The following is a 142,807-nucleotide window of genomic DNA, read 5'->3' as shown; positions in this document are numbered from 1 at the left end:
TTCTAAGCTGAATGCTCAGCGCTTGTCCTGCACAATGAAAACGGTTAATCAGAATTGCTGTGTGAACCACTGGTTTTCATTGATTCAGAAGCACTTTAGTGCTTTAATAAATCTGGCTGACTTCACTTCCCCTGACTTTGAATTACTCTTAAAAAAAAAAAAAAGTGTGTGTTATATAATGTCTAAAGTACTAACATTATTCTAACAATGGTCCCCCCCTCTGAAAACACCATTTTTTTCCCCTGATTATAATAGTAACACATACTCTCTGTGGAAAATTTGGAAAACACACCAAAGTTGTAAAATAAATAATCATTATCAACATTTTGGTCTATTTCCTACCAGGACTTCTGCTATGTACATAAGTTTAAAATCCCATTTTTTTCCTCCTAACATAATATTCTATTATGTTTTGTTATTAAAGTAAGTTTTATTGTTTCTTCTTTTTACTGAAATATTACATTTTCCCTGGAGAAAATGCTGGGGCAAAAAATTAAAATTGTTTCCAATTACCATCCAGAGGCAATGTTAATAGTTTTGTTTTTTGTCTTTTCACTCTCATTTCTAAGCATGTATTCTGGGAGAAAAAAAATTATTAAGTTGGTGCAAAAGTAATCGCGGTTTAAAAGGTTAAAAATAATTGCAAAAACTGCAATTAAATGCTCCGTGATATTCCTTCATTTGGATGCAGCATGACTTATCTAATCTTCTCCTCATGTTGGGCATTAAGGTTACTTTCCATTAATTGTGCTATGATAAATATCCTTTACAGTAGTGTTTTACATTGTGCTTTTTTTCCTTTGAAAAGTATGGATTTTCTACAATTAATTTCATCCATTCAACTCTTGAGAGACAGCTGAAATAAAGGGCTGGGGATAAATGCAATATGTAACTTTTGCTTAAGAGTCCATCTCCATTTTAAATACATTGTCCTCAAAATGAAAGAGAATTGCATCGACAGATGGGGTAATGAAACTATTCTAAAAATCCTACATAGATATTTAAAAATATCATTTAAATATAGTTAATAAAGGAGCAACTAACTCTCCCAATTTTTGAAGATGAAAATCTTCTATGAGTCTGAGCAACAATTTAAAATAATTTCTTAATTCTAAGTCTGCCTCAGCATGGCAGGACACTGACCACTGCTAAAAAACTGGCTAAAAGAAATGAACAAGAAAAGTGCTACTTCTGAAGCAACACCAACGAAAGATATAACAATTGTTGGGTCGGTGATAAGGGTATATAGACAGCACTGTATGTTTAAAGAAACAACAAAACAATGTTAAAAGAAACCAATGACTCTGACTACATCTTCAAAAGCATGCCGGAAATACTTCCATTCTGGTACAAGAGCTAGTAGGTAGAACCTGGAAGGGCAGGAAGGATGTGGTCCAGACATTTATACTACGATTGTTTCTAAGTCATCCATCTCCCTGAGAGAGCTCAGGCTTGGAGCCTGGTGTGTGCCTTGAATTTTTCTGTAACTCAAATACAAATGGCTAATCAAAATAGAAACCACATGTAGAAAAACAAATCAGGTGGCTGCTCTGCTGGGGCCTATCTTTACAGAAAAGTATGGTCAGTGGATCCTGGAAATTTTCATTTCTTTGGAAAACACCCTTTGTGTATTATAATTTTCAAATCATCTTCACCACCATCATCTCATTTGGTGACAACCTCGTATAGCAGAACGGGCAGGTATTATCCTCATTTCATAAATGGAAAACCTAAGGCTCAGAAATTAAATGATTTGTCGCAAATTACATAGCTAGCAAGTGATGGAATAAGACTGCATACAAAGCTAGAGTCTCCAGGTGGTTCCCAGAGGCCACACATGTTCACCTGGACAGGCTTTGGAGGCCCCATAAAGGAACTGGAAGAGGAAATGATTCACAAGCATCCACCTCAGACGCTGGGTCGTGGCGTAACAAAAGGATTCAACTGTCAGGATGAGATGAAAATACACATCTGAGTTTATAGATTAACTGCATGGAATATCCTCAAGCCTTTCATAAATGAGGACCCAGGCTCAAGGGTTAAGTGACTTCCTAGGCAAAGGGATCTTGTTGAGTTTCCCTTACAAACTCTGAATTGATGTCATCATCCCTCATGTCATAGTAATACAGCCAGGTGGTGACAGACACAGTACCTGGCCTTTCGGAGCTGGCACTCAATCTTTCTAGTTCCAATATGGCTAAGAAATGAGCTCCTTTCCTCTTCATAGGCTTTATGCGGAGCCCATTACGGCCTCATTAGGATTAAGTGCCAGTAGGGTTTAGAGCAGGGGTGTCCAAACTTTTTTCAACATTTTTCACCAAGGACCATATGCGGTAAAATACAAACAGCCAGGCCACTCACTCGAGGTGAAGTACGTATTGCCTCACCTGGTTTAAGTAAACTAAATATATTTTTGGAATTTGCTGCGGGCCAATTAACAATAGATTGTGGGCTGCAGTTGGCCCGTGGGCCGCAGTTTGGACACCCCTGGTTTATCTAGGTTCAGGCCTGAGCTGCTGCTTAATTTATTAGGGCCTTTTACCTCCTTAGAAGGCTTACTGAGCAGGACGTTGCGTTTCCTTCTGGGGATGATCCAATGTCCCGGGTACAGTCCCTTCAGTGATCCTGTCCTTGTCGGCGCCGCCAACACACTCCTTTTCCCCCCTCGTGTCTGCAGGAATCGGATCCCACCAAACGGCACGCAGTCCCAGTGCAAAAAAGCAATGTAATCCACTTTCCTTCCCAATGTCTAACTTAGAGCAAATGAGAACTAGAAAAATGGATCGGTACAAAGTAACAGAATAAGGCAGAACTCGGGGACTTAGATCAGCGAGGTCTGTGACCTCTGCCTTCAACTATGCCATTAAATTGGAAATGTGCCAACCCACGATCATGAATGAGAACTCCCAAAGCAACCGCTCAAGCTCTGCTGTGAGCAGGCCACGGCTGAGGTCAGCGCCCTGGCAGCTGCTGCTGTCCGCTGAAGTCAGGACAGGCAAAGCAACACTCAAGGGGAAGTACCACTGCATTACCAACAGTCATGAGGCTCAGCTACCAAACCATGGTGGTCTGCTGGAAAGCAGTCCGGGCCAAGAGCTGGGGAGGTTTCAGACCGGCCCCTAGCGAAATGGGCTGCAGGGCCTGACCTAAAGAATCTGGTACACTGCTGTACTAGAGTCCCGCTTTCCCCCGCGGTCTGGGCTCAAAGACGGTGGCATCCTGAGTACCCACAGTAACCACCAGCACCGCTTTCTCAGATGACAAATATTGATTGAGGGTCAAGTAAGCTGCTCTTGTGACAGACAGTTTGGTCACCCACAATGGCAGAATTCTTCCCTCTCACCCGAGGCCCAGAGTTGGCTCCTGGCCAATGCAACTAAGGAAGGCAGGGTGGCAAGCGAGAAGAGCTCCCAAGTGGGACTTAGAAGACGTGGACCCTACTCCCCCCGTCTGCTTCTGACCAGCTGCATTGAACTGGGCAAGCGACTTTCCCTGTCTGGGCTCAGACCCCTTATCCATAAAACGATGGGGTTTCTATATATCACTATGGTCCCTTTGACGTCAAAACATCAGCTTCATGGATTCCATGAAATTAGGTAAAGAGGCCCTTTTGGTAGAAATGTAAATGATGGGATTGCCGAATGTTCAGGAAAACTTTAAGGTTAAAAGGAAAGTAAAGAATGGAAAGAAAAATGAAAGCAGGAGAGCCACGTCAACTTAAAACTCTTTGGTCATGAGAATAGCAAAGCAATGAGTTCAGAGTTTGGAATAGGAAAGTACAAAACTGCAAAACAGGAAATCCATTCTTGGCTGGCTGTCAAAGAGCCATGAGCTGGTGAAAATTTAGATCCATTTTAACCAATAAAATCCCCAAATTAGTGAATTATTGAGATGCTTGCTGTCAAAACAGAATTACTGCCCCCATCCCAGGCTTTTTACTCACTCTTGATTTCCCCAGTCTTACGTCTAAGGGCGTGATGGTACAAGAACTGCTGGTCCCACCTTGTTCCTACGTCTGGGACTGACCTGCTGACCATCATAATCACTTTTTTATAGACAGTGGCCTTTTTTTATGGACCATTTTATGGCCTTGTATTATATTTGGTTGGTGCAAAAGTAACTGCAGTTTAAAAGGTTAAAAAAAAAATTGCAAAAACCGCAATTACTTTTGCACTTACCTAACAGGTCCACATATAACCGATCTTACCTCTCCAAGTAGCATATCAGCCCTTGAACTTGCAGGGACCCCAATTTCCACAAAATTCTTAAGATTCTTCCAGTGCCTTGGCTACAGTGGGCAATCAAATGTTTACTGAATGATCAAGGAAAGTACTTACCAGTCTCTTTAGGCACCTCAAACTAGTTGGCCAGGTTTATATATCCAACCAGACTTTGAACTATAAAATCCTTTTTTTTTTTTTAAAAAAAAGGCATTATCTAGAGATAGAAAAGCTTATAAAAATGAGCTTAACAAACACCAAAACCAGATTTCCATAGAAAGCAGAAAAATAATTTATTCCAAAAGATGGCAGAAATAAGAAATTCATCCCGAAAATATAGTTTGGTGTAATTCTGTTGGGACAGATCTTCCTTTGAACTTGTTCTCCTACTGCTGCTCTGGACTCTCAGTGTCTTGTGACAGCTTTGAAACACTTCGCTGATTCCCATGTTGAGTAGGCAGGAGCCATCTTCAAATCCACAGGTTCCAAGGAGAGAGTGACGTTTCTTAGAAGAGTAGCACCTTCCACCTTAGAAGAGCGCATAAACATTTTATGGCATCAGCACAGTGTAGATTGAGGAGGCACGTATTTCATCAAAGTGTAGAAAAGGTGAGAGGAAAAAAAGACTGCATTGTAGAATAAGATATTCAAACGTGGTGTGGATGCTTAAGGCAGCTGATGGCCGAAAACAGGCGAGTCGAGGAAGGCGGGTGGGCTTGGAGGTGATTCTGCATCTAGAGTTCTCTTCGTGACCTGCAAAACAAAGCCGGTCTAGTCACTGGTCTTCACACCATCCTCAGGAGGGCAAGTTTACCATCAAGACAGTCAGTCAGGCCAGTAATTCAAAGTATACAGGTACTCAACACGCACTTGAATTACAGTGGGTTCAACTAACGTGCAAGCCTCGGCAGGTGTTGTAGGGCTATGACAAGATGTCCCGTTACCAAGGACAGAACACACTGAGGGTCACAAGTAGGTTTGACTGTCATAGCAGGAGGAGTGAAGCTGACTAAGACCGATTGTACTGGAATCTAATGCGTTCACTTCGGTTTCAAGAATCTGTATTTCCCTTCCCCTCTTACGGAAGGGTAGCACGGTTCCCACAGGCAAGGCACGCTTTCTCTGTTGGACTCCTAGAGAGAGCAGGCTCCTTGGTACCGGAAGTTGCTCTTAGTCTGCTGCCTGCTCTTGCCACCACAAGTGTAGGTGACAAACGTGCGTTTCTTTTTCTAGGAGCTTCAAGCTGCACATCCCCTTTGCAGGGCGAGCAAACATGAAAACAGGCATCTTCACACATCAAACTGCTAATAGCAGTCATATAAACCCCTTAATGTAAAGCTTGTTTTATAATGTCTATACAAATAAAGCCACACACGCTACTTTTGAAACTAAAACAACAATAAGATGTCTTTCAGAGACAATTTCCACACAAGGCTTGAGATGGCAGATAAGAGAACAAGCTGGTGATGACACACAATTGGCCAGAATGTTGAGGGTTAAGTGCAGATGGGGTGATGGGCTAAACTCAGTGAGACAGGGTTTGTGGCAGGCAGTGAGTGACAGGACTGAAGGTCAAAGAGCATGTAGAAAACCTTGAGGTTTTTCCCAGTCAGTGCGCGGACCAGGGAGAATCCTTCTGTGATAAAAGGTTTCCCAAGGCGCGAGCTCCAAGGTGCCCAAAGCAGACACGAGACTGCTGCTAGGTCTCCTGGGTGCAAGCTGGGACCAGCCAACCGCCCTGATGGTGGAAAGCACCAGACAGCCGGGGACCTGCTATGGCAGGACACTGCAAACAAAGTACATTCACCTCCAGATGTAATCAGAGGGCTGTTTTTACAGTGTCCTGGGAAGTAACCACAGTGGGCCAGGGAGGGGCAGCTACCAGAGCTTTCTTGTGGCCCCCAGCTTTGGGAAACCTTCCCTCTAATCTGATCTTTTTCTTTCCTCCTCCTTCGGCCAGCAGAACAGCTCCTCTGCCCAGACCTGAGTGCCAGGAAGATTATAAAGTACATGAGAACACTGAAGTAGGGAATCCAGATGTTTCTTGTGTTCATTTTCTATGAAGAGCGCACTGGTTAGAATTCCTCAGCGTTTAGGTCTTTTTGGACAAATGAACAATTACAAAACGGAAAAACAGGTCTTCGTTTTTGACAAACCACATAGAAACCGGGGATAATTTTCACTCAAGCTCAGTGACACCCAGTTTAAGATAAAAGTTGAGTGTGACTGTTATATTAAATAGCACAGATTTGTGGTTTGATTTTGGAGTGAATTAAAGCAGCACATATTCTGATCATCTCTCTGATGTGAAGTAGCCATTTAGAGGTGGAGGTGGGGAATGCAACCAAAGGGTCCACATTCTCATTTTGTAAAATAAGGGAATCACTAAGGCTACTTTCAGATAAAACTGAGAATGAAGACAACATAGAAACATGAAGGCCAGAACCAGGAAGTCTGTTCAGGGCAGGATGAGTGAAGATATTTGTTATTCAAGGATGGGTTGTCATTTTTATTTTTTCATTTTAGATAAATTCACAAAATAATTCCTTGTTTATTATCATGCGTAAGGTATGTATTTATTGTATGAGATTAACTACACGAGGTATTTAAGTAAACTAAGAATGTGTGTATTTAACAAGTCAAGGCAATGTGCCAAACAAATGGCAGAAACCAGGGTGCTAAACACATTTAGGGAAAAGAAGAAATCACCTTGAAAACAAGTGGCCAGGAAAGGAAATGCAAACACTTGCAAGCTGGACACTCAAAGAGAAGACATCAGAAAGAAGTAGGAGAGAATGGGGGAGGGGAGGCAAGAAAGCAGAAACAACGTTTGCAGAAGAGTATTTAGGAATCTGCTTTCTTCCCCCCACCCCTTTCTTCCACCTTCCACCCCCACTCCGGTTCATGCCATTCTTTCTCAGTCTAGTTGTGTAGGACACAGCTCCCTGGCCCATGTTGGTTTTATGAGCCTTGTGCCCCGCCCCCGCCGGCTGTTGCCAACAGCCAGTCGTGGGTTGAACCTGCTTTCTAAATTAATGATTGTCATAGGGTAGCAAGAGGCACGAAAAGCTAATTAGGTCAAGAACAGGAGAGCAGTTAGGGGTGCTACCAATAGGTCAGGGAAGAAAAAAAGGCTGCGAAGGTGGTTTGAAGGCAGAGTGGGTGGTATGACCGCCAAATTACAAAGCTGGATATAACCTGCAGATTAGTCATTCTTATCTCTTGTGGCTCATGGGACCTTTGGTGACCCTGACAAAAAGCTGTTCTTGCAACACGTTATACAGCGTTTTAAGCGACATATACCCACTGAATTCAGGGACCTTGGGTTAAAAAAAATAAAACCCTGCTGTAGTCCATGGAGAAGAATGAGTTTCCAGGGGCAAGCAGTGATCTGTTTCAGGAAGAACTACCTGGGGAAGATCAACAGGGTAGTGTTTTGTAAATATCCTGCCCTAGAGACAAGGAAGACCCAAGGAGCCACTGCTGGACGTCAGAGCTGCAGTGTTCGGGGTCAGAAATTAGGGTGTGCACAGCAGGAAAGGAAAGGCAGATAGAGACATTAACAGGACTGACTGGATTCAAGGAAGAGGAGAAAGAAGTGATCGATAGTAAAAAATCCGCTTTTCCACCACAAAACACCTTACACTGCTCCACTTGTCACAAGCATGGCTTCATTTCAACCTCTCAACAGAACACAAACCCGTCCAGCACCCTCAGCCTTTCTTGAAATCCCCACTCACTCAGCGCCATACACCTCATGAGCATGCAAATCTTTTCCGGATGCATAGAAAAACAGCTCTGCCAGGGCAGAGGCCTAATTACCAATACCCTCTATTCTCCTGTCCAGACTTTGGAATAAAATTCCAACTTTCTGCCCTTTAGGGCTGTGGGAAACCATGTAAGCTCATGTAACGTACTACAATGGTGTGGTAAACGAACTAACATACAGGACACTGGGTCTGGAGCCAAATCCACTCCAAAGAGACTCCACACAAGCATTACACCCCCAGGGCTATAGGAAAACGGGACAGCAACAAAAACAGTAACCTTGATGTGACTAGTTCCACAAGCAAGGGGGTCAAGGTTCGCAGGGGCAAAGATGGAGTGAGCACTGCTCTTAGAAGTACTGGGCAAGACTTCCAGCCAATAAACATTAATGTGCTATATAACTCACCCCATCATCAGCACAGGAAAGAAAATCAAGGCAAGTAATGTGAAAAGTAAGTGAAAAGTAACAAAAAGTAACAAAGTAACAAAAGTAACAAAACATTAGCTAGATGTTTAACTGTGTTGTTCAGATCAAGTTGATTTCATTTGTATAAAATTACTCTTAAGCTTTCATGACTGTTAGCCATTTTTCTCTTGCTGAATACCATGTCTAGCTTACATCTCCTACTTTCCAAATCTGGCCGCTTAAACAAATCATGCACAAAATCGAACACTTTTCCTTACCAAATGAAGACAGGCCTAAATCTGGGTTCTGCACTCCTTTCTCATCCCACTGTTGTGTACAAGTTCAAAGTTCAAAAGGGATTTAGTGCAGTCTTGATTTTCCCACCAAGAAAAGAGAAGTTATGTCTTGAGAGTTCTGTCTGCTCCACTGCTAGGCAGAAATTAGATCTCCTGTGCTGACTCCAAAGGCCTAGAGTATGGTACCACCATAATCACTACCTCAAACGCGGAATAAATGTAACATGGAGTTCACAATTTGGGTTTGCTGGCCCGTGTCCTCCTACTTCCTAGCATTTCGTTTTTAAAGTAACAATCTTTAATGTAAGGGTTTCAAGCAGCAGCCCCAGTTGGTGCTGTGGACCAGAGTGCAAACGTTAGGAATTCGTCATCAGGTTAACACACACGACTGAAAAGAATGGGCAAATGAAACCTTCAGATCCACATGCCCAGTGTTATCCAGAGCCAAAGATGCCCAATTCTCTCGTTACCAGGGAAAGAAATGAGGCTCAGAAAAAGTTAAGGCGATGCTAGAACGAGATCCAATTCTAAGATCATAAGTCCTCAGCTTTAAAGCCTAATTAATTCTTACCTAACATCCACTGTAGTTAAACAGGAAGGATAGAAAACAGGAGACTTTGAAGGAAAAAATGGCAGGTTAAAAAAAAACTCACTAATCAGATGTTTAAAAAAAAACCTATAAGAGGGAAATCAAAACCCCTTTGGGCAAAGATAGAACTGTAAGGGGGAAAACCAGCTGATTAGTTACTTTTCAAATTGGCAAAAATCCAGGAAACAGGCACTCTCATAAAGCAAGCTACAAAATAGTATATACCAGGGGTGCCAAAAAAATGTATACAAGTGGACACTTTGGTCAGGGTTGCTCAAGCAGTAATCAAACATAATCAGAAGTGTCTGGACGCTGGTGGTAACCACTTTGAGCACCTCTTGTAATAGCAGAAGTCAAATGTGACTTGCATTCATCTTTTGTTTTCAGTATATATTGAGTATTACAAGTTTTCCTTTCTTAAAATGTGTCTACATTTTTTGGCACCCTCTATATCTCTTCTATAACAACTGTGTGTGTGTGCAGAGAGGATGAGGAGAAAGAGACAGACACACACACACAGACACACACACACACACAAATGCATGTATTTGCTTATCTTTGCAAAATGAAACTGCAAGGATAGACTTCTCTGAATATGTCTTATTTATAATTTTGACTTTGGAAATATGTTTTACAAAAAATAGTAGCAAAAAATAGTAGCAATTCAAAAAATAGTAGCAAATAAAAGAATTACTATGAATTGAACACAAAAGTAAAAACCCTGTAATGTTAAGTTTGAATTAGAAATACTAACATGAACTCATGATTCTTTTTCTTCTTAAAAGTACACAGTTCCATGGGGCGGCAGGATGGCTCAGTTGGTTAGAGCGCAAGCTCTGAACAACAGGGTTGCCGGTTAGATTCCCATATGGGCTAGTGAGCTGTGCCCTCCACAACTAGATTGAAGGACAACGACTTGGAGCTGATGGGCCCTGGAAAAACACAGTATTCCCCAATAAAATTAAAAAACAAACAAACAAACAAAGGTTTAAATTTAAAAAAAAGTACACACTTCCTGGCTTTTTCCACTATAAAGACTTAAAGCAACAACATCCCAGAAATAATGGACGCACCTAGCAATCAGCTCTTGGTTTTTAAATACCATTCCCACTAAAAGGACCCAGGGCCAGCTAGGCTTGTGGACTGACTAGTGAACCAGGACCCTTTCAGTGGGAAATTTCGAAAGCAATTGGAAGACTAGCTGGTTCCAAGTCTGGGACATGAAACATACAGAGGGGTCTTGGGGCATCTTGATGTTGCCAGAGAATAAGGAAACTATCAAAGACTAATAGCAAAAGGATATATAGCCAGTCTAGACAGGCTCCCATAGGTCAAAGGAAGAACAATTGAACATAAAATGGATAATAAATGTTAACTGACTAAAATTAAAGAGGAAAGAAAATAAAACCTCACTGGATACCCTAGAAGTCACTTGGGCACCAACATCTTACTTTGAAAATTAAAAACAAAAAGAATTAAGTATGTGTTCTGCTTTTCCTGTATGATTTGTATTTCAAGGTTATTAAATAACCCTAGTTGATGAGGGAAAGCTCCCCTTTATAGAAGCAGTTCATCTACTCAAATGTAGAAGTCATGACAGAACTAGAAAATCACCATTTTGCAATTTCTACTGAAATGCTTAATTCAGGCGAATAGCATCAATGGATAAATCTCTGGATGAAAGGCTGACAGAGAACTTTACAACTGGAGGGTCCAGGCTGTCGGTACCTGAACCCATTAAGCATTTCAGCATCACTAAAGACAGGAGAGCCAAACACCGTGTATCTCGTCGTGTACGAGGTGATGATACGAAGGTCACAGTAGCACGAAGACCTTGCCCAAAAAGCTGTACCAGAATCTACTCAAATAGTTAGCACTAACTTCCATTTACCTAAATAATGGAGACAGAGGAACAAAGTAAATGATAGCTTTTCTGACTCTCAGCCAGTGAGTAAATCTTTCCATTATACCACTCCTTCCCTCTCTGATCCTCAGAACTAATAAAAGCTGCAATTTTAAGACAAGTTTTCACACAGCACCTGTCTCTATCAAAACATTCAGAAATGCTCTTAATTTCAAACCTGCCAGCCACTTCTTGAAGCTGCTGAATCTTACAATACCAAGTATCAACTGTCACTCTCCTGAGCTGTGTCGAAAAGACTGCATGCGGTCCTAATGTTGTACATCAACCTGTATTTTAAATGGAAGGGTACCAGCCGAACTTTAAAGAATCTTATGGATAAATCCTTTGACAAAGTGAATGGCTTAAGTTCCAAATTTACTTCTGCTCTTCAAATGATGTTTACTTTCAGCAACGTGCCCTTACCAAGTGCTAAAATGGCCATAGAATTCTGAGGAAAAGTCCAGGCAACTCTAGCTGACTGACTGACAGCACTGCTGTGCAAGGTCAAGGGGAAAGTCACCTCAATGACTGAGCTCCGGAGCAGGTCCTCTTCCTCAAGGCCAGTGATGCTTGAGATACCAGATGGTTTCATTTTTCAACTGTGGTCCAAAGAGAGGGTTGAGTTGAGCCAGAATTGCAATCAACCAACTGAAAAATAATGGGGGAGGAATGACACAAAAGTGATGAAATATGAGGGAACAGGACCATTTTCAATTAGGAGGAAAAAAATGTGCATTAGTAAAACGTAAGTCTGTTCTATTCAGACCAAACCTTCCGTACAAGTTCATAACAGATGGTACTCATGGGCTTTCAGAGAAATCCACTGCCTTCATTTAGATCCAGATTACATATACGTAACACAGTCAGCCATGAGGCTTCCTCACAGTACATCTCTGTCTTTTCTCTCATTTTCTTAATCCCAAGTATCCAAGATTTCCTGAATTCATGTGACATCTTTACCTCAGAGTATTTTTACCTAATCTCAATGTGTCACTACACTTTCCAGGCTCAGGAAAAATGGGTGCTATTTTACCCATTCTCCAAATGCTAAGACCCACAAATGATATGACACAGCCATCTTTACTGATACGGCCAAGGTGAAAATTCAGCCCACCTTCTCCCAGTTAGACTCTTAACGCCTGAGTGCCCCTTCTCCACTAAAACACATCTTTTGGGCCCCAGTGGAGCTGAACTAAATGGGCATTTAACCCTCCCTGCTTACTTCAGAATCTAATTAACAAGCTATTCCTCTGTATTATAGACTAATTACGGAGGAAGTATAATGGTGTTATATTATTACCTCAGGGGTAGACGTGAAAAATAGCACATAGTCAAAACTGTCTAACATTTTCTTATACTGCTCACAAAGTTCTGTAAAATTGGTTTTATATCTGATACAGTAATTCATATACCCAATGAAGTCTGAGCATCACCGAGCTAAGACCAAAGCCAGGAACAAAGACAGTATGCAAATGCCTGGCCATTCAAACCATTCCATGTTTTACTTACTAAACAAATATTTGATGAGCACCTACCAGGTTCCCGCCCAGGGGACAGAAGGGAGAAAATGAAATGTCATTACTCACACGAAGCTCACATAATATAATTAATGACAGGAAAGAGAGTAAGTGGGATGAAGGAGTAGAGAATGGGGGAGGGAAGGGGTCCTACTTGCTAGGGTGGTCAGGAAGGTCTCTCCAAGGAGGTACCGCTTGCACGGGGACAGGACTGACGCACAACACACTGCCTTTCATTCCTATTCAAAACACAGGAACTTCAGAACTTCTCTTCTTTTGAGGTGAGGGGGTACAGTAACCACGCCCAGCCTCCACGGAGGGATGTGGGAGAGGAGATTTTAGCAACATAATCTGGTACTGCTATCTTCCTTGCATGAGATACAGGGCGTTGCTTTCTAGGGAAATGGGAGATATACTGTTACAGTAGTTTCCTTCTAAAATTTTAGGACTTTATCTTCCCTTATCAGAGAGGAACTGGCCAAATTCAAACAGGCCATTATATGGTCCGATCTCTTCTCTTCCATTTGCCATTATTTTTAGAACTCTTCCCACCAAAGGCTCAAACAGCCGATTCTGCCCAGCAATGACCAGACTGCTGGAGAACCTGCCAGTACCACACTGCGCAAGCCTGCGCCTACAGAAACAGTGCACCCGCCCTCCCCACCCAGCCCCACAAAAGGTGCTTTTGTGACAGGAAACATGACACCTGAGGAAATCGGGCCAAAAGAGATACCTCAAGCTGACTCACTTTATAAACAAAAAGTGAATTCAGATGAGATCCTCTGATCTGTCCTTAGAACCAGAGTATTAAACACAAATAAAAGACGAAGACGTGTAGTTGAGGTTTAACATCTGACACTGTCAGAACAGAAAGAGGAGGACAGCCCAGGCAGACACACTGGAAAGCTCAGTGACAGCAGTGAACACTACTGGTGCAGAGCTAAGAGTCATGGAAAATTCCGCACAGACCCAGGATTTCCCCAATCCCAGCAGGCAATAGAAGCTGACTATAAAAAGTCACCCGTCCTTTCGTAAGAGACGGAAATAACTGGCCAATACTAGAAATCTAAATAAAAAATATGTCACAACATAACTAGCCTGTTTCCTTTCTATGCCAAAAATGTATGCCAAATAAAAACACCCCCTCCCAGCACTGTCTATGATGTTATGTGGCAGTGGTTCTCAATCCTAGCTGCACATTATAATCACCCAGGGAGCTTTTTAAAAATACAGATGCTCTAGTTCACATGGAATGTTCCTTTTAATTCTCCCATAATAGTTAAGGAAACTGAGGCAGAGAGAGGCTAAATATTTGTCTGTGGTCACCATATAGCAAGGTGGTAGCACCCCTGAACCAGAAATTCAGGCAGACTAATGTTCCCATTACGTATTAGTTACCTTCTGAAATTTTGTAACTGACAACATTTCAGAAGATATTCATTTAGCTAAACCCGAACTGGGAGTTAAGGAAATAAAGAATCCACTTCTTGATTATTCAGTCCATCACAAGCCTTTGGTACCTGAGATAAAGAGGAAACATCCAGAAGCAGGAATGAAATACACTTTGCTTGCTCAGATTAGCATTCAGAAACTTTGAATTTAATTTTATAATCTATTTTTCATGCTTCGATTCAAGCAAAACATCTCACTTAACAACAAAACAAAAACCCCCAACAAACCACAGTTCAAGAAAGTTCCTTGGGAAACAGCCTAGGCCAGTTCATTTGAATTTTCATGGAGGAATTCTCCCTCTGACCAGCTGAGCTCTATGCCTGCCTTTCTGACTCGTGCCTGACTTCAAGTCTCCCTTCAAAGTAGAGAAACACGGTGAAGAACTGGAAGGAGAAAAATAAATCCAGTCTGCATTGATGGAAGAGGGTGGACGAAGAGATTATATTCCAATGACTCTATTCCTTCACGGGTCCAAGGGAAGAGAACGACATGTACTCTTCATATTTGTCCAAACTGTTCCACATGTCTCCATACCTGAAGTCCAGCCTAATAACCAACCACCTGAGAGTATTCAAACGACTGAGCAGTTATGGCGCGGTAACACCTTTCTGCAGAACTGGACTTGGCCCAGAAGTCAAGTCCATGTTCCTAAATCTAAGGATGAGGAAACTAAGTCCTAGGGAGCGTACTGGCCCAGAGTGAATGAGCGATGGGGCCCAGGGCTCCCGAGGCCCACTATATACCAGGCGGAAACAAATCCAGCAGCCCAGGAGTTCTGATCTATCCCGCAGTCATTCACCAATGCTATGCTGCATGTCAGGCTCGGAGGCTGCAAGGAAAACCAGCAGGGGAGGCCACCCCCACGCAGGGGCTCCTGAGCTTGTGAGCCAGGAACCAGAACAGTAGAGTGCTTTGATAGAGACCCACACGGGAGGTCTCATTCTACAAACACCCCCGGTCACTTGTCATGCGCTCAGCTCCTGGTAGTTAGAATTCTCCAAGCGTAGAGGAGGCCTCTCCCGCAGAAAAGGCTATCCCTAGCTCTCTCAAATCTTGCTTTGTTCTTTTGTTCCACATTCAGATATGAGAACAGGGACCAGAGGCATGATTACTTCCCGGTGACGCACATAACCGCCCAGCTTCCCTGTTGGAACGGGGAAGTCTGGCAAGGACTTCTCTTCTGAGCCACCGTCCCTCCAAGCAAGGGCCATTGCAGGAGTGACCTCTATCAGGGGGCTCCGCAGAGACGCAGGAGAGCGACTTACCCTCCCTCCCCTGAGCTGCCCTCTTCCATATCCCCTCATCTCAGTGCAATGACACAAATTCTTTTGAAGGCAGCAGTCTTAGGAGACGCTATGAGAAAACCCAGGACTCAGTATTAGGCAGGGGTGGCTTTGAACTCCAGCTGTACCAAATATTAGTGGAGTATCTCTAGGCAAGTGACCTTACAACCCCGAGCTTCAGTTTCCCCTTTTGTAAAATGAGAGTAATATCCTCTGCCTCCAGATGTTAAGAAATAAAGAGACAATACAGGAAAGTGCTCTGTGGATTAGGTAGGTGACGAATAGATGTTGAATAAATATTAGGCATTCCCTCTTTCTGAGACAGCTGAAATGTATTCAAGCCAAGGAATGAAATGCAACCCGCACTTTACATGGAGTTTCTCAGCTGGCACTGAGTCTCCACCTCCCTCCACCCCCCCTCTGTGGCAGGCAGAATTCTAGAATGTTCCCCCAAGATTCCCATCCCCTGGCGTACACACCCTGTCTAAACCCAAGACAGTGAATATGACAGGACCGTCACTCCTGTGATTAGAGTCTAAGACACAGCTGGCTCTGAGAAAGGGAAATTATCCTGGGTGGATGTGACCTCAGGTCCTAAAAGGGCCAGGACCCTCCTGATGAAAGGCGTTGGAGCGTGTGCGTCACTTACAAGTTTGTTGCCGATCGGCTAGGGATATGATATGTGCTCTGTGATAAACAAGCGAACTCCTTTTCTCCTTTAAAGTGAGCACAATGATAAGCTGTCTCAGTAGAGGGAGCTGCAGGGACACAGTGTGAGGGGGAGGGCTGGAAGCTGGCGGAGTGGGTGAGGACATTTGGTGGAACCTGTGCAGGCTCCAACCCACAACGTGGTTGTTCTTTGATCTCGTAGCCTCAGCCTGAAACTAACCTTCCTGCAGCCCTTTCCACACAGAAACCAGAGCCCCTGCGTGGCCAACATGCTTTGAAGGCCTCCTGCTCACACTGGCGCAGGGACCCCACTACCCACCCACGCCACTGGTCACCTTCCCTCTTGCTTGTCCTCCAGAGAGTGGCCTACTGCTTCCCAGCAACTCCAGACCAGCTCCAGGCTGGCCAGACCAAGGAACTTCTCCGCTATCGGGTGGGCAGAAACACACCTCCAATGAGGTCTGAACCCCTTCCCAGTTTGGCCTTCCTTGAGCCTCCCTCAGCCAGGGAGCACCATGTTTAAGTGTCCTTATATCTTGCTGTTACTCTCTTATCATCCTTTATAATTATGTTCCACTTCCCCGGTGTAACCTACTGTATGGTTGTCAGCTCCTAAATGGACTCAGATCACTACAGGTTGAATTGCTACAACCACAAGGAACTATATTCTGCCACAGCCAAGGGGGTTGGAAGAGGAACCTAAGCTCCAGATGCGAAGGCACAAAATTGTTTTCCATTGATCTTATGCCAACCCTATCTCAACCATGACCCTTTCACTACCGCAGGAACATGCTCTATTTTTGCCAGTTCTTGAAATATCTTTCTTTTCCCCAGGCCTTCTAGTTCAAAGTCTGTAACAATACTCTTACCTGCCAAATTGTAAAGAAAAATCATAAAATCAGAACAAGAAAAAAAAAACTTTTTCATACAGCAGACAATAGTATGCTAGGCTAGGTACCTTCCACTATAAATAGCCAATATATAAATATTATAAATGAATCCATGAGAGAAATGTAAGCAATTCTCAGACCAAAAAGCTAAGTGAAGGCAAGTATCCAGAGAGGAGAGGAAAGTGACTGCAGGTTGCTTTGCGTACCTTGAGAGCATATACTGAAACAGATGTACTTGAGACCTCACAGGGCATGAGAAACAGCAGACAAAGCCCAGGGTCCATGCAAGGTGGAGACTCTAATGAAAGTTTCACATACCTCCCCACAAATCGTTGAGATCGCAAATGGTCCTAACTCAAGGTAAGGATAAATCAGACAGGATCCCCGTAAAAGCAATGTTAGGAAAATCACCCGTCTCAAATATAAGAACAGAGAAGGAAGAAGAAAAACACTGACATTGAGGATTGGTCGTCATGAAGCTTTGGAATCAAATTCATTCTACATGGTTTTTAAAAACCACATATCAACAATTTTACTTAATTTAAACCCACACTGGTGATGGCCTTAGGCATCTAGCAGAAGCAATGTAAATTCCTTCTGGGAGGAGCCCACCTTTACACCAGGCCTCAAAGAAGTCGTACATATAAAATCACAGGAAAATGAAGAGCTGGCAGTCAAATATAACTCAGCATATACGGAAACCAGGCACCATGAGTGAGAGGCAGCAGACAGAAAACAGCAGGCACAGACCGGTAAGGACACAGATCCTGGAATCATCAGATACGAACTATAAATAAACTATGTCTTAAAGGCACAAGATAAGCTTAAAATAGGTGCAGGGAGAAAGACAGAGGGAGGGAGAGAAGGACGGGGGAAGCAAAACTGTAAAAGAAGCAAAAATAATTTCTATAGAAATAAAAAATAAAAACGTCAATAGGTGAGGTTCTGGTTCTGATAATAGCAGAGTAGCTTTTATCATACTCATCCTATAGACAATAATTATAAACTGAACAAAATATGAAAAACAACTACTGATGGTACTAGAGATTGATAATTTCAGAAAATAAATTATAACTACAAAAACATGGAAATTTTAGAACTAAAACATATAATATACAAACTGAGAAATCCTTGGATGGGCTTACTAATTGACTGGAGATGATAGAAGAACTAGTGAAACTATCCAATCTGAAGAACTAAGAAAAAAAATATCGGGAAGGAAAAAAAACCCAAAACAGTCTACCATACATGTAACTGGACTCTCAGAAGGAGAAAAAGTATACAGCAGGAAAAAAAATAGAAGAAATAAATAAACCCCAATCAGAATAAATTAGAAGAAAACAACACCTACAAACACCACAGTCAAACTACTGAAAACTAAAAAGAGAAAATCTTGATAACATCCAGAGGAAAAAGAATGCATATAAAGAGAACTATTCAAATTACAGCTAAGTTCTCAGCAGAAACAATAAGTTCAGAAGGCAATTAAAAAGCATCTTAACATTGCTTGAAAGAAAAAAAAATCCTGTCAACCTAGAATTCTTTATCCTGAAAGAAATCCCTCAAAACAAAGTGAAATAAAGACATTTTCAGATACATGAAAGCTGAGAGAATTTGTCAGCGGACCGGTACTACAACAAATCCAAAAGTAAGTTCTTTAGGCTGAAGGGACATCAGATAGAAACTTAAATCTACAAAAAAAGGAAAAAAAGAGAGAGAGAGAGAACACTAAAAATGGTAAGTATGTGGGCAAATATAAAAGATTCTTTCTCTTAATTTCTTTATAAAACATATGATTCTTGAAGGTAAAGGCTGTAATACTATAGTAGGGGTTCTATAACATCTATAGAAGTAAAATAAATGATAACAGCAGAAAGGATGGGGAGTAAATGAATTATATTGTGGCAAAGTTATTACATTTTACTCAAAGTAGTTCAATATTAACTCTAAGTAGATGTGAAAAGTTAAGAATGCACATTGTAATCTCTAGAGCAAATACTAAAAAGAAAAATATAAAAAAGTATAGCTAAAGAACCCTTAGAGGAATTAAAACAATACTAAAAAATATCCAATTGACCAAACGTAAGACAAAAAAGGAAGAACAAAGGAACAAGACACAGATGAGATAAACAGAAAACAACAAAATGGACCCAAACCCAGATATATCAGTAATTACATTAATCATACATGGACTATCCATTTGCCAATTAAAAGGCAAAGATGGTCAGAATAGATAAAAAAGACAGCTGTATGCAAAAAGGCACATTCTAAATACAAAGACACAGATACGATGAGAAAAGGTTACATATAATTATTAATATCAGACAAAATAAAAATCCAGTCAAGGAGTATTACCAAGGATAAAGAGGACATTTTATAATGATAAAATGTCAATTTATAGGGCCTGCCCGGTGGCTCAGGCGGTTAGAGCTCCATGCTCCTAACTCCAAAGGCTGCCGGTTCGATTCCCACATGGGCCAGTGGGCTCTCAACCACAAGGGTGCCAGTTCAATTCCTCGAGTCCTGTCCTGCAAAGGATGGTGGGCTGCGCCCCCTGCAACTAGAAAAGGGCAACTGGACCTGGAGTTGAGCTGCGCCCTCCACAACTAAGACTGAAAGGACAACAACTTGAAGCTGAACGGCATCCTCCACAACTAAGATTGAAAGGACAACAACTTGTCTTGGAAAGAAGGCCTAGAAGCACACATTGTTCCCCAATAAAGTCCTGTTCCCCTTCCCCAATAAAATCTTTAAAAAAAAAAAAAAAGTATGGTATTGTCATGAGGCTAGACAAAGAGATCAATGAACAGAAGAGATAGTCAGTGTAGAAATAGACTCACACATATGTGTTCATTTTGAACAAAGATGCCAAAGAAATTTAATGGAGAAAGGAAATTTTTCAACCAGTGGTGCAGCAACAACTGGATATCCATACTGGGAACCCAAAGCCACATTAAAGCTTGATCCCACTATTCTAGTGCCTGTGGGCTCAGAAGCAGCAGTGCCTACCTGCCAAAGCCTCTCCACTGCCAAGACGCTGTGGAAAATCTCAAGTCCCCGCCCAATCACAGGAACTAAAAGAGCTAAGTACAACAGGTCTCATACCTTTGCTTACCTTACTTTTTCTGAAAAATTTTCCCCCCCAAACCTCCCAGGAGCATCTATTATGATCCAAACTCCATCCCAGACTGCTCTGCTCATCTCACCACTTAGGATCTAACTTCCCGCCCTTCCTTTTCTTCCACTGTGTTCTCTGTACAAGGTGTGATCAAAAAACGTTTAAATTTTTAAAAATTTATTACAGTAAAAGACACATTGCCATTATCCCCCCAAAAAAATACTCCCCCTCGTTTTGAACACTCTTATCCCATCGTTCTTGCCACTTTCTGAAGCAGTTCTGGAAGTCCTCTTTCATGAGTGTCTTCAGTTGTGCTGTCATGGCTGCCTCGGCGTCCTGAATCGATTCAAAATGTTTACCTTTCATGGTCATTTTGACTTTGGGGAAGAGCCAGAAGTTGCACGGTGTCAGATACAGCGAATAAGGTTCATCCACCTTATGACACACCATAATGTTTTTATTTGACAGAAATTGCCATACCAGAAGTGATGTGTGACATGGAGCCTTTCCATTGTGACCACAAAATACGGTGAATGTCGCTGCCGAGTGCCATCCAATGAAAAGGCAGGGAAGCGGTGCACTGAACCTTAGTAACATTGTGTGACTAATTTCAACTTGTTCGGTGCAGTCAGTTGGGTGTGGGCGACGTTTGAGAGAAGGTACATTTTCAAGTGTGCCGTATTTCATCCTCCATCATGACAATGCTCCATATCACAAATGGCTCTGGTATACGGCAGTTTCTGTCCAATAAAAACATTACAGTGTGTCCTCATCCACCTTATTCACCAGACCTGGCACCATGTGACTTCTGGCTCTTCTCCAAAGTGGCTGCCTGGATATCCAGGCAGTCACGACAGCACTCACAAAAGAGAACTTCCAGAACTGCTTCAGAAAGTGGCAAGAACGATGGGATAAATGTATTTGAAGAGAAGGGGAGTATTTTGAGGGGAATTAATAACAATGTGTCTTTTACTGTAATAATTTTTTTAAAATTTAAACACTCACCATATTGTTTGATCACACTTCGTACCTTGCTCAAAGCTGCCACTCACTCACACACCTTCTATTCTCCCACTTCCGGCTGCCTCCAGTTTCTCTGAAACCTGTCCTCCTCCCCAGATTCTCTCAAGCAGAAAGGGCTGCTTGTTCGTACCCCAGTAACTCAGGCTTTGGCAGTAGGGGCACTAATTTTAACGTCTTTGCTCCCCCTGTGCTGCCTCCAGACAGTTCTCTCCCACTCTTAGGAAAAGCTGGCCTCTCCTCTGGGGTGTACGCCTGCTGATTTTACTACCGTCTGATTCCTTCATCCGTTCCAGTCCACCTCCTAATTCAACAGAGGAGGCTCAAGGTTGCCCCTTTCTGGCCCCTCTGTACATCTAAATGCTGGCACCTCAGCTCTGGCCCTTTCCTTCCCCTCCCCTTCCCTCAGGGCAGGGTGCTCATCCTCAGTGGTACTGACAGTGGGGCCGAATCATTCTTTGCTGGCAGGTGGCTGTCCCGTGCACTGTAGGCAGGACAGTGGCATCCTGGCCTCTACCCTCCGATGCCAGAAGCAGCCCCAGGAGAGAACCACTGCCTCAGGAAATTATGGACAGTCTCATTGCCTCAAATCTCTCTCCTTGTATCCATTCCCTTTGATATCTCTTACGGGCATCTGTCTCAATCCTAGTATGTCCCCAACTGAATTTTTGTTTTGAAATTCTGACTTTCCTCTGCTGAACTATTAACCCGAACTGGTCATACTGGCTTAATTCAGAGCTCAAACACGTCACGCCCCACAGAATCTAACCTTCGACTAGAACAAACTGGAAAGAGAAAAAAATGCCACAAACAGAAGGCAATTTAAAAGTTCATGAACATATTTCAAAACATGACTTTGTTTAGGAAATCCAATTTCTTTGAGTGTCTTCTTTCAAAAAAGGTTATTTTCAAGAACATATTACTAGCACCAAGCAGTGAAGTTTTCTTTGACTTTCTAATTTATGATAGAATCCCACCCCTTTGTGGAATCAGGTATGTAAAATATTTAGGGCTTGAATTCCACCCATGTTTCAGGCAGATATTTTGCTAAGAGGATACATGACCAGGTTTCAAACACAAAAAAGAAAAAAATAATTTTAAAAAGTCTACGCTATCCAGCTCACTTCCCCATAAAATGGCCTCTGGAAGCATGGAACTTTACCTTTACCTGTACTAACACCCGGATGGCAGTACTAACGCACTGCTGACATAGCCATCACGAGCACATTGGGAGAAAGGAAAAGAGTGGTCTAGACAACAAGAGGAAAGGGCTCATGGATTGGTCTCAAGTGAGTCATTAAGACTCAAAGTGATATAATTTCCAACCAAGTCCAAATATTCATCTTACACTTGAAAATGAAAACGACAGGCATGAGACTGATTAGAAAGGTTTTTCGTTTGTTTTAAAGAGGATATCATGAAAATGCACTGTACTGCAAAGATGATGGGGCACCAGAAAGTCACAAAACATTTTTGTCCTATCTTGGTTTAATCTAAAGCCATTCCTCTGTGCAACATTTTTTTTCTTTTTTAAGACCTCACCACCAACCTCAGGCAGCAGAGATCTTCAAAGAAATTTAAAAAGGGCCTTTTCAATTGCAGGACACTCCTTGGCTCTTGGATTGGTAAAGAGCTGTCTTGTTGGGATTTCAATAGGAGATTGAGTAGGGTCGTGTATGGGTTCTTGGTCACCCCTACTGGAATGACCGATTCCTGATGATGCCGGTCCTTCCTCTCATTTACCCTTTAGAGTTGAGCAGGGCTGGTGGAAGAATGAACATTCGCTAGTCCCCTCCACATGTTACCTATTAGACTTCCATTCTAGAGGCTGAGCTATTACCCAAAAAAACCTCTTTTACCTCTCTCATCAGAAAAAAGGCTAAACCAGCCAACTGTGGAAAGTCTCATCATCTAAGCCCTGATATTGAGGCAGTCAAACACCATCCTCACTCAGCCACACTTGGAGGAAACATTATGATTCAGCTTTAAACACTTAAAGCTGCTCTTAAACAAGTGATGGAATGCTTGGCCAGAAGTTCAAATTCACAGTAATAACTCTGACAGGGGTGGGTTTCAATCTATGCCAGGAACTAGAACTGGCTCATCCCCATGTTCTTTGAAAAACTTTAGTGACCAGCCCAAAGATGTCAGAAATTCATAGATGCAGAGTCACAGGGAGCCACAGCTTTTCATCCCAGGATTCGAACTGCTGCTTCCTACCTCCTGGGGGCACCGAACCAAACTTTGGCCAACACCAGTCTTCTCCTTATAACCAAGGCTCAGGAGGCCAGAAAGGACAATCATTGGTTCAAGACCCTAAGAAGAAATCCCTATAAGGATGCATTTTGTGGTATGTGAAATACATCTCAATTAAGAGAGAAAAGAAATCATAAGGCCTCTGAATACTCTGAAATGGTTCCTTTCTCCACAAACTGACTGAAGACTCAATTTTTATTTTCTGGGGTTTGACATGTTCTACTCTTCCTGAAAGGGGAGAAGTAAACAAGAGCTGGAAACATCTTTACAACAGTTCAACTGGCAGTTCTGCCATTTCTGATACTCACAAGGGTAAAGAACAGCATTCCAAAAACATATGCTGAGGAATTACCTTACATATCCTAAAACAGTTTCCATTCAATAGTTTACATAAACTATATAATCTAGTCAAGATGATAATTATATGATACTTGGAACAATTTTTTTTAATTTAAATCTATTATTTAATTTAACTCTATTTGATTACAATTCTAGCTCATCTTCTGTTCATCAGAAAACGCAAATCACAATAAAGAATGGCTTTATGGGCTTCACAGTGAGAGATTTAAGTGAAATGAGGAGGTTTCAGAACTTCACAATAATGAAATAAAAAGCAGTACAATGACAATTTCGGGCTAATTATAAGCTTTAAACTTGTGGCAAATAAACTGTACTTGTGTTGACAGAGGGACAAGAGTAACTGTACAGTTCTTATGTAAATGGACTGAGCAGGAAAAAGAGTGCTATCTTCAATCTTAGGACACTATTTCTAGATGTTATATGGGGAACAAGCTGCGATGAAACTATGCTGCGAAGTTTCAAAACCATGTGCCTATGTTTCATTTTCAATCACAAACATTATTATAAACACCAAGAATGATGCTTTTTATTTTAAGAAAACTACTTACAAGAGCAACATACTTACAAGAGATAGCAGCAAACTGAACAGGTCACCAACATGGTAATGATAACTCTAAAACGAAAGAAAAGACAGGGATGTAAAGTACAGCATAGGGAATATAGTCAATAACATTGTAATAACGACGTATGGTACCAGGTGGGTACTAGACTTATGGGGGGGGATCACTTCATAAGTTATATAAATGTCTAACCACTGTGCTGTACACCTGAAACTAATACTGAATGTCAATTGTAATTAAAACATAAATTTTTCTTTAAAAAAAGGAAACACTATTGGATAATTTGCAAACTAAGCAGACATTGCAGGATGGTTCAAGTTCCCTTCCCAAATTAGCAAACCAGCATGGACTGTGCACCAAGAAAACGCATTTGAATCTGTTCAAACACCCATAGACTGCAGTGCATGCCAGGGTACATTTGGTAGAAATTTAAGTAAATAATTAAACATGTATTTGTATTTAAAGGGATATGTATGCCACAGCTTAGGCGTCTAATCCAAACTCATCTGAAACTGAACACAGGCTGCAGTGACAATGAGCTTTGACACCCAAATAACTACCCTATTTGGTACTATTCTCTACAACGAAATGGCACTATACTTCTAAAAATATGACTCTAGTGTTGACCTCTCCCCATCTCCACTCCTATCTGAAAAAAAGTTAAACCTGGATATCTGACCAGGTGAATTTCAACACTTCTAAAATTGAATTCATGATACTCGTCCCATTCCTCTTTCCAAAGGCTCCCCCCGTCTGAATCTCCTACGCCCCAGAAGCCCTGCCATTTCCCCCCATGCAACCCACCCCAAATCTGTCATCTTTTTGCTCAGGCCTCCTCTGCATCCTCAGCCACCCCACATGCTGTGGGTTAGTCCTGTGAAGCACCCTTCCCTAGGGAGTTTTTCCTTTCCATTTCCACCCTCAGCACCAAAATTCAGCAGGTTCACATGGCTAACTGCTAGCAGGTTCAAAACTTCCTTCTTTCCCTTTCATTCTAGCCACAAACTCCTCAGATGAAACTTCCTAAAATGTTCCTTTCATCGCATCACTCTACGGCTTAACAGCTTTCAGAGCCCCCCATCATCCATAGGAGCAGTGTCCAAAGAGAAGGGTCCACACCCCATGGAACAAGCAAGACTATCTTCTGGATGGCAGGAAGCAAAATCAGAACTCCTATTTATACTGTTTTAACTCATCCTTTAGAAGGTGTGTGTGTGTGTGTGTGTGTGTGTAATACATTGATACATCCATGCATTCATTCAACAGATTTTCATCGAGTGTCTAGTATGTACAGGCTCTGGGAAGAGAAGAGTGAAGGAAACAGATGGAAATCTCTGCATTGTTGAAGTTGACATGAGTGGGGGAAGACAGACAACAAACAAGATGAACAATACACAAACAAGATCTATCCCATCTATCAATATCTATCTATCTATCTATCAATCATCTATCTATATCAATCATCTACCTATCTATCAATCATCTATCTATATCAATCATCTATCTATCTATCAATCATCTATCAATCATCTATCTATCTATCATCTATCTACTATCTATCAATCATCTACCTATCTATCTATAATCATCTATCTACCAATCATCTATCTATCTATCTATCTATCTATCTATCTATCTATCTATCTATCTACTATCTATCTATCAGTATGCCAGAGGGTTAATAAATGCTGATGGAGAAAAATAAAACAGGAAAGGAGGACGAGTATACAGGAGTGAGATAACAGTGCTGTATGAGATATGTATACGTGCACACTCAAATATTGATAAATTAAACAAATGTGAATATGTCACAATTATTGATTCTAGGTGGCACTGATTCTACAGCACTCGTACTCTTTCTACTTTTCTGTATGTTTGGAAATACTCTGCATGTTTGAAAACACTGGCGCTGACAACTCCTGGCACACAATCCCTGTGCCTATCCCCACCTCCTCCCCTACTACTACTAGGGGAGCTACTGTGAAAAAACCTGAAGCTTTTACAGATCTGTGGACTCCTAAAGTGGAACGAGAGAAATCAGGAAAAACAGGAATGGCGGGGAAAGCTGATTCCGACAGACATGGTTTTATCCTGCCCTTTTTTAGTTGTAGAAAAGAATGATAAAGGGGTTTGCCTTAGGTCCATAGATTCAGAAGAGTTTTTTCCCTTTTGCCCTTTTTCTCCCTGCCTCACCAGGTCCTGAAAACCTCATCACCTAATTTTCTGCATTCTGATGTGCAGGGGTCTCGCAGGAAAGATGGTGTGACATCGAAGTCTCCTTCTTCCCTTCACACACAGTACCTTTATTTATCTCCTTAATGAAGGTGTTTTTAATCCTTCAAATCAGAAAGGCTCTCCTGTATTAAAAATTCACCAGTCCTTGAAGCAATACAGCTCCTTCAGGTATTAAAAACAAAACAAAACGGATCTGCAGTCTTTTCAGGAGGTAAAGAGGAACTAGTCCTAATTCAGTACTAATATTTCCATTTTACAATGAGGAAATGGGAACGTGGAAAAGTTAACTAAATTGTCCAAGGTCACAGGGATCACCCAGCTAGGGGCACTGTTTCTCAAAGTGCAATACAGGAACTCCTAGGACTTGCTGTGTTTTAAGACCTGCTCAATCCTGCCAAGAGCGGGTAATCACAAGGATGGGAGTGGAGGTGGTGCCTTAGACCGGGGTAACATTTCACTAGCAGGTTAAACCTGAATCATGACACTAGGACTAGAAACTGAGTAGCCCACGTCCTGCAGGAGGCAGGCATTTCATTACCCTGGAGAACAGCAGTGGCATCAAGTCTCAAGGCTGGGCAGGTGGGCCCTACATGAGCGTCCTTAAGAAAGGAGTGGTCAACGCTACCGGCACATTCATAAATGCTTTTCTGAGTGTGAAGGCTGGAAAAGCAGACAGCAGGGTAATGAAACAGTTGAAGCTAGAAACAAAGAAGTACTTTGCTGTTCTCTAACCCCAGTTAAGAGAAACCAGTCCAAGACATTAAATTTGATTAATACAAATTGTTTTACTACCCCTGGAATTCTAAAACTCTATCTTACAGGCTGGAGAGATGACCCAACATAACGTGTTTTATGGGAGGGAGGAAGGGAAGATGCTACCAACTGATAGAAATTCATCTGCCATTTTTCCTTTTTAAACAAATTATATTTCACTTTTAGCTAGACAGATGTAACAGGTCTAATACAAGTTTATTCCCGAGAGTAAAAGGGGTGCAAGTCACAAAATATTAGGGAACACCATTTTCTTTCCTTTAATAAAGGCGATAAAAAAAAAAAAAAAAAAAAAAAAGGCGATAGAATTATCCCCTCAACAGACATTTACTCAATGCCTACCATGCATGCAAAGCACTCTGAAGCCTCCGATTAATTTCAAAGAACAAAAACACGGTGTTTCTGACAAACTGGGACTTCATGCTAAGTTTCACCCCACATGATCGTGCAGAGAAAAAATGACTAGAAGACAAAAGAGGAACTAAAAGGCCAAAAAAAAAAAAAAAAGGTGTTCCAATAAAAGTTTACTTACAAAATAAATAAAGCTCCGTTTAACACGTGAAAAAGCTGCACCGCTTACACACAGGACGGGAGCGCCCTCCGAAAGGCATGACGCAGGGGTTTCTAAACAATACCTCCCGCTCGTAATTCATCTCGCCTTACATCGGGCCCCCGCGGCCACCGGCGCCACTAGATGCCAGGCCCGGGCCCGACGTCGCTGCACAAGCTTGTCCTGTGCAACTGCGACAACACGGGAGGCGGAAAGCGCAATGTGTTTTATGTGACCCCTTTCTTTCAAGTCCAGGCAAACGAGGCCTCGTTTGGGTGGGGGGCAGGGCTCAAGGGGCGAAAGCCGTGGAGGGACGAACCTCAACTTGTTCCAGAGTCGGGAGAAATCCGTTTCCGACTCCACCCTCCCCACACGGGCCGGTGATGAGAAAAAAATGCCCCCGGACTGTCTCGCAAGGAGGGTCCGCCGGAGGTCACCTCCTCGTGTTCGAACCGGGCATCACCGACGCCGCCGCGATACAACGTCGGGGGGCGGCGTGGGGCTCGGGGCCTGCCTCCGGAGCGCGGGCCACCCGCCAGGGTCTCCGAGCCGAGCGGGTCGCCCCCTCCCCCGCCCGACCCGGCCGCGCCCCGCCGCGCGTCCCTCCCCAGGCGGGCCTGGCGCACTTACCCACGGTTGGGCCCCTTAGGGATGAACCAGGGCACCAGGAGGCCCACGATGCCCCAGAACACACTCATCACTATGAGAGGCACCGTGAGGCCGTTGTACGCCATAGCAGCCGCCGGAGCCTCCAGCCCCTGCACCACCGCCTCACTGTGGTCCCACCCGGAAGTGTCAACACCGGGCCGCGTGACCAGCGCGCGCAAGGACCCGCCTCCCGCGCCCCACGTGACCCGCGCGCCGACTCCGCCCCTCCAGGGGCCTGAAGACAGAGCCCCGCCCTCCGCCGGCGGGGCTCGGGGCTGCAGCTTTGTCGAGGGACGTTGCTCCCCGCAGAGACCCAGAGCCGAGGGTAAAGTCACGGAGGCACAGGCAACTTTTCCAGCAAAGAGTAGACCTTTAAGGAAAAGAGCCGAGTTACAGCTTTATCGTCTCCTTATGCAACCTGTGTGCCAGTCACTACGCTATGAACGTCAAGTGCCTGAGTTCGTTTTGAACGTCTCACGACAGCCCATGAGGGAGGTTTACTGATTATCTTCACTTTGCAGTGGAAGAAAGTAAGGCCCGGGGAGGAGATTAAGGGTCTGCTCCAAAGTCGCGTAGTAGCTCGTAAGTGGCAGAGCCAGGGCTCAGCCGCTGATGGCGTGCCATTCAAAGCCAGCGCTCTTCCCTCGCGTCCCTGCTGCACTGTTGTATGTCTCGTGCACTGTGCCAGGTTCTGGGCCCCAGAAACCAATCAGACCCCCGTCAGGGCGTTCACAGGCTTCTGAGGACGTAGCCAGCGCCTCAGTGAAGTGAAGGTACTGGGCAACAGTACACCACTTTGCAGCCCAGCCAGTCCTGAGCTGAGCCTTGAAAGCGGAGTAGGAACTAGAATAGTAAGGAGAAGATAAACATGGAGTTTCTGATGCTTGCCAAGGAGTCTCCCGTGTTAATTACAGCATACCACAACCTTTGCACAGGAGTCAACCAGTTCTCGGAGAGCTGAAGGAGATGGGTAAAGCTCACAGGTGAGAAGCGAGATGGACAGCAGATCTCTAAACTACATCCAATGTGCTTTACGGTGGACTCGTTTCCTGCGACAGTCATCCTTTCTTCCCTCATGTTACCGCTTGCTTTTTTTCTTCATCAAGTAGAATGGATTCTTAAATGGGAAGTTGGGCCAATAATCTTTAACGTCTGTACCGACTCTTCAAACACGATTCCAAGCCTTTTCCTGACCAACAAGGTAGGAAACTCGTTGGTCACCCTTGTGCTCATGCTGCTCCCCCAAAACTCAGCCTCAGTAGAAATTCTGTTGTCCTTAAGTTCCAGTCCAAGCACTGCTTTCTCCAAGACCTGTTTCCTTTTGCTAGTGCATCTCTTGTGGCCTTGTACTCGTTTGTGTGTGTAGCTTAACCAACCCTCTACTAGAGGGCAAACTCCGTGAGAACTGGCACTGTTTAACTGATCTTTGTTCCTTAGGGCACTTTATATATAGAATGTGCTCAATAAACACTTATACAGCTGGACTGGATAATTGACAAAGGGTGGGATCAACCAGAACTAAATTAGAGAAAGAAATTTGCTCCTTGTTGCTTCCCATTTGTTAAAATTTATGTTTAATTGTGGTGAAATATACGTAACATAAAATGTACCATTTTAATTTACCACTTAAAAAGTGTACAGTCCAATAGGGCTAAGTATATTCACATTGTTGAACACCCAATCAACAGAACTTTTTCATACCCATCAAACAATTCCCCATTCTTTCCTCCCCCCGGATCCTGACAATCCTACTTTGTTTCCGTAAGTTTGACCTTGCTACAAACCTCAGATAAGTGCAATTGTAGTCAGTGGTCACGTAGGATGGTCACGTAGCTGGAGCCTGAAGCTGGGGAGAACCTTGAGCCACATCCCCCGACCAACACAAAGCAAGCGGAACCATAATTGCAGGAGAGATAAGTGAGCCCAGGGACAGTTTCTAAAGTCGCATATGCACATTAGTTAAAAGAATTGTCTTATAGTTAGCTTTCCCTCATTATCATGGTAAAAAAACACTCCCCTAAGTGGAGATTGAAGATGCTAATGTGACATGTCTCGCATGAAGTAGCATGTGGGTACATTGCGCAGGTGCCGTGTAGGACCCACCTCAACATACTTTGGGGAGGGAAAGAGGAAAAGGGAAGGGGTGGCCCCTAATCCCAAGAGCCCATAAAACTGCTCTGCCTGTAAGCCTGGAGGAGCCACTTCCATTCTTTACCTGAGCGCCCTCCCTTGGTGCATCAAGCTTTCCTTTTAATAAACCTTTCTCTCTGCAAAACTGTTTTGCCCACTCGCTTGATTTCTATCCTGACAGTGGCAAGGCCCCCCCGAGCTGGTAACAGAATCACACAGTAGTTCTTCCGTGACTGGCTTATTTCACTCAACATAATGTCATCAACAGTCATTCAAGTTGTAAGCACCTGTCAGAATTTCCTTTTTAAGGCTGAATAATATTCCACTGTATGTATAGACCACATTTTGTTTCTCCATTCATCTGGCAGTGGATATTTGTGTTGCTTCCACTTCTTGGCTATTGTCAAATTTTCCCATTCCTTAAAAAATGCAACTCTTTTAAGTTGATCCCGTTAAGTCTAACTTTTGCCTGACTTTCTCAGCAGCCTCTTTGAGCAGCAGATGTCGGGGAACACAGGGATGTGGCAGTTCAGATACCAGTTCTGTGTAAATATGTCCGTTTCATGCTTTGTGAAATGAGAAAAATCCTTAATCTCGGTATTATATTTGTGGGCTAGTATTGGCCAATAGCTCCCTCTACCAGTGAATCTGTCAAAAACATTTTATCAGACATTCCAAAGGAAAACTGTAGGGAAGGCCAGGAGCTAGGATTCAGAGGCCTCCCGAATGAAGAAATATTACCTGCCTTCAGGCACTTCAAGTCCACTTCAGGAAATATATATAAATCAGACGCTGGATAGTGTGGTCCAAGGACCCCTGGGGAGTCCGTGAGACTCTCCCACAGAGGTCTGTGAGTGCCTCTCTTCCCTAACTAATCTGTGTGACAATGAATTTTCTTCCTGGGCTTCACCCCAAACAGCATATTTCTGAATGCACAAGCATTGTCAGAATCCATTGGTCTTCTATTAAGCCAACATCAAGCAATTTTACAAAAATGTAATACGTCACTCTTCTCACTACATTTTGTTTTGGAAAAGATATTGTTCATAAAATGGTATTTCTGGGTTTATTGTTTAAACATTATTATTTTAAAGTGAATGCAAATGTTGAGATTTTAATTTCTAATGTGGCAAATTATATGATAGATAGAACCCCCATATAAATATAAGATTTTGGGGTCCTCAATTTTGTTTTTTAGTCCACATTCAGTAGTATATTAGTGTCAGCTGTACAGCCTAGTGGTTAGGCATTTACTTCATTTATGCAGTGATCCCCTCCAATTAGTCTAGTTCCCATGTGGCACCATACACAATTGTTGCAACACTATGGACTATATTCTTATGTCCACAATTTTTAAATGTGTAAGCAGAGGTCGAGACTGAAAAGTTTGAGAACCACTCCTAGAGGAAAAGTCTCAGAGGCAACCCCAATGGGATAAAGTAAGTAAGAACTGACGGACATGCTATATTGAGCCCCTTTCCAAAGCCTGGCCCTGTAAATAAAAACTGGCACATAGTCACGAAGCCATGGAGTCATAAAGCTCCTTCTGGGATCTTCTGGAAGTCTGGAGTTCCTAGAGAGGCCGAATGCTCCAGCATGTTTCACCACTCATTTGTTCAGCACGCATGGATGGGACATGCGCTGTGGGCGGCCACTAATGATTACGGCAGCTACCATTTCTTGAGTGATGGCCACATGCCACTGAACTAGGTACTGTGAATTATCTGTCTCATTCGATGCTCACAACACCTAATAGAAATATTAAATCCATTTTACGTTAGGAAAGAGGCTCAGATTTGTAACTGGCCCCGTCTAGCTGTTTTAAGTGACAGAAGTGGGATCTGAGTGTTAAGACTTCATAACGTGGGTTCTTCCCACTAAGCCATGCTGCCTCTCCTACTTCAGTCAGAAAAAACCTAACTTACACGCTACTTAACAAGACAGACACACCTACTGAGACCTTCAAAAATATGTTCTAGAATTAGAATGTGGTTGACTCAGTTATTTCTAACAGACAAAGATTTTAATATTTGTACCTTTGTGTTCAGGGAATAAACCAACCTTGTAGAGCTGTTTCAATCTGGACGACCTGCCTTTCTCATGTGAGACTTCTTTGTGGACCAAACTTTTAGTAAACACCCAATTATATATAGATAGACTATTTCTAGGATACAAAAGAAGCAATGACTGCTTCTATGGAGAACTAAGTGACTGAGAGTCAAGGTGACAAGGAAATTTAATTTTGCATCTTTTTATGTTGTACCATATTAAGTATTCCGTCTTTAAAACAACTAATTTAAAAGAACAATGAAAGAAGACCCAAGACACTACCAGGTGAGAACTGCTCAACGCCTGTAGCATCAGCAGAGACCACTGGACTTTTGCTTCGTAGAGTTCCATCTGGTTGTCAGAAGGTTCAATTACTTGCCTACCCAACTCACACTGAAAGCTCTGGAGCTGAATACCTCATGTCTTAGTGCAATATGAAAGCAGACATTCAGAAGCAGTTATCTGAAGTTTGAACGTTGGAAGTCTTCCCAAAATAGCACAAGGGGACTCACTCGAGCGAAGGGACATCTGCAAATTTGATGGAAAGGTCAGTAGGAAACTGCTGAATTCAATCATTCTAGGAAACATGCTAATACCCCAGGGCCTAAACCTTGATAGGCAGGCCCACCCATCTGGCATTCTCCAGTCTCCATTTCCTGCAGCAGCCATAACATAATACTGCTGCCCTTAAACCCTCCCTTTCATTCAAGAACCAGCATTTGTCTGAACTCCCTGGAGAGAAACTTTTCCCTCTGCCCCTGCAAACAAACCCATTTCCATTCTCCTCTAAGACAATAGCTAAAACGTGCTGAACTCTCTACATGCAGTATCTCAAGTAATAAGCTTTCAAAGCCCTTATCTCTATCACGTATTAAACAAGTTGCTGGAAACAGGCCAAGTCTGACTCCTAGAAATTATCATAATTTAACTTTAGTGATGAGAGTACCGGCTGGAGCCTAGGGCCTAGACCAGGCATCAGAATATGTCATCCTTACAATTAACTTAGTCTAGTATGAAAGCTGACTTCTATGCAACTTTTGAGGTCCTAAATCATGTTGGTTGAGAGTAAAGACAAAACTCAAACGAGAAAAATCAAACTATAGATCTTATTGGGTTGACCTACTCGTACTGACTAGACACACAGCTCAACGTGCTAATGATAACACAGCTGCTGTGTGGGGCACCTGCCCTATTTCATATGCTGTGTGTATACCTATTTACATACCTCCTAATCCATACTTTCCCAAATTTTCTTGGTGCATTTTAAACCATCGATACCCTGCTGCTCCACAGATGAAACCCTGAAAGACTGGCAACTGGGAATTGATAATAAGATGGACTTTATCTATAAAACAACATAAATTCCATCTGGAATTAGAAAACATTTCCAATTTTTATTCATAAATCAAAACAGCAAAAGTAGATTTACAGAGCCACATATCAATAACAAAACAAGAAGGAAACAAATATTCCAGAGATACCTTCAAAACCAGGCTAAAAATCTGCAGTTCAGCTGGGGTTGCATAGACAACAGGTTATATTAATATTTATTCCTGCATTTTCTCAATAAGTTCTTCCTTATATTTGCCTTTCTCTTTTCCAACTTGTCGAGATTTGGCTTTGCGTTCAAGAATTTTTTTCCGGTCTTTGTCCAGTTTGAGCCTGGTGATAACCACCTATTAGAAGAGAGAAAACAAATGGATCTTTGTTTGTTAAGTGAAAGGATTTGTAACCACAATTATTTTGTACAGCAGAGCTTGCCTCAACAGCTTAGGTTTCATCTGCTACCCAACCTCCTACCCCCTAACTCCTGAGGATCTAGGAGACCATTTAGATAGTTTAGTGACATGAAATATCTTTTGAGTCGGGAAAAATTATACTATCAACATGTTTCTGGTTTGTCTATCATCCCTTGGCTGGCAAAAATGCATTTTAAGAAACATCTGCATTCCTTTCAGCTATTGGGCAATACAGAGATCGTAAGGGTAATAAGCAAGACCCAACCATTCTATTCTGCCTTAAGGATCTGAAACTCTGGAGGAGACCCTACAATACAGTGTATAAAACAGGAGTGCAAAGGAGCAACAGTGTATTCCACTAGATGGGTGTGAGGGCCACAGGAAGAAACAGGTCTCTCTTCTCCCTCCAGACATTATCTAGTGGGGAAGTGGTATCTGCAATGCCTGGAACCCCCTTACTTACTACCTACTTGAAGAACCTTCACCAAGAAAAGAATCTGGATCGTTGACGGTATCACTGAGCCAGCGTATCAGTCAACCCTGCCTGACCTTCCTCTGGAAGTCCTTCCAGGGCCGCCTGGGTAGATGTCAATAACTCTAATAGCAACGGCCACTACCACTGCTCAGTCCAGGCCATACCTTGCTCGGGTGAATGCCCACATGGACAGTTGTGCCGTTAGCCTTCTCACGCTGCACCCGCTCAATATAAATGACATACTTCTTTCTGTAAACCTGGACTACCTTGCCGATCTGCTGACCTTTGTAGTGTCCTCGAACCACCTGAGAGAAAATACAAAGGAGAATGTCCCCCATTTCTAATGCATGAACATCACAGTGAGGTGTGTACATGTTTTATATATACGGCATATCACATGATAGGATGGAAATAGAGCCCAATGTTGATAATGGTTACCAGTAGGCAGGAAGTAGGACTGCAGGTGACTATTTGTAAAATTTATATTCTTCCAAATTTCCAGACTTCTACAATTAATTCAAATGTTTTAGTCAAAAACATGTAAATGTTAACATTCTCGTGGGCTGTTCTGCGTACTAAAAATCTGCTCAGGCGCCAACTCAATTCAAAAGTCAACTAGATTACGGTTTCTCTGATGGCAAGAGCCTATTAAACAGTAGCCACAATATAAACGATGCTCATTAACACAAGCACAGATGAAGTACCGCGTGTTAAAAAGCCGGAGAATCGCAATACTCCTAAAAACGTCCACCTAGGTTGTTCAGCTTATTTACCAAGGTGATGTTCAGGTTGCAAAGAGAACAGCCACGCCGCACTGAGAATCCAGCACACTCTATACGGACCAGACCCTCTCACGTGGAAAAGTCTGTGAAAAAGCCTCGACTAAAGATCAAGACTGAAGACGTTAATGAAACGAGTCCAAAGGGTTAAAGAGCAGCAGATAAACGCCTGCCCCAATGAGGAGGCGCGCGGGAGACGGGATAAGACTAAATCAACGGGACTGAAAAAGTGAGACGAGGCAAGGATGACATGGAGTCTGGCTGGGCAACTGGCTGGCTAGATGCGCCCTTCCCAGAGGCATGGAACATGGGGGAACAAAGCGACGTCGGGAAAGAACAGTAACAAGTTGAGTTTGAGACGTCTGCAGACATTCCGGTGGAGTATTCCGTAGACAGCTAGGACGCCATCGGGCCGGTGACAAGGACCGGGGAATCCTCCCCGCAGAGACGCGTGTACAGACGCCCGAGCGATGCCTGCCCGGCACGCTGGCTGCCACAGGGCTTCATCCAACAGCAGGGTTTTGTTGGGCTGGCACTCTATTTTTAAAAGGAAACTATTATCATTAGAGAATGGCATGTGACTGTTCTTGGTGATGCCGGGCGGGCGCTCGCTGGCGGCTCCGGTGCCGCCCGCCGTGTAACGCGTCTGCAGGGTCACAAGGACGTGCCAGGCCCTGCGGGTGAGTATGACCCCCCCCCCGTCCGAGCGCACACCAAGTTCCCACGCCAAGGCGGCGCCGCGCGCCACGCAGCCGGGTAGGTACCCAGAGCCCGAGGGCAGACGCACCTGGACCTCGTCGTCCTTGCGGATGGGCATGGAGCGCACGTTGTACTTCTGCCGCAGCTCCTTGGAGAGCGGGGACGACATGATCTTCCGGCGCACGTGGGAGGGGGCATTGAAGTGGCGTTTGCGATTTTTGCTGCGGTCCGAGGTCACGAAGGGGTTGAACTTCATGGCGACCGTCTGCAAGGAGCCAAAGCGCGCTCGGTGGGGTACCAGCGCCGGCTCTCCGCCAGGACACTCCTCCCCATGCCCGCGCGATGGCTCCACGGGAGGAGGTGGCCTCGGAAGAAGGCTCCCGGGGGAGAAGGGGGGCATGAAGGGAGGCCTGGGGGCCACACTGAGCAAGGGCGGGCGCGCGCCTACCCCGAGGAGCCCCGGGGAGAGGGCGGCACGGGGGCCTTGCGGCTGACGCAAGCGGGAGACCGGGGCTAAAGAATGCGTGGTTGGGGTCACGCAGAGAAACCTCTGGGAAAGCGGGTAGCCCCGCAGCAAGTGGGGAAAGAGCCTATGGAGCGAAGGGACTTTCACAGCCGCAAAAAACACAAACCTCCACTCACCTACCTGGCGCCGGAAATGCCCAGACGATGCGCGCGCAGGGCAGGAAATGAGGCTCCCTTGGCGCGCAAGCGCAGAAAGAAAGCGGAGCCCCATTCCCTCCTAACGAAGCTGAATGGTGCCCCCTGCGGCTTGGGGTGGGATCGCAGTGCCTCGTTTCCGGGGACCACCGGAGACGTAAGCGGCTCTGGAGGGCACGCCCAGAACCCCGAAGACACCGCGCCTCTGGAGAGAAGGGGTGTACTTTCGTAGGACCTGCAATAGAGGCTTACTGATGTTCTTTTAATAGGGACACCATCAATAGTCTCTCCTGCCCCAAACTTTCTTTGCCCAGTTACTCTCCGCGGAGGTCATCTAGGCCTGTTATCGGGGTACTGTAAACATCATAATGCTCCAAATGCAATCTGCTGACTTGCTTCTTAAAATCATCGAGAAGCCTGTTCAAAATGCAGATTTTCGTGTTCCACCACAGTCCCACAAAACCAGACAGTGGTAGGTTGGGGTCAGGGAATCTGAATTAAAAGATTCCTTAGGAGGGAATCTCTCCTAAGCAAGAAAGGTTCTGAGGTGCACACGTTTGCCGGTCGTTGCGAACCCACCCCCAGGCTTTGCAGAACTGCCCCACTCCGTGTTTTCGGCCCTGTTCCGAACAGTCAGACCTGGACCCAGTACGTCTCCACGTTGCTGGCCCTTGGGAGCTGCCTCCGTGTTTCTGAGCCTCAGTGTCCTCATCTGTGAAATGAGGACGATGCTAGTAGGTACCTCATGGAGTTGCTTTGAGGACTAAATGAGTTAATCCGTTCAGAGTATTCAGAACAGTGTCTGGCATGTAGGGGCCAATTACAGTCACCCATTTTCCCTAATCTCCAGGACGGCCCTAAGGCCGGGCCTCGCACTGACCGAGTCCTGACAGTCAGACTTTTACCATTAACTCCCCATGACGCAAACTGTAAGCTTTCTGTGTTTTCCATGTAAACACGTGCAAAGCGCTACCTTGGCTGAAACTCGGGTTGTGGTCTTTTTGTTTTTGGGCTCCACCAGCGCCTTTGGAAAAGGCCGACTCGCGCAGCTGGGGCTCCGCCGCCGCTTAGCTGCGGGTTTGTGACCTCCGCCCCGGCCCCCCTCCCCCTCCCCCCGGCCCCCTCCCCCCTCCCCCTTTCCCCCCCCGCCCCCTCCCCCGCTCCGCCCGGTCGTGCCGGAGCTCCGCCTCCCATCCCCGGAAGACCGCCCAGAGGTGCGGGCACTACCCAACCGTTCGTTAGTCTGAAACACCCTGTGCGGCCCCTGGAGAGGAAAGGTCCCTCTGATCTAGGCTTCGCTGTGAGGGAAACTCCGATTGATCGATTGATTGATCGATTGATTGATTGATTGATCGATCGATTGATTGAACTGATTCATTCTTTCATTCAGTTCAAATCCACTGAGCGCCTACTTTGTGCCAGATGCCAGATAGAGGAGTTTGCGGTGCTCAGTTAACAGATGAGCACCGTGAAATTCAGAGAGGGGACAATGTCTTGCAAGATTCCAGCATACCCCATGCCCTCTCCCAGTTTGTGTCTCCTGATATGCGGTGTTGAAATTGTTAAACACCGGTATTTACTAATACTCACGGTCAACCAGGGCGTGCGACTTGATCCCTGGACTTGCTGGAACCTGTTTTACGGTTCCTCCCAGACCCGGGCAGTCAGTGTTGGAGGCCTCTGGCTTTGGGACTCTGGGAGGACGGCCACGCCTGGTCTGTTCGCAGAAGCCAGGGCAGCGGAGGAAGCCGAGGGGAAGCTGTTTAGGCAAAGGCAACTGAAAGGCCACCCTTTATGCGCCGAGGCTCTGAGTAAGGAGGTGGGGGAAGGAGTCATAAGAAAGGAAGATCTTCAATGTTCTCTCCACAAAAAAGAAATGGTCCGTATGTGAGGCGCTGGAGGCGTTAATCATTTCCCAGTCTCGTTCTCAATATGGAGGTGTATCAAATCAACACGTGATACACCTTAAACTTACACAATGTTATGTCAACTACATTGACTTTTACAGCAGTAAAACTGTTTTAAGTCAATTACATTGACTTATAACAGTAAAGCCAGGGACAAAAAAAAAGGAAGTCACTTTCTATGGGCAAGGCAGAAGCATATGCTTTTAGGACTGAGTTCAGGTGGAAAGTAAGAGGGTTCTCAGAGCAGCAGCCCTTGCAGCATTCATCAGGCCCAAGCCCCTCCCGACCACCGTAAGTTCACTCATCCTGCATTCATTCATTCATTCATTCATTCTTCATTCATTCATTCACTTACTCACTGGCCCCTCAGTTCATTCACTTCTCTATCACACGCATTCATGAACTCATTCTACTCATTTGCTGACACATGCATCCATTTACTCATTCATTTATTCACCATTTATTTGGTACCTACATGGAGCCATAGGTACAGGGCTAGATAAGAGACAGCTGGGGAGGACTCAGCTCTGGTCCCTGCTCCCAAGGAGCACAGAGCCTCACTGGTGAAGGACAACCAAGTGAGGACAGATCATTACAATCCAAGACAATCAAGGTGTATTCACGATCAAACAGGGCAGAGGCATTTCTTAACATCCTGCCACACGCACCCTCCATGGCTCAGTAAAATTAAGACAGGTGCCATGACGTCACCAGAGAAGATGATGAGAGCCTGAGGCTGTCACTCTAATGAGGAGTTAGTGGGATTGGCTTCTCTGTTGCCTCATGCCCACCCTAGAACACAGACACAGGGACTGGTGTAGAAGCCCCAAGACCTAGTACAGTGCCTGGCGCAGAGGAAATGCCCAGGGTGTATTTTTGTGTCCCAGGGGCAGACGGTGATGTGGTGGGGAAATGTGTGAATCCTGGATTCTGATTGCCTGGGTTTGGAGCTCCACCACTTCCTGGCTCTGTAGCTTTGGATAAGGTATTTAGCCTCTCGGTCACTCACTTTCCTCATCTGAGAAATGGGAAAATGATAGGACTTAACTCATCGGTTTGGTGTCAGGAGTAAGGAAACCCTTAGCACCATGCCTGGCACAAAGTAAGTACTTAATAGATGGTAGAAGTTATTGTTTATTAAATGAATAGTAATGGTCAATCTTATTAGGCAGAGTACTTACTGTCATGCACTGTGCTAACAGCTTTACAGACATTACCTGATTTAATCTGGTAAACAACCCTCTGAATTGTCCCTTTTACAGGTGAGAAAATAGGTTCTGAATGAAATGGGAGAGGCGATGGACATGAACCAGCGTCAGATACTCCATATGGTTATTTTGCAGCCAATAAAGACAGTGATGAGATCCATGGTTATTAACGTAGAAAGGTGTCTGTTAAGTGAGAACAAAAGTAAACTACGAAATATTAACAGCAGGACCCCATTTCGTTTATGGAAGGACATTGTTAAAATGTTAACATTGATTATCTCTGATTAATAGGATGCAGGATAACTTTAATTTTCCCTATTTAACTTTTTGCTCTTTTCTGATTTGCCTCCAATGGGGCTATAAGCATGTATTATTTGTGTTATTAAAATCATGCTTTAAAGATTCAAAATTTTTAAGAAAATCCCCAATGTTCAGTTTAGCTTTGCTCTGCAGGCTGTTTAAAAGAAAACAAAAGTACCCTCACTACTTTCAATTTTCCCTTGTTTAGTAGGGAAGAGGGTCAGTTTTCCCGTTTCACACAATAAAATCTTGGGGACTGAGAGGGAACCAACCATACAATTCTTCACAGCCTTGGAGTCAGGTGGCCAGGGGCTTGCATTCCAGCTTTAGCACCTGCTAGCTGTGTGACAGACCAATGACTAAATCTCTGTTTTGTCCCCTCCTCGTAGCATTGCTGTGAGGACTCAGACAGACAAGGCCTGAACAATCACTCCTTGCCTGGCACGTGGAGAATGCCCAAGCCCTGGTAGCTATTCCTACAAGAGTTACCATAAAAACAATGTGTTTTTGGTCACAATAGTGTGCATGAGCTCATCATTACATAACGGACAGAAGGCAACTGCTGGGGCAGGAATAGGGTCTTGGGTGAATGTCCCCCTCCTCCCTGTCCAGGTCACATTCCTGGACCGCTGGCTGCATCTATGGTTAGAGCTGCTAATGAAGCGACTAGGACCACCAGTGGGACCTCCATTGAGAAAATGGGTGTGTTTGTTTCTGTGAAGAGTCAAATGTTCATTTGTGACATGTAGTGATAGAAACAAACCGCAGCTACTACGTTAGCGCTGACAATGCCCCAGTTCTTCCCAAGCTTCACACCCCCCTGCCTACCGTCCCACCCCAGGCAGCGTGGGATGCTGCATATAAGCTTTTCTCTCCACTGATGCGCCTCTCCGTGTCAGCTCTCCTGCAACTGCAACACCTCCCCGGGAGAGGCCATTTCTGCCTGAATCACCACTGCCCCCAACCTATCACCTCCCCCAACTTGTGTCTGCACTGGAATCCTGCTCGAGAAATCTTACAAGGAAACACTGTAATCTGCGCTTGGTTAGACAAGGGAAAGAATTGGTCTAAGGGAGAAAACATACAAATGACACACACATACCTTAAATGTTTTAAACCAACTTAAAGCACATTCACCAACCTTTCAACTCTGAAGCAAGGCTTTTTCACTGGGAAAACTCCAGTGGGGTTCTCCTTCATGATCCTCACATTAAACCAGCCAAAGAGTTCCAGTTTTTGGTTTCTTTAAGAGTAACATGGAGTGAGAACTTAGACACTTTCGATGCCAATGCAGAATGCTCAAGGACTTCCCCTCTATGCCCCAAGTCTTTTCTGTAGTCTGGTCCGTAGCAAATTCAGCAGCCACTCACCTTTATCAGGTCTCTCCAAAGTAGTCAACTTAGGTTTACTAGTCTTTCATTTTTGAGTCATATTTCATTGGGTAACTAATTCACGTCATTATAGCATGGCGCACAGCGGGCATAAGCGGGCTCGGGAACACGCATAACTGACTACCGGTAAGCAGACTACTCTTGGCCGCTAGTAGCTTTGTGTCACGGTAACTCAAGGAGGAGACAGGCTGTTAAAGAGGAATGGGGAGGGTGAATAAAGAGTGTCCTGCAGACTGGTTCACTCCCTTACTCATGCCTCCTGCGCTTATCCACGTTCATTGTCCCAGAGAAGACCGTGAAGGACTGGACAGCAGGTCGGCACATATCCACGTAAGTCCCTTTGTCACAGCTGCTCCTGGTCTCCCTTTGTGGAGTGTAAGGTTGAAAAAGGAATGCCAGGTCCTGGGCAATCAAGAAGAATTTATGAAACACCTTCATTTATGCAACCTTTGGCGCAAAGTTGTGGGGAAATGTTAGCTCTCTTCTCAAGATTATATTCTGTTTGGGAATACCAAATATGAACCAACTACCATTTTTGAATATTTACCATGTATCCTTTTCCTGCACACGAGTTCATTCTAATGCAGTATAATTGACTTGCACATACCAGAGATTTAATTTCTGCAACAGCCCTACTAGGTTGTTTGATTACTATCCCCATTATCACCTGAGGAAACTGAGGCACTGAGAGGTTAGGGACCTGGCCTGAGGCACACAGCTAGAACATGACAGGTCCCGGAACATTCTGTAGGGAGTCAACAAAGGAAGGGCTAAGTCCAGAGGATGACTTTCGGATCATCCTCACAGATGATTGGGAAAGCCCACATTTCCCAATTTCCATCCTCTAGAATTAAATTCCCTTCTAGGATTAAGCCTCCAGGCTACCCGGCCACAATCAAGTAGAAAGAAACACACAGCGTTATTTCTGAAAATCAGCCATTTAATCTATTTGAACCCAATGAGGGGGGAAAAGAACGAAAACATTTTTTTCCCTTAAGATTTTGTTTATAACGGGCTGGAGGTGTCTCTTCCATAGGAAACGGACATCCTCTCTGTCCCCAAAGATTTGTGTGTTGTTGTTTTATAACGCAAAAAGTGGAATTTCACCTCCGGGACATGCCACACATTTCCCCGCCCCGCCCACACCCCCTACAGGCCCACATATTCACACACCAAAGGGACTCCTTTCTGTAACTGGGGAACAGAACATAAAAACAGTCCATCTAAGTGGCCATAGATACCGGAAATAACCAAATGCACATCAGTCAACTCATATGCAAGCCGGCAGCTCTTCTACTTGGAATCCAGAGCCAAAATTACAAATGGCAGAGCCATGAGCTATTAATATAGATTAAAACTCCTTCCACTGGACACTCCCCTTAATTACAAAAGTATGCAAACAATCTTGATATAAATGGAAAGCAGGTGAGCGGCCCTGTCCCTGGGGCACCAGAGCATACCTGAAATTCCCTGGGTGGAAGCAGTGCCTGGACCGTTGCCCCTCCCTTTCAGGACTAAAGGGGAACGATGAGGGGGAGCAGTGGGTAGGGCCCCAGTGGGGAGACACTGGAGCCACCCCAGGAACCAGGAACATGTTGGTGTATGGCCAGCCGAAGGGGGAGCTCAGTGGCAAGTGGGCCACAACTGGGCTGTAGAGAGGGCCACAGCTGTGCAGCCCTTGGGAGCCCGGAAGGCGGATGTCCAGAGGGAGAAGGGTGGGTCTGCTTTGCTTCCCCTGCCTGAGGCCTTGGGACTGATGGCGGCTGTCTGGGAGAGGCCGCGACATGGTTATTTTTGAGTTGCAGAGAAAAATGCTTTGCATCTGGATAGAAGTGCACCAACTGTCTGTTTCTCAGAGGATGACTTCCCAGTCACAACGAGCCCCTCCACCAAGAGAAGCTGCTGTTACACAGCATGGGGGCTGAGGCACATTGGTGGGGGGTTCAGAGGATCAAGGTGAAGAGAGGAAGGGAAACCCACCACCCGCCCAGTGACCAATGGGAGACTTGAATCTTCACCACTGCAGCCTAACAACTGGGCACCTGCTTCTTGGGAGAAAAAGAAAGGGATGGAGGCGAGGCTCTGAAGGCCTGGGCTCTTGGTTGGGCAGAAAGGGATGGGGCAGCAGTGAGGGTTCCATCTCCAGCGCCACATCTCAGGGGCTTGCCCAGAAGTACCATCCTTTGTTGAAGGCGCCAGGTGGGGGTACCTTTGGGCAGCCTGGTCCAGAGCTGACAGCCCAGGTTTGCAGGTGGGCTGCTCAGGGGGGAAACTATGTGATTGGTGTGTCTAAAAGATGGAGGCTATGAGATTGTCAAAGCCTGGCTGAGAGCTGGTAGACGTGGATTCTGGGCTGTTCCCGTAAGAGAGAAGGGACGATAGCCCTTCTAGGAGTGGTCCCCAACATCCCCGAGCACCCCTTGCCTGATTCTGGTGTTGGTGCTCCCCAGGGGAAGCAGCACCACAACTTCAGGCAGTGTACTTCATCTGAAATTAAATGCGTGGGGAAAGAGGTAGCTGCGAAACCACGAGCCACCCCCTGGCTCCCCCTCGCCCACGTTGGGACAGCCAGATCCTGGGCCAGATAGAGGCGCCGGAGGCAGGGCTGACGGTCTCGGTGTCCATAGGTCCTTGGCCGTCGCTGGGCAGCTCGTCAATGCATCTTGCCCAGCTGGATCTTCTTCCAGGCCTCCGAGGCTGTGAAGATACACGAGTCCAGAATGCCAGCCACAGTGAAGGTCCCGCCAATGATGGCGCAGATCTGAAAGTGGGGGGAGGTCAGAGGTCAGCATTGGAGGGAGGGCCACGCCTGTCCCCTCCCAAATCACCAGAGGATGAGGGAGTGCGGATGCCCTACCACGTGGTAAGCCAGGGGGTCTGGAACATCCTCAAAAAACCCCACTTGTTGGATGATGAATTTAGTCATAATAAAAGCATAAACATCATCTCCTTTAATTCCCATGTTAACCTTCTGAATGAGGAAAGGGAGTATTAGACCCATTTCATAGGTGAGAAAACCGAGGCTTAGTTAGGAAACTAAGTTCACACAGTAAGTAGCAGACCTGTGACTTGAACTCTCAGGTATATCTTGACCTTGGAGCCTGCGGTCTTAATTTCTATTTTAAATTTATCAGATATTTTTACAATCCCATTTACAAATGAAGGAATGGAGGTACAAAAAGCTGGCACCATTGGCCCAAGGTCATACGGCCAGCAAGTGGCAATCGTGGGACTTGAACCCGGGTCTGACAGGTCCAGGCTCAGTGCTGCCTGGGAATGAGATCTGGGGTGGGCTGGACAGGCAGCACTGGCCCGGATGGCCTGGAGCGAGAAACAAATCTCCTCTCACTCTTAAAATCTTGTGCTCTGTTCATGGGTTGGGTAATAATCAAAAAATCATACAGACAAATACAAAATTACAAGTGCTACGGAGGAGAAAGGGGGCCGTGGTGCTCCCAGAAAGCTCGTATAGAGTTGTGGGGGGGCTGTCCTGTGCCTTTCAAGGATGTTTACCAGCTTCCTGGACCTCTACCCATGACAAGCCCTCTCTGCCCTGTTGTGACAACCAAAAGGCCTCCAAACATTGTCAAATGTCCCCTGGAGGTCACAATTCTGATGAAAAACGCTGTAGTAAGGGGGTAAGAATGAATGTCACCTGTATGTCTGTACTTTGTAATTTTCTGCCACATAATAATATAACCACCACAGAGCAGTGCTCACAGCACCTTCTCTGTACCAGGCACGGCTTGGTGTGCTTCATGCTCCCATCACTGAGTCCCTGGGCCAACCCAGAGAGGCAAGTGCTCTTCTTATACCTATTGTACAGCCAAGGAAACTGAGGCACAAAGACACCGAATCACCTGTCTAAAGCCACAGCAGTTGATGGCCGAATGGGGGTACAAACTGTGGAGTCTGCACTCTGAACACGACATTGCTGCTTCTCGGGCATGAAACGCCCTACCCAAGTGAATAACTCACTTCGCCGTGAAGCTGTCAAAACTCCTCTTGTGACGCACCAAACGCATGCTCTGTGGTTCTCAAAACTCTCTGGCCTACCTATGAGTTGCTGTCTGGTGCCATAAAAGAATCAAAGTATGAGCGATGGAAGATAAAAGAAGTCCACAGAGGGTTTGCAAGGAAACATGAAATGTATTTTTCCCCTCGAGCACGTACTTTATGCCATTCCTAAGAACCGATACCACCCACCACTCCATATGCCTCGGAGGGAGGCACCTCACGTCCAGGGCCACACAGCAAGTATGCGGCAGAGCCAAGTCGGTCTGTCCACAGAGCTCTCACTCTTCCCCACATGCCAAATTTACGTGGCACTTAAATGACCATGTAGAAGCCCTGTGGGGCAGCCCCAGAGGGCGGGAGACTGCCCTGAAGGCACCACCAGCGGCTCGCCAGACACGGACACTGACCACTGGAGGACTCTGGGAGAAGGCAGCGCCCTCATGGACCCTTTGGTGCCGAGTGGAGGTGGCCAGGAGGCACAGCAGAGGCAAGAGGGGCAAGTGAATCGAACCGGCATTTATTTTTAAAATGATATTTGCACGAGATGAGCTAAGCGGAGGCCTGTGAGGCCCCAGGCAGACAGAGCCGGTCTGTATGGAGGGGTGGTAAGTGGAGCAGCTGGCATTCCAGTAATAACAGCCCAAGAAACCGGAGCAGCCCCCCCAGGGAGTGAAGAGGCTGGGGGCGCTGAGGGGATTATTGTGGAGTATCTTCAGTGGGCCAGGCCTCTCTCTGCCAGCCTCAGAGCATGACGCAGGGGCACTTTTCAAGGAAGATGACGGCAGGGGAGCTGGTTTATTTTGGTAGAGTGGATCAGATGATGGGAGATTTTGTACCACAAAATGCTTTTAGAGCTTGGATCAGAGGATAGGAAAATGTGACTTAAGTGCAATGGAGCAAATAATAAAAAAATAAAAAATAACCACTCACACACATATCTATATTCATCTACACACTTTGAAACGCGAGTGTTCCTATGATTCACAGACACCTGGCACCCAGTCTGAAGCCTCCTTTCACTGGGCTGGCCCAGAGCAGGAGACAACACATGCATTGAGGTACCAAAGAAAACCCCAAAACACATAGCTGTGGGGAGACTGAGGCCCTGGGCGCATGGAAGCTGCTAAGCCACTGAGGAGGCCCCGCAGTGAACCTGCTGGTATCCCCCAGCTCAGCAGCATGTTCCCCACTATCCTACAGCTGTTGAAGGTGCTGGTCACTGGCAGACTAAGGAGGAGGAATTCTGGCACATTCGAGGGGGTGGCTCAAAAGCTGAGAGAAATCTAGCAGCCCTCCTGATGTTGCTATCGCCCCCGCTTTCATTATTTTTCCTTATTCAGCCTGCTCGGGCCTCTCTGACATGCTCATATGCATAGGTGGGGACTAGCGTGAGGTGAGGCAGGCTCGTGAGAAGGGTCCTGGGGTGCTCTCTGATATATGGGGGGTCACAGAAACTCCCAGCACACCTGGACTTGTCCAAGGAGGAGGTCAGTCACGGCCATCCATCACACGGGTCTTACGTCTGAAACACAGGGAACTAAAGGTAGCCGTGAGGCCCCCCGAAGGGTATGGCTGTCTTTGGACTCAGGTGGTGGCAAAATAACAGGCTTCCTTTGTGATTTCTTGGCTGGTGTGTGTGTGTGGTGGCGGGGGGAGCAGGGGGGGCACGACGACCATGGACAGATGTTAGGAGGCTGAAGCAGATGTCCAGAACGGATTGAAGAAAAGGCTGGCGGCAGGGAGGACGGTGACTGCATCTCCCTGACCTGTGGGGACGGGCTCAGGATGAATACAAAGGAAAATAAAAAGAACCATGCCCACGACACTCACTTCCCACAGCCTGCTGCTCCGCACGCAGAAGAGCAAGGAGACCAGGGCCTCCACGGGGCACAGAGGCCGGGGACATGTGAAGAGGGGCTCGAGCAGACCGGGGTGAGGTAAGGCCGCAGGGAGTCCACCGGGGCCTTCCCTGCTGCGGCGGCACAAAGAGCTCGCAGCTTTCGGAAGCTGAGGCGTGGCTGTCACTTACTCTGGCCTGGGAGAGCCTTTCTGGGTCTCAGTCTTTTCATCTACAAAAGAGGAAAACCATCCCTGCCTTGCCAGTTTGTCGTACTGCAGGCAACGCCTCTGGAGGTCCTAGCACTCTTAGGAGGTGCTCAGTAAATGACCCCCAATGTCATCGTTCTGTTAACCAGAAGGCTCCAACCTTGTTGCTAAGACCCGAGATTTTCCAAAGCTCTCTGAGACCCACTCTAAGAAGAATAATGGGTAAAATATCACTTATTCCCCAGATCAGGCCTTTGGGTCTCGATTTCCATTTTCTACCTGGCTCATTTAAGCAGATGAAGCCAATTTACAGAAAGACCGGACAGCAAGGGTGACCACAGGCAGAATCTTTGCAGTTGCCCAGGTCCCAAACACGCCAATGGCCCATTCTCCAGATGGGGAAACTGAGGCGTAGATGGGATGTTTCCTCAGGTAAGCACCAAGAAGTGTTTGGGATGAAGAACATACATGCAGGCAACGCACCTAGGCCACAGGTAGTTTCCATTCTCTGGCCAGCCAGGGGGTGCCTCATACCCCCACAATGCCCTACCTCAACCCTGCTGCTTAAACTCTCGTTTCCCTGACAGCCCACAGGAAAGACAGCAGAAGAACCTGGCACGCAGGAGGACATGCATACCTGATATGCTTCCTGAGTGACTAAAGGAGTGAACGAGAAAGAATGAATGGGGAGTGGCAGAGTGAGTGTTAAATGAACAAACGCATGAATAAATGACTTGCTCAAGAAGGGAGCGGGGGTCCATGCCCAAGGCAGGGGACTCGGGATGCTTACGGCCCCTGGCACTGGGGGCCCTGCATCACCTGGCTCCCTGTGCCTGTTTCCTTACTGTTACAAATGAGAAAGCTCATCATTACCTGTCAGGATAGCTGTGGGATTAAATGAGTGTCCATGCCACCTTTGAATGCCTGTTCCCCTGGTCCCTCACTGCTGCCATGCTTTGTACCTCCTGACCAGGCCCCAAGACAGGAGGGACAGCGTGTAGGGGGGAGTGAGGGTGAAGGAGCAGAGCCACTGAGCCAGAAAGGGCCACCACAGCTAGCACATGCAACCCTACTCTGGTCAGCAGCCCCAGTTTCAGAAATGAAAGCAAGGACAACTCGATATCCAGGCCCCAATGAGTTTGAGAGAGGCCCATTACTCTGCTTTCAGCAGAAGTCATCAATAATGGCCCTTTGTTCTTCCGCAGAGACCTCCTCCCTGCGATTCTACCAGCTTCCTGACTGCCTGCTATGGCTAAAATGAAGTTAGCTTGTCTACCTGGAAAAGAAGGTGGGTGGGGGTGGTGTGTGTGTGTGTGTGTGTGTGTGTGTGTGTGTGTGTGTGTGTGTGTGTGTGTGTGTGTGTGTTTCCCTTACCTTTCAGTTATGGCTCTTAATTCCTTATAATATGGAAAGGACGTGTTTCAACCACACTGGCTGGAGAGCTGAATCCTTCTGTTGTCCCATCAGCACTAACGCTTCCCCCATCCATTGCCACCCCCTCCCCCACTTACTTCTCTCTAGAGTACAATGAAGAAGCGTGACAGACACACCACCAAGAGGTGGGGAAGACTGTGGTTTCTGGAGTAAATATTTCTGGGGTCTGATCCCAGCTCTGTGACCCTGGCTGGGAAAGCCAGTTTACCTCTCTGAGCCTCAGTTTCTCTCATCTGTGAAATGGGGCCCCCGATGAGGCCCGAGATGACCTCTGTCTGGCTGCCTGCTATGCTATAAGTGCCCGGGAGCTGTTCATTCACTTTCCTAGTTCAGTTAGCATTGCTTGGAAAGCTTGTGGAAAAGCACAGTATGAGAAATAAATAATGAATCGGAGTCCCATCAGATGCTGGCGGCGGCAGACAGACTGGAGCCGTGGATGAGAACACGGTGCCATGACTAGGCAGAGGAGGGGCTGTGACAGACGGGAAGCCAATGACGGGGCCCTGGAAAGGTGGGGGAGGGGTGGAGGAGCAGGTGTGGTGGTCCTCACACAGTGGTGTCATGCCTGCCAGACTGTCCACTCTCCCCGCTTTTGCAAGGGTCTGGGGAGAGAGTGCAGTCCTCTCCCCACCCTTTTTACATTGGCTGCAGCTGCAACATACCCACCTCCCCCTCTGAAAAAACCCCACCTTGGTTGAGCACCTACTATGTGCCAGGCCTGAGCTGGCACTTTTCTCTGCCTTCTCATTCAATCCTTGCAAGTGCTAGGGGAAATGGGGTGACCCCATCCCACAGATGGGGAAACACAGGCTCAGAGAGGGACGGACTTGTCCAAGGCCACACAGCCACCAAGTAGGTAAGGATGACAAGAATCCAGGTCTGGGAGGCTGCAAAGGGCCTGCTTTTTTCTGTTAGACACCCACCCCTACTTCAGCCCAAACTGAAGGCGCCCCTTAGTTCCCCCTCGTCATGCATGGATGGCTTCTTCATATTGTTTTCTCAATTCTGTTAAATTTTACATATCCAATGTCCGAAAGTAAAGGGTCCCTATCAGTAAAGTTTACAGAGTAGGAAGCTGTGTATGGCTGTAAAACTAAAAAATAAGTAGAGTGTGTAAAAGGAAGCCCACTCCATTCTAATATTCCTTATACGTCTCAGAATTTGCCTTAGAAAAGCTTCCATCCAACTGAGAAACCTGTGTTCACCCCGTTGGCGCCATCCGTCCCTGGTACACGGCCTTCTGGAAGATCTAGGTCTGCTCAGATGTCTGGAAGGATCTGAAGATTTTTGCACATTTCCAAACTCACCGAGCTGCTAATTTGGGTTTATTCTGTTCCTCAGATGACGGAAATTGTCTTGGGAGTGGACCACGATGTATACCCCTCCATCTGTTTGTTCACTGTCTAACACCCATTTATTATCACCTGCCTGCACTGTCCCAGGTCTGGAGACCAGAGGTGACAAAGACCCAGCCCTGCCTTCCTAGAGCTCACGGGCCGGGGAAAAAGACGTGACGCCAGAAGTGTCAGTGGGAGAGGATGGAGGCTCTGAAAAGGAGGTCGTGCCTGTCCAGCTACAAAGCTGGTCTCTTCCCAACTCACACAATCTCGGCAAGTAAAACCTTCTCAGTTTTAAGTTTGTCTCCTCTTAATTCTTTTTACCGTCTCTTCCCACACCCCCACGCACCTGCTGCTTTCTGTCTATGGCATATTCTTTCAGGTACCCAAACAGATGAGAGAAAGGTAATCAGATATGGGCAGAAAAACTTACAAAACACAAGTCTGAACAGTTTGCTTTTTTTCCTCATGGTTTGCACGTGCATGACTGTGACTATCACGTGTGCTTACCACGTCGCTTTGTTTCCTGCTATTACTTCTTCTTGATTCCCAGGACAGAAGCCACTGATCAAACGATCCTGGTGTCCTACCAAGGGCCACATGGCTTCTTGGGGCTCTGCTGTTGGAACATCCGTCCTCGAGACTGTTGTTTTGGAAGAAGGAGGTGGGCTTTGGGGTCCAATGCCCAACCTTGCCATTTACTGACTGTGTGATCTTAGAGAAAGTTCTTTATCTCTCTGGGCCTCAATTAACTGACATATAAAATAGGAATGACATCATCTACCTTGGAGGGTTCCTGGGAGGGTTAAAGGAGATAACTGTAAAACTATCTGGCACAGAGTAGGTGCGTAGTAAGTGTCGCTATGTGATCGTTTCTCCAAGGAGCTGTCCATTGTATATTTCTGTTCTGAGCACCTATGACCAGGCCAGGCCCTGTACTACATGCTGGGGACACCTAGTTGCCTGGCAACCATGCAGCACAATCTCAAATTTGGGGGATCATGTCTAATGCAGCGATCCCTGCTGCCCAGTGGAAGCATGTCAGTAGCAGCTGGTACTTTTTGTTGGACAAAACCTGTCACGGCCATAGTGGCCCAATTTGGTACTTTGTGACTTCTGGCTGCTCCCCACAAATAGAATAAAACAGACAAGGAAAGGGATGAGACTCCTCTGAAGACATCCAATCTGTCACCAAAACCCACTTGAAGGCAATCTCACAAAAGAGGTTTCAGCAAGTGGCAGGGGACAAATGTGCACGTGTGGGAGGGGCACTTTGAAGGGGATCACTTGCATGTTGTTAAATACCATCTGCTGATTTCCCTAGTGGTGGAATTTTCTGGACGAGCACAAAGCGGAGGTCTGAGCAAGGCGCCCTGGGTGGCTCGAGGAGCCCCGGCAGCCTGGTGGGCACTTCTGGAGGAGGAGCCCTCTTCCATTCAGGCTCGGGCTAAACGGGTCCTTTCCAGACCATGAGACCCTGGCGGGGCAGCCCTGCATAAGCCAGGCACTTGCTACTCAGAGCTGCCTCTGGGAGACCCCCCCACTACATTCCAGCCCTCCTACAGCTGCCCCCACAGCCGTCACATGACGACATCCTGGCTTAAGACCCCTCTTCAGCAGCCCCTCCGAGGAGCTATTTGCAGAGACCCCCATTTGTGGTTCAGGGGCTTTACACACAAGTGTTTGAGTTTCAAAAGAGTGAAAGAGAAGTCACAGCAGGTGCCTCCGCTTCCATCCGGTCTCCATCCCCCCTGCGCAAGGGCTGCTGGGGGTCTTTGTGCTGTCTGCATGCAAACGTCATCCCCCACATCTGCTGTCCTGTGACAAGGGCCTTTGAAGCCCCACAATGACGCCATCTGCCAGGGACAGCCAGCGGCTCACGAGAGGCTGACCCCACAGTTGCCACGGCAACTAAAATGGCATCATGGGGCCTTCAGAAAAACTACCAGGTTCATGCTGTCTGGAGGTTCCCGGCAGCATGGCTCACACTCAGGTGGAGGTGGCTGGGACAGGGATGGAGGAGGGGCTGGTGGTCAAATGGAGAAAGAAACAGAGGCATTTGGCCTCTGGGTGATGAAGGGCAGGCTCCTCCCGTGACTTCTTGGGCTTTCCAGCTCTCAGAAGTCCCTGCCCATCGAAAGAGGCCACATGACCTCATAAGACATGTTGTGCTGGGCACCTATGCACGTACGACTCCCTTTGCTTAGACGCTCTCTCCTTCACGCACCAGTCTAGAAAATGTCACCTCACCCTTCAGGACCCATCTCAAGGTTTCCTTCTGGGAACTTTCCAAATAGACAAGACTGTGCCCACCTCTTTGTCGCTGCCGTACCTGGTGCCCAGTTCCACTGGTGCCCCTGCTGGGTGGGACTGCGGCTCGCTCTGTGCTCACCTATCTCCCCTACTAGCTCATTCCTCCAATTTCTAGTGAACTTGGGCGTCTTTTCACTCCCTGTGTGGGCTCTTCTGTGAAGGGCTAGTCCTTATCCATTTTTCTTTTTGATCATTTAACTGTTTCTTACTGATTTATAGGAATTCTTTATATATAAACTTCTTGTTTGCTTGGCAAGTGTCTTTTCCCTATTTGTGTCTGGTGTTTCAACTTTATGTTAGGTGTCCTTTGTTGAATGGAAGTTTAATTTCTTTATGGAGTCAGAGAATGGAAAAGGCTGTTCTGAGGCTCATGTAAGCCCCAGATTTTTGACAGCCGTTGTATCCATGCAGATGGCTTTCTGTAATTGCAAAGAACTTTCGTTTCAGGATTTCCTCTGAGTCTCACGAGGTCCTGGGAGGTAGGGAGAATATGGATTATTATTCCTATTTTGTAGATTAGGAGGTGGAAGCCTGTGGCTATCTGATCTTTTGCCTCGTAGCACCCTCTCCTCACTCCTCCAGGAACTGGCCCCTGATTTTTCTCTTGCAATCTTTCTCCTGTGATCTGAGTGGGGCTGGCCAGCTGGGGCATTCTATTCATTCTATTCATTCAGGGCACAAGGATGGCATGGGACCTGAGCCAGGACAATGACAGCAATAGCATATCCAGGACGCAGGGTGGAATTACTGAGAAAGAGGCATCTTCTATTGGTAAATTCTATTCGAAAATGAGACCATTGCAGAGGAAACCAGAATGAAGGAAGACCTGTTCCAGACAACATTTACACCTGGATCCAGCCATGCCTGAGGCCTACATAGCCCTCGAGCCAGCTTGATGTAGAGTTCTGTCTCTTCTGTAATAGAGTCCTAACTAATACAAATCTAGGTAGAGCTGGAAATGAAAATGCCAGGACTGGACCCCTGATCCTGAATCATTATTATAAGTATGAAGAGGTGTAGACGCATAAGGACCATTAGGCCTCAGTTTCCAAATCTGTGAGGTAGGGATAATCACCCATTTCCTCACCTCAGCTGACTCAGACCCTTGACCGAAGTAGGACACGGTGACCCTGCTATTCTGACTCCAAGGACATTTTGAATGGGAGGCCACGGAAGAGTATACTTGATAGAAATAATCAGCATTAAACAAACAAACAAACAAACTGACATCAGCTTGAAGCTGCCCCACAGAAAAGTAGACTTGGTGGAGACAACGGCAAAAAAAAAAAAAAAGAAAAGAGAACAGGCAGGAAGGAAAGAAAGAAAATACCTGAAAATATCAGTAGCTATAGTTGGAAAACAGATATGAAAAATTTACACAGGAAAGGATAAACCCTACTAAGCATCCTTTCCATAAAAATGAAAAACTGGAGAAAACGTGAACGACTGATCGAGCCATATAAAGATCCGCTTAAGGAATGAAATTGATTTAGTGGCATTCCCGGCTGGAACATATTTTCCTGATGAAACATCACCAATATTGATGTGACTGATGACATTTCTGAACATCCTAGGGATCAGAGCCTAGTGTGTGCAGCCTGAGCCCCCGGCCCTGAAGGCTGTGCCCTCTTTCTTCGAGAACCCGTAGGGGCACCAAGAGGAGGAGCCCCCAGCAGGCACGCCATCCACTCACCGTGGTGATGAACCTGTACAGAGGCTGCCGTCTCTCTGTGTACTTGACCGTGATGGGGCTGAGGTCGTATCGGAACCAGATGGCGGGGATGATACGTCCGGTGTGGCTGTAAGCAACATACTCCTGGGGCCGAGAAAGAGACGAGGGGGAGAGGGTATGAGATTCAGGCACACAGAGCACATCGCAGCGGGTGCGGGTTGGATTGTAGAGGGTTCCCCAGCAACCCACAAGAATGGGCTTTCTTTCCTCCCTCTCGCTCCCCCAGGGAGCCAGACGCCACCGGCCCCTCCTTTCACACCCCTTCCCCAGAGGCTCTGCCATCAGTATCGGGACAGACAACATTGCTGGGATCATGCTGGACCCTTTTGGCTCTTTGGAAATTGACCATATGACCTGGAAGCAGCACCAGAATCAAAACAGGAATCTGAGAGCAGAGATGGAAAGGGACAAGTGTGATTTGGGCTCAGTCTAAGTAAAGGCCTACTTCCCCATTCAACTCCTGGGCCATGCAAAATCCAATTATTTATTCAATGACACTTTACCGAGCAGCTCTCCTGCGTGTTGGCTGCTGGGGACCCCAAAGGGGAGTAAGCCCCGCCACCCCCAGAGGGGGGGGTCATAGTCTGGAGGATGCAGATGTCAAAATGTCCGCAGTACTGCAACATTGCACAGGCCGTGACAGAGGGACACGCTGGGCTGCGGGGGCATGAACAAATGACCAAGTCTCCGCAGGGCATCTGGAAGGCTTGGTGAGGAGGGGACATTCTATGCCACACGTGACATCTTGAGGAGTGTACGTATGTGTGCGTTTGTGTGCATGCGTGAGAGAGAGAAGTATAAAGGCCATGTGGGGAGTGAGCTTCTTGGAAGAAGGAACGCACAGCACTGGAAAGGCAGAGGGCTCAGCCCTGCCACCCTCCCACAAGCCTTCCCGAGAAGGCACCCGGCTGGGATTAAAGGAATGCGAAGGGGCTGAATGAACAGTGTGTCCTCTCTCTGGTCTGGGTGCTTCAGGGTGCTGAAAACCGCTGGCTACCTTCATTCATCTACAACAAGAGGCCAAGCTGAACCACAGGGGCACCTCCAACCCCAAATGCTGCGCCCGAGCTCCAGGGCTTCTCCTGGGGAAAGCGCAAGCAAGACCTGCCCTCTGTTGGATTGCCACCGGCCCTGACGGGCACAGCCCCAGTCTCTCACAGGGCAGGCTGGGCCAAGGCCACAGATAGAGCTGAGCAAGCTGTTCTGGCCACTGGGCCCTTGCCAAAGCCTCAGGGAAGGAGCCTTGGGCAAAACAAGATCAGCTTTCTCCAGGGAGAGCTGATGGGGCAGGGTGACTGTCGGTCACAGCCCAGGCCTGAGGCACAGAGGAAAAGAATGAAACATAGCAGGAGTAGATACTGTGTACCCCAAGCCGCCTTTGTGGGCTACGTGGTTTTAAAAGCATGGCCTCATTTGACAGTAATCTTAGGAGGTGGGCACCATTTTACAAATAAGTAAACGGGTTACGTGCCTTAGAGACTGGACCGGCTCTGAACCGGCAGTCTGGTCCACAGCTCACACACTTTCTGCTCAGACTGCATCCACATTCTCCCGTTTGTCAGATGCTGTCAATACTTGAGGGTGACAATGAGATACCCTCCAAGAAACAGAGAAGTAAAGAAAGAGGTTTCCCTGTGGAGACGTAGACAGCACAGGTGGATCAGAGCAGAGGGACCTCAAGCCACCAGAGTGGGAGGAGCTCCTAGCCTAGCGGACTCTTGCCCCTCATTCAGACTAAGCGGTGATAAGCTCAAGAGGCCAGGTTCTGGAGCACGAGGAGAACCCAGTTCTAATCCCCACTTGGCCACTCTGTAGCTTGACGACCACCTCTCAGTGCTTCAATGGCCCAATCTGTTAAATGGGGACAATAATAGTCCCAACGTCAGAGCTGTCATGATGACCGAAAAAGATGGTGGAGTAGGGAGCTTAGCATAATGTCCAACCCACTGGAAGGACTCAAAAAATGACAGCTACCACTCTTACTATTATATTATTATTATTAACTGAGCGAAATCATACATCACTTAGGAGGCAGTTTGGATGGCCCTGGAACAGAACAAAAAGGAGTCCTGGTGGTAAAGGGGTCTACTGGGGGTGCCTCAACCAACGCGTTTGAGACTTTCACGTCCCACTGGCAGGGTCTTCTCCAAGGAAGCCTGAGGCCATATCGGCTTGAAACTACCCATTCTGCTGGCTCTGCCCATGCTCCGTTCCCACCAAGGCCTGCCTGCTTCTCCATGACTTTGAGTATTGGGGTCCTTGGAACATTCCTGTTAACCAACGGCTATTCGGTGTAATTCAAGAGCCTTATGATTTTGGGTAAAGTGTTTGTGCCCTGGGAACCAGAGCGTCTGGCGTGTGCTGACCAATCAGGGTCCAGAGTCTGAAGATGAAAAGCTGTGGAGACACTTGCAACCCCTGGGACCTTTGGGGGAGGGCACCTGATTGCTGTTTCTCAAACAGATCACACCCTCTTTCCTGGTAGATTTCTTCCTTTTGACCGTGAGGCTGGCCTCCTGTCTTTACCCAGGGACAGAACCTGGCCAGAGCAACCTCCCAGAAAAGGCCTCGCCTCCAAGGGAACCAGGAGGAATCTTGCCCTGGCACTTGTCACCCCTGCTCTCGGCCAGCAGAGGGTGCAGTTGCACGCAGCTGGGCCCAGCCGTGCCCACGTACCTTGTTGGCCACCGTGTACTGGTAAGAGTACTGCTGCTTGCCACTCTTGTCCTCATAAACCGTGGGTACAATCTTCAAGATGTAGTCGTGGGAGGCCAGGGCTGCAGGTAAGACACAGCAGGATGAAGCAGGGGGACGGGCACTGCCTAGCGGGCAGCTCTATGTCATGTCAACCTTATACCGGCCTGGCACTGCCAGGGGTCCACACCTTCATCACCAAACAACCCCTCTTCATTTCTCCCCTTTAACACCGGGAATTGAAAGACTCCACCTGTCAAGATCTTTACTGCTGTATTTAATATTAAAATTCTGAAAACAACGCAGTGCCTATCAATAGAGAAACCCCTGAAGAGTGGGTGGGTGCTGGGAGAGGCCACTCTCCAAGATGGATTGTTATGTGAAAAGGACCAAGTCACAGAGCAGGGTGAATAGCATGTGTCCGCATACCGGGGGCAGGGAGCGCTCACACTCTCGATATGGGGAATACATGGAAGAAGATTCTGGAAAGATGCCCAAAGACCTATTAGTAGTTGTAGCCTCTGGGGAGGAAGGCAGGATGTGAAGGAGATCACATTTCATTGTGCGCCCTCTGGTCCTGTTTGAATATTGTTACCTTTAAAGCATATCGGGTTTAAGTTTTAAAAAAGAAGAGCCCACCAAACAAAAACACTGCATCTGTGAAGAAATGATTAATTTCTTTCCCCATTTTCAAAGAATGGGAGATCAGTTCTCCCTCCCCTTGGCCGTCATATTCCACTGTAACTTACCCCCACCCTCGTGGGACGGGGAGGCCGCAGAGGGCAGGGACCGAGCCTTACTCATCTCCGTGTCCCCAGAACCCCGCGCAGGGCCTGGTACAGAGCGGACAGTAGCAAATACTTATTGACTGAATGAACGGATGAAGGGTTGACTGGTCAGAGGCATGAATGGGAGAACAGATGAATCAGCTTCTGATAAGCATGAGGTAACCAGAATCAAACACTAGGCTGACAGAATGCGGACCCAAAGCTGCCAAATATCACTCGGGAAAGGCATGAGTTCCCTTGGGCCTTCCGGGAGGCTAAGAGAAACTCAAGGACCCTTCTATTATTACCTTCTAGAATTTTGGGTCAGGGACCATGGAGCTAAAATAAGACAGAAATTTAGGCCTGCGGGTTCTTACCCCAACTCTGACCCTGAGTGGCCCTGAGACCTGGGACTCAGCTTCTGTAAGAGGCACGGGATACAGATGGTGTTGGCGGCCTCTTCCTGCGAATACTGAGTCTTGGTAAAGGAAAAGACAGTGCTTCCTGAACTGTCTGGAGACCCGACTCCTCTAAAAACCTGGGGATAAGCCCATGAAAACCCCAACACCCCTCCCTCAACCCTGCCGTGGCCCTCAGATGACAGGAGCACCAGTCACCCGGGATTTTAAAGGCAGACACGGGAGCGTCTCCTCCTGCTCAGTGGTCCTGGAGTGGGGCTCAGAATCTTGTATGTATTTTAAACCAGGAGTCCAAGACCACACTTGAAATATGGTGCTCCAATGCACATCGTCCCAGGTTAAAAATTTGAAGGTACAGGACTCACACCTGTAATAATTCTGTTAAACAGAATGAAGGTTACCAGAGGGGAAGGGAGAATGAAGAGGGCAAAGGGGGTCAAATATATGGTGATGGAAGGACACCAGACTTTGGGTAGTGAGCACATAATGGTGTAGACAGATGTTGTATTACAATGTTGTACACCTGAAATTTATGTAATGTTATTAAACAATGGTACCCCAATACATTTAATTAAAAATAAAATTTTAAAAATAGTTCTGTTAACTTTTGTACAGAAAGCAGATGATCATAAAGAAAACAAACCTACCCTCCACAGAAAACCGTGGATTTGCACTCTCACGTATAAACTGCCAGACTTACACTTATCCACATATTTATGATTTTCTAAAATTGGATCAGACTGTATCTTTTTCTAAGAACTGAACCCCACAGACACCACTTCAGGACCAAGACACAGAATGTAAGTGTCGGTTTTATGCGTTGCCATGTCCCCTACCGCAGTGCCTGGCACGAAGTGGGTGGTCAATAAATGTTTGCTGCCTGAAAGCCACCAAGGTTCTGAAACAGCGCCGTGAGGGGTGGCCAAGGCCCCGCAGCGTGGCCAGGTACAGTGTGCTCGTGGCTAGACAGAGACACTGTTCCTCCTTTTCACGCTTATAAACAATGACCTCATGAACGTCATTCTCCTAAATCTTTGTACACTCTCCTAATTATTTCCTTCGCTTACTCTCTTCTGAGTAGAACTGGTGACTCAAACGCAATGACCATTTTGAAGGTCTTTGATGCAATTTGCCTAACATCCATTAGAGACAGTGCACCTAACACACCCACGTGGATTCCTTGTCAGAGGACCCCCTCCTGGGGGCTGCCGGCTCCAACCTGATCCAGGCAGGCCCTTCCTGCTCCCTCCCTCCCTTCGGTCATCTTATTATGGAAAAGCTCAAACGTTAAAAAAAATAGGGGCTCATATAACCCCCATGTAGCCAATCCCCAGAGTCACCAATTAACAATGGCCAATTTTGCTTCATCTCTACCCATCTCTACCAATTAGGAGGGAAACTACTGTCCACGCTTTGAAAAAACGACTTCTGCTCATGGAGCAAGATTCACAGGGACACAGAGAAGCTTGATTTGCCAGAGGGGTGGGGGGTTGGGGGGTGGAGGGGCAGGTCATGGAGAGATGTATTCTTTTGCTTGGGTTTCTGACTATTAACAGAGCAGAATGTGTTTTGGGAAATGATAAGAAAAGCCTTATGGATGAAAAAGGTGAGCTCAGGTGAGGAAACAAGAAAAGGCCAGGTAACCTGTCCTGCAGGACCCGGCGGGATCCGCGTGAGCAGACAGGCCTCCCCGGCCTGTTCTGTGCCCATGTGCAGGGCACCAAGTATGTGAGCACGCCTGAGCGGGTGTGTGTGCTTTCTGCGTGTGTGCAAAGACATGGTGTTCTCTTTGAGCTGGGCCCGGTGCCAGGGAACCGAGAGGGGAAAGGGCTCAGGGAGGGGGCATTCGTAGGTGGGAGGGGCTCAAGCAGGAAGAGACGGTTGGGGTGAGGGAGGTGGCCCAGGTGGCCAGATCTGACTGAGCCACCCACAGACCTGTTCTCACGGTGCCACATGATCTGGGATGAATTCTGGCTCTGCCATCACTCCCTGTGGGACCTTAGGTGATTAGCTCTACTAAGAACAAGTATGTGGCAGTCATGATAACAGAAGTGACGATAATAGCTGGTACTCATTGAGCACTTATGGAGTGCCTAGGGCTGCCACATACTTTCCCCAGGGACAAGTCACTTTTCTTCCCTTCTCTGTAAGACAGGAGTAATTGCACTCTCCTCAGAAACTAGCTGTGGAAAAGAAGCATGAAGAGCCTGGCTTACACGGAGTGTTTGATAAGCGTTGCCTCCCCTCCCCCATTCCGCATCTGCTGCCCGTGGAGATACATACGGTTGGAGGTGAGTCTGTCAGCTCCCCCGAGAGCATTGAAAGCTCCATGGACATTCTGGACCTGTGGAGAAGCACAGTGAGGGGACTGACCTCAGATGCCACCACCTCCAGGCCCGGCTGTGAGGCGACTGCCAGGTGCCACCCGGTTTAGGGACCTCATCTGTATGTAAAACTGGGATCCAGCAGGGTCTGTCTCGTAGGGAAGTTATGGGAACCAAGCTACAGACACAGCACAGGCCTGGTACCCAGGAGGCACCGGCTTGCTTCTCATCTTGGGTAGCTGCTACTATGTGCCCCTCCGTCCTGAGTACTTTGTGTCATCGCATTCAATGACCTCAATGATGTACCATTTGGCCCATTTTGTAGAAGAACAGATCAAGGCTTGGAAAAGCATGGAAATTTGTCCAGTGTCCCACAGCTGATACATGGCTGAGCCAAAGTCCAAATTTAGGTCTGTCTGACCCCAGGCCTCAGCTCTTTCCATTAAGCCATGCAGAAAACTCATGCAAAGGTGGATCTGGTCCCAGCATGCTCCTCCTGAGACTCCCACAGCCCTCTGAAAGGAGGCACAGGGCTTCTGGCCTCCTACCCTGTTTGCTGCAGAGAACATGTAACACATGTGAAGAGACCGCTCTTCACAGCAGCCGCAGGCCTGACCGGGGTTGCTGTAGAGCAGGGCTAAAGACTACATCCCACCTCTTCCCTGAGGACAGTGGGCAATCAGGTCAGCTTCAAGGACAATCTAAATAAAACAGGGCATGGCACACCAGGTACAGGGGGCATGCGACCATGGGCATGGTTAATAGGGGCTGCCAAGGTAGACACTCTGGGGGGCTTCCTGGAGGAAGTGACACTGACACCAAGATCTGTAGGAAAGTGGGAAGTTAATCAGGCAAACAGCATGTGCAAACACATGAGCCTAGAGGCGAAGGAATAGACAGAGAGCTGTATGGCCCAGAAAGGAAGCGGGTGGGGGTAAGGAGTGGAAAGGAGGGAGGTCAGAGAGGTATACGGGGACAGGTTCCTGCAGTGAGGGCCACTCCAGGAACAGTGGCAGCAGCTGGGTGACCCCTGATCACCCAGCTCAGGTGGCTGATGTTTATTGAGCACTTAACGAAACTGCACACTCTCAAGAAGCCCAAAAAGGAAAGGAAAATTTGTCCGTTGCTGCCTTGGGATTGATCGTCTGAAGACATGGTTTCTAGCCCAAGGGGACAGTGGTTCTGGAGATAAGAGTGCTAGAACGTTCCCTCCCATCCTGTCACAGGTTGTGTGTCACATTCATTTGTACGACCATCTGATTAACCTCTGTCTTTCCCTCTAGACTATAATCTCCACATGGGCAGGGACCATGCCCGTCCTCACCAATATGGGTACAAGACCTGGCACACCGTAAGTGTTCAGTAAATATGTATTGCATGCATGGATGGATAATGATGGGAAGATGGACCCTCCGCTGGGTATTTCACATTTAAAGAAAAATCCTATTTCCGCCATAACAGTGACGAAGCAGAAGGCTCTTACGGTCCTGCTTCTGCCAGGGTCATGCCAATGCAAGACCGCATCCTGACCCTCCCCAGGCTGTCCTCTTCTCCCCTAGTCCGGTATATGGGCCTTCTCTCACCTCCCTGCCTCCAGCCTTGCCTCATGGGCCCATCTTCCACACAGATGGGTGCTCTTTCTAAGACACCAACCCCTGGTCAGTCTCACCCTCCTAAATCTAACAGGGGTCTCTCGTCCCACATAAAACCCAGCTCCTGGCTCCACCTCCAAGCGGACACTTCTGAGCCCTCTCAGCCGACTCGAAAGAGCTGTCAATCCCTAGCCTCCAGCACCTCACCTACCTCAGAATGAGGTGGACACTTGCCAACCCATTTTTTCTAAAAGTACCCGTGAGGGCCTTTTTTGTGAAACTGACCAGTTGGGTGAGCCACAGAGTGGGAGGCGTATAAGATGCCCTCTGCCCATGAGACTGCCCTGTCTTGTGCTTGGTCAAATCCTTCTCAGCTTTCAGGGCTTGGCTTAGCTGCCACTTTACAGGTCACCTCTTCTGGGAAGCCCTCCCTGACCTCCCAGGCTACAGGGGTACCCCCCCCAACCCCTCATCACTGCCCAGAACCCTATGCCTCCCTTGTCTTTAGCCCTCCTTGTCCAATGTTATTATGTTTATTTACATTCGAGCTCTTCTTTGTTTGAAGGTGAGAACCTTGTACTGTTTATCCATTACTATAACCCCAGGGCCTGGCACAGAGCAGAAATTTCTAGAGGATCTGATGAATCCATGATTGTATAAGGCACAATAAAGTAAGATGCTGAGCCAGACACACCTGCTTTCTTACAAGCTGTGTGACCTTGGGCAAGTTACTAAACTTCTCTGACTCAGTTTCCTTATCAGGAAAAATAAATCCCACCCAGCATCCTTGAGGAAGGTTCTGAGAGATTAAACAAAGGGCATGTACAATGCTGTTCTCTAAGTGCGAAAGGGCAGGCTTCGGTGAAGGCTGAAGATTCCAAGTTTCCATGAGAAGGGGGTGGTGCTGCAGAGACTGGGTTTGAATTCTGACTGTGTGTGCACATAAGTGGCGTTAACGGTATGGGCACACATGTCGGTATGGGCCTGTGAGCCCCTGGTGCACATCACGTGCCAGAGGGCCCCACCCTCCACAACCTCAACCAGGAAGCCAGATCTCACTCAGCAAGGCCTGGGGTCAGGACCAGGCTCCCAATCCCAGTGCTGGGGCTGGGCGGTTACCTCCCCCTCTGAGCCTCTTTCCCCTTGTCAAATAGGATGTAAGACATTCTGCTTTCAGGATCAGTGGTGGGTGGAGAAGAGAGAGGTCACCAAAGCTCCCCTGCCTGCAGGTGGCACAGACAGGCTGGTCAATGTTTGATGCCTGTGTGTTGCTGCCGTGGGTGAGAAATTGTAGGGCTGGGCCTACTACAGGTGGCCCTGTTGATCGTAGTAACAAGGACTTCCAGAATATTTCATTCACTGCGTTACCCATTTAATGGACGTGGGCCCTGAGCGGGAAGGCCCAGGGGGCTGTGGTGGGGAGTGGGCTACACTGTGGAGTCAGACAGATCTGCTGGGGGACCCCAGACAAGTGGCTGCTCTGGGCCCAGCTCCACAACTGTAAAATGTGGTGCCCCCTCCCACTTCATAAGGCTGCACTGACAGAGAGAAAGCACCAGTACTTAGTACTTGCTCATGAAAAGTGAGTGCCTTTCCCCAGGCCGTAGGTCTCAACTTGAGGTCCCCCGGGCAGCGCACTGACGATGAAATGACAGCCGCACTCAGAAGGAATCACAGAGGGTTGTGTGATGGAGCAGAGGCTCAAAGGCAGCGGTCCCTTGGGAGGGCGTCTCCCTGTGCCCAGGGAGGATAGAAGGCTCTGGGACACAGCCCCTGCATGCCCACCCCCGGCCACACCACCTGGAGTGTGTCCTGCTCACCTGTAATGTGTCCCCAAAGGAGAGCTTGTGGATGACATGGGTCATGTCTGGGTTCTGTGGCTGGGCCGTGGCACTGTGTGTGGACACGTGAAAGTTGCCTGGGACCTGGGGAGAGATGCAAGTTTCAGCAGTTTGGTGAGCTTCCCCAGAGGGTGGGTCGCAGGGCTTCAACCTAGAGTCAGATCTGGATTTGAACCCCCAGCTTGGTCCCAGCCATGGGACCTTGGAGCAGCCACTGCCCCTCTCTGATCTCCAGGCTCTTCATCTGTAGAATGAGGCACTAACAGTCCGACCGGAGAGGGCTGCTAGGGCTATGGGATGAAAGCATGCCAACCGGGCACATGGAACAAGGCCAGGGCTCGAAATGGCAGCTGCCCACCATCAACCCTCTAGCTGTTGTCCCCACAGTGGGTTGGCGGACGACCTTTAGGCCTGCAGACCAGGAAGCTTCCTTGAACTCCAAATCAACACTGTCACCTATTTGAGGAAGGAGGATGGCTGACGGCTCAGCAGCTATCCATCAGAGTCTGCTGATTTTGCAAGGATGGCCGTTTCAAACACAAAGTTGTTTGTGTTTGAATATTCTCACAGGAATATTCCTGTCTTCACTAGGGCCTGAGCTTTGGGCCGACAGGCACAGCCCGGCCTCAGCAAGCTCACAGTTGAGTGGGCTGGAATGGTGCCTGGGGGTTTGGAGGGGGCAACCCACTGGGCCTGGGGTGAGCAGGAATGACAGCTTGACAGGATGGGAGGGTCAGGGGGACAGCACTGCCCACTTCAGGGGGCCCAATCACCTGTGGCAGAGCAGCAGGCGGCTTCTACACATGAGCTCCCATATAGCCCCACTTCCTAGCTGGGGGGCCTTGGGAATGGTCAGTAACCACTCTGGGCCTCGGTTTCCCCTTCGGCAAAATGGAGATAACCACAAAGGGTTATTGGGAGGATTAAATGAGGTGATGCGTGCAAAGTTGATGACAGTTGTTATTGGGTTGGGTCTGTAGGATGGACATGTTTGTCATGAGAGCCAAGAAAGAAGGACCCGCCCAGAAAAGGGAACAGCATGAACAAAGGCAGGGCCTGGGGAAAAGCCCACTGTATTTAAAAAACATTTTTAATTTCATTTTTACTTATATAAGTAATACCTGGGTACATCTGTATTATAAAATATTCACGTGATAAAGTCAAGACTAAAGTTCCCGTTGCCTACCACCCCCGGAAGTAAGAAACTGACAGTATCCAGTGTGTGTCCCTCAGAGTGTTACTATGCAGTCACATGGGGCCTCCCATGGACCCCGCTGTGGGCAGAGTTCAGAATCGGGTTTGGGGGCTGGGCCTCACTCTCTCAGAGTTAAGTGAGCCAAAGAGGCTGGCTCCCTCACATCTGCCACCCGCTGCCGCCCCGAGAGGCTGTGACTCAGTGACCCACTCCTCCTCCATCACAGGTGGCTGACTCACACCAGCACATACTGGGCTGAAGAAAGAAAAGACGACGCTTTTAGAGCCTGTGACTTGGGCACCTACGTCAGCGCCTCTGTTGGAGTTTAAAAACATATAGATGGCGCCAGGTCCCAAACCCCAGCCCATCCTGCCCTCCTCCTGGGGGCCTGGGTGACTAAGCAAGGAGTCTGGGGTGCTGGGGGCTGCCAGGACAGCTGGAAACATGTGAAGTCTCCCTTCTGGCTGCTGGCCAACTTCCTGATGGACAGAGGAGGCGGCCACAGGGCATATGTAAGCCTGATGCTGAGAGATAAAGGGGTGGGGGCCAGCTGCAGACCTCGCCCATCATCACCGTTGGCTTTCTTATCCAAGCACCCCTTGCCTGAGAGTTCCTTGAAGGCACAAACCCTCAGCCCTCTAAGGGTGGGGGGCAGAGGCTGGCCTGAGCTGTGCTTGGAGTGAACGGACATACTGGTCATGGCACATGTGACTGAGGTGTTGACGAGAAGCAACAGGGGGACGCAGGGCAAAAGAGTGGGAACCCTGGTGCCAGGCTGCCTGAGTCCTCGTGCTTTTCAGTTTGTATACTGTTGCTCTCCCTCCACCAGAACGGAAGCTCCATCAGCACTGGAACTCTGCCCACCGAGGTAATGCACTGCCCCAGAGCTGATAACCGCCCCGGAACTCGGAAGGTGCTTGATAAAAATGCCTGAAAGGAATGACTGTGTAATAGCTCATTTATTCCTCACACAAACTTTAAGTGGGGGGTATCATTATGTAATTATCATCATCCCATCAACCTAAAAATGTAAAAACCGAGGCTAAGACAGGTTGACTGACGTGGAGGGGGTCACTTGGCCAAGAGGGGACAGAGCTGGGACTCGAACAAAGGGCTCAAAGAGACAAATGCTGTGGTCTTCTCACCACCCACTGCTTTTCCCGTTGGGGAGAGGCGTAGTCTCTTCCTGAACCAGCCAGCAGGGGCTCCAAAACCCAGTGAGCCTGGAATCCCCACCCAGATTCTCAGCAGGAAGTGCCAGGTGCTTGCCGGGGACCGTGTGGGGGGAGGCTGAGTGGGCGCACAGTTTAGCTATTGGTTTCTCAGGAGGAAGGGGACCTAAGGGATGGGGAGCAGGAGAAGGCCACCAGCGCCTCTGTACCTTGTTGATGCTGAACTGCCCCTCGAAGCGGCAGCCCACCCCATTGTTCAGTGGGATCTTCATGGAGTTGTCGATATGCCCCACTTCATGCCTGCCCATCTCATCCTGGATGTCGAGCCCAACCACTGTGGGAGGCAAGGGGAGAAGAGTCACAAACCCCTGGAGAAACGGGAGGGGGGCAGCCCCCTACTCTCAGGACCCCTCCTCCATCCATTCCATGGACAGGCGGGCCCGGGAACCTCTAGGAAACCCAGAGCCACAGAGAAGAAGTCAGCTGTTAGGGCAGGAGGAGAACGTGATCCTGGAGTAAGAGGGAGCCAGACCCCATGTTCCCCCTCTGCCACTGCCGGCAGCTCAGGAGGCAGCAGCTAATGGGGCCAGGGACGCAGGACGACGGGGTGCAGGCAGGAGGCAGAGGGTCAGGGTTAAAAGGCTGCCCGAATCCTGGCCCTTTTATCAGCTGTGCGACCTTGGCTGAGGCATTTAACGTCTCAATACCTCAGTTTCCTTCTCAGAAAAATGAAGGGAGAATAATTACACCTTCCTTGGAGAATCATGAGGCTCGAATAGTTAATATGTGTAGAAAATGTTTAGAACAGAGTCTGACGCACAGAAAGTGGCAAGTGTTCAACATGTGTTAGCACTTACTGTGTCTCAGACAGCCTGGGTTCACTGAGTGAACAAGCTCAGGGAGTCATTCGTTCATCCATCACTCATTCATTCACACCTTCCTTTACCCAATGCCCCGTCCTCCAGGCCCTGTCCTCCAGGAGCTTGGGCACTTTTCGGGGTCCCTTAGTATACTAAATGAGAAATCTGGGGCCTGGAGTTCTGGTCCTTGACTCCAGTGTGGCTCCACCACCTCTGTGACTCAGCTTCCCAACCTGTACAATGGGCAGGTGCACACCAACTATTTTCCCTGAGATGGTCCAAGTGGGGGGGCTCCCAATAAACTATAGAAACGCAGGAATTTCCCTGGAAGGAATGCTAAGAAGGAGGTTGCAATATAGAGAAAGAGCAGCTGGGAGTAATTTTTTAAGTGAGCCAACCCTAAAAGGGAACAACGGGAAAACCCCCGGACTCCTCAGTGGCGATGGGGAAGTGAGCGAGAGCCCATCCATAGAAGGGAATGTGATGCAGTCATTCAATATGACACGCACGCGTCTGTAGTATGTGGGGAAGGCTGATGCCATAACCTTCGGTGTAAAAGAAATGCAAGCAGGTCCCCATTTGACTCAGCAGTTCCCCCTCCTCCCCGGGAGTCCGTCCTCCAGATGCACACATGTCCAGACGCGTATGCAAGGCTGCTCCGGGCAACCTTATTTGAAATCGCGACAACTGGAAGCAGCCCAACTGCCTGTCAACAGGGGACTGGTCAATGGAACAGCCCCCTCTGGAATGTGGAACAGCAGGTACAGGGATGAGCTCAGTCCATATGTGGGCAGAGGCAGCTCAGGGCAGGGCAGCGGCTAAGAGTGTACCTCGACCAAGTTCCCTCACCTTTCTTCTGTGCCTCAGCTTCCTTCTCTTCCCTAGGCTTGTGAGGACTTAAAAAATTAAAACAGCACTTACTATGTGCTAGACACTCTTCTAAGTGCCTTTTATGTAAGAACGTACCATCTGAACATCCCTGTGGGGAAGATACTATTACCGGCCCTCTAATATGGGGGGACACTGAGGCACAGAGAGGTTCAGTAATTTGCCCGAGATCTCACAGCTAAGAAATGATGCATTTTGGGTTGGAACCCATGGAGTCTTGATCCAGAGCCCACACCCTTTAGCAACTCTGCTAGAACACCTCTTATCTTCATGTACTAACACAGCCAAAGTATTCAGACTGGGCCTAGCCTGGACTCCGAGCTGAATAAATGCCAGCTGTTATTGTTTTACTAATCTTCTGAGTAATAGAAGAACAGCTCCAAGATATTAGCTGAAAAAAAAAAAAACACCACAAGAAACCCCAGAAAGGTCCCCTATAGCTGGTCCCAATTATGTAAAAAGAAGAACCCAAACATGCTATGTTTGCAGACACACACACACACACACACACACACACACACGGAGGAAGGGGTCCCCACTGATAGCAGAGGCTCCCTCCAGGGGGAACGGCACAACAAGGAACATGTACTTCTTTTACTTTTTTCTGTATCTATTTCTGTATTTTGAACATGTATCTTTAAAAAGTAAAAATAAAAAAGGTATTGTTGTGTTAGTTGTGTAACACAAAAAGCATTAGTTTTAAAGGCAGGATATGCGATTGCATATGCAGCATGATGTCAGCTGGGTTTAGAAATGTACAGAAAGGAAGGCCAACGGGAACGGAATGGCCTCGAATGTGCACTGACGCTGCTGTGGGGGGTGGTGAATGATGGGTGATTTCTTCTCTCTCTGCTGCTCTGGGTTTTCCCAAGTGCCAATGATGCGCATGCTTTCTTTTTTTTCCTATAACAAAAACTTGAAGTTTTTTAAAGCAAAGCAGAGTATGAAGCTCTAGCGGGAGCTGCCCGAGTTTGGGTCGTGCCCCGGGGAGCAGCAGGGCCTGGTGGTCCAGTGCAGCCCCAGCTGGAGGTTGCCCCGCCCCTCTTGGGCCACTGCCTGGAGCTGGGACGGAGCCTAAAACCACATCCCTTCCCTCCCCTGCCCCACTGGTCCCAGTCCTCTGGCCTAAGAATTTCCTTGTTCCAGAGACATGACCAACTCCTGAACAAGGGGCGGCGAGATGAATTATTTCTCTAAGAGAAAGAAAAAAATAAAAATAAAACCAACCTATTCCAACAGGTTCCTGGGCTCCCGGCCCACTGTTGATTCAAAATTGTGATGTAATTCTCACCAAAAGCAATAACAGGATTGAATCTCTTCCTATCTTTGCCTGCAGACCCACCCAATGTTCTTCCCTTCAAGGAAGGGAGGGGGTGGGGGTAAGAAGGAGGGGTGGTTATGTGCCAGGCCGGGGCAGAGGGACAGCTAGAACCCCGGTCTTGGAGGTGACACCCAGTCCACTTGCTAACAAGTCTAGGCACCACTTACCAGACCCTCCCAACAACCTCATGCAGCAGATAGCACTAAACCCATTTTACCGATGAGGAAACTGAGGCTCAGAAAGGTTACCTTAGCCAGGGCCACACAGCTTTAGTGAGCAAAGGAGCCAGAATCTGACTCCACACCTCACTTCCAATGAGTTTTGTTTTATACAAGTAATTCATTCCCTTGATTGAAACAAATGAAGCAAACAAACAAAATAAAGTGTGAAGTAAAAGAAAAATTTCTGATGGCTGCTAACAGCTCAGAGCTGCCTCCCTCCGCAGGTGACTACTCTTGCCTTGAGATGCTTGAGATGCTTGGGAGGTTATGTGACCCCCACCGATCACCCACACACCACCCTGCAGCCGTTAGCTAAGGGTATTAAGAGTATTGGTAACAGCCCGGCCCCATGCCAGTGGATGGGGCAAACTATGGTGTCATTCACACGCCATACATCTCTGCTCATCCTCTGGCCTCCCTCTTGCCCTTTCAGGTCCCTCCTTCGAGCCCTCCCTCAATAAGTCACTTGTGGTAAACCTCAGACTCTGCTTCTTGGGAACCATACCTAAGAGACACTTTCCACCCAAAAATGGCTACTCTCCATAGGTAACCCCCACTAACAATTTCTTGTGTTCTTTATTCCAGAAAACCACCAAGTGCATGCACATTAGATTACATTTTCCCCCCTAAAAAAAGTGGGGAAATTCTTATGCTACCTGTTGTGTGCAGCTTGCCCTGTTCATGTAACTGGTCCTGGTCATCTCACCATTTCTGCACACACAGCGTTGCCTAAAGCAGGTGTCTTGATGGAGCTGTTGGGAATACTCACATTCGCAGTGCAGATTGGGTAAACTGATGTTCAGGCTGACGTCAATTTTGCCCCCACTGTCCTTATCCGGGTCATCGACGTAGAGCTCGTTCACGCTGAGGGAGACAAGCATAAGCTTCGTTGAGACAGGTGCACCCACCCCGGCTGTAGGGGACAGCTAGGGACACTTCACTTGGTGACTAATGCTCCAATAACCTGGACTCCCCTCTGGGGGGAGCCTGCGCCTGCTCAGGCACAGGGGAGCGGGGCTCCCATCTCCTCGGCGCTGTCCAAATGCTGGCCTTCCCACACAGAGGAAGGGGTTGAGGTGATGGTAAGACACGGCTTCGGAGTCAGATTCAAGTTCCAATCCTGGCTCTGCCACTTTCTGTGTGAACTTGGACAGAAAACGGCACCTCTGTGAAACCATTTGTTATATGGGGTTACCACCCCCCACTGTGAACGGGGGGGGGGGTCTGAACACTTCAGTGAGAACTGTGGGTCTCACCAGGGATCAGAGCCTGGCACCTGCAGGCACACGGCACCTTTCCCCCTCATCTCTTGTGTGCCTCTCCCACCCACTGTGAAGCTGGGGATCCCATCTTCAAGTCTCATCTCTTACAAACACCTTGGGAGGTCATCAAGTTAGAGAACCAAGCTAATGTATTAGTTTCCTGTGGCTGCTGTAACAAATTGTCACAAAGTTAATGGCTTAAAACAACACACATTTATTATCTTCTCCATCTGGAGAAGAGCCTGCAGGGCTGCAGGGCTGCACTCCTGCTGGCTCCAGGAGAGAATCCGCTTTTTGCCTTTTTCAGCGTCTGGAGGCCGCCTCAGCTCACAGCCCCTCCCTCCATCTTCAAAGCCAGCCACGTGGCATCTTGTCTCCTCTCTGACCTTCTCCCTCTTATAAGAACTCCTGTGATTTCATCCTGCCCACCTGGAAAACTCAGGATCGCCTCCCCATCTCAAGACCCTTGACTTAATCACATTTGTAAAGTTCCTTTTGCTACAAAAGGTAACATTCACAGGTTTTGGGGATAGGGTCGTGGACATCTTTGGGGGGAGGCATAGTTTGGGGGAGGTGGCTCCATGGACAGCCATGACACCTGACTGTTGGGGACAGTGGCATCACACTGGGATATCTGTTAGCAACACACATTTATCCAGCCAACACTTTCTGAGCACCTAACCTCTCAGGCACTAGGAAGAGTGAAGGACCAGCCAGATGTGGTCTCTGCCTTCACCGAGCTTACAGACACCACTGCCTCCTATAGAAATACCTTATACCAACTACGATTACTGCTCTGACGGGAAGCTGTGGGTGGCGTGAGAGGGATGGACGGGCAGACTTCTGTGGGGAGACGGGAGTTGAGATCTGAAGGAGGAGGCTGTCCTGGCAAACAGCAGAGGCGGGAACCTGGGAAGGGCACGGCTCCTTTGGGAACTGGATGAAGGTCACTGTGGTTGCAGTGTTGAACAAAGTGGGGTGTGGGGTGCAGTCAGGGGCCCGGTCAGGAGGGCTCCGAGGCCATGGAGACGCCTCACACTCCATCCTAGCAGGGTGCCACGGTCAGGCCTGCACTTAAGGCTCCCTCTGGCTGCTGCAAGGAAGACCCAACAGGAGGGGCGACTGCACCGGCGAGATAAGACCAGAGGCTGCTGCAGCTCAGGTGAGAGATGGCGGCCTGGCCGGGGCGCTGTGGGGATGGACAGGAGGGGAGGGTGTGCCAAAGGAGGCAGGACTGGCTGATGGAGGGGGCGTGAGGGTGGGTCGAAGGAGGCACGCAGGCCAACTGGAATCATGCAGAGGGCTGGGAGTCCCTGGAAGAGAGGAATGGGACTGGTGGGGAGGGAAAGGTACCGAGTTCCGTGCTGAGCTCGAGGTGTCTTAGGGACACACCCCTGAGGAACCGCTGAGTGGACATTGGAGGACCGTGTCTGAAGCCTGGTTCCCAGATAATTCCCCACGGGGACAGAGGGCTGAATCTAAAGGCCAGCTCAGTGGCCAGCTATAGGCAGTGCTTGAGGAGGCCCCCTGGGTCCTGTGCACAGGATGTAAATAAAATAAAAGACTGCAGCTCTAAATGTTTAGATTCTACAAGAGTCAGCGGCCACCTCTTTGGGCAAGAATGAGTCGCCAGGGCGAGAGCATTTTGTTTTTACTAAGGTCCTGCCTTTGCGCCCCTAGCCCCTAGTGCGATACAGCTGGAGTTCAGTTAACAAGAAACGGTGGGCTCAGAAACACCCCCGGGGCTTGTTTCCTTGTGAGGGTCACGAGGGTGTGCCTGGAGACGAGACTTGACAGGCCTGGCTGGGCCTCAGATTGCTGGGCCTCCAGCCCATTAAGCCAGGAAAGGCCCTATCGGGCCTGTGTGCATTCACACCATCCCATCTGCCCCTGTGAAGTGTCCTGATCTCCATTCTAAGGAAACTGAGGCTCAGAGAGGGTGTGCCCCACCCCCAAGATCACACAGCAGGAAATGGCTAAGCTGCAACCCTAACCCAGGTCTGCCTTCTGCCCAAGCCCCGGGACTCACTCTGCCTCCCTCGCGTTTGTCCTTAGCACCCAGGGTCAAGAGAGAAAATGAGGGGGGCCCTGGCCCTCTGAGGCCACAGGGTGTGGGAAGGGAAGACAAGGGCCTGTGCTTGGCAGGTTCACAGCGTTGGCCCACATCAAAGAACAGGAAGAACAAATGAGCCAGTGGGAGAGCAGCGAACAGGATCATGGGAGGTTACGCTCCAGGACGGACTTCTCCACAGCCAAACGCTCCTTCTTAGCCTTTCGTGCCCAATTTCCACCCCAGCCTTAAACTGCAACTCAGGAGGGTTGTTGAGTAATGAGACTGCTGGGTGATTAACAGAATGGTCACCAAGGGAGAGCCCGTAGCTTCCCTTCCCAGCCCAGTGAGACTCTTCCTTGAAGCTACTCACCTCTCCCACCTGGAGGGGCGTGGCTTCTGCACATCACTGGGGAATTGTGGGATGATGTCATCCCCTGGCAATCCTCTGGAGGTGACCTCAGCGCAGAGCGAGGTGAATCCTAGGTGTGGCGCCAAGGTGAGCTCACCCTCGAGGCCCCAGGAGGCCAAGCTCCCTGTTGCTGCCCAGACAAAGGGGCTGAAGTGCTGGGGAGGGGCAGAAACAGCACTGACCTGCAGAGCTCGGGGCCAGTCTGGTTATGTAAGGCTTGAACTGGCTGCTCCCAGGCGCCTTCCTAAAGGGCCCTGGGCTGTGGGATAAACACAGTTCAATCACCTGTGCCGCCCGCCCGATGAGGTCAGTGTGGCCACCTTCCATGTCCAAATGTTCCAGGGCTGCTGGCTTCCTGCCACCCCCGGCCAGTGCCGCAGCCTCACGCCCAGCTGCCATTCGCAGGTGCCTGCCAAGGCTAGCTAATCTTATTGCCTAGGGCTGAACTGATTTTAAAAGGTGAATGATGGCCAGAATAAGCCCATCTGTTGCTAAAATAAATGCTTTTTATGGATTCACTGCTGTTTGGGGACTCTCATGGGCCTGATTCCTTGTCACAAGCCAGAGCGATGAGAAGACCCACGGGGCAGTGGCAGACAGATATGAGCTCACCTCCTGGCTCTCCCAGTAAGAAGCTGGGGGACTGGGGACAAGGTGCTTCTCCTCTCTGAGCCTTGGTTTCCTCAACTGTAAAACTGGGAAAGCTTTCTATGAAGTTTAAAGATAGGCAAAAATTAATCTATAGTAATAGAAGTCAGAATAGTGCGGAGGGCAGTTACTGACTGGAAGGGAACCTTCCAGCTGGTGGAAATGTGTTGTCTTGATGGGATGATGGTGACAAGGGTGTAAATACAGGCAAACATTGAAGTCTCACCTTTAAGATTTGTGTACTGTGCTATCTGTAAATTATATACACCTCACTAAAAAAGAAAAAAGAAAAAAAAAGGAAAGAATAGAAGGAGGGGAGGGAGAAAAGGAGGAAAGAAGGGAGAAAGAAGAAAGAGGGCTAAGGATTCCAGCTACTTCCCAGGGCTGTGTGAGGACTGGCGATAAAGTGTCAGGCTGCCTGGCCAGGGGTGCGTACGTCACTCACTTATCTCGAGGGCCTAGCACAGGCCCTTCTCCGTAAAGAGAATACGGTATCACAGTGAAAGTCCAGGCTCCCAGGGTTCAAATCTTGGCTCCGCCACCTACTGGCTGACCTTGGCCAAGGGGCTTTGCCTCCATCAGCAGCAGTTTCCCCAGATATAAAACAGGGACAATCATAGACAGGGTACAATTGTAGTAAATAGTAAGTGCTCAATAAATGTCCACTACTTTTAATGTTACTAAGATCAGTGTTTACCGAGTTGATGATAACAGGTGGACCAGCAGCATCCGTCTCGTCCCATTGTGGTGAGGATTAAACACGTATATGTTAGGTGCCCATCCCAGCCCTGGTATATGCTAAGGCCTGCATTAAACTTGGCCTTGCTTATAGCGAATCAGAGGAGACGTCCCTGCTGAGCTCCCAGCTGGTGCCAGACACGACGCTGGGGGCTTTCACATCTACATGTGACAGCATCTCATTTAACACACAGAACAAGCCAGTGTTTCATAGGGGCTACTTTTCTCCCTTCACAAGGATGAATCCAGGCTCAGAGAAGGCAGATGAAGACTGTCACCTGACAGGAAGAGGCAGAGGCCAGGTCTGAACCTCGAGCCACCAGAGCCCCAAGCCATGCTCTTTCCGTTGCATTACATGGGATGGGACAGGAATCAATGAAAAACTGAGGGCAAGTCACCGCGAGAAGACCTGGGATGCAGGAGTCACCATCTTTCTGATAATCTTCAGACGCCCAAGTACCCACAGGGCATGGAGGTGCTCGGGGGCCCTCTCCCTTTGTGCCCCACAAGCCTCCCTGCCACCTCCACCTGCCACACCCCGTGGATGGCAGCACCTGACACCCCTAGTGGATGAGGGCTCCCTGAGCCACCAGCACGGAGCACATGCTCACAACCTCTGTGGACGTTACAAACGGAAGAAGTAACGAACTGCGCTGGTGGGGGACGCCAGACAGTGTCAGGGAGTCGGGCGGATTGTGTGGGGGTGGGTAAGCCATGGCCATGTAGGGACAGAAGGAGTGAGAGACTGGGGAGGTAGGAGTGGGGGAGCGTAGGTGGAATGTGATGGAGGGCCTTGAAATTCTCGGCTGAGGCGTGAGTCCTATGACATCGATGGAAAACAATTTTATTTGCTTTTAGAAGAGCACTTGAATAGTTCAGATTCCTGCCCAGAGTCGCTGACCTCCATGCTTAATAACTGGATTTAATGGAAACTTACACAGCAGTGAGGCCCGCAGCAAGAACCAGGAGTGGGAGAGGGAGGTAAAGGACGCAGGTTATGTAAGCAAGCTCTCTGGGCCCGTGCGTTTTACGTCCTGGCCACTCCAGGTTTAAGTGCGTTATTACCGACCAGGTAGTAATGTCCACAAATCAGCCCTTCGCAGACATCTAGTCCTGTCCCCACTCGTTCTCTACAGCCATTGCCCTAGGAACCCTCAGCCTCTCTGCCCTGGCCTCCAGGGTCACCCCACCCCAAACCCATCTGCACACCGGGTAAGTTTCCTGAGGCACGAACCTGATCCTATCACTCTGTGCTCAGAAGCTTCAGGCCTCCTATTACTCCTTCATGTGACAACTGTGGCTCTCGACCTGGCCCTCAGTGGGTGACCTGGGCTCCTCCTCCTGGTTGAACCACTGGCCTCCCCACTCTGGGTCTGCTAGGGGAACATGTGAGGACCCAGTTCAAGGTAAGGCAAGCTCCAAGTTCCCACCGGGTGGCCAATGGCCTCCTGGAGTTCTGACTGCCTGTTCGGCCACCTCACCAGGGATGGTGCACTGAAGTCTTCTGGCCAACTGTTCTGTCCAAAAAGCAGTGGCTCCCAGGCCGGGGCTCCAAAATGCTTAATTTTGGAAAATTAAGAAAAGGGTGGTGGGATGACAGGCCAGGGTGACACTCTGGCGTGAGACAGACCTGGGTTTCACTCTGGTTCCACCACTTATATAAACCTCATTGTGGTTTTAGCCTCCCGGTGCCTCAGTTTCCCCAGCTGTAAAGTGGGGCTAAAGCTGACAGTTGTACCTACCGCAAGGGGTTTTGTGACGATTACCTGAGCTGATCATCATAAAGTGCTAACCTGGGTGGCTGGCACTCGCTCACTTACTATAAATCAGAACTGGAAATTATAATGAGTTGTATTATGCTATAAATGATCAATGGGGAGTCCCAGTTTCTTATTATAAATCAATTTCTTATTATAAATCCTCATCAGGTTAATAATTAAGAGTAGCCAGAGCCCGGGCAGTAAAAGGCTAGAATGTTCTGTGGCCATGTTCTCCGATGGGTGGCAGGGGCGGGGCTGGAGTGTACTGCTCCCCTAGAAACACAGGCCTCAGAGCACCCCGTGGGGCCAATTTCCCAAGGATAATTAATGGCCTGTCCTGGGCCCAGGTTGGAGTCCAACCACCCAAACAAACAGGCCTCTCTCCCACCAGGCTGGGCCAGAATAGCGTCTTATGTCACTGATAACCACAGGCCAGGGTTGGACCAATGTTGATCCAACCAGCGGTGACCTCATTTCCTTGGGTTACAGTCTCATGGGGGGTGGAGGGCCGACCCACTGTGGTCACACAACTGCCAGGGAGGGCCAGTCTCCCACAAAAGGAAAAGAATTGTGACCTTTGGTTCTTCCCAAATTGGCAGTGCTTTCCAGGGGTCAGACAAGCTTCTGAATACAGGAAAAGACCCCAAAGGAGCTATCCTTTTTCCCTCTGGGTTTTTCTGAAGTGTCCTCAGTCCTTATCCCTGTAGACTCCCTTTGGGCAATTTCTGTACCAGGGTTAGGTGGCAGCAGAGAGAAACGGGGCACTAGGGTCATGTATCATCATAGATGGAACCTCAGGCCCAAACAGGTCTCTCTCTTCTCGTCCCCACTTCCCTCCCTCTCTCCAGCCACGCACATTGCAAATGGAGAAATGCTTGTTAGCGCAGGGCTGCACACAAAGTGGACACTCAATGAATGACTTCTCGTGTTTTGATTCCTCCCCTCACCTTCATCTTTCTTCCTCTCCAGGGACATGGTGGGACCACAGTGTTCAGGATGCCCCAGGAGCCAGGAAAAGGAAGTTCTGGAGAGGGGGAGGGGACAGGGCTGTGGGAACACTGTGCTTTTGGGACAGGAGTGAGCGCTGCCCTGGATAAACAGAAAGCACTGTTCAGGCTTGCTAGAGCAGCTCTGCACCCAGCAGGTGCGGCGCCACCTGCTTCAGGTGCAAGCTCTGACGTCAAAACTTACTTGCCTGGGGCCCCCTGCCTCAGCACCCTACCTCACTGTAGGTTGGGCTGACAAAGGGCTTACTAAGCCACCCCTCCAATGTCAGCAGCAGGGGAGGGCGGCCAGTTCTTAACTCAAGGGAGGGGACAAGGAAATGAACACTGAAGGAGCACTTAGCACCTGTGCCAGGTGCTAAGCAGCTTTACCACCTTTTTCAGTGTTAGGTGGGGAATAAATATGCTGTCAATAAATGCGCGAAGAGATATGGACCTATTGATGTTAAAGTATATCTAGTGCTACCACAATACCTTTCAGGCATACCTCGTTTTATTATGCTTCGCTTTATTGCACTTCATGCGTGTTGTGTTTTTACAAATGGAAGGCAAGACCCTCCACCAGCAAAAGGATTATGACGCATTTTATTGTGGAGGTCTGGACCCGTAATATCTCTGAAATATGCCTGTAATCTTGTTTAAGCCTCACAAAATACCACATACCTCCTCTATCTGCTACCCTACTTTGTTTTTCCCTTCAGAGCCCTTATCACTAATTGATATGTTCTAGTGGGGTTTGCTTGTTGACTCTGTCCACTGCTGGCATTTGCAGCTCCTTTGAGCTTGGAACCTCTTAGCAGGGCATAAGGCAGACCTGGCCCCTGACTTCTATGGGCTCAGGACCGAGAATGATTGCCATTAACAGGCAGCAGCGTGTACAGGGCCTGGCCTGACTCGGTCCCACCTGCCCTATGTGCTACCTTCTCTGCTTGCTCCCTGGACTCCAGCCACACCAAGCCTTCTCTCTGCTCTTCACACACACCAGGTAATTCCTGCCTCAGCCTTCGCACTTGCTAGCACCCCTGCCTGAAACAGGTAAAGCCTCCCACCTGGTGCCTGGGGCATAGTCAGGGCTCCTTCCTTGTTGCTGTCAACATATGTACGCCTCTCATCTTGCTCAGGACATGAGGGGCCTGCACAGTAATCCTCCCAGGACTTGGGGTACAGCCTGGAAAGCTCAGCGGGTGCCTGTTGCACAGCAGGTCCTTCATAATGCCAGCAGGTCTCAGATCTCCCTGCTTCCACCTCCAACTCATGATGGGGTGACCCTTAGACGTCAATGGCCCAACTGTGACGGAAGATACTTGGCTCAGACAGGCCAAGTATCCATTAGGGGCTGGGTGTGTGTGTGGGGGGGAGGAGGACACACACTCCTTTCTCTGACCCCTGCAAGGTCAGGGATCATATCTTGGGAAGCAGGTAAGCCTCCCCAGACCTGGAAGGGAGTTATGACTCTGATTCACTGTCCCTTGTTTGGCCAGCAATATTGAGACCCAGAGAGGTTCGGCAACTCACCCAGCATCCCACAGCAAAGTGGTAATCGAGCAGAGACCTGGCCCTGGGTCTCCTGATGCCTTGGCCAGTGCTCTGTCTCTCATTCCATGAGGCCTTCTGCCACCAGGGTTAGGTTCAGAGGGACAGGGAAGGCAAACGCTCCCGTGCCAGTGGAGGGTAAGAAGCTACATCCAGAGACAAGGGAGGAGAGATGGCAGGTCTCAGGAGCCACCTACTAATTGCATGACCGTGGGCAAGTCCCCTGCCCCTCTGAACCTCAGTTTCCTCATCTATAAAGAGGGGATGACTGCTACCCAAGGCTGTTTGAGGATTCAAGGTGGTAATGCTTATACAGCACCAAGGCTCTCTTTGGGCTAAGCAGCAGCTATGTTTGCAGTTTCCTATTGTCTTGTAGCTGAGAGGGAGGCAAAGGAAATCAAGAAATTCCATTGAGTGAAAAAGAAAATGCCAGTGTTGAACAGGGGAGTGAGTGGCCAGGACCCAGCCCCGTGATGACTCTTGGTTGTAAATATGGAAACAAAGAGGCCTGGAAGCCTCAAGCCCATGGCCTAGGCCAAGGCAGGAAGCTCCTGGGCCTAAGCCCCTCTCAGAGGGCCGTCGGATAAGGCCGTGACTGAATAATTCCAATGGCATCTGTGTTACACACAGCCCAGAGCATTTGTTAGGAATTAGGATGGATTCACAATGTGTCAGTCGCTGCCAGGAAGCCCACACCAATTCCTCACTGAGTGTGGGCCTGGGAAGAGGGCAGGGGGCTTAGCTGAGGGGCCGGGCTCTGATGTCAGCACCGTCGCCCCCTCGCATAGGAAGCTGCAGGGTTTCTGTGAGAGCTTCCAGCTTTAACACCAAATGACCCTGATGATTCAGAGGAAAAAAGCCCCCTGGCCAAACAAAGGGACAGCAAAGAGAGCAAATGATTTCTGTTCATTGGGGGACTCAGAACTCCCCTCCGCCGTACCCCCCCACACATACACACACAAACACAAGCTGAATTCTTTCTTCAGCTTTAACAAGTCAGCATTCACTTTTGCTCTAACTTTAAAACCCTTTTAAGAAACAGGAGAGCCGAGCCTCAGACTCGGCACTGGCAATTGGAAGCTTCTGAGGTTTCTCTCCATTTGAAAGCCCCTCCCTCTTCTCATCTGGGAAAGCTCTGGAATGTCCCACGGGGGTGGGGGATGTAACTTACACTTCTGTCGTTATGAATCCGGTGAGCTCCGAAAGGAAGAGGAAGAGGATGAAAAGGCAGCAGCAGACAGAGACTGGAAGAAACAGAGACACACCGTAAGGGTGGGGGGCACTGGCTGGGGAGGCCGGCCCCTCCCGCCCCCCGCCCTCCCTCTGCCCTCAGAGAAAAGCTGCTTGGAGGGCGGGGGAGGCCCCACTCCCACCTGCACACCCTCCAAGCCCCCTCCTACCCTTGGCCTCAGTATGAAGCAGAAAGGGGGCCGCCTTTAGTTCTGATCTGACCCGCCCTAGGGACCGACCCCACTACAGGCAGAGCTTTCTTCCACAAGAACCCTTTAAAGCAGAGGTCAGTCAAAAACGGAGGCCACAAAGTGGTGGCCCCCAAAAGTGTTCTGTTTGGCTTGAGGGATACCTATTTTAAAGTTTGGAGTTGACATTGAACAATCCAGAGATAAAAAGTCCAGCTTTCCGGCGGCTCCAGACCACTCCAGCCCGTTCCCACAGGGGCCAGAGCTCACCAGTTTGCCGCAGGCCCCACCGCTCCCTCGTGCCTCCCTGATTCCCAGGCAGTGTCCATTGTGGTATGTGACCACCTCCTGTGGCATATCACATGTGCCCATGTCCCCATCAGGAGGAAAATGAGGATGCTGAGCGTTGTGCTGCAAGAGAAGGGGCCACTCTTTATGGAAGTGAGGAATGGTCCAAGGCTGAAATGCAGAGACTGGAAGAGCTCCAGGGTCAGCCCAGTGCACTCGTATTCACTTCGCCTGCGTGGCCTCTGAAGATGTTGGAGTTTGTGGCCCTGGAGTCACTCCCTGGGGCAGAACCTAAGTACCCCGGGATCTGGCCCTCATCTCTGGACACTCTCCCAACATCCAAGCAGCCAGTCACATCAGGCCTAACTATGCGTCTCGTTTCTGTTCCTTTGCCTGGAGTGACCTTCCCCATCTTCCCTCCTCTTCCATGGTCATCCTCTCTGTGTGGTGAACTCCTACACATCCTCCCAGGCTGAGGCCCAGCTCCAATGTCCCTGGAGCTGGCCACTCTTTCCTCTGTGTTCCCAGCCTTTGCTTGAAGACTTTTCACATTTTAATGGTTATCTGTGGCTGTTTCCCCCACTAGACTGACATCCCAGAAGGCAAAAACTTCACGGCTCCAGGGCCTGACCCAGGGCCTGGCACACTGTAAAAGGTAAGGCAGGAGTCAGCCCCCCAGAGGGCAGAACAAGGGCTGAGCAGCCCTCAGCTGGGCTTATCACAGGGCCAACACGGTGAGCAAGAGCACGATGTGAGCATGGTGTGTTCCTGGGTAAGGTACTTAACCCTGCCTCGGTTTCCCCATCTGTAAAATGGCAACAGTAATAGTACGTGCCTTATGGGGCTGCTCTGCAAATGTCCACACCGCAGGGCGAGGCTGGAAATAGTGCCTGGCAGGTAATAATGGCTCAAGCATTAACTCATTATTAGGACTTTCATCAGAGAGACCTTGGAAGGTTTGGTGTTTTGGGGAAGGTGATATGACAAATGGGTTGATCCTTAGTGTCCTGTAAAGAGAAAAAGGTTCCCAGTCCTACTTGCTGATTCTGCTACATTCTTGACAGACTGCACCTGGACTGGCCGAGCCATTGCCCTGGACGCTGACATCAGTTATTAATTATCGTCATCACGGTCATCACCACTGTTGTTGTGATTATTATTACTTTTATCTGTCTGTCTGTCTGTCTATCTATCTATCTATCTATCATGAACAGTCAAAGATGCATTCTGGCGAGGAGGAAGAGAATGAGTGTTTGTTGGGCACCTACCAGGTGCCCTGCTGTGGGAGCATTGTAGACACCTTGCCATTGCACACTCCCGACAGGGGGCATGAGCCCATGTGAAGGGCGTATAAATGGACGTGAAGAGAGACAAAGAGACTAGCCCAGAACTACACTGGGGGGACAGGCCTGGAACCTGTGCATTCTAGAGCCAAGGCCCTAAGAAAAGGAACCCCAAGAGTTCTGGGTCCAAGTGAAGGGCGGGACAGGGACATCCCGAGTCCCCAACTAACTGCGAAAACCACACACACGAAGATATGGGGGTTATCAGAATTACTCCCCAATCTCCCAAACTTGGAAAAAGCCGTATAGGGCAGCATTAAAGGGTTTTACTTTTTTCTTTACTTGGAAGAGATGATACACACATAGGATAAGAAGCGTACTCAAGCTGCCTGAAGAGGCGCATTATGGGAGTCTTTTCCTGGCTCCTGACCCCACAGCCCAGAGCTGTGGCCCTTAAAGTCTTGTGTACCTCTATTAGCACATGAGCATAAATGTATAAATCCTTTTTTCTTCGCTCGAAACAAACAGCAGCATAATATACACACATCTTTTCAGCTGTGCTTTGTTCACTCCGCAATCTATGTCTAAGCAGGTATCACATTAGTTTACACAGAGTGGCCAGGTTTGTTTGTTTTTATGGCACAGAAGTGAATTTCCAATGTCTCCTCCAGCTGCTGAGCAAATCCACTGCAGGGGGTCAGCTGTCAATCAAAGTTCCGTGGCTCATGCCCTTCTCCTTCTCACCTGCAAATTGCAGTTAAAATGTGTGCTGGGGAAAAAAACCCCACCGAGCGGGCCCAACACCCCTCACCTGAATCCTGCACTGTTTCTGAACAGCATCGTATCACATGGGACCCACGTAGCAGAACCCTTTTCACCCCTCCCACCCCACCCTCAGCCCTAGCAACCTATCGGGTGCTGCAATGATGAACAAGCACAAAATAAGACAAGGTTTTTGAAGGTCAATGCTGACGTAAGCCAAATTCAGGTCTGCCGGCTGCCTTCCTTGCCCCAAGCCTGCTACTGGGCCCCCAAGTTCTCACTCTGTCAAGATCGGAGGTGGAGAGACAGGGCTGATAAGGCCTCTTCCTGAACCCCATGTGCTTTGTTCCAGGCTTGCAGGAACCCTGGTCAACCTGGCAGGTGGACACGATGAGCACGGAGTCTGCTCAGCTGAAAGCCAAGGGTTCGATAGCCCCGATCACACGTGCTGTGTCTGTTCCCCCCACCCCTGGCCCCAGATCGGGAGGACTGAACAGGTGTCTCAGCACCATGTGGCCTCAGGGTCTAGCACAGAGCCTGGGTCAGAGAAGGTACGAAACAAATACCTGTTGAACGAATGAATGAAAAATGCAAAGGCAGGTAGGAAGCATTTCAGCCAGAATTGCCTCTGATTCTGAAGGCTCGATGAGGGTTTTTCAATCCATGTTTGGGCAAAGATGCTAAGACTCTGACTCCAGCCTTCCGAGACTGACTCAGGCACTAGACAGTCGGAATGTGACCCCAGGAGAATGCTTGCAAGTGGGCAACCTGGGGCAGCCAGCAAAGGGGGCATTGGACCCAAGATCCAAGATTCCGGGAAGTCAATGAATTTTGTCCAAGGTCAAAATTCTTAATGCTTATGAGGAGCAGGCAAAATTCAAAGCCAACCCGTGAGTCTCCGAGGCCCCTGCGGGTTCCTTCAGTTATTAATAGCACTTATCACGACGTCAGGAAATGGTGTTTGTGTGTCTGCTGCCCCGCTCGGCCCTGCGCTCCTCCAGGACAGAGACCAAAGCCCCTTCAACGTGGTCGCAGTACTTGGCACGGGGCCTGGCCCCAGGACCTGGTTCATAAATATTTGTTCACTGCACAGTAGCAAAAGGCTGGCTTCCCAGGCCGCACACCTTTCCTCTGTGTAAGGGAATTTGCCGCTGTGTGCTGTGGCTAGGACCGCAACACAGACCACGTCTCCTGAGGGCCATCTGGCAGGAAGGCACCTTCTAAATTTTACAGCACGTGTGCCCTTCGACCCAGTAACTCCTCTTCCAGGAAAGTGACCTTACACAAATAACCATACAAGGATACAAAACTCTATGGACAAGGACGTCTGCAATAGCAGTAAACTGAAATCAGAAATGCCCGCCCTCAGCGAGCTGGTTACATAAACCGTGGGTCGCCCAGAGAACGGAACGTGCACAGCTGGAAAGAAGAATGGTGACTGGTTATGTGTTGGTGTGACGGTGTCTAGGACGTGTCAGCTGAAGAAACGGCAGGGAAGACGGTGTGGGTGCAAAGCATGCTCCCATCTGTGCTTCAAACAATGATACAGGCATATCAAAGCCTGCCTACCGTATATACTTTTTTCAATTCTAGAAGGATACACACCTGCTTGTTAGACATCCTTATCAAGGGAGAGACTGTGGAGAACTGAGAAGAGGTTTGAGCTCTTAGTCGGTGGCGGGAAAGGGACAGATAGAATAAGCCCCTTTCCTCTTCTCATGCCCCCCCGAATATCCTTTCTGTGGGGATCAAGGCACAAAGTGTCACAGCTTCTGTGGTCACAGACACTCAGGGTTCTGTGGGCTCCAGGAGAATGGTGATAAGAAGTGTCATCCATGCACCGAGAACTTAGCACATACCCCACACTTGACAGGCACGATGTCCTTTAATCCTCAGATTGAGAGACTGAGGCTCAGAGAGGTAAAGTGACTTGCCCAAGGTCACCTAGCTGCCAAACGGGAACATGAACCGGGATCTGTGGGACTCCTGAGCCTGCAAGACAAACAGCCCTTCCCCGGAGATGTAGAAACCCAGGACGCGAGAAGGCATCCACAGTTTCAAGGAGCTGAGCTGGAGGGAGGGAGAGCCAGGCAGGGCTGGCCAGGGTGGGGCAATCCCCGAGGTCATCCCCCTACCAAACAATGGCCTGCGCTGGGAGGCCACAGTGGACGCCAACTTGACTGCCCAGCTCCAAGGGACATCCAGGGGCAGGGTCCCGCTCCCACACCAACCACTCGGGTGCAGGGAGGCCCACCCGAGTCCCAGTCCTGGCTCCACCTTTCGTAAGCTGTGAAACTTCAGACAAGTCACTTCACCTCTCTGAGCTCTTTTCTCTTCCGGAAAACGAAGTTCAATCATTTCTGCTTGCAGGACAATGATGCTTTGCTTTTATTTTTCCTAAATAAACTTTTTATTGTAGAGTAGTAATAGATAAAAAGATGGTACAGAAAATTCCCATACAGCCTTCTCCCATCTTCCCCTTTAATATTTTACATACCCTGGTATATTTGTCAAAAGGGAGAAATTAACACTGTACAATACTATTACTAACCAAGCTACAGACTTATTCAACTCACCAGTTTCCCCACTAATGCCATTTTTCTGTTCCAGGAACTAATCCAGGACCCCACTTTATATTCAGTCATTGTATGTCCTTAGTTTTGAATGTGTGACACTTCCTCAGTCCTTCCTTGGTTTTCAAGCCCTTGTCACTTTGGAACAGTACTGGTCAAGAGTCCTGGGGAATGTCCCAACCTGGGGCTGATGTTTCCTCATGACTAGACTGGGTTGTGGTTTGGGGGAAGATCTCACAGCAGTTAGGCACCCTTCCCATCACGTCCCGTCGCGGGTGTGTGACATTCACGTGAGGTCTCACTGTTTAATGCCAATGTCATCATTCAGTGAAGGTGCTGGCTCCACAATCAGGTTACTATGACTATTTCCTTTCCAGTCTCTTCTCTTTGAAAGCGAGTCACCAAGTCCAGCCCACACTCCAGGAGAGGAGAATTACGCTCTAAATCCTGGACAGGGACGTATTCATATATATTCTTTGGAATGCTTCGTAAGGAATAATCGCCCCTTCTTTCCCATTTATTTACATCAGTAAGGACTCATAGATCTTTTTCTTAATTCTTTGGGTTGTAAGCCAATAATGCCATTATATTGTTACTCAAACTGCCCTAGCGTTGGTCTTTGGTCTCTTCCAGGCTGGCTCCTGCTGACACACAGTATCTTTTTCTTAATCCAGAGAATTCTTTCCTTTCTGGCACAAGCTGTTCTAGGCTTATTTTGTACCCTTCCTGCCCCAGCCCAGAATCAGCCATTATTCCAAGGAGCCCTGGGTCCTTTGACTGAAGAATAAAAGGAACCAAAATCTGGGTGGGATTTTTATTTTTTTTAAATGGGTAAAGACATGTTTATGTCAAAAACACAAATATTTTAGAAGGTATAAAAAGAAAAGTAAGTCTCTTCCTGATCCCTGAGTCCCCGTTTCCTCTCTCAGGGCAGGTACAAGGGATTTCTGGGGTATCCTCCCAGACACAGATTCCACCTATGTCTTACAGGTTACGCTGAGGACAGAGATGGGACAAGGAACTATATGGAGGGCCCGGCGAGATGCCCATCATTTCTTCCCTCCTCCCCTCTCCTTTCCTCCCTGGCCCAGCAGGTCTGCAGAGGGAGAGAGGGCACAGGTATGGGGGGGTCGTGTAGGGGTGGGGGCAACGGTAAGAATGGCGGCTGGTTACTCACTGATGGCCCCGGTATACGTCGGCTGCGTAAGGTCCTTGGGTACCTTCCTGTAGATGTCAAACCTGCAGAGAGCAAAGGGGACAGACGTGAGCTGGGCACAAAGTCTGGGGCTCAGGCAGCTCGTGTGCCACATGTCTCGGCAAGCCACGATTCTTCCCAGAACCAACTCCTTTGGGACACCCCCTCTGATGGGCCCCCCACCCACAGACTGCCCTTACCTTTGCCCTTACTTCCTCATGACACTTATCAGCACCCAAGAGGACCTTGACCTCTCATTTGGGTATGTTTCTTGGTTGGTCTCCCCCCATCAGAATGTCATCCCCATGAGGGCAGGGGCCTGGCGAGCTTTTATCCCCTGCCACGTCCCCAGACCCTCGCATGGGCCTGGCACACAGTCAGCACTCAATGGGCATTGTGGAATGAACGGAACCCTCCGAGGCTCAGGTTTCTCTGACGTTGAAGGCAACAGGGAAATGCAGTCTTTCCTGAGTTCTATGACGGCACTGCTGCAATCTTGCCCGGCGTCACCTCTCCACCCCCTCTTCCCTTTCCCGCCTCCTCGTCCTTTTGTTTCCACTCCCCACTTCCTCAGGCTCCTGAAGGTTCTTCTTAACTCCAAGGCATGAGGTTAACATCCAATCCTGCCTGGGGCCCAAGTCTCAGCATCAGCTTGTGCTGGATCTGGACCCCGTTTAATGTGGGTTTCCAACCCAGACGTAGGCGCCTTTCTCTCATTGGGATCCCATTGGGGCAGAGACAGGGGTTGTGGGCTGTGGTGGCAGGATTTGGGGTTTTGGAGTCAGACAGACTCCATGGGTTTAAATATGGCCAGCTGTTTAAGAGGTAAGGCCCTGAATCAGACGGCCCTGGGTTCAAATCTTGGCTAATCTTCCTCACGGTGTGACTTTAGGCAAACGACTTCCCCTCTCTGAGCCTGTTTCCTTGTCTGTAAAAACAGGGCTACTACTGCCAGACCCCAGTAGGCTACTGAGAGGTATAAGGGAAATAAATGTCTGGCAGATCTGACATGGAGCGTTCACAGGGGAGGCTTGTCACACACTTGTCCTCCTCCCCTGCACTTGACCCTGAGCAGACAGCTATCACACGGCGAGCTTTACTGACGGCGCTCCAAGTCCACACACATCGTTCCCAGGCTCTCTGGTAGAGCCTGGCTTGAAGAACTGCTGCTCTGGCCCTCGGGGTTGACGGTCCAGCGTGTGGTTCCCCGCTGGTGATTGGGAAACAGTGTCAGTGCCCTGCCAACCCAATGCAATGACTTGGAAATCTTGCGTAAGACCTGATACTTGACTCCCATGTGCTCACTCTAATAACACGTGAACAGTGCTCGGTTTCCTAAGATCTCAGGGGAGAAACTATTTCTGTGGGCCACCGAGTTAAAAGGTACCACTTTCTCTCCTGCCTGCTCAGCCAGGTGCTTGGGCCCGTAAGGGCACTAGAAATGGGGGCTAGCAATGTGGTTGGGAAGGTGGAGTCCACGGGACTCAACAATCCATACGTACATACCTCCCTTATTCTGAAAATGCTGACCCCTTTTACCATGAGAGGCATTTGAGAGGTGAGAGCAGAAACTGTGGAGTCAGCCTGCCTAGGTTCAAATGTGACTCCACCATTGTGTGACTTTGGGCATATCACTTACTTAACCTCCCTGTGCCTCAGTTCCTCTGTCTGTAAAATGGGGCAACAACAGTAACCATCTCACAGCATAAGGGTTATGACTGAATGACTTAGAGCACATAAAGTGCTTAGAACCACGCCTGGTACCCAGGGAGTGCTATTTGAACGAGTACTGCTGTTACTATCATTAATGCTCATGTGAGTAACATTTATGACCACCTATTAGGTGCTGGGCTCTCTTTTAGGCACTAGGACACGGAGCTGAAATCGGCCTCATGCGTCTATAGTTCAGCAGCAGAGACAAAGGAATGGGAAGAGAAGGCAGTGGTGTTCCATCGTGGGGTTCGCTGGAGGCACCAGAGAACCCGGAAAAGGCCCCCGGGGTCATCCGTGAAGCTTCCTACAGGAGGTGATGTCTGAACAAAGCAGGAGGACAGCAGGAAGCGTGGGTGCAGGCAAAGAGCAGCCCAGGTAGTGAGAACAGCAAAAGCAGAGGCAAGAGGAGTGTGTATCCCGTGTGCTGGAGGCTGCGTTCACCAGCAAGTGGTGCTGGGAGGGGAACACTGGGAGTGGCCCCCCTGAGAGGTGGGAGGGGCTAACAATCCAGCTTCCTGGTCCAGTTACTACCACTCACCATCCAAGGCCCACAGGCAGAAGCTGGGCCTCACAGTTTTAAAAATATATGAACTATCATTTCAAACCTGGGAGTTTTATGGAAAGTCCGAGGCGGCACAGGGTGACAAGGTGGGGGTGGCCCAGGGCAGAGTGTCAGAACCCAGTAAGGGTGAGGAAGGAGAGACAGGAGACTGTTACATACAGGGGGACCGATCCAATAAGTAAATACAGTGAGGTAATGGGGCCCAGGTGCCTCACTGTCGGGGAAGGGAGGTACACAGAGAGAAAAGCTGAATAAACCCTGTGATGGGGAGTGGAAATGGAAGAATCGCTGTGAATTCATGGTTTTCAACATGCATAAATATCCATGTAGGTGTATACACACCATATACACATATATTTCCCAGCTCGTTCCATAGAGAGGGTCCGGGACCAATGACGGCCAGAGGACAATGGGCACATCTGGTACTCAAATCTTGGTTTCTAAATATCATTCTTTACTCAAAAGAAGTAGCTCCTTGGAGAAATGGCTAATTCCAGGGCTGGGCAGAGAAAATAAAAGATGACCTTGGAGCATCATTTCACGTCAGAAAGCAAGAAAGATGGGGACATACGAAAAGGACAAGAAACCAGTTTAATGGGGCCCACACTGGCCAAGAAAGGACAATGCGAACATTAAAATCAATAATCACAGTAATAGATTATAACCCACTGGATAAAATAGAAAGGCAAGAATCTAGATAGCTATAAATGAAGATATGAATACATTAGAAGTGTGATGAGGAACAGGCTATTTATATACCTTCCAAATACCTCCCCACAAAATCTTTACTCATTACAGAAGGAAAAAGAGTAACTTTCCAGAGAAGAAACTTGGCAGGCGGACATCATCGTAACCAAGTGACCCAGTGAGTGTCACCAGTAAGGAGACATGTCATGTGCCTCCCGATGTGACGTACTGGCGAGGGCAAACCATCACTGCTGTGGGGATTTTGCTCCAAATGCACAAGCTCAAGTGAATCATAAGAAACCGGCAAACAAATCCAAACTGAGGGCCGCGCTACAAAACGAATGGCCAGCATTTGTCCAAAGTATCAAGGTCATGAAGGCAAGTAAAGACTAAGGAACTGTCAGAGATTGGAAGAGGCGGAAGAGACGTGACCACCCAATTGTGCGGGACGTCCTAGATCAGAAAAAGGACATCATGAGACAACAGAGGGGACATGAAGTAGATCTGTAGATTAGTTAATAGTATTGCACAGTGTCATCTTCCCGGTTTTGATCATGATATTTGGTTACATAAGATGTTACCATTTGGAGAAACTTGAGGAAAGGGCACGTGGAAAGCTTCTGTATTGCTTATTTGCAATTTTTTTTGCAAATCGGAAATTATTTCAAAATGAAAAGTTAAAAAAATTAATTTAAAGGCAATTAAAAAAAAATTGAAGGGGGAGATTTCACATAAAAATCCTAGCCTGCCTGCTTTCTTCACACACGCCTGGTCCCTGCAGGCATCTGAATTTGAAGAACTGGCTTAATGAATGTTTGTTGAGTGTAGTGGGTGTCAGGCAGAGTATGTCCTTGTTGGGGGCGGGAAGGGGGAAGAAGGCTGAACAAAAGTCTAAGAGAAGAGGTTAGACTTGGAGGCAATAGCCATCAAAGGAGGTAAGTGATCCAGAAAGAGCCAATGACACGAAACCAAGATCACTGCCAGCCTGTGCTGGGCTCTTGCACACATATATTTAAATTTACTTCTCACAATAACCCTGGCAGATGCTGATATCCCATTTTCCCAAGGAAAAGACGAAGGCTCAGCCACAAGCAACTTGCTCAGTCACCAAGCCCACGATTAGCAGAGCTGGGATTCAAACCCAAGTCTGGGTCCACATCTGTGTGAAGCGATTTAGAGCTCAATTGTTGGTAAATTAAAGTCACAAGGTTTTATTTGATTTTCCAGAGATGCTGCCTCAGAGCAGGTGCGAATCTCTTGGAAGACAGGGACCAGTTCAAAACACATTAATTCATTCAACAGATATTTACTAGCTACCTACTGTCAGTGTTCTAGACGGTGGGAAAATGAAAGTGGTTAATGTAGACAGAGCCCATGGTCTAGCAATGCCTTTGGCTTTGCTATTTAGGGTCACCTAAATAGAATGTTCTCTAATAATGATCCCATTCCCATGCCACAAATCCAAGCTGAGTGGTGGTGGGATAAAGGGAGAGCTGAAAAAGACCCTGGATTCAGAGCTGACCACAAGCCAAATGAGTCAGCAGTGAATGTCACTAAGAAAATGGGCTACTGGGAGGGTGGTGAGAACTCAGGCATGTGACAGACCAGGAAGTGAGCCGTCCATCCTCTTTGTCTCATATTAGTCAGCCCCTCACTGCATGATGGGTGATGAGATTAGCCATGGCTACTCACTGTCAAGAGAATGTGAAAGAAAGGATAAGAAGAATGGGAGCGGGGGAAGGGATACTTACTGTACACCTAGTTTGTGCCTGGCTCATGCAAGGCCCTTGACCCGCATGTTCTTATCCAGTTCTCTCAGCTAACCGGCGAGTTAAGGATTGTTAACCCATTTTACAGATGAGCCTCGGAGAAGACAGTGACTTGGCTAAGCTTGCCCACCTATGAAGTGCCACAGCAAGGATCTGAATCCAGGCCTAATTTATGTTTTTGCTGTTTTCCCCAGTAATGCAGAGACAAACCAGACCATGTGGATGGAAAATACTTCTTAGGGAAAAAGGTTAAAGAATTGGAATTGCTTAGTCTCGAACAGAAAGACCTAAAGGATGGATTCTTTATGGTTGTCAAAGGCAAAATGCTCTTTCCCTGTCCCCCCCACTGGGCCATGAGTTTCTCCAGGGCAGGACTTAGGCCTCCTTGTTGCCCAGCCCTGCCCAATCCAAGTCCTTGGGGAACTGACCTGAACGAATGAGTCTGTGAATGAATCTGCATAGAGAAAAGGCCCACTGGCTGGCCTTAGGAACAAGATTAAAATGAAATGGATGGTGAGGAAGCTGGGTGAGGGGCCCCTGGGGCTCTTCTACTTTTGTGGATATTTAGAAATTTTCACTTAAAAAAAAAAAAGTCAAAATGGGCTTAAATGAAAGCAGAAGCATAATCAACTGGACTTAAGAAAGACTGACCTGGATACCAGGATGGGAGCAGCGCCGTGGCAAGGTGGCCAAGGCTTACCTCCTGCTGGGACAGGATTCAAACACAGAGACCCCAGAGGGGCCTCCTGCCTTTCACACAATCCACCGTCAGGTGGAGCAGGTATTCTGAAGTCACTGTGTCCAACCCATTCATTGTACAGGTGAGAAAGCGGAAGCCCCAAGAAAAGGGGTGACCTGCCCAGTTCAAGGTATAATTAGAGTCAGAGTATTTACAACAAAAACAAGCCATTAAAAAGCTGGTGAAATCTGTGCTATCTCTCATGCTAGTGGTTCTCAATCAGGGGTGATTTTGTCCTCCAGGGGACGGTTGACAATCTCTGGAGGCGTTTTTGGTTGTCATACTAGGGATGCTGCTGGTACCCAGCGAATAGAGGCCGGGGACGCTGATAAACATCCTACAATGCACAGGACAGTACCCACAACAAAGGATTAGGGGCCCAAAGTGTCCTTCGTGCTAAAGCAGAGAACTCCTGTTGTACGCAGACCAAAACGTCACATGCAGGAAGCACCTTTTCCCATCGAGCCTGTGCCCTCTCCGAGAGGCCTCTGGTTCCCTCTGCTCCTGCTGGGTGAAGGCCTGACCCTGCCTTGATCGCCCCTCTGGAGACCAGGAATCTGGAGTAAGCGGTCTTTCCCTCTCCCTTTTGGCTCTGTGCCTGAGAAGGCAGAGCCTACCGGGCAAAGGACCCCACAGGGAGAAAAATAAAGTCCATCCGGATTGGTGACTTTCTCTAGCGGTACAGTAAGTACCCACGTCACTAGTTTAATCAAAAAGGTACTGAATCTGTGCCTCTCAGTTCATCACTCCTTAGGATAAAACGAACATGGACACGAGTCGTCAATGCGAATATAGGATTTACTTAACAGAAATTCGCTGGACGGGCCACGGCTAGCCGACAGGGCGAGGAAGGGCTGTATGGCCTCACCTAAAATAAACAGGCGTAAGTCTTCTCCCATTGCCAAGCAAGGAAAACTGCCTCTGGAAATGTCTGACTAATGGATTTCCTCTGTACTTTCTTTTCATAACAGAATGCCTCAGCTTTGCTATTTGAACGTTTGCTGCTTGGGACCTCACTTCTGCCCTAGTTCTAGACGAATCTCAGCTCATTCTGTGGTTCGCCATATGTGGGCGGCTACTAGGCAGGCGCTTGTGATGTCACTGTTTCCAAGGCTTAATGAAATTAGACGCCATTTAGGAGCAAGTCATTGGAAGTGGTGGGTCATTTGTCCCAAAAATAGCCAGCAAGGGTTTTAGTTGGCTCTTGGGCCTGGTCAGCCCTGCCCACCAGCCTGGCAGAGCCCTCAACGCCGAGTGTCAGGGAGTTAGGTGAACAGTGTGCTTGTTTGCTCACTTGCTCATTTCCTTAACCTTATTGAGAACCACTGGGGCGTGGGTGTACGTGTGTACATATGTGTGTGTGCATGTACATGTGTGTGCGCACGTGTTGGAGAACACAGAGGTAAATGAACGCACCAGAGCTGAGCCCTGCAGGCAGCAGTTCTAATGCAGCCTAGAATCATTCTCACCGCACCCCCATCCTGTCCTTGACATTCAAACTGCTCACCTGAGCTCGCATCACTCCCCCCTCAAGTGTCAAAACGAAGGAAAAGAAACGTCCATCTGTCTCCATCTCTAGCCCAGATGGAGGAGCTCTGAGCGAGGAATAATAGTAAGAGTAGCAGTCACAGCCTCACGACCGGCCCCACAGTGAGGGCTTTCGTGTGTGGTCGACACCCTCGTTCCTGCCACTGCACGAGCCCAAGAGGTAGGGTCAGGACTCAAACTCCCGAATTTGGCTCCCGGGCATCTGTGTCTAAACCCTGTGCCACAGGCCTGCCTGGGACAGGGAGACGACCTCCTATACTGACAAGGAGGTTTGGGTGATGAACTCTGCATGCAACACTAATACACACAACTTTGTCTCGCTCCAGCCCATCCCTTGTGGCTCTCTCCTCAGATCTCGGTGCCCATGTGAGATTTGAGGCCTCTGTCTACAGCCTAGCCTCGGAGCTCCAAACACCTCCACCTGTGACCTCGCTCCCACGTCAGAATACCCTCTCGGACCACAAAATCCTGCCCTCTTTCCTCCCCTCCTTCCCACAAAAGCCACCAAGTCTGGCCAAAGAGGAAGAGGAATAAATCCGACCACTGAAATTCCAGAAGGCCCCTCCCAAGGTGGCCTCCTGCACCTCCCTGGGCTCTGCATATATATTTATGTATGTTCCTGGCCAAGCCCCGAGATTGCTGCAGGGTCTTCCACTCCTGCTGGGCTGGTACGGGTCAAGTTTGTCCCTAAATCTCCTGTGGGTCATGCAGGGCTTGGCCTGTTAATGGAATTCAGTAAATTCCAGGTAAAAACATAAAATGACGTGTGCACAGGGCTATTCATTGCAGCACCAGCTGCAATAGCAAACGACATGGAGGCCATGCAAACGTCCATCCTCAGGGACTGGTGCATAAATTACAGACCATCCACGAAGTGGAGGGTGATACAGCTGTAAAGGAGAGTGACAAAGGTCTCCATACAGAAAGAGAAAAAAACCAAGCTTTGAACACTGTGTTCTGTTCAATTTTATGTGTGTGTTTGTGTGGGGGGGGTGGGGAAGGTCAATAAAAATAAATTTACATCCTTGCTGGTATCTTTAGAAAGAAACAATAGAAGGTTTAACCAAAACCTAACACAATAGTTACTCCTATTATTCTTAGGAAATGCATAAAAACTATTAAATATTTAGGGATAAATTTGACAAGAGAAGTATAAGACCCAGATACGGAAAACTCTAAAACATTGATGGAGGAAATTAAAGAAGACTTAAATAAACGGAGAAATAGACTGTGATAATGGGTCAGAAGACTCAATACTATTAAGAGGGCATTTCTTTCCAAACTGATCTGCAGATTCAACTCAATCCTAAACAAAATCCCAGCAAACGTTTTTGTAGAAATTGACAAGCTGGTTCCAAGATTCGTATGGAATCACAGAGGACTCAGCTCTGAAAAAGAACAAAGTTGGATCTGACTTCAAGACTTACTATAAATCTTCTAGAAGAAAACGAGAAAACCTTTGTGATCTTTGGTTAGGCAAAGTTTTTTATATTTTTATTTTTCTATATTTTTTAGATAAGACAGGAAAAGCAGGATCCATACCAAAAAAATTGGTAAATGAGGCTTCATTAAGATGAAAAATTTCTGCTCTTCGAAAGGCACCATTAAAAGAATGAAAAGACAAGCAACAGATGGGGAAACACATATGTGACCCACACGTCTGATAAAGGATTTATAGGTGATATTAAGAACTCTCAAAAGTCGGCAGTAAGGAAACAAATGACCCCTTAAAAACTAGGCAAAAGATTTGAGCATTTCACCAAAGACTTACTGATGGTGAATAACCACATGAAATGATGGTAACATCAAAGTCACTGGGGACACGTGAATTAAAACCACAATGAGACATTACTCTATACCTATTAGAGTGGCTAAAATTATAAACACTGAACATAGCAAGTGTTGGTGAGAACGTGGAGCAACTGGAACTCTCAGACATTGCTGGTGGGAAAGAAAAGTAGTACAACCATTACAGAAGAAAGTTGGGTCGTTTCCTTAAAAGTTAGACATACACCTACACGATCCAGCCTTTCCACCCCTACATTTACCCAAGAGAAATGAGAGCACATTCCCATAGACACACACATAGATGAATATTCATGGAGGCTTAATTTGTAACAGCCACAAACTGGAAACAACCCAAATGTCCGTCAATAGGCAAATGGGTAGACAAGTGATGGCATATCCACACAACGGACTGTTACTCAGCAATAAAAAGCAGGGGAGTATCGATTTGAGCAACAATATGGATGATTCTCAAAACAATTATGCTGAATGAAAAATAAACCAGGGCACATATGGCATGATTCCATCTATATAAAATTTTAGAAAGTGTAAAGTAATCTAGAGGGACAGTAGATCATCAGCTGCCTGGGGAGGGAGGAAGGGAGGTCACGAGAAAACTCTGCGAGGTGATCGTTCTCGATTGTGATCATGGTTTCATGGGTGTACACATGTCAAATTTCTCAAATTGTACACCTTAAGTACACAAAGTTTATTGTATATCAATTACATCTCAATAAAGCTGTTGGAAAAAAATTTTTAAATGATGCTCATGACTGAAACACATCATACACATTAAGCAATCTATGAGTTCATCATGATACTTCCAAAAACAAAAAAGCCTCATTGGACACCTTAGGAGACGCTAGGCTACCAACTCATTATTCTGAAATTGATAAATAACGGAAAAGCACTTATTTTGACTTATTGTACATATAAAATGTTTTTCTAGGCAGCCAATTAGTTGGTGAGGACTAAGTTCTATCTTATAGAATAATTGCAAAGAATACAGCAGAAGGACGAACAGAATTGTAAGAACCATCACGGTGCATCTTCTGGTGAAATACTGAATCTAGGCAAGTATCACCAACGATGGGAAATTTCACAATAGATGGATCAGGTAGCTGCCACCCGCCAATGATCAATCTTAGCGTCTCAAAGAGAAGACAACCAGTTATTCTGTGCCATTCAATGTGACGTAATAGGAAGCACACAGCACACTTCTCAATGACTGACCTAGAAAGAAAAACCTCACATCTCACCTTCCATTCCATCCTTACCCCACAGCCGTCTGCTGCCAGCCCTCCTTACCCGCTCTCTCTTCCTGCTCTCACTAAAATCACCCAGGAGTCTCCAAGGGCCAGATGCCATTGGCTCTCCTCAATACTGCCCCTGCACGGAGCGTACTGACTGTCCCTTCTTGGATCTGTCTCTTCGTTTGGCGGCCTAAAGCAGCCTCAGTCTTCAGCGTCCTCTTCTGGCTTCTCCTGTTCTTCCGCCTGACCCTGAGATCCGCCTACACCCCAAAGGATCTGGGGTCAGGCCCTTTCTCTTTTAACTCCCACAGTCAACTCTTCTAAGCCTTGATTTATTGTGCCAAGTTCCAGAGAGCCAGGAGAAAGTCACCAAGACAGATGTGGACCCTGTCCTCTGGAGCCCACACAGTAATACCAACGGAGCTTCCTCATTCCCAGAGGCATCCGGCCTGCCAATCACACTGCACACGCCCAGATTAAAACTCAGCAGCTTCCCACACAAAACCTGTTCTTAGGATCACAAAACAACAGAGGTAGGAGGAAGCCCAGGGGGTGTGGCACCCACACTTGCTCATCGGCAGAGAGTTAAAGTGAAGCACAGACAGGGCAGCAGCACTTTTGTGTTAGAGAAAGACAAGGCCTCCAGATTCTTTCCAAGTCACCGTATGTGTCCTCCTGGGCTTTCCAAGTGCCTGAGAGGTGGTGAGACACACTTTGCTGGCCGCTGGGGCAAAGATGATGAGCAAGAAAGTAAAATGAGCCGATCAGAAAGGTGACCAGGACATTCTCAGAGAGTGTTTCAGATGGTCAATTGGCAAAAAGATGGAGGTCTCCCTGGGCCAGACCACACCCTTTACCTGTTAGAATTTACGATTTTCCTAACAATGGCAGATACTAGTATTGAGCTCTGTAGCAACAAGAAGAGATAAGTGACAAACAGCTCTTGCTTTGCAGAAGACTCTTAACAATGACACAGGTCCCTTACGCCCTCAACAGTGTTGCAGACTCAGCCAAGACTAGCTTCCTGCCACCGGCCCTGCAGGGAGGGAGGGGGCACTGGTCTTCCAGCTCTACATTCTAATGCCATCTGTTCCTTGTTCCCACTTCAGGCCCTTGGCCTTTGCTGTCCTATCTGGAATGTCCTTCCCTGAGACAGCTGCATGGCTTGTTCCCTCACTTCACGAAGTCTATATTCCAATGTCACCTCCTCAGAAAGGCCAGTCCTGGCGACCAACTAAAACACCCTTTTGATCTTTGATCTCCTTCCTCTGCTTTTTCTTCACGGCATTTAAGATCACTACCTGATATGATGTTGTGTTTTATGTATTTGTTCGCAGCCCCAATCCACTATTAAAAGATAAGCTACAAGAGAGCAGGGACCTCACCTGCCTTTGAATTCCTCTCTATTCCCAGGGCGTAGAAAAGCACCAGGCACACACAGCTGGTCTGCAGAAACACTTTTGGAATGGATGGAAGAGGCAGCGGTTCTCAAAGTGTGGTCCTTGGGCCTCAGAGTCCCCTGGGATGATGGTTAAATTTGCAGATTCCAGGCCCCACCATAGAATGGGGGCAGAATGGGGGCGGGAGGGCATAAACTGGCACTGTGAAAAAGCACAGTTCAGGAGATGCCAGTGTTAGAACTGGTAAGGCGTAAGTCACGTGTTTGTGTCCAACTTCTGATTTATTGCCCCAAATTTTCACCTTGTCCCTACCCCACAGGTCACCAGAGGGGTGGGAAAGGGACTTGGTATTTCCTGGGCTTCTGCTCCACAAGACAAGCACTACTTACAGAGTTGACCTACTCTACCCATTGAACCCTCCCCACCACTTATGAGATACCATTCACAAATGTGGAAATGGAGACTCAGAGAGGCTGAGCCATTTGTCTGAGCTCACACTGCCAGCAAGAAGCAGAATCAGGATTGGACTGACCCTCTCCGGTCCCTCTGTGGCCTCCCCAAAGTTCTACACTGGCCCTTGGGGCCTTGGCTGCCCATGCTCACCCGTCCTCCTGTGCCCACATAGAACCTGGCAAGACAGCAGTCTATGGGTACTTGTCAGAGAGGGGAGGAGGAAGGGTCCCATACTGAGGTGTGGTGCCACCCAGAGGCCCTAGCAGAGCACAGCTGGACAGAGGTCTCATCCCCATGTGCGCCCCCCACCAGCAACAGCCCGATGAGCTCCTGCTCTCACAGAAAGAGGAAAGGCCTGGTGTCAGACGGAGCCTGAACTTGGCTGGGAGTCAGGCTTTCTGCTGTCAAGGCCACAGGGAGCGCAGGCTGAGGGACAGCTAGGGCCTCAAAGTACTTCCAAATCACTGGAAACAGGCCGTGGCCACCAGCCTCGGCCCAGGACACAACATCCCGAGGGCAGAAGCTATAAATGGAAATGTATTCTTAGAGGGGCTGAATTTGAGGGGGGTGTGTTTCAGAAGTGACCCATCATCGGATAAAAATACAGACGGCATTTAAATGCTGAGCAGCAGGAGCTATTCCGGGGATTGGATTCTCATGGCCGTGGCTCCCCGCCAGGGCACGGCCTTCAACAGATTTAAAAGGAAGGGGCTATTGGTGCCTGTGTTTTCAAGCATAAGAGGAGAATACTGGGGTAAGACAGCCATGCCAAGATACCAGGGGGAGGTGCCCCTTTCGGGGAGGGGGTCCCAAAGGTCCTTGACCTCCTCCATCCCAGGGGGTTCAAGTTTACTGTGTGTCATGAGACCACCTTTTGGACAACATTCTCCGCTACCTTGAACAGTCAAGGCTGAGCTCTGGCCAGGCCTGGCAGTGAAAGCCTAGGACAGGATTAAGATTTCAAGAGGTTTGCGGGGTGAGGAAAGAATCACAGAGAAAAAAGCTGGAGAGGGACCAGGTGTCATAGGAAGGGGAAGGAGAGGCTTTATTAGGCCAGCCTCTAAACCCATGTCATCTCATTGATTCTTCAAAATGGTCTAAGATACAAAAACAGGGTTCGTCCCCATTTTTACACAAAAAGAAACTAAAGCTCAGAAGAGACGGTGTAGAGACGATGACTCTCGGGCTAAGACCCTGAGTCTAGAAAGACAAGCAGAAATGAGGCTGGGGGACAGAGTGGAAGGATGTCTCAGGTAGAGTGACAGCTCCTGCTGGGGAGCAGTCAGTACGTGGCAAAGCTGTGGTTTGCGCCCTCAGTAACTTCTGAGCAGGGAGTTAGCACGCTGTGCTGGGTCCCAGCTGTGTGCTTTCGAAAGCGAGGTCTGGCCCACCAATTAGAAGGTGAGATTTCTCAGACAAGCTCATGCAAAAAGGCACAGGGAAAGGGATCAAAGTGTTCTCCGTGGCCCGGGTGAGAGGCTAGCTGGTGACCGTTTGCATTTGGTACGACTCAGTACTTTTCCATTGACCTAGAATAAACAGGTTGTAAATGAGAGAAACAAAGACGGGGTCTTTCGGCCTGTTCTGGGCTAGCTAGCCCGTCTGTGTATTACCCCTCGCCAGACCCAACTGCCCCACCCAAGTTTTGTTCCAGAAGGGTCCATTCTGTGCCTTTGCATTCACGGTGCCCTCGGTCTGCGTCACCCCTTCTCTCTCCTTCACCAGCTCATCCATTTTTTCTGTCATAATTGAGTGCCTGCTGTGGACCAAGCTAGGAATACAACAGTGGTCAGACACGAAACTCCTCGCCTGCACCTAGCTTACATCCGGGTGGGGCAGACAAACAGTAAGTGAACTACCATGTCATTTCTGGTAAGTGCTATGAAGAAAACCGCAACAGGCTAAGGAGACAGAGCGTAACGTGGGTGCTGGTTTAGACGGGGTGTGAGGGGAATCAGAGGAGGCTCACGTGACAAGGTGACACGCAGAGATCTGAGTTATGTGAGATAGGCAGCCATATGGACATGCAGGGAAAAGCATCCCAGGCAGAAAGGATAGCGAGTGCAAAGGGCCTGAGGCAGGGAGCATATAGGCAGGTTCCCGGAACAGCACGGAGGCTGATACAGTCGGAGTGGGAGGTGACGTCAGAAGCCCCAGGTAATTCTTTAAAACTCAGCTCATTCATCCTTTTCTCTGAGAAGCCACCTTCATCAGTCTCAGGCCGGCTGAGGAATCCGCTTCATGGTGTGTATCATTAACATGTGTGGACCGCAATCATGAGTGAATAGCCCAGCCCACTCTGTCTCATTAATACCGTGTTTCCCCGAAAATAAGACCCAGCCAGACCATCAGCTCTAATGCGTCTTTTGGAGCAAAAATTAACATAAGACGCGGTCTTATTTTACTATAAGACCAGGTAATATAATATAATACAATATAATACAATATAATATAATAATATAACATAATATATAATATATATAATATAACATAATATAAATAATACCAGGTCTTATATTAACTTTTGCTCCAAAAGACGCATTACAGCTGATGGTCCAGGTAGGTCTTATTTTCAGGGAAACAGGGTATTCTTGGTGTCTTCCCCATGAAGCTGTGAACTTCACAAGAGCAGAAACTGGCCTTACACATCCTGGGGACCCAGGCTCTGGTACTGCAATCTTAAGTAGAGAGCCTCATCTTTAAGCAACAAGAGGCCCACTGAGCCACAGAAGACTGGGGGCTTTCCCAGGCGAAGCTCACCTGAGATGTGCAGGTGAGTGTTTGAAACTTCACAGATGAGAGGCAGGGAGGTAGTGAGACAGGGAGGGGATGGGACCACCGCCCCATCCCCCTATGTCCAACATCTGCCTCAACCTGTGTTTTCCTTAATAGTTCATGGCTCATCTGAGCCCTTGCTTCAAGGAAAGCCTATGTGGGGAAATGAAAATAAAACAAATTCACCAGGGAGTAATGATTCCCAGATAGGAAATACCTTTCCCTCTGAAAAAGGTTCTAGGAAACACTGAGCATCGCAAATGAACGAATGGGCTCGGGCATTGATCACCTAGCTGCTCATGGCACCCAATGAGACAACTGGCCTTCCGTGTCTCTGAAAGAAGACGACTCTCCCGCGTAGAAAAATGCCAACTGAGGCAAGGCAAGTGCTGGAAAGGAGAGCAGTGGGCTAGGTGGGGCCTGCGGCAAATTGGAGGGTCCAGAGCCCATCTCACGGGGGTAGAAGGACCCCAGCTTGGCCCGTGGCTACAGCAAGGAGCCCCAGGGTGGTCAGATCAGGGAAAACCAGAAACGTGGGGTCTGAGGCAAAATCACCAATTTAAAAATGATGGCAACCAGTTTTTTGTTCAAATAAAACAATACGCAAATCAAGGAAAACACTTCTGTGGCTCAGACTTGGCCTGGGGACCTAGCAGCCCAGCTGCTAAGGGTGACAGTGGACTTGGTGGGCAAGTGCTGACATGGATTAGCCATGTCTGCCGAGGCCTAATAAATCCTCTCCTCCCCTCCCTACGGGGAGGCGTTCACAAGCCACATGCTTCCTGGGTATCCTCAAGGCTGATTTCGTCCAGGCCCATTTTTAAGGCAGAAAAACTGAAGTCAGGAAGCGACACCAAATTTCCTAATGTCAAAAGTGAGAAATATCCGAGTCCTATCTGGGACTTTTCCCACACACCGAGGTGGCCCTAAATCTTTAGGCTTTTGGAGCTGTTCTCTACCAAAGACTTATCTTGGAAGTCATCTCCAAACCAACAGCACAAATCAATAAGGAAACTTGATTTTTAGAGCGATTCAGTTTGTCCATAGCTTCTGAGGGACAGAACCTTTTCTAAACAGCGAGGGGGGTCTGAGCCCTGAGGAAGCTGACTGCAGACGCTGTCACAGGGCTCGCGAGCGAGCGCGCGCGCGCGCGCACACACACACACACACACACACACACACACACTGTCCCAGCAGAGAGCCTTGAGCTGGCCGAGGGGCCTGGCAGCAGAGGGAGCCTGGGCCCACGCGAGGGCCGTGGCCTGCCCTGAGCTCAGCCCTCCGCCCTCCCACTGGGTGTGAGTCACGGCTGGCTCTCGACTCCAGTGTGCCGGCTGCAGAGTCTTCAGTTTTTCTTGGCTCCTGAGCAAAATGTACTTTTCCAAAGGACATTGATTCAACTGAGCCTGAATTTTGCAACGCCCTGGCAGCGGCGAGGCCAGCCTGAGCACACACTGTCCCAGGGAATGGGGACCAAAGAATGTGGTTACCGCCTCCCTCACCTCCTCCTTCCTCACCCCCAAGTGGGAGGATCAATCCACCCGGGCAGAGCGCCAGGGTGTGCCTGCCATCCCCTGGCCTCCTCTGGTCACCTTGCTCCAACCACTGCTTCCCTGACGCCCCACACACTGCACACTCCTGCACTGGATTTCAAGCCACACCTGAGAGCAGGCCTGGAAGAACTCCTGGAAAAGACGAGCCCACAGATAATCCAGCCAGGGAAGCCCCCGTCATCAGCAGGGCCACGCCCCCATCACGTCATTGCTGGGGTCCTGTGAAGAGTACATGCCAGGGGGTCAGGCTGGTGGCAGCTCCATTGCCAAGCACACTGTATACCTGTTTGCTTTTTATAAAAAATAGACTATTGTTTAGAATAGTTTTAGCAAAATTAAGTGGAAGGTGCAGAGATTTTCCACACATGCCCAGTCTCTCCCACTATCAACAACTCCCACCAGTGTGGGACATTGTTACAGGGGATGAACCTAGATTGACATGTCATTGTCACCTGGAGTCCATAGTTTACATGAGGATTCACTGTTGCGGTGGCACATTCTATGGGTTTGGAGAAATGTATGATGACATATATCCATCATTATAGTGTGTACAAAGTGGTTTCACTTGTCCTAAAAATCCTGAGCTCTGCCCATTCATCTCTCTCCCCACCCTAGGCAACCCCTGATCTCGTCTCCATAGTTTTCCCTTTTCCACTATGTCATATAACTGGAATCCTACAGTATGTAGTCTTTACAGATTGGCTTCTTTCACTCAGTAATACGCATGTCTTTTCAGGGCATGGTAGCTCATTTTTTTTCTAGCACTGAATAATATTCCAGTGTCTAGATGGACCACAGTGTACCCTGTTTCCCCGAAAATGAGACCTAGCTGGACAATCAGCCATAATGCATCTTTTGGAGCAAAAATTAATATAAGATCTGGTATTTATATTATATTATATTATATTATATTATATTATATTATATTATATTAATTGTATTATATTTTATTACATTACATTATACCAGGTCTTATAGTGAAAGAAGACCGGGTCTTATATTAATCTTTGCTCCAAAAGATGCATTAGAGCAGATTGTCTGGCTAGGTCTTCTTTTTGGGGAAACATGGTACCTGGTTTTCCAAGGTCCCCAAGGTGTGCATGTGCAGGGCTCTTCCCCTCATGCATTTGCTGCCTGCCTCTGGAACCTCCAGTGTTTTTCACTTGTAAGATGGGGATAAAAAGACCGACTACCTCAGGGAAGTGAGGACTGTAATGGGAGCACATGGAAGGCAATGATTACAGCGCACAGCACGGAGCACACACGCGGCAGGTGCCAGCTGCAATTATCATCTATCAGCAGTACCGTGGCTGTCACAATTCATGGGCTTATTTTTGCCTTCTCTCTACAAAGCAGCATGGGGTGAAGTAGAGACAACACAGGCTGGGGTTTAAATCCTGACTGTGACTGTGCCTATGTCTAGCAACTGGCTAGACCTCTCTGAGCCTCAGTTTACTCACCTGTAAAATGGGTGGGGAGGGGAGATTACACCTCTCCCCTAGCGTGATTTTGAGAAACAAACGTGATCACTAACTAAAATGCAGAAAGAGCCCTGGGCACTCAGTAGGCACTCACAGAAGCTTAGTTCCAGGCTGTGAGGAAAACGTGCTTGGATTTCCTGTGAACCGCCCTGCTGAGTGCAGAACGCGGAGGTCAACAGTGGGGGTATGTGAGGGTGGGGATGAGAGCCCGCTGGTTACTACCAGCCAGGAAGGGTGGCTTCAATGCAGAGTGAGAGTGGGGAGAGGCGAGTGCTGTCCTGCACAGCCAGGACACAGCCAGGACTGACCAGGGGCAGTGACACCTCTGCAGCTGGCCAAGGCCTGGCTGGCTGTCTTCTTGGTGTCACATGACAGCAAAGGGCTGAAAGGCGGAGACCATGGCCAAGGCCAGTCAGCATTGTTCCCGCAGCCGGCTGGCCTCCGAGGGGAGAACCACAGACATGGGAAAGTTAAGGGACAGCATCAGTTAGGTCGGTCAGCTCGTGTGTGCCCACCTGTGAATCCCATGGGCCTAAACAATTATTCCTGCACTCTCCCACAGGATGACCTTGGTCTTTGGGACCCGCCTACTGGGGAGGCCCACCTGTACCCAGAAAGGTCGGTGATGTGTTACATCCTGACCATGCAGTCCCAGTGACCCTGGGGGGGGGGGGGTTGTCATAGTCTCCACCTTCCAGAAGAGGAAGATATGGTCCCCAGAGGTGGCACTGCTAAGGAGCATGGGAGCTGAGACTCAAAGCCTTGGCTTCTGGATTCCCCAAAGCCTCAGAGTTGCAGAGATGCCACCTGGGGCCTCCTCACAGGCGGCTTCCCACAGCTCTGCATCTGCACTGTCGCCCGTTCACTCAGCATCAATTCTGCAAATGTCACCAGCATCTGCTCTGCTCTGGGTGCTGGGTTAGGCCCTCGAGCTACAACGTGAGCTAGCTTTTCTGGGCATGAGACCCAGCTCCACCACTCGCCAGCTGTGGCCTTGGGGAATATACGTCACTGCCCTGTGCCTCAATGTCCCAGTCCGTCAAACAGTGCTCACCTCTTTGGGTTGCTCTGAGGGGGTCCAGGTATGACCACATAGAGTGTTTACTTAGTCACGATGCCTGGCCCCGTGAGTGGGCGCTCACCACCTTACCTCTTACTACGAGCACCTGAGGGTGTGAGGTACACAGGACCACAATAAGCAGGTTGGTCCCAAAGGAGAACTTCGTTCTCCCCCACAAGTCCTTCTGAAGGTGGGCTCAGCAGACGTGGCCCCCGTGGCCCCAGGAAATCAGGTCAGAATGAGGGGTATGTTGTGTTCCCATAGCTCAGATATGAAGGCAGAGGCCCCGAGGACCCCCCAGTTACAGCTGCTTCACACAGTCTGGCAGCATCTCCTCCTAACACCCCCCAGCCCCCAGGCCTCAATCCCCACTCTACTCTCTTCCTGCCCCTCCCCGATTGGCCTTTCCTCCTGGACTCTGATCCAACTCCCTTGACCTCAGCAGCACAGAGCTGAGGTTCTGAATTCCAGAAAGTCTTGGAACATTAGAACAAAGTATTTTTAATCTGGGCTGAACAATGCAAAAAAAAAAAAAAAGAGTGATATGCACGCACGGGCACGCTCACTCTCTCAAATTAAGGATCTAATAAGAATTCATACATAGGTAGTAAAAACTCACCAACAGGCACAGGAAAAACCAGCATCACATTTAGGAGAGTCATTATCCGGGGATCGGGGTGGGGATGGACACGTGAAAGCAGAAGAGCAATGATGGGGCTTAAGACATGGTTCTTGAAATGGTGGAGGCGGATAGATGATTTTCTATGCTATTTGATGTGCCTGTAATACTCTATGAAAAGGCTCTTTAAAGAGCTTAAAAGTACCTCCCCCAAATCAGACACCACAAAACTAAAAATGAATGAATTACTGATACACATGACAACATGGGTGAAACGCACAGATGTTACACTGAATGAAAGAAGACTGACACACACTTAGGCGTACTATAGGGTTCCATTTAGGTGACATGGGAGCATAGGCAAAACTAATCAACGGTGAAGCAAGTCAGGAGAAGGGTTCCCTCTTTGGAGTCCTGACTGGGATGGGTCCTGTGGGAGCTTTCCAGGGTGCTGGAAATCTGTGTCTTATCTGGGGGTGGCCAAGCAGGTATGTATGTAAAAAGCTGTCTAGCTGTATACTTAAGATGAGAACACTTTATGATCAGCTATACCTCAATTTAAAGATGATTTTAAGAAGAAGAAAAAAAATCAAATCATCGGCCAGGTTTGGGAACCCCTTGCATGGGTATAGCATAATATAAAAGAGACTGTTATGAATTTCTTTCTAGGCCAACTTGATGTTTGGTTCTGTCATTCATATATCTACCAAGACGTCCTCTGGGGAGAATCTTGAGCAAGGCTCAATGGCAGATCCACAGGGGAAATGTTCCAAGGCCCAAAGGCCATGGGCAACCAGGTAGGGATCCTGGTTCTGCCCTTTCTGCTGTATGAGCTGGGTTAAGTGACACCCCCTCTGAGACTCAGTGGTCTCATGTGCCAACGAGGTCAGGATTAAACAAGACAGTGTTCAGCAATGCCTGGCACCTACTAAGTGCTCAAACAAATGGGATCTGTTATTAGGGTTCATGCTTTAACCCTCTAGAGCAATGTTTTACCAACTGTAGGTTATGACCAATTAGTGGGGCTGAGAAATCAATTTAGTGGGTTGCAAACCAGCATTAAAAAAAATGAGACTACAATAGAATAGAAAATATATTTACATTGATTATAATAAAGCTAACACTATTGAGTTTTTATACATTGAATGCTGGGTTGCGATATACAATGCACTTCTTACAAAGGGTACATGTCAAAAGCAATTAAAAGTCCTGATCTGTAGAACCTACACAACTCTGTGACAAAGCAGGTACCAGCTCAATGTGACAAAGCCCAGTTCTTGGAATTAAGTAGGAACAATAGGCACGATGAGAATAATTCTAATATTTCCAAGAAAAGTCAGATGTTTGGGTTTGTTTTTTTTTAAGGACCCAATTGCTCTGAAGGTGCGGAAGATGAGGGACAGTTGCCTAGAGGAAGTAGCTTCAGACCTGGACGTATACAAAGACAGGTTTGAATTCCTGGGGCTAAAAGAAAGAATTGGGCCAGGCAGCAGGGGGACTCAGGGCCTCCCAGGATGACAATGTGGCCAGCTGGGCCCAGGGCCCTTTATTTCCTGTCCCTCAGGAAGGGCCAGGTGGCTCTGGGAGAGCTTTGCAGTGATCCTGCCAAAGGGGGTCTTGCGTGGAACCCGGAAAGGGTGGCAAATACCATGGATCACCCAGTGAGGGAGTTACTCCCGTCCCACTTCTCCTGAACAAGCATAGGAGAAAGTCTCATTTGGTACTAGTAGGTCTTTTATCACCTCATTTAAATCAACTATAAAGTTTATAACAGTATGCGCAGAGGTAGATATGGCGAAAAGTGTGAAAGTGGCCCAGGAGTGGTGGAAATTTGGCAAACACTGCTAAGGACTTCCCTGGTCTGTGGCTGCCTTGGTTTTTCACAACCTGACATCAATGGGCCTCACAAAAGAACACATCCCCTGCTGAGCAAGTGGTGGCAGAGCTCAGGAGGGGAGGGCCAGATCTCCTTAAGGAAGAGCAAAGCCAAGGCCAGCCAGCCAACCAGCCGCTAAAAATTCTTCAGGAAAACAGAATTTTACAACCAAAAGGTATGTGCTCCTAGCAGCATCCCCAGGCTTTCTACAAACACATGCTCCTTTGTGTGGTCTTGATACCACAAGTCCCCACTCACATTTTTCTCTTCTGTACTTCTTTAGCTTTCCTCTGAATCTCAAGCCATCCTTTCTCAACTTTTTATTTCGAGATCATTTGAATCTTCTAGGAGAGTTACAGAAAGAGAACAGAAAGTTCCCGTATACCCTTCACCCAGCTTCCCCTAATGTTCACATCTTACAGAACCATAGAAAACCACACAAAAATTCTCAAAACTAAGAAATTAACCTTGGTATGATACCATTAAGCAACAGCAAAGTTCATTAGGATTTCATCAGTTGTTCTCCTAATGTCCTTTTCTGGTCTAGAATCCAATGCAGGGTCCCACACTGCGTTTAGCTTTCATGTCCCCTCCAATCTGTGACAGTTCCAAGTCCTGCCTTGTCTGTCATAACTGTGACACTTTTAAAGGGTGTTTGTCAGTTATTCTGTAGACTCCCTCTCAAACTGAAAGGTTTGTCTGGTCTTTTCTGGTGACTTAAGTCAGATTGTGCGTTTCTGGGAAGAACCCTCCCCGCCAGTGATGCGATCTCGTCACTGTGCCACATAAAGGGACACGATGGCCGTAGGTCCTGTCACCGGTGATGTTGGCTATGATCACGGGGCTCATATGGGATCTGCCAGGATTCTTTGCTGGAAGCTACCATTTTCCCCTTTGTAGTGACTAAGTATTTGGGGGAGGGGGAAAAATACTCTGAGACTACAAATATCTTATTTTTGCTTAAACTTTTGCCCACTAATTTTAGCGCTCGTCAGTGGATTTTCATCAAAGCAGTTATTAATGTGGTGGTCTAATGGTGACTTCCAAATTCCATCATTCTTTCTACATTTATTAACTGGGATACCTGGGCCCACCCGACCCCTGCCCACCCAATTGTTTTTGGTCCTAAAAATAAAAGTCCTTGCAGAAATTCACAAACTTTCCAGTGGGCAAAGCCAGCCTTGAGATAAACCATCTCTTTCTATTTTTCATCTGAAACACAGTCCACTGCACCCCAGGACTTTTCCTTTTTCTCTCCTTTCTTCTCTCCTTCCCTCACCTCCTCCTGGCCCACCCATCGCCTTGAGTTTGAGAGCTGGTGAGTGCCAGGATGGCCTGCCAATGTGAAGGAACACAGCTCTGCAGTCTACACCGAGTCCAAACCAGGCTGGGAAATCACACGTGGGCCTCAACACTGGCTTCATTTACCAATCCTAAGTACCTACTACGTGCCAGGCACCTTAATCTAAACACACGTATCTTTACACCAACTTTAGTAGATCAGCAAGCTGCTTCCCATTTTATGGAGGAGGAAACTGAGGCTCATTCATTCAGCCAACAAATATTTAATGTCCACCAGTGCCAGGCACCACGGACGGTGCTGGGAAACGGGAATGAACAACCAGGCAAGGCCCATGAATTGAGGAATTTACCTGGAGGGAACATACAAATCACCACAGGACTAACAAAAGAGATGTGATTGTTTTGAACTAACAGCCAGGAAGGAGCACACAGGGTGCTCTGATACAGCGTGACAGGGGGACACTTCAGGCTGAGTGGTCAGAGAAGGGCCCTCTGAGCAAAGACCTGAAGGAAGGGAAGGAGCTGCCCAGGCCAAGCGCCTAGGAATGGCATTCCAAGCACATGAAATGGCAGCGCTCAGCAAATCTCCGAGGTGGGAGTGAGGGCGATCTGGTCAGGGAGTAACATTGGCCTCATGGCTGCAGCACAGGTAGGGGAGGTGGCAACGGAGAGGTTAGCCAGGATGGTGAAGGATGGACCCCGCGGGCGCTGCAGGCCAAAGAAAGGGTTCTGGGTTGTTCTCCGAGCTGGATTTAAAGCAGAGCACTTAATGTCTAGGAGGGAGGCCCAAGTTTCACCCAGAGTGACCCCAGCGGCCAGCAACAGAGCCGGGCTCTGGCCGAGGCTGGCCTAGCCTACATCCACCCTAGCCAGGCCCTTCCTCCTCCCCCAGCACCAGCCCAGGTCCTCAGGCAGAGCTCCAAGCCCCGTGGAACTCAGGGTCTGGCTTTGGAAGATGTTTTTGTGCTCACAAAGAGACACAGGGGTGGCTAACGCCCTGGACTGCTTCCTCGCACAGAACGAGATCATGAAGGCCCACTCTGGGAGGACTGAACCCGGGTCTGTCTCCCTGCCTTGACCCCAGGGCCTGCGCTCTGCACCAGCCCAAGGACTGCTCCATCCAGGCGCCCATTGGCTTTAATTCCACAACACAAGCCTTGGAGCACTCTGTCTTCTTTTGTAGTGCTGAGGTTGGCACGCGCTGTTCCACCACTTCCTTATCTGACAAGTTCACAGTCATGCAGTATGGTGCTAAGGTGAAGAGCTCAGACTCGGGGGCCGGGATGCCTGGGTTAGAATCTTGGCTGACACTAGCCAAGTGACTCGGGACAAGTGAGTTAACCTCTCTGTGCCTCAGCTTCCCAGTGTACAAAATATTTATAATAACAGATCCTACCCTCCTAGGGGTGGCCATGAGGATGACATGAGCTCATAGATGGGAGAAGGCAGGGCCCAGGTGCCCTGAGAATGCACTTCAAGGTCGGCTACTCCCATCAGGTCTCTTGCCTCCGCCCACCTTCTCACCGCCTCGTACCTGTGAGCTCCCTGAAGATAGGGACACGTCAGGTGTCCCTCCTGATCCTGTCAGAAGGCCTGGCACTGAAGAAATGCTTCCTTTCTTTTTTTCTGAAGAGTGAATAAGTAACGAACAAACATGCAGGAGGATGGGCTGGGTAAATGTGCGTCAAAGGTAAGATCTAAAGCTTGGAATTACTCAGGACAAATACTTTCAACAAAAGCACCTCTGGCAGAGTGGGGTGATTAAGACAAGGCCTGCATGCACGGCACAGCTCAAAGGCCAGAAACACCACAGGGAAATAAAGCAATGGAGAGAGCCAGATCATTACATCATCAAGAGCCCTGAAGAACTGCCTTTGGAGTTAGAGACGACTGGCTCCCAGATCCTGGAGCCACCACCTACGTATTAGCCATGCGGTCCCCTGCCCAACGACACCAGACCAGGGCAGAGAGCGAGGGCTGGAATCCAGTCCACGCTCAGTTCAGCCAAGAAGTGTGAGGGCTGCACAGGGCTCCAGCGGACCCAAAGAAGGGGAGTTTTTAAAGTCATCCCCACAGAGGTGACAGCCCCAGGGAACCTGGCAAAGAGCCAGTGAGAGCAGCTACAACTCACAGGGCAGGCAGACAGCACTGTTACGTCCGTGACGCTTTTTAACTTCTGCTCTTTTTATATCCAGTGCCTAGAACGATGCCTGGTACATAGTAGGTGCTCAGCACATTTGATGGATGACTGAACAGGTGAACTAATGAATGAGCTAATTAATGTACTTAACAGGCACCCCTTCTGCCCTTTTCCTACAGCCAGCCTGTAAACCAGGTGACCATGGATCATGAACTCTCTCTTTCTCACATCCCAAGTCTGGAAGAAAACAGAAAGGAGGGGGGGCGAGGCTAATTTCTGGCTGGAATGCAGCCTTTTTCAGTCAGCTGGCAGAAGAGATAAGGAGGTGACCTTGGGAACCCTGGGAATCAAGGGTGAGGGACGGGCCCCATTCACACAGAGCAGGAAGGTTATGGCCCCAAGGGAATTCAGGCAGGGTGTGGGGCTGGGCCTGCGAGCAAAGTTCCTGAATGACCGGCTGGACGGGCCAGGGCCTCAGTCCCCTCTTGGGACCCTGCACAGCCAAGAGCAGTGTTTCATCAAAACAGGAAAAATCATAGAGAAAAAATGCACATGTAAGGAGGCTGGTATTTACAGGAACGGCCCTGCCTCAACCCAAAGCCCAAGGATGATTTGGGGGGTGGGGACACAGAGGGGACATGCAGGGAGAAGAGTCCTCCTGGGTAAGGCTACTCACTGCCCACTCAGGCCTGGGGGGGTGGGGGGATGGCCCAGGAAGCTACGAAGGGAGCCTGAACTAGGTGGCAGAAAAAGGCAACGTGAGCCTCAGAAGTCACACCCTCCGAGCCACAGGCCCCATGGGCTACACACAGGACTTGACCTGATGTGACCAAGTCCAAAGTGCTTCAGAAACAAGGAGGGACATGCTCTCCCCGGTGTTACCTAGAGGGCAGGAGCCGTGGGATCTTGGGCAAGTCCCTCACGGCCCCGATTTCTTTCTTTGGACAGCAGGGAACTCCCACCGATCCCAACACGTCCCAGTGCCCAGCGGGATTATCAGGTTGGGTCTGCTGGGCGCACAGCAGGGTCTAAAAAGGCAGTCTTTCCTGGGTTCCTCAGGAGCCGCCTGGAGTATTATCCTCACGGCCACAGGATAGCTGGCTATTCAGCAAAGGCTTCGGCCCCACCCCAGGCTTCCGGGACACACAATCCTGGCGCCTGTGACTTTTTGTCTGCATAAACACAGGATTCTGGTCTCGCTAAGAGCCAGTCCTGAGTCGCTCTCTAGTGCGTGATTAAAGAAGGGCCGGGTGTGTGGGAAATGCAGACCACCAGCACCCTCACTCAGACCCTGCAGGAGGCTCTTAACTGCCCCACTCTGCCCTCAGCCCAGAGTGAGCTTTTCACGGAGATGAGTGAGGGAAATCTGGATGTGTGTTCTAGAAACAGCGAAGGGTACCTGGTAGAAAGTCCCACTGAGGAAGACACCTCCGAGCAGCCCAACGAGCCCCTCCGCTTCTACTTCCAGAGTGCTCAGGGCTGTAAAGCGACCTCCGAAGGCCAGCCTCCAGCACCAAGGGGGCTGCCGTTGGGACTCTTCTAGCTGCTTCCACCTGAGGCAGCAACAGACCCAGGAGCCGCTCACAAGTCACCAGCAGCTGGGCCGAGGGAATATTCCCCCATATTGTATCTTCTATGCATTATCTTTTCAGGCAACCACACAGCACATGGCAAATCGGTTCAGCTGGGTGCGAGGGTGGACACCAAGCCCACATCCCATGTCCCCAACCTAGGGAGCCCCACAGTGAGACGCCGGCCGCGGCAGTGACGGCCATCTTGTGGGCCATCAGCAAAGACATGAACACACAGTTCCACAACGTACACACGCACACACACACCTATATACCCATAAGGACACACAGGCGCTCTCTGACACACAAGGCTGGCCCGCCCACAGGGCCTCTCCCCCAGGCTGTTACAGCAGGCTCAGGTAGATTCCAAAATGACAGTTTAACACTGACACCCACAGGGCCAGAGTCCCATGTGAGAGCCTGTACTGAGGTTCACACAGAAATACCTGTGCAAACTGGAAAACAGCCACAGGTACTGGGCACTTACCCCAGCGGAGTGCCGCCTGAGTGATTTACCCACATTATCTCACTGACGCTCTACTGTCCCCCAGGAGCATGGCACACTGCCATTCCCACTGATGACGTGGGCAAGGTGCCAACAAATCAGAGAGCCTGTAGGTAGCAGCTGCTACCCAGGGAGACTGCTCGTCCACTATTTGACACTTTTTTTTAGTGTGCCCATCACTGTCCTAGGCCTGGGAGACTCAACAGTGACCGAGGCAGAGCAGGGCACTGACAGGCTGGTGGAAGACTCACAGACCACACCCTTGACCCTGGTCTCGTCTCCCAAAGGCCACCAGCTCCTTCCACAGGGAGACCTCCCTGCCTGGGTCCCAGGGGTCCATTGTTGGCTTAAGGCCCATAGGAAGACCCTATGGGGGATGGTCTGGGGTAGACGACACTGGCCAGCAGAAACCAGGTGCTGTAGGCTAATCCGCTGACAAAAGGCACCTATTAGGTGCCGGAAACCCCAAAACCAACGCACCTCCCTGTCTAGGCCCTGGGCCTCTGGCCCTGGGCCTCTGACCCCAGCCCAACTTCTGCCTGTAGCCCATTTCTCTTCAGACTACCCTGACCCCAAAAGCTGGCCTATTAAGAACTAGGGTGCGGATCTCATAAATGAGGGTGGGTATGAGGCAATGGGGAATGGAGGGAGCTGGAGAACATCTGCCCCGTCCACAGGACATGGATATCCCTTAGTAACAGCTGCATGCTGTCGCATGGCTCGGGGGGGCCAGGGAGCCCCATTTTTCTAGAGGCACTGGAAATCCAGATTTTCATGTGAAATCTCCTAATCTGAAAACGCTGGTATTTAACTTAAACATTTTTTTTTTAATGTGGGGACCAAATAATCACATCTGTGATTGGGCAGAATTCAACCCCTAATGCTACCAGTTTACAATCTCTGCTTTAGATCAAGTCTGTCAGGAAGTTTCATAAAGAGGGGAAGAAAAATAGAGGGTCCGTGACATTGAATTAGGACCTACTATGCGCCAGGAACTGTGGGAGGCTCTCTCCTTAACTCTGTGCAGCAACCCTGTGGAGTCAGGGTTCATGTTCCCATTTGCAGACCTGAAAGCAGGCTCAGAGAGGTGAAGTGAGCTTGCCCAAGCATACACAGCGAGTGGGTGGAAGCGTCAGGCTCCAGAGCCCATCTGTCCCAGGTCTGCCTGGCAGCACACAACAGCAGTCTAGGACAAGCCGAGTCTCGGGTGCCCGACTTGTCCTGCTCCGGTGAGTGTGGGGCAGGCAGAGGTCCAAGTGGGGTGACGTGCCTGTGTGTCCCCACTTCGAGGGACCTGACCCAGGACGGGGTGGGGTGGGGAGGGACAGGCAGGAGGCAGATGGGTGAACCTTCTCGTACCTCCGTTGACTCAAGGTTAACTCAGTTCTGACAAACCATCTGGCTTCAAGCGTGACCTAGTTTTGCTGCTCAGCCAACTGAAGCGAGTTGGGGAAAGTCGGGCAGGTCTAAGAGCAGAACCAGCCCCTGCCACCTGGCTTGCTGGGTGAATCTGGGCAGGGCCCTCAGCTTTCAGATCCTTGGGGCCCCCAGCTCCAAATAAAGAGACTGGCTCCATCCACCTCCAGGCCCTCGCAGCTCCCATATTTACTGACCCTGATCAGCTCAGAACCTTAACACATACCAACACTGCGGCAAATCACTCCACCTCGGTTTTCTCATCTGTACATGAGGGCATTGAGAGCCCCTGCTTCCTAGATTTGCTGTGAGAACTAAAGAAGATATATTTACAGTATCTAGAACTGTGCCTGATACCCAGAAGATGCTCAGTAAGTGTTCACTTCTATTATCACGACCACACACAGCTGTCTAGCACCTGTGGCTTCTCACTTCCTTCCTTCTAGAAACATCTGAGTGCAGAGTAGGGTCAGGTCTAGTTCTCTGCACCTGTGACAAAGAGATCAGACCCACCGCTGTGTCACTGGGAGGGCTCCGAGGACCTAACACACTTCAAGATGCAAAGACCCCTTGCAGTCAACTAGAAAAAGCATGAGATTCAAGTTCACGGGAGCTGTGTTTCCGTGGCCCCTTTCTGGCTACATAACCCTTCTGAACCTCAGTTTCCTCAGAGAACACAATGATCCCCAAACCGCACGCATCTTCTAAGGGCTTTCTAAACACTTAAGTCCCACACAACGCTTTTGTGATAACGGTTATTGAGTCAATTCAGATTTGTGGTACTCAGTTCCAGAATTATACGTGAGTCACAATGAGGAACCCTTCCTCAGGGTTTCTCCAGCTTACCTGTACCTAAGAATCACTGAGGACACTTTGGAAATGCAGATTCCCAGGTCCATTCCAGGCTGAGCAGACTGGACCAGAGAGGTGAGGGGCAGTGGAGTACAAGACCTAGATGATTAGGGAAACCTGCCAGTTCTAGAGAGAACACTTGCTTGACTGAAACTGGAAAACAGGCAAACTTGGATCGCCAGCAATAGGTGAGCCAACACCTCTTCTGGGGGGTGAGAAAGTCTTGAGTTTAAGGTTTAGCTCTGTTACCCTGCCCACTGTGTGACTCGGAGCCAGGTCCTCAACTTCTCTGAGGCTCCGTTTCCTCAAAATGGGAATAATCAGGCCTAACCGCCAGGCTGGGGTGAGGGTAGAATATCAGGTGTCCTCTCCCTACCAACTGCCCTTTCTCTGATTCTGGGGCTAACCTCCCATTTCACCTAAGTGGCGCTAGAGGGAGGCCGGGGTACTGGTAGCTTCCCATTAGGACAGGCCACCCTCTCCTCCTTTGGGCAGGGCCCGAGTAATGTCTGATTTCCCCATTCCTCCGGACGTAATCCATAGGAAACAGTTTCCATTCCCACTGGTAGAGAAATAAATCCTTTCCGATGCACTCACACCCTTAGGAGAAAACCAGGAACATTTTCCAAACACAGAGGTATGGCGACAAAGCACCCAATCCAGGTGGAGGTGGCCTCCTCTGCCAGGCCCTGGCGGGGAATTTCATCTCAATTGGGGATTCGAGCTGTCTTGTGGCAGGTGCGAGGTGAGGGGAGAGTCCACATCTACAGACTTGGGATCTGATTCTGACTCGACTGGACCCCTCCCTGCCTCTTTCCTTCCTTCACTGAATAAATATTTTCTGAGCATCTGCACATCCCAGGTGTGCAGACCCTGGGACCCGCACCGGGACCCAGTGATGATGGAATAGATTTGGTCCCTACTCTCAAGGGCTTAGAATCCATGGAGACAGACAGATGTTAAATGACGGCTACACACAGAAATCATTGCACTTGTGCTAAGTGATGTGAAGGACATGCCCAGGTGTGATAAAAGTACAGGGCAGGGGTGGGGGGGGCGACCCAAATTAGACTGAAGAGGCCGTCTGGGGAGATCTTTCTGGAGGAAGAGTCCTAGTCGACCAAACTAACCCCGTTAGTGGCTACTCTGTAAGCCCTGCATCGTCCCATCTCCTTTCCCTCCTTCTCGGTACTCACCACAGTGAGGGACAAGAACCATTGTGCACCTATTTGTTCACCTGTCTACCTTCCCCCCTACCCTGGAAATGCAATGAAGGTAAAGACAATGTCAGTCTTGTTTATTCCCTGGAAACCTCCCCAATAAATCTTTGAGTAAGCGGATGGATGGATGGATGGATGAACAAGTCCCACTTCCCTGGGCCTCAACTTCTTCGTCCACACAATGGGAATGACATTACTTTTCAGCCACGGTATGGGTGATTCCGGGCACACACCTGTTTTCAATGGGCAGGGCTTGGTGCTGTTATAACCTGGGTGGGTGGGACATCAGGGGAGGGAAACTGGGAGCAGCAGAGGAAGCCACACTCCTCTGCCTGTGAACAAATCACTCATGGACTCCACCTGAGTCAAGAGCACAAAACAATGGCAGAAAGACAAGCCAGACACACGGGGAGCACACTCCCTTCAACAGCACGCAGATAAACACTGCCCTCTGATGCTGTCACCAAACAAATCATGTCACCCACAGGGACAAGAAATGGGTGACAAGTTCCCAAGCATGCCCAGGGCTGTCTTCTGATTTCCTGGCTCCTCAAAGCAGGCCGGCATTCTTGTATAAATACAGCCACATGTACCAGACAGGTGATGGTAAAAGGAATAGAGAGGTGGGAGGGACAGAGTGAATAAACGTGACCCTGCCCAGTGTGGTCGCACAGGTGACAGGAAGCCTTCCCAGACCAAAGACAGCAAGCAGTCAGGGACAGTGGAAAGAGCACTCGAGTCTGCTGTGCGGCTCTGGGAAAGAGAGAGGAGTCATGCTCTGCTCTGAGCCTCAATTTCCCCGTTGGTAAAGTGACACCATTAATTCTTCCCTCACAGATCAAGGTACAAACAGTAAAGTGATGAGTGCTACAGATGAAAGGGCGATTTTCATCCATCTCTCCCTGCACCGAGTTTTGGATTTGTCTGTGTACAAATTGTATGTTCACTGTACCCTAAGCCAGCATTTCCCATGGAGACATGGCACCTATGTCACCAGTGGAACTTGAGGTGATTTCAGGGCAATACGAGACCTGGTGGTTCCATGACATCAAACATCACAGTGAGAAGGTCATTCCCTTCTCATTTGAGAATTTCAAAATCATCAAAAAGAACACCCAGCGCAGTGCTATTTGGTCTTTGGCCTCTCATCTCTAGCGCTTGCTAATAGGCCCAACCTCAGCAGGCACCAGCCAGCCAAGACTGAACAACCCTGCAATTATTTGTATCTATTTACAGCAGGTGATACTGCTTTTCCATTTTCAAAGATTAAATAAAAATGTTAACTTTGAAACACTGAGTAAAGAAAAATTACCAAATAACACATGTTGTTTAGGAATATGCCCCCAAATTATGAAGATGGTTCCCGAAGGTTGAACGTGGACTGGTTACCAAGGCAGAGACAGTGACATGCACATCAAAGCCCAGGCTTTTCTCTTCTTCCTGGGCACGTGGCTAGACCACATCCCTGACTGCTCCTGGAGCAGAGTGAGGCCAGGTCCCCAGTTCAAGGACAGAAGTGATGGTGCCACATCCAGACTCTGTGCCCAGCCCTCTGTGTCCTCCTTTCTCTTCTCCCACTGCCAGGCCATTAATACACCCGCCAGGAGGACAGAGACAGAGGATGGCAGGAGCCTGGGTCTCTGGGTTCCAGTAACAGACAGCACACCCCCACCCACCTTGGGACTGCACATGAGAGAGAAATGAACTTCTGTTGCATTAAATCACTGAGATTTTCAGGTTTATGGGCATTAACTGACTTACGCCAATATAAAGGAGTCCAATTTCCTGCCAACCCAAAAATCTTCTGTGACAGCCTGGATATCCTGGTGCTTTATTCTGTAACAAATAATTTCTGAGCATCTAACAGCTGTAAGGCCAAGGTCCTAAGGGCTTTGCTGAGATGGCCTCAATTAATCCTCATGACAGTCCTGGGAGCTGGGCACTATTTATTATTAGGTTTGACTTTCAATAAGGCGACGGAGGCCCAGAGGGGTGAAGCATCTCACCCAAAGTCACATATTTAGAAAGTAGTGAAGCCGAGACTTGATCCCAGGCCTGTCGGACATGCTCAAAGCCCTCGCTTTGCCACAATGCCACGCAGCCTCTGCTGAGCACATCACTCAGGGACTGCCATGCCCTGACCGAGGGCTAGTCCCTGGCTGGGGCCTGCAGAAGACAGTACAAGTGTGAGCCTCTCATGGCCTGGAAGCCTATGAGTGACACAGGAAGAGAGTAAGGGAGGCACAGAGTCAGAGGGAGACAGGAGGGCAGCAGTCAGGGAGGACTGTGGGAAAGCACGGTGCAGCGGGGGGAGAATCCCCACTAAGGAAGGACAGGGAGGGCTTCTCGCAGGAGGTGGTATTTGAGGCTGTTAATGGGGGCTCCAAAGACTGGTCAGAAAAAGGGCAGGATGAGCAGCACCCCCACTCCCCACAGGAAGGGCTGCACCCCCTGCCGTGCTCCCCAGCAGGGGTTCGGTGGTAATTTCCCACCCACAGATACGTACAGTACACAGGAAATGATCACCTGGCCCAGCCTCCTCTCCAGCGACCCAGGGGCCACCCAAGGCTTCCATGGCAACAAACTATAAACACAACTAAGTAGATGGCAGCTGACATCGGGGTTGTCCATGGAGTGGCCCCAAAAATATCAAGCTGATAACGCTCCCCGGAAGCACCAATGTGTGGTTTTAGAAAGCCAGCTCTGGCATCACAGATGAGCACTCGAGTTTCAGCTGCGTCACCTGCGGTGTGTCCCCTCAGCCAAGTCCTGTCCCCTCTCTGCGCCCAGCATCTTTATCACGTAAATGGGAATAATACCTGGGTCCTACCTCCTGTGAGTGGGGACTATTGTGGGCACTGTCATTGTCATTCCCAGCACCGCCCTGGGAAGTCACCTGAAAGAGACACCCTGGGGGCTGAAAGTGTTAAAGGATCTGGAACAAGGGACTGTCACTCAGACTGGGCTTTGGCCAGCCCCGGGTCTGCCGAAGAAGAAAGTCAGGTCCAGTGGCAGAGCTGGCAGTGCCATGCCAGTGCCATCCAGAGGAGGGGAGCCCCGAGGCTGCCTCACCCCAAACCTGTGGGTCCCTCACTGCGCTGCCTCCAGCTCCCAGTCCGTGCCACCAGGACACGTCCTAAGAGTCCGTGGGCTGTGCCCAAGTCCTGCCCAGCTGGCCAGCCTGCACGTTGCCAGCCACAGGCCACTGACACTGCGGAATGTGCAAGACCACTAAGTCACAGTGCACTGGATCTGCCCCTTCCCCGTGGAGCGTTGCTCTCCGGTGGGCCACAGCCTGCACCTGCCCAGACACCGCCTGCCCCGAGGCAGCTGCCTGGGCCCTGGAGCATCTGGGTGGGTGACTGTTTGACCCCTTTCTCTCTCACCATAGATTATGCCTTGGTGTCTGGGGTCACTGTGTGGCAGCTGCTGGGAGAGAGGAGTCTCGCTCCAGACCTAACCTCCCCAGGTGTCCTCACGTGAGTGTGTCACTGGCCCTGCAGACCCAAGGGGCCCTGGTTTTACTGTGTCCACCCATCAGATGATCCCCTGCTGAGGTCTCCCTGGGCTCGGTGAGAAGCATGGGAATATGCTGCCAGGAAAAGCCAGGAGGAAGCAAAGATATTCCCATTTTCTCAGCACATCTGGCATTCCACATGGGCCCACCTCATCCTCACAAAAACCTGCGAGGAAAGTATGAGCACCCCAATTTGCAGATGAGGAAAACTGAGGTTCCCAGAGGCAGTGTCTTGTCCCGGGTCCCACGGCTAGAAAACATGAGGAAGGGATTTGAATCCACAGAGATTTGCCAAATGGGCACAATGTGAGGGTTTGTTCTGAGGGCGGGATTGAACATGCTCTTTGGGAAGGCCACTGTATGCAGCCCTTGGAGAGAGGGGTGCTCAGTGTAGAATATTCTGCAGGGGTGGCCAGGGTCCACTTTCCCCTGAATTTGGAGACACTTTTTCCATACCATGAACGTCCTCTTGCACCAGGCAAAACATCACCACAGCCCAAATATCACCAGGGTCCCACAAAGTTCTCAAGGGACGTTTTGGTGAAATTCAGTATGTCAGTGGCTGGTGATAGGAAGAGAAGACCTAGAGGGGAATCATAAAAATTAACAACAACAAGGAATCCGCGAGGCAAGGGATCCGCGTGGTATCCTGGCTCTAGACTCACCAAGTTCAAGTCCCAGCCCTGCACTTCCCCAGCTGTGCCCTGGGCCAGTCACTTCCCAGTTCTGAGCCTTAGCTTCCTTTTTAAAAATTGAATTAATAAAGGAAATAACAGAGTGAAAAGGGAGAAAATATCTGCAATCCATGTATCTGAAAAGGGGTTAATATCCAAAACAATAAGACATTCCTTCAAATCCACTCCCTCCAAAACAAACAAACAAAAATAACAACAGCAAAACCAAACACCAGTCAAACACTGGGCAAAGGCATTGAATAGGCATTTCTCCAAAGAAGACATACAAATGGCCAACGAGTACATGAAAAGGTGCTCAGCACCATTAATCACCAGGGAAATGCAAGACAAAACCACCATGAGATGTCACCTCACACTTGTTAGGACAGCCATTATCAAAAAGACAGGAGAAAGTAAGTGTTGGCAAAGATGTGGAGAAAAAGGAATCCTTGTGCACTGTTGGTGGGAATGTAAAACGGTTCAGCTACTATGGAAAAGAGTACGGAGGTTCCTCAAAACTTGAAAACAGAACTGTCCATATGACCCGGCAATCCCATGACTGGGTATTTACCCAAAACAATTGGAATCAGGATCTTGAAGGAATAGGTGCACCCCAATGTTCGTTGCAGCATTCTTCACAGTGAGGTGGAAACCATCAAAATGCCTACATACGGATGAATGGCTAAAGAAAATATGATATACACACACAATGGAATATTATTCAGCCTTTAAAAAAGGAAATCCTACCACATGCGACAACATGGATGAACGTGGAGCACATTATACTGAGTGAAATAAGCCCGTCATGAAGCACAAATACTACCTGACATCACTTCTATGACGTACCTAAAACAATCAGACTTACAGCAAGCAGAATGGTGGGCGTCCGGGGCTCGGGGAAAGGGGAAATGGGAAGCTGCTATTCAATCCCCTCAGAGTTCCAGTTACACAGGATGAGTCAGTTCTTGACAACACTGCCCAGAGTTAACAACAGTGCTCTGCCCTTAAAAACCTGTTGAGCGGGTAGGTCTCATCTTAAGTGTTCTTACTACAGTTTGTAAAAAATTGAATCAGTCATGTGATCATAAAGTGAAAGCATCAGTTTCTGGGGGTGAGTGAACTGTTCTGTATCTAGATTGTGGGGGTGGTTACATGATACACCGCCTTAAATTTCGTAGGAGAGCACACCCCCCGCAAGGTCAATGTGACTATTTGTCAATGTAAAAAATAAAGAAAATAGATTCCTAAGAATCACATCTCTCTTGCGGGCCAGGGTGACTTTTGAGTCCAGCACAGTGCAACATACGTCAGAAGTTGAGGAACCAGCAGGCATTACTTATAAGATCAGCGTTACTGGAATGTGAGAGAAAAAAGTTAAAACTAGCTGGAGAAGGGCTGTCACCACACCCCTCCCCAGTGTTTCAGGGACCCGTGACTAGCCTCCAGTTTACTAACAGCCAGACCTCTCATCTCCACTCCTCTCCTCTAGGGCTTCCACCTTTTGGCTGAACAGAATATTTAGTCCATTTCAAACAGATTTGCTTCCTGTCCAGCCGTGCTGCCCGGCAGGTTCTGGGAGGAAGGCTGGAGTTCAAGGGGGAGGAGTACAGTGTCAGATGTGTATAGATCCCCAGGGCCCCTCACTGTGACCCAGCATCTCTGAAGAACTATTTCCCTGGACTTAAAACAGGAATAATGATGCCCACTCAGAGGGCAGGAGAGTAGTAAAGCACTCTGCATATCCCCTAGCTCTCAGCAGTACAGAGAAGCAACCCTGAATTCTTCCTGCTTCTCCCAAGCGTCAGGATTTTTTTTAAGGAGGACGCAGGTCACCGTGGCCCATGCGGGCATCAAACCAGCAGCTGTGGTGCTACCAGCACCACGCTCTAACTGAGCTAACAGGCCAACCCCGACCCACCCCCAAGCGTCAGGATTTTTAAAAACCAATACATACTAGTGTTGGAGGTTTTGTCCTGTCCTTTATTTTTGCTGCATATACAACCAACGGAATGAAATCAACAGACCTAAATGTTAAAGTTGACAACAGACAATTAGGCTAATCACCACTTCCTCTACAGGATCAATTAGAGCTGTTTCCCAACTACCCTGAGTAATGGTACCCAGTGCTCTATGAATAACAGGGTGGCTTAGCCAGTAAGTTTGGCAAAAGCAGGGCTGAACCAAGCGACTCTGGTTCCTTTCATGCAGGACTTCTCAGAGCTTTTAGCAAGTCAGCACATGCTGTGAATCTCCAAGCAGGGGACACTGTGTGGAGGAGTACAGACCGGGAGATGCTGCATGCAGTCAGTCACGCGAACAGGGCTTCGCCCTCTCCATGTGTCCAAATCACGTGGGGGGCTCGTTAACCTAGATTCAGATTCAGCGTGGGCACCGATTCTGCATTTCTAACAGACTCTGGGTGACGCTGCAGCTACTAGTTGGGGACCACACTTTGAAGAGCAAGGACATCCGTGGAAAGATAAGACCCCCTTACTGACCCTTTTACTGGTGAGATCAATCCCAGAGTAGGGAATTGGCCTGCCCAAGGTCATGCAGGAGTGACAGGTGGGCCCACACTCGGCTCCCCGGCCACCCCTCCAAGGACCCATTCCCCGATCCGGCTGCTATTGGTTCTCCCGCCGTAGAGCCATCTCAGTCTTGGTTGGCCACTGGAATCATGTGAGGAGCTTTAAAAACTGATGCCTGGGGTCCCCACCCTCAGATCCTGAATACTGGGTCTGGTATGCAGCCTGAGTTTGGAGATTTTTTAAGTTCCCCCTGTGGTTCTAACCACCTCAGTGATGCGGGTAAGCCTAACCCCAAATGCCCTCCCCACACCCTGCCTGCCTGGCCGATGCCTGAGGAAAACCGCCCACAGCAACTCCAAAGTATGAAAGGATTACCAGATGGGGAATGGAACTCCACAAGGCCACAGCTGGCTAAAGCCGGGTCTCAAGATATTATGATATCATGGCCAAGAATCCAAACCACCTCAGGAAGAGAGAGTTTCCACGCCATTCTGAGTCCAGATGAGCAGACACACACATGCCTTTTGCTCTAAAGCCCCAGGGCCCGAAGAGGGAAAACCTGTACCCTCTAGAGCGAGATGCTCAGAAATTGGTGTGAGACCACAGTGGGGGTCTTTAAAGACAATTTCAGAATCAGACGGCATGAGGCTAGTAAAACAAAAAAAAAAGAGGTTGATGACTATAAGGTTCTTAACAAGCACTGCTAGGAAAGGATTAGTGACAAGAAAGTCAACGAATCCAATGAGAGGATGTTTCAGTCTCTCTGAACTTAGTGAATGGGAAGGAAAAAGCTTTAGAGATGAGCCTACAGGACACAAGTGGGGCTCTGGGGTGAGACGACAAGGTTTTAATCCCAGTGTCTTCTGCCCACCCGCCATGATCCTTAACCGCTGTACCTCAGCTGGCTCACCTGTAAAGTGGGAGAATAGTGTCTGCCTACTAGGGTTGCTGGGGGATTAAATGAGTTTATATATGTAAGATCGTTACAACAGGGCCAGGCCCTAGCACATGCTCAATAAACTCGAAATACTGGCTTAATTTCCACATAAATTTTCCTCTGGTCTAATCTTTATTTCCCCTTTGCCCTGATTAAGTCTAGTTATAGTTTTTAAAACTTGCGAGGAAGTTTGTGTTCCTGTCAGTTTCCCCAAATTCTTTCTGGAATGAGATGGGGCAGACATACAGGCACTCAAATTAGCTACTATCTGCTGAGTGTTAATTAACTCCCCCTGAGGTGGCTGGGGCACAACTTGATGATGGGAGTGAGGGGGGTACAGGGTCTGCAGGGCCTCCCTTCGGCAAGACCACATGAGGAGCTGAAGAATTCATACTTGATTCTCAGAACAATGAGCCCTGCTTGAAGGCTGAAACCAGGACATGAAAAAATAAGGTCCTTTCCGAAAGCTCACTCGGGGTTCCTCCAGAGTTGGAGCACTGGGGTCTCCGGGGGGGACCCCAGCTGCAACAGGGCTGGCGTCATGGTTGTGCGACCTGTGTAGCCACCCAGGATCCGTGCTTAGCTTAATGCTCTGCTGTCACCATCCTCAAATTCTTAATACTTTTCCAACAAGGAGTTCTGCATTTTCATTTTGCACTCAGCCCCCCAAATTATGTAGCCAGACCTACCTTGCAGGAATATCTCACTTGCCCTACATCTACCCTTCCACGTGAGGCAGTGAAAGTTATGCTCCCATTTTTTAAAATGAAAAAACTGGGGCCCTAAGGTAAATTAACTGTCCTAGGGCGCCGTTGGTCAGTGGCAGGGAGCAGCACACCCGAGGTCTTCGGGTTTCAACTCGAGGGCCACCACTGTGGGGAAGCTGGCCACCTCCGCCTCCCTGAGAGCAGTGCTGAGTCTCCCCTGGGCCTGGGCTGCCAACTGTCCCTGATCACCTACCCCAGGCCGAGCGGGAGGCAGCAGGTGGTACCGGTCCCGCCCCCCGCCAGCCGGAACTGGGTCCGATCCAGGCCAACGCCCACGGATCTGGGTCACAAGGCCAGTTCCACAACTGCAACGTCCAGTGATTAACGAAGCAAAGCAACAGGAGCAAAGCAAACACAAGTAATCTTTGAAGGTCCCGGATCCTTCCTCTCACTCTGCCCCCAACCCCAACAATTTAGAGCAAATTCAAGGCAAGAAGGGAGGAAGATCTTCTCCAATAGCTGAAAATCTGCCTGGGGAAGGGGCTATCAAATCGCACCATGCCTCTGCCTTCCTGGAGACTTTGAGAGGCATTTCCCAGGGGCCAGTCTGGCCCAGGCACTATTCTAGGAGTTACCAGGTAATAACACAGATAAAATCTCTGCCCTAGGGAGCTCGTTTTAATGGAAGGGAGAAAGCAAATGAGCATAATAATTAAGTGAATTATATCATGTTAGGAAATATAGCTGCTTAAATGAAAAAAAACACAAATAATGAAAACAGTACCCAAAATGTATTGGGTGCTTACTTTGTGCCTAAATGCTTTACACATTATTCCATATAATCTTTTCAATAATGGATACTGTTGTCATCCTCAGGTTACAGATAGAAAAACACACAGGAGGTAAATTGCACAAGGTCCCATAGGCAGTTAAAAACAAAAAGTATTGATAAGAAAGGGCAAAATCCTCCTGATTTTGTTTTAAGAACAGAACAAGCAGGAAACCTGTTTTTTCCCCAAGCCTCAAAGTAGGGGAGAGGGTCCCATCAGAGTTTGCCCCTCTCCACTCCCCATGGTTTTTAAGAGATGTGACAGGGTTGTGGGACACTCCAAGCCCTCCCTTTTTTCCCAGAGCTAAGGCTTTGGAGCTAACAGCCCCAACTTCAAATCCCAGCTCCGCCAGCTCACCTTGGCCACCGGCAAATGGCCTCCCCTGCTTCTGATTTAAAATGAGACTAAAACTCTCTCACAGGTGCAAGGGAACAGACGTCAAGACTGCACCCCACAGTAGTGCCTGTACACACACACACTCACTCCCGGGACCCCACGATGCCCACCTCCCTTCTCCTCTACAGTGCTGAGAGGGCAGGGCCATGTGTCTCCCAGCTCCGCTCCATGGGGCACATTGCAGAGGGCCGAATGAAGGAATGTTTGATAAATGAACACAGAAGAGGTGCCTAGGACGGTGGAACCTTTCTTAGAACCTGAGCCAAGGGTTTAATAGACCTTAAAGAGTGCGGGTTACTGGGCACAAATGGCTCATCTTCCAAGGTGTGAATGTAAAGTGTTGAAGCCACTCTTGCCATTAGATGGGGAGCCCACGCCCCACCCAAGGAATTGATTCAAATGCCTCATTAAGTTGGGGCCCCCATGGCACGGGACACTCCAACCTCCAATTCAAGGGGCACCGGGTCAGGAGCTGTGCATGAATGGGCCTCTGGCCCACACTTCAGTCTAGCTGCTATGAGGTCCAGGGAGCGACCCTCAGTCCTGGACCTCAACTTCCTCCTCTTACGATGGGGGAATTAGGTGCAGAGTGAAGGGATGAGATGACCCAAAGCAGTAATTTCCCCCAACAAGGTCAAAATCACTGAATCACATGGGGAGGGAGGAGGGGGCAGGAATTATCAGCCTGGTAAGAGAGGAGGCTTTGTGGATCCAGGAGTCGATGTACCAAGTACAGCTGTCACAGCCTGGGTGTCAATGTTGGTATGAAGACTGCCCCTGAATTCCATCAGAGGGGCTTTTCTTGTTCGAAACTGCCCAGCGTCTGCAAACGTTTGTCTGAGATCCTGGTGCCAGCCTTAGGGCTGCATGGAAGGGGCAGGAAGCTGACAGATGTTTGCAAGATGGCACCGGTGCCCAGGACAAGCGAAATACCACGTCAGCCAGGACAAGAAGTCCGAGGCCAACACCCTCTCCAGGCCTAATCCCCACCTGCCATGGGGGTCACTGCCAGGCTTTACTTCGGAAAGCTGTCACTTTACCAACTTCATTCACACCTGGAGGGAGGGAATGAGCATGCAGGGAGGGAGAGCTCCCTTCTGTGAGGCAGGTCCCAGAATCCCTAGTTTTGTGGCCTCATGGAGAAGCTGCTCATCCACCAGCTCCCACTTCTAAGCTCTACACCCTCCAGGCTGACAAAGAGTTTCTCATGTACCCAGTCCCCACAGGGGGGACTTAACGTTTAGCCCCAATCCTCAGGTGGTGACGTGGAGACTGAGAGGGCGCAGACACTTGCCCAGATCATCCAGCTGAGCAGCCAAGGGGAGGTCTGAACCCGGAGCCTTTGCCCTAACTTCTAGAATATCCGAACTAGAATACAGCCAGCTGCTCAGTGGAGGGGACAGAGCCAGGATTCGAATTCAGCTAGTTTCCCTGGCCAGACACCCACAGTGTGCCTGCCTCAGGCCAGGGCATCTCCTGGGTCTCCATGCCTCAAGGAGAAGTGTGGGGAGACCCCTTCCCAGGCAGGCTTCCAGAAGGCCTAACCCAGTACAACGTGGACCCTGAGGCGGTTGGATCCACAAAGGACCCATTGTGGTAACTGCAGAAAGCCAAGGTCAGACCCTCTGCTGAGCCCTGCCCCCAGCTCCATGGCCTCCTCTCCTCCCTGTAGCGCCCCCATACCCAACGCACAGGACCAGGACTGGCTGGGAGACAGGCCCCCTCTTCTGCCCAGCCTGGGGCAGGCTGAGCCGATGGAAACCTAAAACCTTCCAGCTGCCACCCGGCAGAGCTGGGCTGCGGATTCCTGCGGATCTGAGGGCTCATCCAAGGTGCCGGGGGTCGCACCTGTCAGCTGGGCTGGGGTCCACGAAAGGGGGCTCCATGGAAAGGAGGAAGGGGATGGCTTCTGTATTCCCATCTAGAGGAGGAGCAAATGTTTCCCAGTATGGAGGGGAGGATGCGGATTTGAGAGGTGTGAGGGCGGGCTGGGGAAGGGGCTCCGCGGAGGGCAGAGGTGGGGAGGCCCGGGGAGGTGGGGGGCTGCACCAGGGAGCCCTCGGAGGCCCCGGCTGGCTTTGTGTGCGGACGGCGGCCGGCGCGGGGCCCCTGAGGGCCTAACGAGGCATGCACGGGGCCGGGGGCCGCGGCGTGCCTACGCACCCCCTGTGCCCGCGGAGGGGGCTTCCCGGTGGCCGGAGTCGCCACACTCACCTCCTGAAGTCAAAGGGCATCGTGCCGCCGCCGCCGGGGGTGGGAGCGCTGCAGGCCGGGCGGGCCGCGGCGCCGCGTGGGTCCCTGCCGGCTGCCTACGCCTCCTCCGGCCGCCCCGCCCCCGCCGGCCGCCCCCAGCCCAGACACTCGCCGCTCACCTCCCGCCGCCGGGAAGTGACGCTCCGCGCAGCCCATTGGGCGCCGCCGGCCCCGGACGCGCCTTCCGCCGCTCGATTAAAGGGGCCCGCGGGCCGCGGCAGCGCAGGAGCTGGCCTTCCAGGGTCGCGGCTCTCGGGGGGGAAGGGGACCCCCGAAGACGCCCTCGTCCCCTTCCGAGCCCCCCAGCCCCATTGTGTTTTCCTTCGCTGCCTCCCTCTCTTTCTCGCGGTGGCTTCAGGCAAATCCCTCTACCTGAACCTCCCTTTCCCCTATTTGTAGAGCAGATTCCTTGAGTTGTGAAGACTGAATGGAATGGTCCCGATTTGGGCCGTGCACACAGTCTGCTCCGAGTAAGGGCCTAATACTGCGTGAGAAGGGAGGAGCTCGGGCAGATCTGTAAAGTGCACATTTTTACCAAAAAAAAAAAAAAAGGGCACTTCACTGCTGTGCCTCTCTGGAAAAGACACTTGGCCTCTCTGCGCCACACCCTTTTTCGCCTCTGCTCAAAGACAGAGATGACAATTACTCGAGGTGTTTTTTTTCTGGGAGTCAAGTGAGAAAGTTGCAATCTGGCTTAGTGCAGCGTCTGGCCCCTCTAAAGGCTCAGTCACTTAAAGTACTGTGCTTAGCCTACTAGCTGTCTCCGCTTCCATCTTCCAATGGTATTCAGGAAATGCAGGTTGTCATAGAGACAGACTTGGCCCAGGGCGGACCTCTCTGAGCCTCAGTTTCCTTCTGTGAAATTCACGGTAAATCACCATGGCCCTGGACTAGAGGAGATGGTGGTTGAGGTAACAAGACTTCGGTAGAGGAAGCGCCTTCTGAATTTCCCCAGGTCCTGTCGCTGGCCCCACCTCCAAGGTTGCGGTGACCTGGGGCTTGAAAAATCCCGAGAGAGGAAGGTGGGGCTCATGTTCAGAAAGCAGGGCCTGCAGGCAGTTTCGTTCCCTATAAATAGAGGGAAACGTGGTACCTGTTCCTCTGGGAGGATTTGGCATTCACAGTGCCAGCACAGGGTCTGTGCAGAGTGGGCTTGTGAACCAATCTCTTGCCCTGCAGCACGCAGATGGCCTGATCAGTTAGTTGTCTCTCCTTCCCTCTGACCTCTGGCATTCCCTTTTCATTCATTCATTCATTCATTCATACATTCATTCATTCATCATTCAACAAGGGGCCTTGTACTCTAGGGATTGAGGAGGCAATCTGAGCCCAAACCGGAAAGCTGGGGCAACAGGAAAGATGGAGGGGCTTTGAGCAGCCATTGGGCCCAAAGGACTGTTTGTTGGCTCTGTGCAAGAGGGAATCATGCGGTGGTGGACTTGACCACAAGTCCTCCTTCCTCAAAATGTGGCGCGCAGCCTGCTGGTGGTTCACAGGGCAGCTGCTGGGGTACCAGGGTGCAGCTCCAGCCCAGACCTATTGAATCAAGTCGCATTTCACATGATCTCCAGGAGATCTGTTGGCACTTTTAAATGAGAGACACTGCTGTGATGAAGGACCTGACTCCTGGAGGTGCACTTCCTGCTCCTTTTGCCTAGAACACTTTCCCCTCTCTGCCTCCCACCCTGCTGTATAGACAGAGAATGCACATGTCTCCCATTAGCTACTCTCCCTTTCTTCCGGTTAACTAGACTGGAGTCAAACTGCACGAGTTCACGATCCAGCTTCCTATGCACTTACTAATTTTATTTCTGTGCCTCAGTCTCCTCATCTGGAAAACAGAGACAATAATAGTATCTTCCTCACAAATCTATCATGAGAACGAAGTGCACTGATGTATGTCAAGGACTTAGCTCAGTGCCTGGTACAGAGCAAATGCAGGATAGGGTTCACTCTCATTGCTGGTTTTGTACGATGGTGGAGCTCCCAACTTTGGGCTGGGCATATGGGTGCTCAGAATGCAAGTTCCATTTCCAAGCTTCCGTTGCAGCTAGGTGTGGCCACTTGATTAAGTTCTGGCCATTGAGATGCAAAGGGAAGCATCTTACGGCAGCTTCGGGGATAGTTGGTATATTACCCTGTGTCCCTTTCTCCATCTGGCTTACCAGACTCTGGATGCTCCCATCCTGGACCATGTGGTGAAGGCCACACAGAGCAGAGCAACAAGATAGAAGGAACCTGGGTCCCTATCACCGAGTGGCACAGTGCCCGTCTTCAAACACCAACAGATGTCTAAGCAAGAGAGAAATAAACATCGATCTTGTTTGAGCTACTGTTATTTTGGAATTTCAGACACTTACACCCGAACCAGGTGCTAATACACCTGCCCAGACTAATTATTTGACCAGGCTCAAATAATATATGCAGCATGGGCCAGGCCCCACCATTATAGGCTGTCATGGCACCCTGTCATTTTCCTTGGGAGCACTTGTTACATTATTAATAGGCTAATGACTAGCTTCTCAGCCTGACTGGAAGCTCTCCAAGGAGGATGGATGCCTGTTTGTTCACTGTCATACCCCAGCATCCAAGCAGAGTCTGCACGTGGAATGGGTGCAATAAGTATGTGGGGAAAGCTGAATGGAGGCTTCCCAGGGAGGCCGGCCTTCCCACAGACAAAGAGGGTGGGCAGGGGACACATCAACAAGGATCTCTGGGGACGCTTGAGGTTTGTAAACGACGAGGCTCCTAGTCCCAGATGGTCCATCTGCTCAAAAGACAGAGGAAGATGGAGCTAAGGAGTAAGTGGGAAAGCACTGGATCTCTTTGACAGGGCAGTGACTTAATAACAGTTGAGTTTCAGGATTCCTAATCTGGTGGCACCCTGTGTACAGCCTCCAGTGAGCCTCGTCTCCTGATATTCCCATGCCCTTGTGTAATCACCTCCCTCAATGAATAGGGCTGACCTGTTCTGCAACAGGACATTGCAGAAATGACATAGTGTATGACTCCTGAGACCAGGCTGTCAAGGGCATTGAGGCTGCTCAGGCTCTCCTGACTTACTTGTTCTGGAGGAAGCCAGCTTCTGTGTCATAAAGATACTCAAGCACCTTTGTACAGGGGTCCATGTGGCAAGGAACTGCCCCAGCTAAGCTGCTCCTGAATTTCTGGCCCTTAGAAACAACGTGAGATTATAAATGTTGATTTTTAAGACACTACATTGTGGCTAATCAGTTACACAGAGGAGATAATTAATACAGACTCTATCCCCCAGCTGGTCTAGTGAAATGGAAAACCACTTCAGTCAGACAACACTCTAGCGGGGTAACCTGGACACACTGCTTGACTCGCTGGGTGTCTGAGTATGAAATGGAGGATAATAATACCTTACCTGTGGCAGGTAGCCTCTAAAATCACCACCCCAATTAGTCCACCTCCTGGTATTCGTGTCTTTGTGTAATCCCCTTCCTTAAGTGGAAGCTGGACGTAATGACTCACTTCCAAAGAACAGAGTGTCACAGAAGTGATGGCATGTTGCTCCTAAGACTACGTTACAAAAGGATGGTGGCTTCTGTCTTGGACACTCTCTCTGACTCTCAGATCAGTCGCCCTGGACAAGCCAGCTGCCATGCCATAGGCAGCCCGGTACAGAAGCCCATGTGGGTGAGCTTGTAAGTGAATCGGGAGGCCTGACAACAACCCTGTGAGTGAGTTTGCAAATGGAACCTTCAGACGACCGCAGCCCTGGCAGAGAGCTTGCCTGCAGCCTCATGGGAAACCCTGATCCCGAGGCATCCAGCTGAGCTGTATCTGGATCCTGCGAGAGAACAAATGTTTGTTATTTTGGGGCAATTTGTTATGCAGCAACAGATAACAAATACATGGCCCTAAAAGCGTGCTGTGAAGGTGAAATAACACGTCCATCGCCTAGCACACAGTAGGTGCTGATTAAATGCTTGCTGAATGAATCAATCCACAAACAGTGGAATGTTCTATAGTATAGAATGTTCCCTGGACCCAAATGCTCATTCCCCTCCACCCCTCCTATCAAACACATCACTGAAAGTTGTTTTAAGCAGGGGAATGGCTACGTGAGATTTGTTTTTCTGTAATAGAAGACTTGTTTGTGTTCCATGGGTGTGGCTGGTTCAGCTGTGATCCAGATGAAGAGATTAAGAAATAATTCTGTGTCTGCTCAGAGAGGTCTTAAGGGTAACTTGGGCCTCAACCGAACAACTCTCCTTTCTTGCTTTATTCAAGTCTCCTGACCAACCAGAAGACATTCATTCATTCAAGTTGCTCACTGAGCACTTCTTTATGACAAGCCCTCTGGATGTAGAAATGAACACGACTCATCCCCGTTTGGAAGAAGCAGGGAGGAGGTAAATAAAAGTGTGGTGCCATTACAAAAACCAGGGTCAGGGGCACCCAGTCCTCGTGTGGATGCAGTTTTGTGTGGTAAGGGCAGCAGCAGAGGTCTGGGAGGCCGGGAGCGGGTGCCTAATTCTACCATGGGATGAACTGGTCTGCACGCCTTCAGCTGATGTGACAGAAGTCATCGCAAAGCAACGCACACTGTCTCAGGCAGGCAAAGAGAAGAGTCCAGAGGTAGACTTGGGTTTCGGGCAGTTTCATCCAGGCACTTCCACAGTTGCTTCAGGAACCTCTCTCCCCGTCCCTAAGCTCATCTTCCTTCTTCTGGCTCCAACTCCAGGCAGGCTTTCCCTTTGTGCTGGCAAAATGTCTGCCTGTAGCTGCAGGCTAAGGTTTTCCAGCTCGGCAATTCCAGCAGATAAAAATGACCTGTTTCCTGATACCTCTGGCAAAAGGCTCCTAGGCTGACCCCCAGGGGCCTGGCCTGGTCACAGCCCTGAACAGTGGCTTCCAGGAGCATGGAGTATGCTGATTGGCCAGGCCTCGGCTGAACAGCAGGCCTTGGGGCCTGCAGTGGGATCAGGTTCATGCCACACACACGGGGATTCAGATGGGAGAAGGGTGGTTTCCTAAAAAAGGGAGTTAGGGCAGCATTGCCAAAGATGGAGAGGATGTTAGAAGGCTAAATCATCAGGTGTCTTCTACAGGGAACCAGGGAAGGCTTTCAGGAGGAGGAGGAAGACTGAGCTGAGACCTGAAGAACAAGTAGGTGTTAATCAGGGGGAGGAAGACAGGCTGGGTGCCTTGGTTATCTATTGCTGCATAACAAATTACTCGAAAATAAAAACCCATAAAGGACCAGGTTCAGAGAGCTTCCAGGCTGGTGAACACACAGAGATGCACTTCACTCCTGGCTCCTCCATTCTACTGGCTGTGTGACCCTGGGCAAGTTACTGAACCACTCTGTGCCTCAGTCTGCTCATTGGTAAATTGGGATTAGTAACGCTTACGAGTATATCATATTAAATTACTTGATGCAGGTCTAGAGCTTAGCATAGAATTGGGCACGTAGTACACGCTCAGTAAAGTGGCAGTTTGTCCACACCCTTCTACTCCAAGGAGAAGTCTAGGGAGGGTGGATGCAGAGTAGCAGCATTTGGTCCACACAGGAAGGGGGCCTCTGTCTCAGACAGTGGATCTCAGACCTGCCTAGTGTCTGGCATTTTATCCACACTGTCCAAGAGCTACGAAGCTCACAAGTTTGAGGTCTCTCGCCAGACACTGCTAACTTCTGCCTCCAGCAGTCGGCTTCGCAGGCTGTGTGACTCAGCGCCACTCACTCCCCCTCATCTCTTTCCGACCTGGAGCTCACCTGGACCTTTCCCTCCACTGCCAGTGGCGTGGCTTGGGGCTGGCTGGGTCTGCACTGAGGGTTCCTTCTGAGAGGGCTCTGCTGCTGCCCCTTGTCCACGGGCTCTTCCCTCCATTCCTGCTCCTTGGCTGGACCTGGGGAGCTTGGGGACACCTTTGTGTGGCCTGAGCGTGAATGTGTGTCATGGTGCATGGGTGTCGCCGTGTGTTGGCAGCACTGACACCCAGGGGCAGGTGGGTCTGTCCTCCTGGCTAATGACTGTGCTATGCTTCCTCAAGGTGGGCTGAGACTGTCTGAGTATCAAATCGACCTTGACTCTGAGGAAGAAACAGAAAAGGGAGACCTGGGTGACTCTGGGTGTGATTCCTGAGTCACTGAAGTAAGTCCTTTTACTTCTCTGAGTCTCAACCTGTTCCTCTGTAAACTGGTCCTCTGCAGGGATTAGAAGCCATCCATCCATCCATCCATCCATCCATCCATCCATCCATCCATCCATCCATCCGCAAGTTGACGATACACCAGCGAACAGGACAGCAACTCCCTTCACATACAAGTACAAGCACACCATAAATAATGATAAATATAGATAAACCCAATAATAATATGTTCAGGCATCTCCAGCCAGATCCACATGTTCCAAGATGCCTGCAAATGGAGAAAGCCCAGTGAAAACCTGGCTCACTGTAAGCCCAAGAACCGCACTAGAGGTGAGGTCAAGGGCGTAAGAAGCAGCTTTGGGGTCAGAGATCTGGGTCCTAAGCCAAGCTCAGTCGATTCCTATCTGGGTCACCTTGAGGATGTCTCATTCCCCACCATCGCCTGTTTCCTACTCTGCAAAATGGAGATAGAACCACTTCACAGAGTAGTTGAAGGCTCCAGTGTTTATTCTGTGGTCATATTAGAGCCCCCCACTGTTTTGCATCTGGTTCTAGCTGGACCTCACGTCCCACGTCTCTAGTCTCGTGGCCACACTGGTGAAGTGAAATCTGCCAGAATAACCAAGGCCTCTCCTCACTCTGAGTTCATTCCATTCCCTTGTCATTCTTTTTTTTCTCTTTACAAGACAACTACAGTTTCAGCAGACCCTAGATAGGGCTTCCTATGTGGCTTAAACTCGAGAAATCCTCACTGAGCCCCAGGAAGTGCTTACGTTATTGACACAGACATCAGCTGTACCCTCCTCTCCAGAAGTGTCACCCACCCATCCTTCATATTTAGCCATCAAAAGACCAATGTTCTTTCTGCCTTGCCCCCCATCATACATTCACCAAAAACTCCAATCTGACTTAAATCATAGTTATTAAAACAGAATTAGCTTTTCTGAAACTTTTTGTTTGTTCACATGAACTAATTATTTAATTAAAGCAATAGTAGTTATTTAATTTAAAATGTAACATTAAAAAAGATATTCAAACTGGGAAAAGGGTCCACATGGAGAGTGAAGTCTCTCTTGTCCCCTCAGCTCCAGCACAGGCGACTGACCACCTCTGAAGGTTTCCTTCACTGAGCTGGGCTTTCTGGTGGGCCAGGGGCGACTCCGGCCTTTCGTTGGAAAGGCAATGGAGGCAGGCATCACTTGGCTTTCCCAGCCAGGAGCTCTGGGCCTGGAATGAAGAAGGGACAGTGAGCGCTTCCCAAGGAGTTGAGCGTCCACCACAAGGATAGAGGGACGGCAGTGTTCTCAGCTCTGAGTTCAGTTCCTGCCAAGCTCTGAGTTCAGTTCCTCGGGTGGCCTCCAGGAGAGACCTTGGGGTCAGGGGTCCACCAACAGAGGCCTTTAACTCACTTCCAAGACATCCACTAACCGTATCAGAGCAGTTCTACAAATATTCATTGAGTGACTACGATGGGACAGAAATAACTCTGGCCTTGGGCTGGGGTTGGAATTGGGGTGAATTAGGAAATGGACCTGGAGAGACCCCAAATCTCACTGTAACCAAGAGGAAAGGAAAGAACACGGACTGAACACCCACTCTCTGTCAAGGGCTTTTGTTAGGTTATTTTAAAACTAATTTTTAAATATACTACAAGTAGTGTAGGAATACATTTTCTGTGTAAACAAAATGAAAACTTTACAGATTAAGCTAAACCTTCCACTGACGTGTGCTTTCCTCACCTCCAAGCAATTAACTCAGGGTCAGTTCTGACCCTCTTTACCTGGAGAGACCATCAGATCCCACAGTTCCAGGGCTCAGTCCCACAAGACTGTTCTACTTCAGATGCCATTCTCAAGCCCAGGTTGCTGGGCTAAATGGGAGGTTCCCGAGACCCCTTCCTGCGGTTCAGTTAATTTGCTAGAGCGGCTCACCGAACTCGGACAGACATTTATTAGGTTGGTGCAAAAGTAATTGCGGGTTAAAAGGTTAAAAATAATTGTAAAAACTGCAATTACTTTTGCACAAACCTAATACCGTGTTTCCCCCAAAATAAGACCGGATCTCATATTAATTTTTGCTCCAAAAGACGCATTAGGGCTTATGTTCAGGGGATGTCATCCTGAAAAATCATGCTAGGGCTTATTTTCCAGTGAGGTCTTATTTTCGGGGAAACACAGTACTCATGTTTATCAATTTATTATAAAGAATAAAGGGAAACAGCCAGATGAAGAAGTACATAGCGCAGAGTACTGGGAAAGGGCGTGGAGCTTCCAAGCCTTCTCTGGCAGCCGCTATCCCCACATTTCTGCACATTCACCAACCTGGAAGCTCTCTGAACCCCGTCCTTTTGGGCTTCTATGGAGGACTCATAACATAGGCCTGACTGATTGAATCATTGGCCACTGGTGATGGAACTCAATCTCCAGCCCCTCTCCACTCCCTGAAGGTGGGGTGGAGACTAAGTCCCAACCCTCTAATTGCCTGGTTGGTTCCCTCGGGGAACCAGCCCCAGTCCTTAGGTACTTTCCAAAAGTCATTCATTAACATAAACTCAGGTGTAATTGCTAGAGGTTTGTTATGAATTTCAACACACCTTGTTCTCATCACTTAGAAAATTCCAAGGGTTTTAGGAGCTCTGTGCCAGAGATGGGAGGAAGACCAAATTCACATTCCTTATTGTAAACCACAATATCACACTCTAGAAAAGACAAACTACTTAAGGCTGTAGCGTCATGCCATGTACTCACCCATACGATCCTCCCTGCCTAGAAGACAGCTCCTCACCCTGACCCCTTTGCCTAGTTTACCGCAACTCTTCCTTTCGGACTCGGCACGCAGGCCATGACCTCTTGGTTGCCCTCTCTGTCACTCCCAGGCTCGGTTAGATGTCACTCCCCTATGGCCCACAACGTCTTACCAAAGCACTTCCCATCCCTTTCTAGTCGCCATTATATCTGCCTCCCATTCTTGAGGGGGAGCTCCTTGAAGGGAGTGGCTGTCTCCTTCACCTGTATGTCCAGACCCCAAACAAACCCCGCAGCCCATGGTGGGTGCTGCCTACACGTTTGTGGAGTACAACAAATGCTTCTTCGAGAGCAAACGATTGAGTTTATCTTCTGTGGGGCATTTCAGTGATGATGGGAGAATGACGAGGTCCGCAACATGATAGCACCGGGAAGACAAACACAATATCTCGAGTTAAATTTACCCAAATGGCAATCATATTACCCAAAAGTATGCCGACTGTGGGATCATAGTTTCCCAAACCATCTCCTAGCTCAACGGTTTCTCTTAGCTCCACGATGGCCCTCTTTTTCTTCTCTTTCATCTGGTCTTTAAAGCTACTGAAAGGGAATGCGTACACCAAGGGTTTCCTCTGAACTCAATCCTGCCAAGGGCATCGTGGCTTCATCTCCTGACTTATGCCCCTTGTTTCAAAAGGGCATTAAAATCCTCTGCCCACTCCTGAAACTGGCAGGGATTTTTTGAGGACACGGGAGCTCACTTTTTGGAGGAACTGTCCCCTCCTCAAGGTAACAAAACTCATTATTATCTCTTAATTAGCATTTTGCCCCAAAATTCCAATGTCATTTTCTGTTACTACTAGAAGTAGGGGAAGCCCAAAGCTTCCACCCCTTTCCTCTCACTTCCCTTTTCTCCGAACAACTCGGAGGGAAAAGCTCTCTTCATTTCTTTTTTTCTCAGTATAATTTAATGTCTCTTTCACTATAAAAGTACAAAAGAATATTTTTAAATTACAGAAAAATAGAAAGAGAAAAAAGCCCATTACTGAGACATCATCTCATTTAGAATTCTTCTAGCCTTTTCTCTATGTAAAATTTCTCTATGTAAAATTTTCTCTATTTAAAATTATGTAATAGATATACCAAAAAGTGTATATAACACAGATGTACAATTTAAAGAATTATTGACTGACTACCTATGTAGTCATCACCCAGCTTAAGAAAACAGACCATCACCAATACCTTAGAAGCCCGTGTGCCCCTCCCTCCAAAAACCCGAGATAGCCAGGATCTTGAATTTTGTATGACTTATTCCTTTTGCTTTTCTTTATAGTTTTACAGCTATCCATTGCATGGCTCTACTGTACTCTGATTTATCTACTGTACTCTGATTTGTTCTTCTGCTGATGGATATGTGGATGGTTTCCAGGATTTTTTTCATCTTTAAAATATTTTATTAAATGAAATGATTAAGGACATAATTTTTATTGTGATAAAATATATATATAAACATAAAATTTACCATTTTAAGCATTTTTATGTGTACAGTTCAGTGGCATTAAGCACATTCACATTGTTTAGCAATCATCACCACCATCCGTCTCCAGAGCTTTTTTCCATCTTCCAAACTGAAACTGTGCCCATTAAACAATAACTCCCCACTCTTTTCTCCTTATAACCCATGACAACCACCCTTTCACTTTTTGTCTCTATGAATTTGACTACTCCAGGTACCTCATACAAGTGGAATCATACAATATTTATGTTTTTGACTGGCTTATCTCACTTAGCATAATGCCTGCAAGGTTCATCCATGTTGGAGCATGTGTCGGGATTTCATTCCTTTTTAAGGCTGAATAATATTCTATTGTATCTAGCACATTTTGTTTATTGATGGGGAGCAGTTTTGCCACCCCAAAATAAGCCTCTTTGGGATACTGATTGCTTTAGGCTGGATATTTCAAGAAACAGATATGGGGGAATCTCTGAGAACCAAGTAGAAGTTGCCCTTTGTAAAAGGACATTTACCTTTCTAAGGGAAATCTCCATGTGTAAGGGTGCTTCCCTCACTGTACCAGGAAGAGGAAGATTGCTACATCTCTAGAAACTGTTATCAGTGGAGAAGGCATGGACCTAAATCAGCAGAATAATGTTACTGGTTTGTTGTGCTCTTACTGGTCACCTCTATAACTGATTCCCCACCCCCAACATCTTCTTTTATCTTTAGCTGAAGGTAATATTTAAGGGGATGGCTTTTGCCATTTTGGTGAGTTGCTCAGTGTTCTTGGGTCTCTCCCAGGTATACAGGAGATATGATTGTGTGGAGGAGGAAGACATTTTCCTCTATCCTTCTAGGTTCTTTCAGCTGGTCTAACAATTAAATTTACATGAGACAGATTAATAAGAGAAAATAACCAAATTTCATTACATATATTTGTATGGGAACCCCACATACATGACAGAGTCAGAGTCCCCCAACACATGAAACGTCCAGAGACAGAAAGAGAAAATAAGGTACAGGTGACATTCTGAGCTGAGATAAGGATGAGATAAGGCATCTTAGGGCTTTAGAGAAGAGGAAGGTCACTGAACATTAGAAGTTTACCCTGCCCTATAGATAGGTCATAAAAAGTTATCTCTAGTAATAACTCTTAATATGGGCAAAGTCTTAAATTTAAATTCTCTAAGGGAGAAGTAAAAGTTTCTCGTGAGCTTGCAGGGTCTCGATTGCCTTCAGTTGAAAATAATTCACATGCTAAAGTGGCACATCTTGGGGAGGCCCATTCCGAACCCTTCACATTATTAAACTTCATTTTGCTGTTCTCCTGCTAATCTGTCTCATGTCAATTTGGTTATTAGGCCACCCAGAAGAATCTTGAAGGGTAGAGGAAATTTTTCCTCCCTGACAAATTATCCATTTCTCTGTGGATGGACACCCGGGTTGTTTGAAACTTTTTGCTCTTGGGAATAATGCTGCTGTGAACACGAATGTACAAATATCTGTTCAAGTTCCTGCTTTGAGTTCTTTTGAGTATATACCCAGAAGTGGAATTGCTGGATCATATGGTAATTCTATTTTTAGTTTTTGAGGAACCGCCATGTTATTTTCCACAGTGGTTGCACCATTTATATTCCCAGCAGCAAAGGACAAGTGTTCCAATTTTTCCACATGCTCACCAGCACTTGTTGTTTTCTGGTGTTTTTGTTTGTTTGTTTTAATAGTCATCCTAATGTGTATGTGAAATTGTTCCAGGACTTTCAATAAACAAAACAGCTGCGACCTTTCTAGTACATACACCCTGGTGCACATGGGCAAGAGTTTTTCTAGTCATATAGTTAAGAATGGAATGGCCAGGTCATCAGATACGTGTCTGTGTTACTTCCCAGCGCAGCAGTACAAATGTACACTGTCATCAAAGGTAGATGATCATTCTAGTTGCTCCACATTTTAACACTTACTGCCAGACTTGTAATTTTCACCAGTTTGGTGAGTGTGAAATGATATTTCAATGTGGTTTTAGTTGGTCTTTTCATGAGTAATTACAGGATTAAGCATCTTTGTCACAGGTTTCTTGGTCATATTTGCCTTCTCTTCTGTAAAATATCTGCTTAAGTCTTTTGCACATTTTCCTATTAGATTGTTTGCCTTCATTTTATGAACTTGTAGGACTTCTTTATTCTGGATACTAATCATGTATTGATTACACATTACAAATATCTTCTACAAATTTACGGTTTGGCATTTCATCTTTTTTGATGACCAGAAATTATCTGACTTTCATTAAATGCATCAATCTTCTTCTTTGTGGATGAACTTTCTGTATTTTGCTTAAGAAATCGGTCTCAATCTGAGATCATAAAGATACTCCATATTTTCTTCTAAGAGTTCCCCCAGCCAGACTTACTGAGCTGTAAGTGACAAATGGCATCAAAGAAGTTTCAGGTATACAACATGATGACTTAATATGCGTACATATTGTGAAATGACTACCACAATGAGGTTAGTTCATACATTCATCATCTCACATAGTTACCATTTTTTTGTGTGTGGTAAGAACATTTAAGATGTACTCTCTTAGCAAATTTGAAGTATAAACTATATTGTAATATAGTCACCATGCTGTACATTAAATCCTCAAACTCATTCACCTATGACTGAAATTGTGTACCCTTTGATCAACACCTCCCCATTCCTCCCTCCCCCAGGCCCTGTTCTCTACCAATCTTTTGCTGAGTTTGGTATTTTTTAGATTCCACATATAAGTGAGATCATACAGTATTTGCCTTTCTCTGTCTGACTCAGTTCATTTAACATAGTGCCCTCAAGATCCATCCACGTTGTCACAGCTAGCAGGATTCCCTTCTCTTAAAAAATTCTTTTAAAAGGAGTTTTCAGGTTTTTCTTTCACGTGTAAGGCCCTCACCCACCTGTATCTGACTTGTGTGTGTGCCAAAGGGTATTGTTTCCCCATTTGAACTGCCAGTTTTGCCAGCTTTAGTCATGATCCAGCAATTCCATTCTTAATTATATGACTAGAAAAACTCTTGCCCATGTGCACTGGGGTATATGTACTAGAAGGTCATAGTAGCTGTTCTGTTTGTTTAAAATCCTGGAACCATGCTATCGGTGATCTGTGACCCAACACTGCTGATACGAATCATTCTTCCATTTTATAGATGAGTGCTCAGGCTCGGAGACATGCAAGGACTCCTCAGAGACCCCACAATTAGGAAGAACAGACACAGGATGTGAATCCGAGTTTCTGGCTCTCAGGGCCAGTTTATTCCCCTCTGTACCTTGGCTCGCTCACCAAGCACCAAAGCCTCAGCTTAATCCAGTGTAACATGCAAATGAGCCTGGGAAGAGTGACC

General features: G+C 48.4%; 3 protein-coding genes and 1 long non-coding RNA gene across 8 annotated transcripts; 1 reads left to right on the top strand and 3 right to left on the bottom strand.

The window, feature by feature from the left end:
• Positions 1 to 4,494: 4,494 nt before the first annotated feature.
• On the bottom strand, positions 4,495 to 28,682 carry ATP6V0E1 (ATPase H+ transporting V0 subunit e1). Of its 2 annotated transcripts, none has more exons than XR_013992409.1 (4): positions 28,494 to 28,682; positions 24,313 to 24,360; positions 10,034 to 11,830; positions 4,495 to 4,973 (listed from the first exon to the last, which is right to left on the bottom strand). XR_013992409.1 is itself a non-coding variant. In XM_081035801.1 (4 exons), exons 1-3 carry the CDS (start codon positions 28,595 to 28,597, stop codon positions 11,737 to 11,739), a joined length of 246 nt encoding a protein of 81 aa, XP_080891927.1. In that variant the 5' UTR covers positions 28,598 to 28,682; the 3' UTR covers positions 4,495 to 4,973; positions 11,703 to 11,736. The 2 variants fall into 2 exon arrangements, 1 of the variants encoding a protein (XP_080891927.1); XM_081035801.1 differs by having other exon boundaries at positions 11,703 to 11,830.
• A 5,376-nt stretch (positions 28,683 to 34,058) lies between these two features.
• On the bottom strand, positions 34,059 to 37,754 carry RPL26L1 (ribosomal protein L26 like 1). Of its 3 annotated transcripts, none has more exons than XM_081035733.1 (4): positions 37,029 to 37,754; positions 36,471 to 36,647; positions 35,069 to 35,209; positions 34,059 to 34,366 (listed from the first exon to the last, which is right to left on the bottom strand). In XM_081035733.1, exons 1-4 carry the CDS (start codon positions 37,116 to 37,118, stop codon positions 34,238 to 34,240), a joined length of 537 nt encoding a protein of 178 aa, XP_080891859.1. In that variant the 5' UTR covers positions 37,119 to 37,754; the 3' UTR covers positions 34,059 to 34,237. The 3 variants fall into 3 exon arrangements, with proteins under 3 accessions (XP_080891859.1, XP_080891860.1, XP_080891861.1); XM_081035734.1 differs by having other exon boundaries at positions 37,025 to 37,046; XM_081035735.1 differs by lacking the exon at positions 37,029 to 37,754 and having other exon boundaries at positions 36,471 to 36,997.
• Positions 37,755 to 42,767: 5,013 nt separating this feature from the next.
• ERGIC1 (endoplasmic reticulum-golgi intermediate compartment 1) lies at positions 42,768 to 129,177 on the bottom strand. The gene is made up of 10 exons (XM_081036157.1): positions 129,030 to 129,177; positions 86,930 to 86,991; positions 80,600 to 80,672; positions 70,791 to 70,885; positions 66,941 to 67,065; positions 64,344 to 64,448; positions 60,891 to 60,951; positions 57,404 to 57,504; positions 54,689 to 54,811; positions 42,768 to 44,609 (listed from the first exon to the last, which is right to left on the bottom strand). The coding sequence occupies exons 1-10, from the start codon at positions 129,047 to 129,049 to the stop codon at positions 44,502 to 44,504; spliced, it is 873 nt and encodes a 290-aa protein (XP_080892283.1). The 5' UTR covers positions 129,050 to 129,177; the 3' UTR covers positions 42,768 to 44,501.
• LOC308491934 lies at positions 78,719 to 86,646 on the top strand. Of its 2 annotated transcripts, none has more exons than XR_013992429.1 (3): positions 78,719 to 78,880; positions 81,721 to 81,789; positions 83,532 to 86,646. It is a non-coding gene; the product is annotated as an uncharacterized lncRNA (long non-coding RNA). The 2 variants fall into 2 exon arrangements; XR_013992430.1 differs by lacking the exon at positions 78,719 to 78,880 and adding an exon at positions 80,626 to 80,694 and having other exon boundaries at positions 81,230 to 81,789; positions 83,532 to 86,555.
• Positions 129,178 to 142,807: the final 13,630 nt, after the last annotated feature.

The sequence above is a fragment of the Rhinolophus hipposideros genome (assembly GCF_964194185.1).
Source record: "Rhinolophus hipposideros genome assembly, chromosome: 23".
Taxonomy (NCBI): domain Eukaryota; kingdom Metazoa; phylum Chordata; class Mammalia; order Chiroptera; family Rhinolophidae; genus Rhinolophus; species Rhinolophus hipposideros.
The sequence above is the reverse complement of the archived record's forward strand: the minus strand, read 5'-3'. Positions and strand labels throughout refer to the sequence as shown.

What these genes read in the sequence shown, in the direction of transcription:
- ATP6V0E1 (XM_081035801.1), bottom strand. Translation starts at nt 28,597, where the DNA reads ATGGCGTACAACGGCCTCACGGTGCCTCTCATAGTGATGAGTGTGTTC. An exon ending in CCTAAGGGGCCCAACCGTGG is followed by an intron (nt 24,361 to 28,493) that starts GTAAGTGCGCCA and finishes CTTTCGTTTTAG; the next exon opens with AGTTATCATTACCATGTTGG. An exon ending in TCAGTTTGCTGCTATCTCTT is followed by an intron (nt 11,831 to 24,312) that starts GTAAGTATGTTG and finishes ATTATTTTTCAG; the next exon opens with TTGGTTGATTGCAATTCTGG.
- RPL26L1 (XM_081035735.1), bottom strand. Translation starts at nt 36,782, where the DNA reads ATGCCCCCCTTCTCCCCCGGGAGCCTTCTTCCGAGGCCACCTCCTCCC. An exon ending in GCAAGGACGACGAGGTCCAG is followed by an intron (nt 35,210 to 36,470) that starts GTGCGTCTGCCC and finishes ATTTTCTCTCAG; the next exon opens with GTGGTTCGAGGACACTACAA. An exon ending in TGGGCATTCACCCGAGCAAG is followed by an intron (nt 34,367 to 35,068) that starts GTATGGCCTGGA and finishes CTCTTCTAATAG; the next exon opens with GTGGTTATCACCAGGCTCAA.
- ERGIC1 (XM_081036157.1), bottom strand. Translation starts at nt 129,049, where the DNA reads ATGCCCTTTGACTTCAGGAG. An exon ending in ATGCCCTTTGACTTCAGGAG is followed by an intron (nt 86,992 to 129,029) that starts GTGAGTGTGGCG and finishes TGCTCTCTGCAG; the next exon opens with GTTTGACATCTACAGGAAGG. An exon ending in GGCAGTTCAGCATCAACAAG is followed by an intron (nt 64,449 to 66,940) that starts GTACAGAGGCGC and finishes ATCTCTCCCCAG; the next exon opens with GTCCCAGGCAACTTTCACGT.